General features: G+C 37.5%; 5 protein-coding genes across 7 annotated transcripts; 2 read left to right on the forward strand and 3 right to left on the reverse strand.

Annotated features, from left to right (window-relative positions):
• Nucleotides 1-4,788: 4,788 nt before the first annotated feature.
• LOC149022103 (Tetratricopeptide repeat (TPR)-like superfamily protein) lies at nucleotides 4,789-50,360 on the reverse strand. 2 transcript variants are annotated; one of them, XM_089150281.1, is made up of 14 exons: nucleotides 49,777-50,360; nucleotides 46,295-46,420; nucleotides 39,506-39,575; nucleotides 39,090-39,203; nucleotides 31,407-31,490; nucleotides 20,577-20,627; nucleotides 20,342-20,371; nucleotides 20,164-20,226; nucleotides 19,973-20,038; nucleotides 19,669-19,797; nucleotides 19,443-19,478; nucleotides 12,733-12,852; nucleotides 6,162-6,350; nucleotides 4,789-5,443 (listed from the first exon to the last, which is right to left on the reverse strand). In XM_089150281.1, exons 1-14 carry the CDS (start codon nucleotides 50,172-50,174, stop codon nucleotides 5,333-5,335), a joined length of 1,587 nt encoding a protein of 528 aa, XP_089006407.1. In that variant the 5' UTR covers nucleotides 50,175-50,360; the 3' UTR covers nucleotides 4,789-5,332. The 2 variants fall into 2 exon arrangements, with proteins under 2 accessions (XP_089006407.1, XP_089006406.1); XM_089150280.1 differs by having other exon boundaries at nucleotides 6,162-6,353.
• Nucleotides 50,361-55,066: 4,706 nt separating this feature from the next.
• On the reverse strand, nucleotides 55,067-64,476 carry LOC149022104 (uncharacterized). Its single transcript, XM_089150282.1, has 7 exons — nucleotides 64,172-64,476; nucleotides 63,040-63,111; nucleotides 62,854-62,921; nucleotides 57,246-57,387; nucleotides 57,029-57,112; nucleotides 56,575-56,664; nucleotides 55,067-56,207 (listed from the first exon to the last, which is right to left on the reverse strand). Exons 1-7 carry the CDS (start codon nucleotides 64,427-64,429, stop codon nucleotides 56,202-56,204), a joined length of 720 nt encoding a protein of 239 aa, XP_089006408.1. The 5' UTR covers nucleotides 64,430-64,476; the 3' UTR covers nucleotides 55,067-56,201.
• Nucleotides 64,477-101,399: 36,923 nt separating this feature from the next.
• On the forward strand, nucleotides 101,400-110,469 carry LOC149022105 (RNA-binding CRS1 / YhbY (CRM) domain protein). The gene is made up of 4 exons (XM_089150283.1): nucleotides 101,400-102,035; nucleotides 102,150-102,480; nucleotides 108,469-108,870; nucleotides 109,521-110,469. The coding sequence occupies exons 1-4, from the start codon at nucleotides 101,950-101,952 to the stop codon at nucleotides 110,127-110,129; spliced, it is 1,428 nt and encodes a 475-aa protein (XP_089006409.1). The 5' UTR covers nucleotides 101,400-101,949; the 3' UTR covers nucleotides 110,130-110,469.
• Nucleotides 110,470-112,060: 1,591 nt separating this feature from the next.
• On the forward strand, nucleotides 112,061-115,952 carry LOC149022106 (geraniol 8-hydroxylase-like). Its single transcript, XM_089150284.1, has 2 exons — nucleotides 112,061-112,960; nucleotides 115,226-115,952. The coding sequence occupies exons 1-2, from the start codon at nucleotides 112,070-112,072 to the stop codon at nucleotides 115,844-115,846; spliced, it is 1,512 nt and encodes a 503-aa protein (XP_089006410.1). The 5' UTR covers nucleotides 112,061-112,069; the 3' UTR covers nucleotides 115,847-115,952.
• A 405-nt stretch (nucleotides 115,953-116,357) lies between these two features.
• LOC149022107 (bacterial trigger factor) lies at nucleotides 116,358-136,621 on the reverse strand. 2 transcript variants are annotated; one of them, XM_089150286.1, is made up of 8 exons: nucleotides 136,449-136,621; nucleotides 135,432-135,532; nucleotides 134,070-134,124; nucleotides 133,891-133,964; nucleotides 133,142-133,190; nucleotides 121,502-121,515; nucleotides 117,245-117,346; nucleotides 116,358-116,741 (listed from the first exon to the last, which is right to left on the reverse strand). In XM_089150286.1, exons 5-8 carry the CDS (start codon nucleotides 133,188-133,190, stop codon nucleotides 116,619-116,621), a joined length of 288 nt encoding a protein of 95 aa, XP_089006412.1. In that variant the 5' UTR covers nucleotides 133,891-133,964; nucleotides 134,070-134,124; nucleotides 135,432-135,532; nucleotides 136,449-136,621; the 3' UTR covers nucleotides 116,358-116,618. The 2 variants fall into 2 exon arrangements, with proteins under 2 accessions (XP_089006412.1, XP_089006411.1); XM_089150285.1 differs by having other exon boundaries at nucleotides 116,361-116,741; nucleotides 133,142-133,250.
• Nucleotides 136,622-144,179: the final 7,558 nt, after the last annotated feature.

Raw genomic sequence — 144,179 nt, forward strand, 5'->3', positions numbered from 1 at the left:
ATCATAACTAGTGAATTTAAATTATAGTAGTATACTTAAGAAGAGATCTTGTAGATCTTGTGCCATATATTTCAATAACATGTTTACGTTCTCTCTATTGTTTAAATTGAATTTAGAGTTAATTAATTTTATTTGTTGTGTTAAGTTCATAATGTCACTGGATCCTCTACAATCAGACATTATACGAAAAATCTCATAAAAAGGAAATGTTCCTAATAAGAGCCAGTCACCTTCAAGGGTATGGACATATTTGAATATGTTTGGAATGAGGTGCCCCGCTATGAGTGTACTAGTACATGAGATGTTAGTCGGCCAGATCTGTTTAGTAATGTTACGCATGATACACCATCGTTAACTGTAGCATCTATTGATAGACTTATCAAATGCCAATATTGTTCTTTATGATCAATCTAATCATGTTTCAGAGTTGATTTGGATGGATAAGGTAATACTTGTTGTATAAAAGTGCAAACTAAAATGCTTGTTTTTGTTTTACAAGATATAACCAATTATTATTATTATTATTTTATTTTAAATTAACTCATTTTAGAAGAGATGTGTTCTACAGAGTAATGAACATAGTCAAATGTCCACAAGAGTGGAAGCCTAATAAAAAAAAATAAAAGCCAATGGTGGAGATTGTTGGATTCAAGTATTTACATCGTATAGGGCATTTTCAAATAGACCAGTGTCTATTAATTGCCTTGGTAGATAAGTGGAGAAGTGAGCCTAATACATTTTACATGCCACGATTTGAATGAACATAATTTTGGAAGATGTTGCATATATTTTGGGTCATAGAGTAATGGGAAAGACTATTATTGGAAATTGTGTAAGGAGGTTAAGGATCTACGTGATACTTTCCTTAAACACATCCATCAGATTCTACCTACACAAAGGCTTTACAGTATGGTTATGTCAAACTAACATGGTTAAAAAATAACTTTTATTTATGGGAAGTAATGCCTTTAAAATGGATGTTATTTATGTTACTCAAACATATTTGTTGCATCCTGGGAACTACTATATTTGCTAACATAGCTAGAAATATAATTAATGTTGGTCATTTTGGGCTGAAAGTTGGTGTCTACCCTAATTTGATGCTAATATTTAGTAAATTTGAATTATTTACTATAAATTCTTCCATATAAATACTCATTACTAATCATTTAACATGTTACCTTCTGAGGTTTAAATCATTCGGAGATAATTGAAAAGATGACCCGTTGACCTTGAAGATTCTATTACAGAATCCATTCATAATTTAAATTGTTTCCATATATTTTTTCATGTATATACTCTTCCCTAACTAGATTTGGCACGTTGCCTTTTGAGGCTTTAATCACTATGGTATAATTGATAAGATTGCTCATTAATCTTGAAGATTTTGCTACAAAATGTTTGTCTAATTTGAATTATTTTCAAAAATTATTCTATGTAGATTTTCCTTCCTAACCACATTTGGCACATTGCCTTTTGAGTCTTGAATCATTGGGACATAATTGGTAAGAATGCCCATTGACCTTGAAGATTCTGCTATAGAATTGCTAAGAAATCGCCAAAATATCGCAAAAATTTGAGATCTTGTCAATATATCGCGAGATTTTTCAATCTCGCATATCGTTTATTGTTTCGATTTGGTGTTGATGCATCTAGAAATTGTTAAGCCTCCGGATCTCCTGACAATAGCTTGCAAAACAAGGTTAGACGTGGCCCGACCGCTGGGGTTGGGAGGCCACCTTCGAAGCTTAAGTCAGTTGCTGAACTGATCACAAAAGGCTCTGGCTAATTGCATAGCATAAACTTGAATGATAATTAGTAGGGAAACGATTCAGATACCTCTTGCGTGAACCAATCACTTGTTTATATAGGATTTATCCTTGATTCTCGATCGTTAGATGAACTCATGATCTTTGCGGGTTACCATCCGATTGTAGGGTTTTTTCTTGATTACTCGGGGGTGATAGTAGTTGCCGAACTTCTCAGGATTCCCTCACCATCTTGATGATAGTTGCTTCCTACTAGGAAGCTTCATCTACCGCCAGCTTTGAGAGGGAGTTCATGGCCGGTAACTTACAAAGTGGCGCCCTCCTGATTGTTTAGATTAGGTTAGAATGGGCCCCGATTATGGTCTAACCGGGGCAAAAGATGTGAACCCGGTCTAGATGGGTTCGGTGCAATTTTTCTCATATCAGGTGTTCACCGAAATGACCGAATTTTGGCGAAAAGTTGTACCTTGGTCGTATCTTCCGTTTCTTGCTGATTTTTTTGAATGTGCTAAATATTTATGGCATATTGTTGCTCTTGCTTATATAGATATTGATGTGTGTCTCTAGGAAGAACACTATTAGTATTGGAGGTTCAATGACTCTATTTACAATTAGTTTATCCTTTTAATAGTATGACTGTGTTTTGATTCACAAAATTTGAGGATGGAGTCTCTTATACTTCCTTCATTTGGCTCATGTTTATTCGCATTTCTTAGGGTTTATTATTCATGACATGTTATCCATGTGTTAAAATTTGAAATTTAGCTCTAGGCATATTAGCACTTAGATGTTGATAAACTAGAAATTGTTCACCAATCTAGACATTTTCCTCGAGTTGTGAGGTGGAAATGTCGACATAGAACTTATAACATTTATAATTGTTATAGACTGTCAAGGCAAGAACTTGATTAACTTAAGAATAGTGAAGTTAGTAAAATCCTATCTTCTTCTTTTCTTTTTCTTTCTTTCTTTCTTTTTTTTTTTTTTTTTTTGGGTATATGTTTGGACAATGCTATTTATTTTTAGAGAAAATTAAAAATCAATGTTAATGGTTCATGCATTGTCATCAACATATACATTATTGGTTGGCTAAGAAGTCAAAAAGAGAGGTTCATTAGTTAAAGATGTTTTAGGACCCACTTTCACACAAAAGAAACCTACCCTATTTTATATTTTAGTTTCAAAGTTCGTAAATGATTCCTCTATGGCTGCACTAAGCCTTTGATTGGCCCTCTCCCTGGTCCTGGTCTTGATCGACCCTATCTCTGGTCCTGACCTTAATTGGCCTTGTCTTTGACCTTGATTGGCTCTATCCCATCCCTGACTGGGCTATCCATGTTCTTGTCCCTGTCCCTAATTGACCTTGTGCATCTTTAATGGCTTTGTCCTTGTTCTTGATTGGTCATTTTCCTATCTTTGATTAAATTTGAACACATATAATCACATACATAAAAGATAAAATGTACAATTTTACCTATTGTTAATTTTTTTTTTGGTAATACCTATTGTTAATTTTGAATCTACTAATATATAAAACAATAATTAAAAAAATAATAAAACTTCTAAGATACTATTATTTAGAAACAATAGAACTTCTAAGCTACTATTAAATTCTTTTTTTCCTTCAAATATTTCACATTCTTACACAGACGATGAAATACGTAAGATCCTTGACATCAAAAGCCAAGAAGGTGTTGAGACGATGAACAATAGATCAAGAAGATTAGTAAGTATGCCATGTGGAGATTTATTGTTTGTGCTCCCAATAGTTGTGATCCCTCTGTTGGTGGTAGCAACTAGAATTGGTGCCATTTCATTATCTAGTACCCAGTTAGAAATGAAAGCACTCAATGTCAAGTATGTGAACCTTATCAATGAACAAAACCTAATGAAGGAATTTGGTAAAATAAAAAGTTTATATTCATAGCTATGCCTTATGTTTTCATTCACAATGTTGGATAAATAAGACTAGGGACAAAATTAAGGTTAAATGGTTAAAATCAAGGCCAAAATCAGGAGAAAATTAGGTTTAGGATTAGGGACAAAATCGGCTAAATCAAGGTCAAGAGTTCGGTCAAAATCAAGGCCAAAATTAGGTCAGAGTCAGGCTCAACACCAGGACGGGTCGGGACAAGCCGAGCAGGCCAAATAGTAATCCCACGCCGGCACTTGATCTTGATTTAGGGCAAGAATATTTTGACCCTGATCCACTCTCAGGGCCTGAATCTTGAGCCCAGGCCCCATTTGGGCTTAGGGTAGTTGGGTCAGGGCCAACAGGACCCCCCTAAGAATGGGTATTTAAGAGCTTCTCAAGTATTGAAGAAATAGAATAAATAGCATATACACCTTGTGAGTTTGCAAACTATTAATGTTTACATTCTTAAAATTTATTCCATTATTTTACAACCTCTGTGTTTCAAACTATATATCAAACACACCTTTATGTTAGAACAATGAAATGCACCCCTTATACTATGTTCAACAACGTTATAAAGCACCCCAAACCACTACCCCTCCCACTAGTTTTGAATTCTTAATGTCAATATAAATGACTTAGTCTCCATTAAGAGCTATGCCTCAATCAAACATATATTTCAAACAAGACTTGGTTGGACTGCCCCAGGGAGGCAGAGAGGGAATGGAGTGCGATATTCAGCTTCCTTTCTGTAACACAACAATGATGTCCCAGGTGTGATGAGCTCAGGAACAAAAACTGATCTCCCAAACTAAGCACCAAACTACAGTTTGGTCTTAACCAAATAAAAGGGTTTCTTGTTTTTGGAGGACTCTTATCCTGTCTATATGTCTATTTCTGACATAGAAATAGCATCCATTTCCTTATAGATGAGCAACACATGTCCAAAGTTAAATCTAAGGGTTAAGATTAAATTTAAAAAATATAATTTTTTATTTTAATTTAATAGCAACCCTTAGATTAGAACACGTGTCACTCATCCATATAGAAATGGTCTATCTCCATATAAAAAATGAAGAGGATAATAATCCATTAGAATCACAATTGTTTTTCTGCTCATATTTTATGTTTTGTATGATTGGCTTTACTTCCAGTGGACATCAACACAAAGAAATAGAGAAAGCTACGCCCAACTATTCTCCCTTCCTGTTACACACAACATACATCGATTTAAATTTCCTCTTCATTATCTACTAGATAGTTAACAGCATTAAAGTTGCATAGAACTCCACAAAATTGTCAGTCCTACAAGAAACTCTCTTTCATCTTCAATTACATCGAATTGGCTGAAAACTCCGCCAACTTCAACTAAACTACATGCACAAGTGAACAAATTTGCTCTTTCACCGGGAACAGATTGGGGGGAGGGAAAACCAAGCAAATGGCAGATTACACCAATATGGATCAAGACTAGCAACAATTCAATAGCTCAAAACTCATCTCTAAGGCAAGGCTATCTGACCAAACCAGGATAAATGGAACAATCTAATGATACATCAAGTTTGATTTAGACAAATAGATCAAGAGTCCTTTTCCCAGGCACCATATTTCTTCAAGAACATGGTTAATGGTGTCTCATTGTATGGATTTAGCCAGTTATGATGCCTGCAAGGACATCACTCTTTCCCCGGGCATAGATTGTGTAGACAAGGCGGATTGCATCAAGCCACCAGTCCAAGGACTCCCACGTGTCAGCAACCTGTGTATCACATAAAAGATCTTAAATTAGTGGCAAGAAGAAAAGCTGTCATATTTGCCATCCTAGCAACCCTGAGTTGGCTTTATTGTTCACTCAAATGTTCAGAATTACAAGAAATACTTCCAAAACAATGCGATTTGGTGAAAATTAAAGTTGCCAAAGCTGGGACAAAAACTAGCCAACATTACGGCATCGATGAACCAGAAAAGGCGAAAAAAATAGGAAGACAGTTGAATGTATTGAATTGACCTTTCCCATCTATGGTACAAGTCAAAGGCATTTGTTGTGAGTGACTCAAACCAGACCTGCGCTAGCTAGTGCAAGTAATTGGGGAGAGTCCTAGTTGAATTAGAACTCCCCTCTCCTTATCCTCTTAGGACCTTTTCATGTTGTTGTTTATTTCCTAATCTGCGTTGTACTTCTATTCCTTCTCTAAGTTAGTTCTAAACTTCTAAACTATGAGTTGTAAATCTATAAATACCCTACTAGGGTGAAGGAATGAAATCATCTTCTCTTAGCTTTCTGGAGTATTCAATCTTGAGATTACACAGCCAAGAAACCATTTTGCAAAAACCATGTGAGTTACTTCTCTCATAGGTACTTAATGGTATATCATGTAGCACCTCAAATATAAATTGAAAATTTACTTATCAAATATAATTCAAAATCTCACAAGCATATATACAATATGGTTCACATTGATTAAGGCAACACTTACCAAGTAAATTGGTCCCTGGATTGTATCAATGCAAAGGCCTGCACCACGTGGTAATGTAAGGTCAGCACAAGCTGCCACAGAAACAATGTGTGTAACATCAACCTTTATAGCTGATGAATTTGTGTTAACAGCATCTCCTGCCCCAGAAAGTCTTTGTGGTGACTGTTTTTGATCAACCTTGTTAAGCTGCTGCTGTATAAACAAAGTTGTACAGTTCAGTGATGAACAAGACACATGTAGCCAACCCATTTAATTGGTATAAGATTTTAGGTATATATCAATAACTAAATGGTATGGAGCACAATTATACCATTTGCCAACAAAAAAGATAAAAAAATCAAGGTGATAGATATTTAAAGGGAATTCTGCAAGCATATGATGCATATTTAAATATTCCAAGTACTGATTAAAGGAAAAGCAAATCCCATAAAAATTTGCTTTGCCTCTCATATAAGCAAGATTCCCATTTTGACAGTTGTCACATACTCTATCCAATCTCTGATACTGAGTTTGGTTGTTTTCTCTCCCCCCCCCCACCCCAAAAAAAAAAAAAAAAAAAAAAAAAGGGAGTTAATTAGTACCCGGTTACACCAAGAACCTCATTATTTGCTTGCTTGAGATCACTTGTTAGTGGTTCCACTTTCTGAACTTTGATAGGGAGAAGAAAAGCCAGGAATGACTTTCTTTCTCCTAGGCTCAGTTCTTCATTTTTCCGCACATGATGGGTGAGACCCAAAAACCAGCAATAAACTATCTGAGAAGCAGTTCAATTAGCAAAAGATTTCTTTGAACAGCTTACTAGGAGGGGCTTACTAGGTGGGTCCACTAAATATGTGGGATGGAAGGGTGCTTTGCCATTGGTTGGATAGATGGAGCATTAGCCTAGATTACCCGTGTGTCAAATTTCAAAACCAAAACCAATCATCTACTCCATGTACTGGCACTTTTCCACGTACTTGAGCCGTACAGTGTTTTCAACAATTTATGAGAAGATACATTTTCTTAAATGGATTTTAAAGCCCTACTATGTCACCATCTATCTCCATCCAAACTGAAACCTGATATGTGAACAGGAGAGCAAGGCCTACCAGTCTACAAGTCTAGGACCACTTGTTATCTGCCACATGCTAGATAATAGGGTGATACAAAAGGATATCCTGGTGGCTGATCAGGAATCCAAAGTACCTGTTTTATCTGTTATCCCTTCAGGTTTTCTCCCACTAAAGTCATCAGATGATCACATTACCCATTTTCCTCACGATTTTCCTTTTCATGTCAGGAAAGAAAACCACCAAATGCAGAATAAGGATTCATTGTTTCACAAGAAATTTTCCCCCTTCCAGAAAATCAAAATTTACTTTTTAGATTTCCTTTTGTATATAATTTCCGGCATCCTCAATAGTTCTCAAGGTGCTGCCTAGGCGTTAGGCACCACATTGGTACCTATGTGACACTTTATTGCCTAGGTTTCTTCATCCCTCAAGCACCTAGATGCATGGTTGTCAAAACGTCCGTTGAGGCGGCAAAGCGGTTTTTCAACCGCTTTGCTTTGAACCGTTTAATTGAAGCCCAATCTGTAAAGGAACTCCAAGGCCTAAAGTGACATAGAACCTATTTTTTGCTCCCCCCGCCGGGGAGGCCTCCTTGGACCCCATGCCCATCGACAATAGAATGTGGAAACATAAGCCATACTCAACATCAAGAATCAATGAATCAGTAAATGCCTAGGCAGACGCTTTGACAACCATGGTTTGATGAGATGAACTAATGTTTGTGTTCTTTTTTGAATAATTTTTCATAATTATGATTCTTGAATGCTTGTTTTTTTGGGATGAATGTGACTATTAAATACTTGTTTAGCTTATTCTAGAAAGTAGTTTAAACGTAGTTGTATTGAAAATTTTTAACCCAACCGCTTTATCGCCTAATTGCCTAGGCGGAGCCCCAATCGCTTTGGTCGCCTAACCGCCTTGATGCCTAGACATTGTTACAAGTTACAACTATGATATCTTCATATAAAGATTGAGGAAAAAAATATAGCCATAAAATTGATCTAGTGATTAGGGGTGCAAGTTTGGCCTGGGTGGCCTCTTCCCAGATAGGGCCTAGGCTTAAGATTTTGGCCTTGACTTTGACCTTGATTTTTGCCTTGATTCTGGCCCTGATCTTGACCCTGATTTTGGCCCTAATCTTGACATAACCATGACTTTAACCATGGAATTAATCCTAATATTGACCTCATATTAACATTAATACAAGCCTTGATTTTGACCTTGAGCCATTGTGATCCAATAAGTCCCCTTTGTTTTATATTATTTTTTTACTTCATTTGTTGGTGTCATTTAGTAAAAATAAATGATTTTTTTAATATGTTAAATAAAAACAAACTATGTTGCTTGCTACATCATACATTTTTATTAGAAATATTTATGTAAATAATTGTTGACTTACTCAAAATCAAAATTTTAATATGATTTAATTAGGGTGTTTTAGAATTAAAATTATAATTAAATTAAGATACATTTTAAAGCCATAAGTTTATGTTCACAAATTATTACTCTTAGGCTAGGGAATACAATCAAAATTCCAATTAAACTATTCTATGTGTTTTTTAATGATCAAAACATAAAACAAGTTTAATGCAAAACTTATTAGGAGTGTAAATATGTGTATTAACCGTATACTGTAACAATAATTGAAAATCAATTCAAGTCATTCTTGCACCTGAGCATAATTTTATAGATTAAAAAACATAATTTGGAACATCCAAGTAAAATTTTTAAAATAAAAGGTATTCAAGAGAAATTTGAATGACATGATCTATATATTAATTTTTTTTTATAACATAATGTATTAAAAAAATATTTTTAACCATATTAATTGTTGATAATATATAGTGTCTCGGTCCACAATGATGTGAAATATCTAATATCTACTATATATCTCTTTTGTAAATGAATCAATCAATTGAACATAAAATCAACTTGCAAAAAGATTGACAAGTGAATCATTGTTAGAATGTAATTCATAGTTTTTTTTTTATTATTATTTTTTAAAGAATCTTATTTTTCAATTGGAATTGGCAAAAACTATTAGTATTATTCCGGAAAATTTGATTTGGAAGAATAAAATCATGCTAACCCCTAAGGTAAATGCTATTTATATTTCCACCTTATTATATGAACAAACAATTGGTTTTTAATTAAAAGGGTATAATAGATACTTCACGTCATTGGAGAAGTTTTTGTCTTTTAAAAAATATTTTGTCGGTAGGGGCTACTAGGGGTATGATTGATATTTTGGTTTGTTTTCTGGTGACATTAATATTAAAAGATAAATCACAAAATGTCATTGATAATTTGTCTCTATCATAGATACAATATATAGAAAACTCCCTTTTGCACCCTTAAGAAAAGTTTATTGAATAGTCTTATATGTTGATTAGGTGTACATTAAATTTAGAATAATGAAAAAAAATATAAAAGTTTAAAAATTAACATCAAGTTTTGTTTGTTACCGACTTAGTGATATAATGTGAATATATTATACCAATATTTTTTATATATTAGATGGTTCAAATTGAATAATAGGTTTGATTATGCATTTTATCGATTATATATATGAACATGCGTGATTTAAATTTGATAAGAGACAAGGATATGACCAATTAGGGATAGGGACAAGGATAGGGCCAATCAGGGACATGGACTCAGGCAGGGTCATTCAAGGACAAGGATAGGGACGGGGCAAATAAGCGACAGAGGCAGGGACAAGGGTCAAGCTAGGGACAATCAGGGACAAAGACACAAGGATAGGGATAGGCACACGACCAATCATGGACACGACTAGGCTATAAGGGATAGGGACAACGCCAACCTGTCACGACTGCACCCTATCAAAAACAATCAAGGCAGGAATGGGCTTGGCTTGGCCCGTTAGGGCTAGGGTTAGAGACAATAATCCTAGGCGTTGAATGAGGGTCAGGGCGAGAATGGGCTTAGCTAAGACCATGAAACACAGGAATTAGGATTTGAAAAGCCTATCCCTATTGCAGCCCTACTAGTGAAGCCACCATAGGTTGCACTTTTCTGATAGACTAAAATATAACCACTCTTTAGGAAAAAAGGCATCATGAGTTTTAATTTGAAAATGCTCTCCACTTTTTTATATTGAATTTAAAAATTGATTTCTACTATTTCACTAATACAATTAATTTTTGCCATTATAATAATTACTATAAAATTTTCCACCCAAGAAAAATCTAGCCCATATAGTTTATGATACGATAAGCATGGACATGGGATAAAGAATTATAGTTGCAATATAGAAGTTCTTATATGGCAATGATCATCTAATGTCCCCACCTACAAAGATTAGAGGAAACTGGTAATGAAGGGCACACGTAAATCAATCCGCGAGAAATATGGAAGGTGATAGGATTGCAATAGGGTCAAGTTGGGCTTTTCCAATACCAATCCCAACCCTCTATGTTTTTAGCTAAGCCCATTCCCTCCCTGACCCTAATTCAGGGCTTAAAGTTTTGGTCCCTGACCCTAATTCAGGGCTTAGAATTTTGGTCCCTGACCCTAAGCGGGCCAAGCCAAGCCCATTCCCGCCCTAATTGTCCTTGATTGGGTAGGGTTGAGAGGGGTTAGCCCTGTTCCCTAGCCGGCCTTACCCTATTCTTGTCCTTGTCCCTAATTGGCCCTCACCCTGACCCTAATCAAATTTAAATCATACATAGTCATATATAATTTATAAAATGCACAAACTAACCTATTATTAATTTTGAATCTAACATGTTGTTCAATTTGAATCATCTAACGTATAAAAATATTGGTCTATTATAAAAGTATTATATAGTTAAGTGACTAACAAATACAATTTGATATTAATGTTTAGAATTTATACATTTCATTATTCTAATTTTAATATATGCCTAATTAATGTATAAGATATTAAGAAAACTTTTTTAAAGCAGTGCAAAAGGGACTTTTCTATATAATAAGGGAGTTTTCTATATAATATATACACGATATAGACAAATCATCAGTGACACTTCGTGATTTGTCTTCTAATATTAATGTCACTACAAAACAAATCAAAATATCAGTCGCACCTCCAATAGTCCCTACCAGCATAATGGATTTTAAAAGATAAAAACCTTTCCAATGACGTAAAGTTTCTTAAAACCCAATTGTTTTTATCTAAAAGAAAGTAGAAATATAAATAACATTTACCTTAGAACAGATGTTAGTATAATTTTATTCCTCCAAATTGAATTTTTTCGAATAATACCAATAACTTTGGCCAATTCCAAATTGAAAAATAAAATTCTATATAAATAACACTATGAATTATGTTTTAGCAATGATGTCGAGGCATAATCTTTTTATCAATAATTAATGTGGTTAAACGATATTCTATTAATACATTATTTATATAAAAAAATTAATCTATAGATCATGTCATTCAAAATTCTCTTGAGAACCTTCTATTTTGAAATTTTACTTAGATGTTCCAAATTAGGATTGTCGATTTATAAAATTACGCTTAGGCGATAGAATGGCTTGAATTTGATTTCAATTATTATTTGTAGTAATGAAGCTAGTATATATATTTACACCTAGTTAAACTTGTTTTGTGCTTTGATCATTAAAATGCACCTATTATAGTTTAATTGGAATTTTGATCATAGAATGCCCTAGGTTAAGATTAAAGATTTGTGACCTCAAACTTATAGCCTTTAAAGTTTACCCCAGTTCAATGAGATTTTGATTCTAAAACACCCTATTTAAATTGGATTAGAATTTTGGTTATAAGTAAGTCAACAATTATTTACATAAATATATTTAATGAGAATGTAGGATGCAACAAATGACTTAGTTTGTTTTTTATGGTGACATATTAAAAATAATTTATTTTCACTAAATGAAGACAATAAAAGAAATAAAAATAATAAAACTAAGTGGACTTAGATTAGAATGACTTACAAAAGCAGGGTTTGGATCAAGATTAGTATAAAGCTCAATATTAGGATGAAATTCATAGTTATAAGTAAAGTCAAGATAGGGCCAAAATCAAGGTTAAGACTAAGGACAAAATTAGGGTAAGAATCAAGGCCAAAATCACAGATTCATGGCCAAAATAAGGGGCAAAATCAAGGTCAAGATTAGGGCAAAAAGTAAGGAATGCTGGATAGGACAAATAGTAATCCTAGGCCCGCCCTTAGCCTTGATTTAGGGCTAAAACATTTTGGCCCTAACCCGCCCCTCAAGGCAAAAATCGTGAGCCTAGGCCCTGTTCGAGTGCAAGGCAGGTCAAGGCCACCGGGGCCAAACTTGCACCCGTAGAAGGTGACCTCAAAAAGGTTCATCTTAATGTATTAACACTTCCATTAATAAAACAATTTTGGAACATACTGCAGCAATCAAAAATAAAACACCCTCTACTGAGCAAGTCAATACAAAATTCTTTTAATTATGGAAATCATTCAGAAAAAATAGAAGTCTGATCATGGTAATCAACAGATCATGATCAACACTTGACATTGAATATTATAAGGGCTTACCTGATGGAGTCCTTCATGATTTAAAACAAACATTGATCTTTTCCAATCATTATGTGGTGCAACTGGGTTTCCTGCTGGTGGTGCAGTCAAGTAACCCACCTTAAGATAGGGCAATGGGAGCTGCAGTGAATTAAATCCAGTCAGAAATTCACATACAAAAAAGCATCACAACCCCACTCCCAACACCAACCACTAGTTCTTTTTTCTTCCTTTTTTACTTTTTTTTTTTGGGGGGGGGGGGGGGTTGGGGGGTGGGTGGGGGTTGGGGTGAGGGGTTGTTTGGTTACGGATCAAATAATTTGAGTAGTTGCAAAAGAAAAAAAAATAGAAAGTATGCAGGTCTCACATATTAATGATGATAAGAGAATATCAGAGGTGTATCCTAAAACAATTTTAGCACCAATTCTTATCTGGTTAAAAATGCAGCAGCGTCACAAAATATTGAATTTCTTGAAGTTTCATTATGGTAGGATAACTGAACCATAGGACAGTAGTCAGTGACTCAGTATCATATAAACTATTAGTGGTTAGAGAAAATAATTTTTACATATGTACTAGCTTCTTAACACATCGATTTGTCCCCTTGGGGGTTTTCACTGTCACAAAAATTGTACAAGTCAATGCACGAATTATGCTTTCAGAATTTCCTACAATGTCCGTTGCTTTGTCTCCAATATTTACACACAGGTCAGTGTTAGAAAAGTAATCAGAATATCAGAGCTTGACGAACTTACGGGACAATGTTTCTATAGTGTGGGAGGGAGATATCTTCGTATGGGCGTTCTAACACATTGACAAATAATTATCATCCTAACCATTGGATAGATGGGATATCTTCTTATATAAGCCACATGGTCTGCCAGAACCAGGCAAATATGAAGTGCATGCAAGGATGCTTTGTCTGAAAGACATAACAATACCGGTTTTGGTGAAATGAACATGGACAAAGAGCTGCCCATCCAGGACTCTTGCCCAGCCAATTATGGCTACTCTGTTGTCTTGGGGAGAAATGAAGACTGCTTCTTATCCAGAGTATTCTTGGTCCTCAATACAACCTGTACTTGATGAAGCCAATCTGATACTCTGAACAATCAGAATTTTGTCCTTGTTGATACAAGCTTGTATGAGCGGCTACAGCGAACTTCAGGCAACACTAACTGTACCACTCACCGGGATTTGGAATTAGCCTTTTATGTCTCTGCAGCTTTCGAGTTTAGATATCGAATTGGTCACAGGTGTATTCCCCCGGGTTTCAAGTATCTGCCTGTATCATATCATATCATATCATATCATATCATATGGCTAATAGGTATCAGCATCAGCCTGCCTAAATACGATACCAATGGAGGTCTCTTGGTCTTTTAAAGCTCTAAGAGTATCGAAATGTATTGCCTGACACAATATGCTCCATCCAATTGGTACGGTAACTGTTTTTTTTTGGGAGCACGGCTCAGTACATATCGCCAATTCATTCCGATATGATGAAATATGTTCTACGCATACTGATATGTAAAATGAAAATGATACAATAAATTTTACATTACATTTTCCTGAAAAGTATTAATGTATCGACTGATATGCCTTGATACAATACGGCACGGAGGGATACAACTTGATATGATTGATACATAAGCTTCAAATCTCTTTTTTCCTACAAATGAACCAGACTCAGCTTCAAGGCGATAGAGGGCAACAAAAACCAAGGCGACATCAGGTCCCCTTGGCCCAAAAATGGGCCTAGGTGGATGCTTTGACAACCAACACACACACACACCTCCCTCTCTCCCCGTCTTATAAATCTTGCTTTGTAGTTCAGTCTTTTGCTATAAATGCATGTGTTTAGGTAAAACTTAGCATGTAAATGCATCCGCACTGAACATTGAAGGAATTTGAGCTCAAATCTATGTTTTTTCCCCAAAATAAAAATTTCCTTAGTTTAAATATAAATTTTTTATTTTATTTCTTCCCAATATCAACTTCAATGCTTGTGGGAGAAATATATGCACGACTAACTATGTCAGATCCATGACGTTCAGCGCTGTTTTCATTTTCCTTAATAATCATTTTCTGCCTCTTTTTTTTTTTTGGGGGGGGGGGGGGCAATTATAAAGTAAACAGAATTTTAAAAAAATTAAGCATTTTCTCATTTTTATTCTTAAAATTTGGTTTGACTAAATCATGCAATGCCTGAAATGCATGACAAGTTTTTGATTGATGTAATTTTTATCAACCATTACTATATTATTTCAACTTTTTAATTTCCAAGGAAGTTAAAAATATGATCAGATTTGCTTTTCTACACTCGATAATTACTTGCAAATTTGCAATGCATGAATGCACCATATACTATTTTTAACAGATTTGCTTTTCTACACTTGATAATTACTTGCAAATCTGCAATGCATGAATGCACCATATATTTATTGAAGCTATGTTTTAAAATACATTAATACTTATACAGTTATCCAGTTAACTTTGGGGTTTATTAGTTTAAGAAGATGCTGCTATAAGTAATTAAACAACAGATTACATACAACGTGCCACGTTTATGACACTCAGTGATGTGCTTCCAAGAGCTAGGGTTTAGTAATTGATACAAGCCCTATATCTAGAGTTCACCCTCAGGATCTTAATCAAATAAACCAGCAGTAAAATAGGGTTTTGTAGCCCTGCAGTTCTAGTATAATGCTATTTTGAAGGGTTCTAGGGTTTGGGAATAGGATCAACAAGATTTGTGTATGGTTTAGAAGCTAGGATTTGATGAATCTCAAATCTGAACCTAGTATTTTAAATTCAGAATTGAAATTTCAGGTCTAGGATTAGGAAGACTAGGTTTTTTAGAATTTAGGGATTCCAGGGGGTGGCTATGGTTAGGCTTAAGGTTGAAGGTAAAAGAGGGGTTGGAGATGATTCTAAAGGAAATAGGATTTGGGTCAGGGGTTTGAAAGATCTAAGTAAAAGAAGGCTAGGGTTTCTAGGATTTTGGAGAATTTAAAGCAACAAAGGAATTAGGGTTTAGTTGGTACGACTGCACTGAAGCTGAAAGGGAAGCTCACTAGGGTTGGGGAATGAGGTACCAAAAATTTGAGACAGATCTAACAGTTAGATTGCCATAGATTTACCCTTAGGATTTGGGTCTCTATAAAAGTTCAAAAATTCCAGAGAAATTGAAAAGAGGGTGAGATGGAAATTAGAGTTTTGGTTTTAGGGTTTTGGGGGATGAATAGTCTGCTTGTAGGGTTCGAGTGTCACAGAAGGGAGGGGATAAAGATTTCCTGAAGGAATTGGGATGTGGGAGAAGGGTGGGGTGACCTAGAGTTTACGATTTGGGGAAGACTCTGGCTGCTGTAAGTAAGAGAGCAAGAAGGGAATGAGGTAGGGGTTGGGGTGGGGTTTAATTTAACTTACTTGAAGAAGAGAATGGGAGCTTGACAAACGTCAAATTGCAGAAATGATGAATACAAAACAGCTGCAAGTCTCCCCTCCTAGGGAAACCCACGACCTCACTCTTAAGTCTTGGCACCTTCCAATTCTCAAATTTTTTTATTCATCAAAACTGTCTTTTACAAGTTGGAGAGGCTTCATTTATAGCCTTACATGAAATAGCTCACACTAGGACTCAAAATTAGAAGGTGATTCTGATTGGATTCTACTTGGACTAAAGACTCTCGTTCAAACAAGGACTCTACCATCATGGATGTCAAAGCGTCTGCCTAGGCCCATTTTGGGTAAAGGCAACCTGGTGTCACCTTGTTGCAAAGACAACATCTTGGCACCTTGCTTGGTGTCACTTTGGTTTTCGTTGCCTTCTATTCTATCGCCTCGCCTTGCCTTGCCTTGCCTTGCCTTGCCTTGCCTCGCCAGCCATGTCTATAGCTCATCCAAGGATGATTCAAATTGTAAAATAGAAGTAGTTATGGGCTCCTTGTAAGAATCGAAGTGCAACCAGGGGAATCCCTTACTAACTGGGACTCCTAGCCTAACTAGAACTCTTCAATAACTTGTCCTAAACTCAACCAAATTCAAAAACAAAAGTAGTTCTGGGATCCAACTAAAGGACTCCTTCTTGAAGTAGGACTCTCAAGTCCTAATGAGACTAGGACTATTAACAGGGACCAACTCAAATAACAAAATAAAGATGGACTTGGACCCTAACAAAATTCTGATTTGGGTAGATCAAATTGGGTTGGACTAGGGGACCCAAAATAAGCAAAATGCCCGTATGCTGGCCGAAATTCCCTGGGTTGCTGGCCGGGCCACAAAGTACTGGCAACCTCTCTGGGCCTTCTTTGGGTGGTCCTGGAACCAGTTCACATCACTCAATAACTTGAAAGTGGGGCTAACTAGCCAAAAACAACACATATGCAGCATCATAATTAAATTGGTGTTTTCTTAGAAAATAGCATAGGGTTGGCTTACATATGTAATGAGCCTTTGATCCCACGGGTTCATTTTATATTAGGCCTTTTTTATGGGCCTAGTGATGTAGCCTTAAAAGAAATGAGGTCCACTTAACAGGATCTCTTCAGAATTAGGTTGATTTGGGTAGTTTTAGTTAAGGTTGGCCCAAAACCGATTAGAATGTGTAGGGTTTCAGTCTTTTTTTTTTTTAATATATATGTTTAAAGCGGGGTCGGGGGAGGGGGGGTTTGGGTGGTTGAAAATAGGATTTCAATCTAAAATAGCGAAGGGCTATGGGTTTTTATGGTTGATGGCATGCCCCTAAATGTTTATGGTTTGCCTATTTCAAATTGCAAAATAATTGCAGGGTTGAGGTGGAGCTAGGATTTGAAGTGTGGTCTCTCTTTTAGGGTTTTGGATGGTTAAATGAACACAAGATTCATAGGGTGGTGCAATATGGGATAAGACAATGATGTTTTAAGTTTGAAGTCAAATGGTTTTTCCTAAAAGACATATGTTCGGGAAACCAAGAAACAGGGTTCTTATGGTTAGATTGCTATGGAACTGGGAGTGAATTCAGGAAATGGTGTAGAGATCCGGTGTTCAAAATTTGATGTATTTCTTGGTTTTAAGACCAGGTGTCTCCACTGGATCAGAACCAAGAAAGAGCGCGGATTTTGAGTTTCCAATGGATGTAAGGTCTGTCAAAGGAAAACGAATATCTACCTCTATAAGAGGGATCTGCAGATGAACTTAGGACAGGAATTGAATGTTATTTGGCTGGATCTGAGCAGTTGCAGGTCTGGTTTTAATGGCAGCTTAATAGGATTTTTTGGGGATCAAAGAAATACAACCAGAAAAGGGGAAAGGGAGATAGGGTTTGCTGGATCTCCTCGACGTTGGTCCTAACATGCAGCAGCTTCTTTGGCAGATCCATGCTCAACTGTGAAGGGGTGATAAATCTACAGTCTTGAACTGACAGGGAGCTTGAGTAGAGCCTCCCAAACTTCACAGGAGTTGACTGATTCCACAGCTCCAACAACAGCTTGGACTTCAAACACCAAATACCAAAGCAGTTTGAACCTTAAACACCAAGGAGCTGATCAGCCAAGACTTGAAACATTAGACCCGGATCTCACATTGGAGAAGGAAGGCAGCACCAGCTGGCTATGCAAAAACTGATTTAACATAACCTGATCTATTCTTCCACTATATGGGGGTGCAGGGAGAGGGTTATTCACAGGGAGGCCCAAACAGCCAATTACATGTTCTAATGTCCATGAAGGAAAACTGGTAGTAATAAAAACACAACACTACTCCCAGCGATATGCATGGGAGTGTGGAATACTTAATTTTAAATGACGACATGACTACACCTTTGCTTAAATTGACCCTAGTATCCTAAGTAAGTTTAAACCACCATATAACCAGTTGAAACTCCAAAGAAACTCCAAAGCATGAAATAAACTAAGTCATAAACATATTTTTGTACTTAGCCTTGGTGCCCCTATTCTAGGCCGATAAATGAATCCATTTAAACCCATGGAATCAAAGGCCCGAAACCTACATAACCGAACCCTAAGCATATTCTAAGAAAAATAGACCCAAATTGGTGGTGGATCTGCATAACCTAGAAATAGGTTATCAAGGCTGAGTACGGTTGTCATATGACTTGGTGAAGAAGAAGAAGAAGAAGAAGATATTGAGCAGCTCCTATATTTTCAACAAGAATCAACTTACATAATATTCTATTTCATAGATTTCATAATTCATGGGTAAGAGTTGAAGGAAAAGAAAAGTACTGATCAGCTTCTTCTGAAATTTACCACGATAAAATTGATGAAAAAAGCACATGTAGGGTACTTTACCATGATAAATTTTACAAGGTGTAATCCAAAATTTACTACGGATGAAACAAAGCTAAAGTATAATACAAATAGACCTATATACTCATACATGCACATTTCACAAAGAAAGTTCAGTACGACACTTGCCTAGGCACCTCTCTAGGTGGTAGGTTTCTTTAACCTCAGAGGTGGTACCTGACTTAATGTGCATGTGGATTCCTAGCAGTGGACCTAGGCATGCCTCATTCAGAGGCAGCCACACCTCACACATCTACATATCCTCACACGTGCACTCAAAGGAAATTTTTGTCTGAGATTCTACTGGACACACATTAAGCATACAGCTGAACACCTTACTGAAGCTCAATACATGAGTGCAGTTGGGTACCCAGGCAAGCCATTAGCAGCACAGTATGAAATTTTACTAAACCAAAAATACCATCTAGAGAAATCGGTATTTACCATAGAGCGAACAAGTCTCAAGGCACTCCGGTAGACCTGCATACAACAACCATAAAAATGTTCTTGGTCAACACTAGTCTCGTGGAACAATGAAGACAGACAGTTTAGTTGGCGTTGGCAAGAGGTAGGAGGACACTGTGATTAAGAATACACAGACAGTTTACAGATTGAGCTACAAATGGAAAACAAAATATGGGCTCCAAGCCTCCAAGCAATAAACACTTACTGAGTAGTTTGGTTTCAAGGCATGAGCAGCTGCAATATAGATAGCTGATTGACCATACAACTCATTAGGGGAAACTTCTTTTGCATTGATTGGTCTCCCAGTTCTTAATGTGTCCTCTGCTAATCCATACTGTTCCGTATGACATTTGAAAAAGGAAAATGTTAGGCATTTTGCGTGTTTATTTAACCTGAAAGGGAAAACTGCAAAAGTGCACATGATTTCATGTTTTATAATTCATAATAGCCTGAATTCAGAAAAGAGAGCTTTCAATCCAAATGTTGGAAGCAGAGTCACAGCAACCAACCAGAACAGTGCCAAGGTTATATATTGCACGGTGGAAGTCAAATTGCAACTGTATTGCTGCACGGAACTGTAAATAGCACAATGACAAAGTACCAGATAAAAATGATCAGTACATTGCAGAAAGACAAAGTACACTAGATTTCTAACCAGCGTAGAACATCCAGGAATTTTCATGTTTCAACTAATCTGTACCTTACTGATTGCACTTATTACAATTGTTTGCTTCTCCCTCACAGGAACAATTGAACTGAGTTCCTAAATTGCAAATACATAGATAATCTAATCAATTCAACCGGCAAAATACAAGGAATGAACATTGACACAGAAAAAACAATAAAGAGAGGTACTTCTGCTATCATAAATATGGTACCTGTAAAGCAAGTCCCCAGTTGTTAAGAGCCTGGAAAAAAAAAAAAAAGAGGGCATGAGGTAACATGGTAATGCAATAATAGCAACAGTATCAAGTAAGTGTCAAAGGCCTCAAGAAAATGAAAAACCTACTACATTCAAATAATGAAATAACAAAGCATGATCCAATAAATAAATAAACTTAAACAACAGGAGCTACCATGGAAACAAAGAAATTAAGAAATTCTGATAAAAACCTGAGGGCTATTCCAGTTCAGTTGGACAGCTCTTTCATAATTTTTCGTTGCCTGAAAAATCAGGAATGAACATATCAATGTTTCAACCTCATTAAGATAGGCATGAACTATTCCTGAATCATGATAATGAAACTAAATTGGTTAGTGTCATAAGAAATATTATCACATATTGAGTAGAAAAACCATTAAAATTAAGCACGATGATATTCAAATTCAATTTCAAAATTGTCCTCAAATTTCTAAATTTGTGTTCTAAAAATAAATTGTGAATTCCATATATCAGCTGGGAAGAAGAAGAATTAACATAGATAAAAATCATATAACTATTCAGCTTTGCAGAACCAGATTTGCCAAAAAGATGATCATAAACTTCTTGTTCTTGATAGTGCAATAAAATTGAAGGCAGAACCTTCAAAATGCTATAAAGTTTCAAACATTATAGAAATCCTGATGGTTTTTCTCCCTTTGGGGTAGATGGTGAAAGATAGAAGCTAAGATGCACCCATCTGAATGGTAGTCATGAAACCTGTGACTGAGTGAGCTAAAATATGCAGATTGAATCAGTTCAATTGGATGTCAATGAATAACTAATCGGTTGGACTAGAATTGTGGTTCATTTTGTTCACAATAATACTTCCACACAACTTGTAATTTTATAGGGTCAGTGAGCTGAACTCCCCCTGTAACTTGTTGAAGCTCAAAACAAAAAATTGCAGCCCTTCCAAGTCCTAGTTCGATTGGCTTTGGAATGAGGTAAATCAGAATTTGTATGAGGGGGATATGACTTGAACATTATCAGCTCAAAACAAAAAGATTGCAAGTTTGCAACCTTCAGGCTTCAAGTCCTATTACAATTGGCTCTGGAATGAGGTAAAATCAGAATTTTTATGGAGGGGATATGACTTGAACATATCTGTTTCCCAGGATTTCCAGAATTCCTGTTTTGCATATATAGGGGTTTTTTTTTAAAATTTAGGTTATAGTGTTCCGCCTAGAGAGCGGGGTGACCTAGATAACCAGGAGAAGTGGGGGGAAAGGAAATGCTTAGGCCTTGCATCTAGCGGCTCGATAGAACTGATTGGAGGGCAAGAATCCATGTAGCCGACCCCATTTAGTTGGGACAAGGCTTATTGTTGTTGTTGTTGTTGTTATAGTGTTCACAGCACTGTTCACGTGAACAGTGTCATGAATAGTGTTCACGAGTATTGTTCACAACTTCACATGAACAGTACATTTCTTATTTATGCTATTTGCCTTTTGGCCCTTCACTTGTTCCCAAGTGTTCTAGATTATGAATAGATCTCTTGCTAATTATGTTTTATTCTCTTTCTAATTTTTCTTGCATTTTAGTTTAGGCAGTTTAGATTCCTAAGCTGTACAGGCCTTTATTATAAATATATGACTACTGTGAGGGGGAGATTATTGTGCAACTCTCCCACCTTCATCCCTATTGACTTTTTGCTTGTTCTCCAAATTTCTTTACAGTTAGCATAGATCTCCTGCTCGTTATGTTTGATTCTCTTTCTAATTTTTTATTGTATTCAATTTACATTGTTTAGGTTCCTAAGCTGTACCAGACTCTATTATAAATATATGGCTACTGCGAGAGGGAGAGTTGTACTACTTCCTACACAACTCTCCCACCTTCATCTTCTCTTCATCCACCTCTCTTCTCTACTTCTTCTACTTCCTTTGTATTTGGTTTTCTATGTTTGCAACTTCTCACGACTATAAAGGGCATTTTGTGTTTTTTTTTTTTTTTTTAGTTTTATATAGTTGGTAGATAGTGGAATATCTAAATGTGATTCTAGTTAACTCCACTAGTGTTCCGGTCCCAAGCCTGGGTGAAGGAGAAGGGGTCGTGCGTTGGTTGGCAGCCAGAACCGTAAGAAACCAAGCCAAACCCTTTTACATAGATTTCACAACCTCACATGATAAACCCTATGCTAGCTAGTTCCTAGACTGGATAAGCAAAACGAGACACTATGGTATAGGTGTAGTGACAAGTGGGCAAAGGTACGGCATCCCCCATCAGCTATGCACCATGTTGGCATCTAGATGTGATGACAGGTAGGCAAGGGTTCTCGCGTTGTGGACAAGTGCGGGAAAATATACTAGTCTATATACTTAGGATAAGATTGACATCCTGGAATATAGGATCTTTAATAGGTAAGAGCTTAGAATCAATAGAAGTTATGAGGAAAATAAGGATTAAAGTAGCTTGTGTTCAATGGATTAGATGGAAGGGTACAAAATCAAAGAACGAATAACTTTAAACTTTGGTATATTGGTGATAAAAGCAATAAAAGTGGAGTAGGCATGTTAATGGATAAAGATTTAAAGAAAAATGTGGTGGATGTTAAAAGACTAGGCAATAGGATTATAGTTATCAAGCTTGTGCTGGAGAAAGAGATTCTAAATATAATTAATGCATATGTACCTTAAGCAAGGCTAGAAAAGAAAAAACTCAAAAAGTCTAAAGTCGCGAATTTGGAAACATATGGATGGATTAGTGCAAAGAATTGATCAAGGAAAAAAGATTACTACAAGGGTTGATCTAAATGGACATAATATGAAAGATCAAAGAGGCTATGAAAGTATACATGAACATATGGTTTTGGAGAGAAGTATAAGGAAGGGATCTCTATTTTAGATTGTTGTTGCTTTGATTTTTCTCTCACATATAATCACTTCAAAAAGAGCAAAGCATTCAATTACCTTCAAAAGTAAACATCATAAAAGCCAAACAGATTTCTTCCTAATTAGGAAGGTTGGGTAGATTGTTGTGTTAAGGATTGCAAGGTAATACTGGGGGGAAGCTTAACCGAAGCATAAACTAGTGTTCTAAATGTGTACCTCACTCCACAATTTCATAAAAGGAGTGAGGTTAACTATCCTAGAATAAGGTGGAGCTTAGAAAGAGGATGCTTGAAATGTTTCACTAATGTAGTCAAACAAGGAAAGTGTCAATTTAAGGGGAACACTAATACTACGTGGAATGAGATAGCTACGTGTTTTAGACAAGTGGCTAAAAATGCCATAGGTGAATCAAAAGGAAAGCACCATTCCTATAAAGAGACTTGGCGGTGGTATGGCGATGCTCAAGCAGCCATTGAGAATATGAATGCTAGTTTTAAGACATGGCAATAGATAAAGGATGTAGAGGACCTATAAAGGTAGAAGCTAGCTAAAAAAGAAGCAAAGAAAACTATGGGAAGAACGAAGGAGAAGAAATATGAAGGTCTATATAATAAGCTAGGCAAAAGGAATAGGAAAAAGCCATTTATAAAATAAAGGACCAAAAGAGTAGAGATCTCGACCATGTTAGATGTATTAAAAGTGAAGATGGTACACTACTAGTACATGATGAGGACATCAAGAAGAGATGAGATTTTATTTCTCTAACCTACTAAATGAATATACTTCAAGTATCTATGACTCAAAAGTCAGAAGATTACACCATTCACTATGGCACCAATTTTCATACATCATGACATCATGTATAGAATTACGATGTCCCAAGTAAAGAAGCCCTAAAGAGGATGAAAGAAGGTAAGGCACAACCCAATAAAGTATGGAAGTTCTTAGGAACCTATAGGCTAGCTTGGCTAACCAAGTTATTTGAAAAGATCATGAACAAAAGGAAAATGTCAAATCGATGGAGAGAAGCATCGTGGTTCCAATTTACAAAATAAGGAGATATTCAAAGTTGTAACAACTATAGAGGCATAAAACAAATGACTCATACTATAAAATTATGGAAGAGAATAATTGAAACCTACTTAAGAGTCATAAAACACAAGTGGGGGTTAATACCAAATTAAAATCATTGAGTGCAACTTTGGAATCAAATGGCTTTAAACTAAGTAGAACAAAGACATATTATCTAGTGTGTAACTTTGGTCATGATCAAACGAATGATGAGGTAATGAAGCTTGATGAAAAGGAGATTCCACAAAGCAATTCTTTTAGGTACCTTAGCTTAATTGTATATAAAGAAGGTGATGCTTCCCGATGAAGCAGAGAGGTGTGTCTTGGGTCTAGTTCAATTGATGTATTCATTTAGAGATCACAAGAAAATTCTATAGGATCATTGTACAACTAGCTATGATGTATATGGAGTAGACTGTTAGGTTGTTAAGCAGCATTATATAAATAAAATCAATGTAGCAGAAATAAGAACGAATGCCAAAACTAGGAAAAAAGGTAAAGAATTATTATATTAGAGTTGGTCCAAGAGTAGCTCTTAAATGATAAGCTACGGGTGGCACAACCACAGTCAATGGAGGCATTTAAAGGCCCTTGTATGAAGAATTGATTTTATCCAAATCGAAGGAACTAGGAAGAGCTAGGGGTAGACCTAAGATACACTTAAGGAGACATGGTGAGAAAGGATATCAGGATATGTATAGCTTAGGTGTTTTATCTTATAAGACCACAAATAGAGCTGAAAGGAAGGCAAGGATCCATGTAGCGACCCCATCTAGCCGAGATGAGGGTCATTGTTGTTGTCATGAATCTAAGTCTTGTCATATGCAAAAATAATAGGGGTCATCATGTAACGCCCCATATTTAAACTCTACTACTTTAACAATATTGAATAGGGTATTGTTAGGTTCCAAAGGAGAAGTGCACTGAATAAGCCAAAGCCATGGGACTAGGTAATATGAATGAACGAAATAGTAATTTGTTTAACGGGGCTAGTAAGTGGACCCATAACTTGTGAACCAGCTTTAATTATACTGACCCAAGTCCAGCTAATTGTTAATAGGGACTGAATGTGATAAAAATGGAAAATTGGAATGGAGTAACCCATACAGTTCAAAGATGATTCCTTAAACAATGCAATTTGAATTTTGGCTTTAAGGAGGTTGATGGGGTTTGTTTGTGTTATGACTGAGCCAGACTATATAACCTAAGCTTGTCTCTTAGATGAGCCCTAAAGCTCATTCTACTAGCAAAGGAAAAAGAAAGAGAACAATTAAGGGCCAAAGGAAGAGAGAAAAGGAGCTGGAGGAGGTATCGTAGACTAGTAGGAGCAAATTCACACTTGAAAAAATGGGAATTAAACTCAGCCATGCAAGCTGAACCCAAAGGACTTAGAATGCACACACTTGAAGGAATTTTTAGCTTGATTTGAGCTCAGACTTAAGGTAAGAATTAAACCCTGTATGAAATTAGGATTTTCAGCTCCTAGATAGACTATAAATGAATGTAGCAAGTAGCAACTGAGTTAACTTCATGGATCTAAGATGGTTATGACCAAATCTGAGTTTCAAAATGAAAGGTAGGGTTGAAATTCTGTTTTGGTAGACTGACCCCATTGTAGTATTTGGACCAAATTGTTATTATAACTCTAAATTTATGATCTTGGTATATCCTTTTAACAAGGGCTATAAATGTTGTGGAGTAGGAATTTTCTGAATTCGAAAAGGATTTGGGTAAAAACCCCATGCAAACAAGACCAAAATGCAGTTTGGACTATCAGGACCAATGAGTGGCAATCTGCTCTTTGATGCCACTCTACATCAGCTGATTTTGGTTACCATGGGGGTCCAAATAGTCCCAAAATGTCCCGTTTGAGCAAGTTTTTTATTTATTTATTTCATATGAGTCCCAGAATGAATGCTAAAGTAAATAGAACTCATTAGAGTCTTAAAATTGAATGACAAAGTTGGACGCTAAGATTAGGAACGTTAATGTAACCTTACTCTTGTTAAAGTTGTAAACCTTATGAAATGAAATGAAATGTCTTGTAGGAAGGGTGCTGACAAGAAAGAGAGTGGATTGACACTCAACTTGGAAACGGGAAAAGGGTAAACCAAATGAGCTTGGGTAAGTAATATGTATCAACTTATGTTGGTACTTGGATGCTTTGTTTGTAATGTCCTTTTATGTTCAATGAGCATGTTGAAATGAGACTGTTAAATCTGATCATGTTCTAAGATTGGAATGGTTGCAACTTATATACGTCCTTTGATGTTAGATGGAATGTCAAGACACAATGGTATACATTAGGATCATTCATCCATGTTCAATTGCTTCTCTAGGAACCATGTTAAGTGATCAATATTGGTTACACCAAGCACTTAAAAGAGGAGGGTTCATCAATGAAACTGGAAAGGTTAATTAATTAAACATAAAAAGTGAAAATGAATACAACTTTAAAAATTGTGCTAACGAGCACAACTTTTGTAAGTTAGTACCTAGTAATACCCAAATGTGAGGGCATGAAGGGATAGCTACCTACAAGGGATACCAGGCCTTGTGCCAAGAGACTGAAATTGGGAACCCAACATGGGAATTCTCAAGACTGAGGCTAAGATTAGGACAAATGCCACTTGTGTGGATTAGATTGAGGTATCCCCTCTATAGGTGAAGCTTGGCTAAGACTTTAGAAGGAATGTAAGTAAATCAATTGAAAAGAAACAATGTTATGGCAATAGAGTTGAATTGAAGTTTTTACATAAAGAAAAATAAATAAGTTACTTGTTAAATACATATTGCTAGCATAGTTGTGCATATTGCTTATTGGGGTCGTGAAGCTCATTACTTTAAATGTCAACAGATGCCCAGGTCCAGAATTAAGGCAACAGGGTTGATACAAAGGTGATGGTTTTTTATGGTTTCTTGTTCAATTTAGTAAAATATAAAGCTTATCTTGTGATGTACGTATATATGCAGCTTTAAGGAAAGTACAAGGATAGTTGTAATTAAAGTTAGCACTTTAGCACTCTGTATATATTGTGAAAGAGTAGGACAGGCATCATTAGTCAAGGTGTTTCAGTTTCCTCCTTTCTACCCATGATTCCATGTTGTTATGGTAAAACTCTGATGATGGGGTTAACAGGTAAGGTGAACTACCATGTGCCTTAGTAGGGTTTTGGTGATGTGGGCCCCACCTAGCCCTAGGAATTAGGGTTGTACACATCATATTTACACAGCCAGTTATGCCATCTGAAAATCGAAAAGTTATGTCTGTCATTACTCAGAACTGGTCTGACCAGCAGCAACATCAAGTTTGTGAATGCAAGATTTTGGCCTTTTTCTATATAAATCCTAGCTCATCCCGCGACCATAAAAGGAGGTTATTTAAAGTCAGAAAATGTAAGAAATTCCAGGGGCGTTTGAGAGTGAGAAGAGATTAAAAGAGGGAATTAAAGAGAGGTGATGTATTCTAGGGTTAGGATTTTGTGATTATTTTCCCTAGAATGAAGGTATAGCCCAAAATCAATTCTCTTGAGACCAGCAAAATAATTAACAGTCTAGGGATGGGATGGATAAAATTGTTAAAATTTAGGGTTTGGGTAAGGATGGGATTTAACAAAATCTAATGGGTTGTAGAATTTGGTTAACAGAGAAATGTGGGATAGGTTTAAGGTTTTGTGGAGAGGTATGGAAGGACCTAAGATTGGTAGTAAAAGGGATGGGGTGAGTTAGGATCTGTATTGGTGTGGTTTGAGATAGCTAGAGATGGGGAAATTTCATGTGGGTAAGGTCTAGGGAGGGATTTGGATAAGATTTGGTTTAACAAAACTAAATGGGTCGGCTTTGAGATACCAAGACTTACCCAAGGATGGAAAGGGAAGCCTGCAGTTGGGTATGGGAGGGTTTCTAGGGATCTTGAGAAGTTCAGGGGCACTCTCTCTTGATTCTCTCTCTTTCTTTCTTCTTACTTTTCTTTTCTTTTCTTTTCTTTCCTTTCTTCGCTCTTTTCTATCTTTTCTTTTCTTTTTTTCTGGTTTCAGTTCTACTGCAAGAAAGAAGAAGGCAAGGGAAAGGATCCGAACAGAGAAAGAAGGGGGAGGGAGTGCCACATGATCAAGGGGAGGGTGGGGGAGCTATCTAGGGTTGCCACAGGGGTGGGGGAGGGGGCTAGGGAGGATCGCAGGGGGTGGGAGGGGCTGTTGGGGCTGCCACAGGATTGGGAGAGGGAACGGGTGCTTGCGCAAGTGAGAGAGGACGAACGGAAGGGGATGGGGCTGCTGTCCTCATGGAAGCTGCTGGCTTGTTGAATAATGCTGGAGATTGGAAGAAGATGCTGGAAACCTTGAAGAAGAGCTCTAAAAACCCAATAGTGGCCCTCCCAAGAAGGCCCAATCCAACTCCTCAATTTCAGATTCTTTATTCAATTCAACTTAAGTTTACAATGAGTGGAGTAGGCTATTTATAGCCTCACAAGTGGAGGGAAAGACTTAAGACTCTAATTAGGAAATAAAGACTTTTTTTTTGGCCAAAGGAAATAAAGACTAACTAAACTGGGGGAATCCTTTATAGACTAGGATCCCCCTTACAACCAATTAAATAACAGCCACAGCATTAAAAGAAATTAGCTTGCACCAAGATACCTAATTATCCAAAAGGAATCTTAATTTAAAATAGATTCCTAGAGGCACTCCAACTTTAACAAGGACTTACTTAACTGACTCAAACAAGGAAATAAAATCAAATTTGGACTCAAAAAATAAAACAAAAATTCTGAAATAATAATAATTAACTAAATTAGAAGGGGAAATTACCAAATTCCCCCTAGGGTCTTGGCCAGCCCCTAGTTGTTGGGCCATGGGGCTTAAATTAGGGTTTTGGCCAAGGGAAAATTTCATGCTTACATCAGAAGGTAATCATCTAATATGTAGAGGCTTTCAAAGTCATGAGATCCTTTAAGAGCAGCAAACAGAGAAAAGACAAGAGGACAGAAAGGAGGAGAATTTTTTGTTTTGCTGCTCCATTTCTCCTTGAGTCCCTTGTTGCTTTCACAGAAAGTTGAAGAAAAATGCTGTTACTGCTGCTGCATATACCTACTGGCTACTGAGACCTTTTCTTTATGATTCATGATAATTTGAAGAAAAAGAGGGAAAGAGATCAGACTGAATTCAGATTAAATGATGTGGCTCCAGCCCTAAATTAGGTTCTTTTCCTAAGAATAGACATAGGGTTGGGTCATATAGGTGGTGGGCCTTCATTGGATGGGTTCCCTTTGTAATCAGCCAATTTAATGCATCTAAAACATGGGTATATGGATTGAGTACAAAAATTTCCCATGCTCAGTTTCTAATTTTTGTGCAGTCCTTATAAAGTTGATACATAGTATTTAATTAGACCATATTGGACTTGATGCGTAATATTTAATTAGTCCTTATTAACGATAGTGCATGTTATTTAATTAGTCCTCATTATAGTTCATTAAGTCACTGTAACGGTTGAGGTATAAAACCTAAGTCCAATTATAGTTTGTTTCATAATTCAACTGAGCTGTTAAAGTACAACTAGGATTCTTATTTTATTAGAAACCAGTAGTTGTTAAGGCTATAAATAGCCACCCGTTGCATGTGATAGTCTTACAGTTCAGGTATTAATAAAATAAGCAACTGCAGCCTGTGTTTCTCAGTGGATAACATGCTCAATCACTGGTAAGGTATCTCCAGGTGCTCGAGCAAAAGGGCCTCTAGCGAAGTTAAGCTATGAATCCTATACGGCTATGCAACCTACGTTCATTTCTCTCCACTATCATCACAGCTCATCACAAGGCTCTTTTTTCCAAGTATTTATTTGGTAAGCCAGCGATCTTCCATCCCCTTCCATCTCACCTTTCTTTTCCTCTTGAATTTTCAGATTCCCTAAGTCACCAAAACTTCCAAGCCAGATCTACGCCAATATGACTGTTGGAATTGACCTAAACTTGGAGGAACCTTTCCCTGGATCAGTTCTACAATAGGATATTGGGATAGTTTCTTGCATACACAAGAACATAGGTTATAGTGGTTGGATGAGGATGAAATTTGTAGAGAAGTTAAGCAATGGTATGGGGATGGTCCCTAAAGTAATGGACAGTTTTAAACGTAAGATTGGTATAGATCTAAGTTTGAGATTTGGGCTTTTTGGGAGTACAAAAATTCAAAAAAGGAGGTTAAAACCTTGGAATTTTGATGGAATTTTGATGTATACTCTTGATTAGATAAGAGAATGAATAAGTAGGCTGTGGGTTGGATTTCCAATGGATTCTAACGGCTAATTTGTGCTGGAGATAGGTTTTAATGGCTAGGTTTTATGGAAAACAAAAATAGAAAGAAGGGGGGTAAATGGGGATAAGGATTTAGAAGACTAGAAGAAGACAACTCACTATTATTGAAGAATAGCCACTGGAATGCTTGAATTAATCCTTGAACTTGCGAGCTTTCCAACAGTGTTGAAGCTTCTTTCATAAAGATCGAATGAGACAGCTTGGGGAATTATAGGTGAGAGATAGGGAATTAGTAGCACCAACTCACAAAGCAATGTTGCTCAAAATAAAACTTTCATTAATCATATTGTGGGCTCAACTGAGCAATTACATCAACATACGTAGCCATGTTGGTTGGCATAAGACTAAGACTAGAACTAGGACTAAAATAGAAACTAGAGTTACTATTCATGGTCATTGTTCATGTTTACTTCAAATGATACTTAATAGGCTATTAAAATTGAAAATAACCTAAACCTAAACCAATGATTTTAGCTGCTGGTGTAGGTGGGTCCCTTACACCTGACTTACACATCCCTAGACCTAAGGATGTTTTTAAGCAGCCAAACTACATCAGTTGCGGGAGGGGGTGGGGTTGGTTGGGTGCTAACTCTGCCATAGAAAGTAGTAGAAAGAAACAAGAGGGAAGGGGAACCTGACATTCTCAATCTGAGAAAGAACTAATGCTTACTTGTGATGCAAAAAAACAAATCCCAATTCCCAAGATCTATAACTTCCAGGCATCTATTAGCTTCAACCATCCAAAGCATGCAAGAAGAATGCCACAAAGAACAAGGTATACAAATATACAACTAAAGCCAAGTTAAAACCTGCTTCCATAGTTCTTCTGCCTCCTTAGTGCGACCACGCATTTTCGCTCGATCAGATATTGCGATTGCCCAATTATAGAAGGCCTAATACAAAATAGCACAATATTACCAAGGATGCAGAAGTAAGATAGGTTCAGCTTTAAAATTTACAGACACAGCAGAAATGATACATTTATGCCCATGCAACTATGTCAGAATAGAGAAATAAAAGAAAGAATCATTAGTATTATCATCTCCAGTGAACAGCATTTTCCGGTTAGCCACAGAGTTTCATATACCAAGTTCCTACAAGCAAGCATGGTCACACATATGAAACAAAATTGTATAATCATACAAAAATTATGGAAAATCCTATATACTATAAGGTGGCCTCACCCATTTCTTGCTGCACCCACATGACAATTCAGTATATGAATTCTAGGCTATGCCCAAGTATCATATCCAACCAATGAATTGTATGCAAGAGAAGATTAAAAAAGAAGTCTTGCAGTTATGCTGGTTTCTCACACGAGCCACCTCTATCTCCAGCTTGGGACCAGTGGTGCCATAGTTGTTGAGGGGACCAAAGGCATCTGAGAGATGCTCAGGTGACAAGGAACCTGTTGAGGCATCATTAAGCACCCGATTTTTGCATTACATAGTTGTTGAGGCATCATTTTGAGTGGTTTATGCCATAGAGCAAAATTCCATCGAAACTTGCGAAATTTCCACCGAAATTTTCCATTTTGAAAAATGCGAAACGAAACTCATGAGGACCGAAAAAAAGTCCTCAGTTTCGATCGAAACTGTCGAAATTTTGTCGAAACCTGTCGAAACTTGGTTCAACCCAATTGGACCAGCTGGTTCATGAGGAAAAAAAATTCCCAAATTTCGTGGGAAACTTGGGGAAATTTCGTAGAAACTTGGAAAATTTCGTGGAAACTTGGGAAATTTCATGGAAACCTAGGGAATTTCGGGGAAACTTGGGAAATTTTGTGAAAACTTGGGACTTTTTCCTGTAAATTTTGTAGTTTTCCCAAATTTTCAATTTTTTTGTTTATTTCATGTTTCCCCAAATACCCACGACAAATACCCCCTCCATTAGGACTTCCCTATCCAAAGTGTGTATTCTCTCAAGTTGGTTATCTTAAGCATATTGATAACCAGACTCATAAATTTACAGTTGTTGATTAACTTGACAACCATAGGCATAAAATGTAATGGGATGTCTATGTTCGTTGGTTGGAGGAGAGGATGTTACAGGCATAGTACTACTTAGCTCACAGGATGAATCCACTCTTGGCACTCCTCTTAACACTAAGTTGTATTTTCCTTTTATTGTCAACTATTTTGAAGTTAGAATTATATATTGAATGTTATGTGCTTAAGTAGTTAAGTTTATAATGTACTTTTTGGACAACTCTACATTGATGTTATATACATTGAATGACATATCTACATTGATTTTTTTAGCAAAATACAACAAATGTATTCTTTATACTCTAATTAGCTTAAATACAGGATCCCCACCCCAAAATACTCTCTAAAACCTGTCGAAACTTGATGTCGAACTTGTACGGAAAAGTCCTCGGTTTCCTCGAAATTTCCCAAGTTTCCACCTAAGTTTCCCATTTTCACCCGGTCGAAACTTGAGTTTCCCTCGAATTTTTTACCATGGTCTATGCAATGGCCGCCTTTTTAGAATGCCACATATTATCATTTAACTAAATGTTTTGCATTTGTTATCCCACTTAATCAAGTTAGTATACATTAATAAGCAAATACCTCCCTATAATTCAATTAAAATAGTTAAAAACAAATTTCCAAATGGAAAAAAGTTGATCTCTAGTTCAAAAACAAAAAATTAGATTTTCAGTGGCAGGGTGAAACTCTCAACTTTATAATGTTGGGTTTTTTTTTTTCTCAAATCTAACCTTTCCATAAATCTTGACACATTCCTAAAAACAAAAACGCAGTAATAATTATTCATTTGTTTTGATATCTAAAAAATATTTTAATTCTACAGAGATTTTGATAGTATTTCCACACTCCAAATACAATATCAAACACAACTCCTTCAGTATGCATCAGATTCAAGTGATTTTAGTTTATTGGAAAGCTGGTTTTGGGCCCTACCTAAAAAATCTCACGTAGAAAAGAAAAAAGAAAAGAAAAGAAAAGAAAAGAAGAACAGGAACATTTCTCTAAATTGATATCATTAATAGGTAAGATCACATTCTCTTAAAATAATATAAACCTAATAGGAGACTTGGCATGCAATGAAAATGATCAATTCCAAGAACAGTATAAACCAATTACTAGTTTTAGTTGTTTAAAACTTCCATGGCTAGCTTGTTCAATTCTGCTGCCTTTTAGTTCTGTCTTGATTTTCATGACTTGATGTGGCTTAAATATTAATTTTTGATGACTTGATGTGGCCTGGTGTGGCTTAATGTTGATCTTTGACAACTTGATGCAGCTTAACATTGATTTTTTATGATATGAATTATATATTCTAATATACTAAATATTGTTAGAAAATAGGGAGAAAAACAAAAACACTAGGGTTGTTGATCACATAAGCTGCCCAGAAAACCATGGTGCATGATGATTATATAAGATATATCAATGATATTTTACTTAATTATGTTTATAAGCAACATAGAAGCCATGTCAATGGGATACAACATTATTGTGCTAGTAACGGCCTAGTATGAGAAAACAAACATATAATAGGCAAAGCAGATGATATCACATAGCATATTCATAAAAAATGTAACACGTTAAATATGAATCAATGTAACTCATCAATTGCAACAAGGTATGTTGTCTTCTTATACCCAAAACAGAGTTTGGAAGACTCATGGACACCTTGACAACCATAAATTGTGCTAATAAAACTAAGATAAACGGACATTTATATAGCAGCTTTGTTGGCCAACATTGAACTCCATACAGCAATGCTAGTTTCACAATTGTCATACAGATAACGTCGTAAGTTTTTCTTCTCTGGTTAACAGATTCAACAATAAGATAACCTGGTTCAGAAGACCTGATGGGAGTTTTGGAGGTAATATTAGATGAAACAAATACAATCAATCATACATAGTGGATCAGCTGATCCCAATCCCTCCAACTTGGTTATCTTCACAAATAGTTCCAATGTCTACATCCTATTTTCTTGGATTTATAATTTCTCACACTGGTATTATAGTTAGTCATCATTATTCCATCAAAAGTTTCACCATACGTAACATAGAATTGCATAGTTTGATGATGAGCACATTTATTTGAGAAATCTTAGGGCATAAGGCATTCATTTTAACACATTCAGGATAGATCTACCTTGGGTATTTTCTGTTATTTGCAGGTTTTAGGGTTAATTGTTAGTTTATAGGCTGTTTTGGACTACTGGGCGCCATATCTGCAATTTTACACTTAAAGTGGTCAAGTTTACTTCATGGTTGTCAAGAAGGCGGAATTATGAGTCAGATGGACACAACGCATTAGAATGTATGTACAGGTTTTGGCACCTATACATGGGCTTCTTCTTTTTGGGCTGGAACAGAACACTGGGCCAGAAGTAAGCTAAAATGCAAGCTAGACCAGTCCACACTTTTCAGGAGAATACTTGGCATAAAGGAAGACAATCACGACCAGATCTGTTCGTGGTTTTGCATTTTTCACTTGAGAAAGAAAGAAAGAGAGAGAGAGAGAGAGAGAGAGAGAATGTAAAGTATGTTCACATGCTTTCAATGTTTTTTACTTTCTCTCCTTATTTATCTCATTCTCCCTCCTCCTATTAGTTGGCTCTCTTCCTAATTCCTCCTCACATTATCCTAACTTTTTTTCCCGCCTTATTATTTTATTTTATCTCAACCTCTCATGGAGCCCTCTCTCTTCCTCTCTTTACTTTTTTTTTCCTCTCCTTCCACTTATTCCTCCTCTTTCCTTAAACATTTAATTTTCTCATCTCATAATGTTCTCTCTCACTGCATAATTTCCCCTCTCACTGCATAATTTCCCCTCTCATGTTTCTAGTTTTTATCTCTTATAATTTTAATTCCCTATTTCCTATTTGTCTTGCATGGTTTCCTTTTTTTATTTTAATTCTTTGTATTTCTCCAATTATCTCTCCTTCATTCCATGTTCTTCTTCCTTTTTTTTCCTCTTTGTTCCCACCTTTATCTCATGGTTTCTATTTTTCTAATCCGTTTTATTTTCGCCTCACAGGTGTCTCCTCTCACACTGTCTTTCTATTTCCACTCTCTCACCTCCCATTATCTCTCAGATCCCCCTTCCACATGTCTCATTAATTTTGATTTTTTCCCTTTTTTTATTCCCTTATTTTTATGCTTTTTACTTTCTCTCACTTCCTATTATTTCTCTCTCCTCCCATATAAATCTCAATCTCTCTTCATGGATACATACTCGCACCATTATAACTTCTCTAGTAAGGAATTGTGATATCAATTAGTTTCTCAGCATGAGGTTGATAAGAAGAAAAATTGAGGAATTGTGATATCAATTGGTCTCAAAGTTAGAGGTACATTAAAAGAAAGGGGATTTTCTCATCCGTATTTTCTCTTGGGTCTATAAAAGGGGGAATAAAAATCATTGTAAGGGAGGAGATGGACTAGAATATGTGTTTTCTTTTGGGTTCTCTCTTGTATGTTCTCTTAAGATTTATTTTCCCATTAAAGCTTGCTCTTCTTTTGCTACCAATCTGATTAGATTTTTCATATGCCTTTTAGACTCAATGTAATTCTCCATGCTTTTTTTAGCAACATGGATTTAACTCCTGTAAGAGGAATTATGGGATCTAGAGAGAGAGAGAGAGAGAGAGAGAGAGTGTGTGTGTGTGGTGTTTTTCTTTCACTTATTCAATGCAATCTTCAACAACACTATCAACATCGGTTTTGGTTTTCCATGGCGTATCATGTTTCAATCTTCTTTTCATTTTTATTTTCATTATTTTATTGTTGTCATATTTCTCATCAAAGATTCATGGTCTTATTCTCCTATTTATTTCTCAGATTTCCATTTGATTGAATTTTTACCAAGCTTCTTCTTGAAAAGGATCCATCATTAGTGTATAGTCTATTTCAGCTTTTGTTTCTTTTTTAGTTCTTTCCCTTTCTATTTGGCAAGGATTAAATCTTTAATCTTTTTTTTTTTTGTTGGCCTCATTACTTTGCATTAGATGTTTAATTGGTTAGCTGCTACATGGATAGTCTGTCAATCCAGTCATTATTTTCAGATGCAAGTCTTAGGTACTTACCTTCAGATGAATGTGTTATGACCATTACTTCAATTAATTATTAAAATTTGGCTCACTTTCATACTACTCAAATTGAGTAAGATAGAGTAGCACATCTCATTGTGATCAACCTATCAGCCACACTGACCCGTATGCTTGTGGTTATTATTATTTTACAAATATTTGATAAGGTCAGCCATCTGGTGGAAGCTCAAGATCAAATCTAAGACAATAAGATGTCCAGATGTCCACTTTAACATGGCAGGTCCTATGTAGAAAGTAGTATACTCTTCGTCAATAGAAAGGCATTATTACAATATTTGTTTTAGTCATAACAGTCTTAAGTCTGAATGTTTTAAGTCATGTTGGTTAGAGTAGTACTTTAGTAGCTCTTTGGGGATAATTGCATCCTTTTGCATCCAATTGGACCCTGAAATATGTATCCAAAAAATAAGGTTACTTATTGAATTGGATTGAATTGGCAGAATCCTAGGTAAGCTTTCTCTCTTTTTTCTCACAAAGTCTGATATCCTATTTTCATTTCCTCATATTCTTCTTTCGGACTGCTTTTTTTTATTATATTCTATTTTCTTCATTCTTTAAGTTAGGAGACTTCTCTCCTCTTAACCATGGAACAAAATTCGAGCGATATGGTCGAAATATCGCTCGAAATGCCTACAAAATTTGAAAACAAAACAAAATTAGTGGACAGGCACGAAAAGTGTCTTGTATCGTGTATATCGATCGATACAACACGATATTTCGACCCGATACCATATCGAACCAAAACGACACACTTGTAGCCTTTAAAATGTCCAATTTCAAGCCATTTCAAGCCCTATTGCTAAATTTACTTGTTTCGACCCCTATCGCCAAAGACATTTCGACCCTCTTTTGAATTTTTTTTTATTTCTCTTGCTTTCATCCCTCTTTCCACCTAATTTCTAGAACTCCATTTCATTCAAACACTAGATTTGCTCCTCCATTTGTGCATTTTCTCAAATTTTGCAAGGTGAGTAACCAACTTCCTCATTTTTTTATTTTTGTTTTGTTTGTGCCTTAAATCATCTTAGATTGCTTCCAAATTTAAGTATGTTTACTTTAGTGTGATGATCTAGAAATTTGTAGTGTCAAAATTATTTTTTGATTCTTTCTACTATTTTTTTATTTTTCTGTTATTAAAAATTATTTAGTAAATTATGTATATTGTTAAAAATGTATATATATAGTATATGTATGAGCTTCAAATTAATGTATGTGAGAGTTGAGACACCATATTGCTGTTATTGTGTTGAATCAATTTTTTTCTTTTAATTATGAAATTTTACTGTATTTAATATATATTTAAATAATAATAAAATATTTAAATATTAAAAAAATTATTAATTTCTTTTTTAAACTTAAAAATAGGAGAGTATTAGTGGAAGCATGTATGCAATTTTTGGAGCATGTTGTGGATATTTTTAAGATAGATAGTGTGTATTTTATATATTAAAAAATGCTTATATATATATATATATATATATATAATATAAAAATACATGAGGCCACGTATAGAGATGCAATTGCTGACTACGTCCAAAACTATATGGGGCAAATATCATGGGACTTGTATTGTCATTTGTATGGGGTGCAGATGGAAGAGGGAGACATTGAATAGAATAGACTTGTAAAAACCAAACATTCTCGCTTCTTCTCATATGTAGTATATACTTGGAAAGTTGAATGTTACATTTTCATTGGTTTTTTTAGTAAACTAGTAGTTCATAGTGTTTCTTATGCTTGAAACAAGTAGTATGTAAGAATCCAAATCAATTTGAGTGCATATGAGGCCCGAAATTGAGGTTCAAAGTGTCTGAGAAAAAGTGTCCAATTCCCATTTCGACCGAAATTTGTTCCTTGCTCTTAACTGTCAACTAGCACTCAACACTGCATATTTGAATACATTCAAATCCTTTTATTCCTTTCCAACTTCATAATTCCTAGCATAGAACAATGCCTAGATTTATCACCTGCACAGCTTATAGCTCATCTTCAAACTCGGCCCAATTCCGTCCTTTAAGCAACCACAAAAAGTAAATTTTTCTTTTTCATTAAACAAATCACATCAATACTTAAAAACAACAAATATTACTTCAGCTTTTTTTCACATCTCAAGTTTGATGTTAAAACACCATCTTGTAGTTACTCCAAACCATCAAATTTTCAATACTGAACTTAAATTTGTACTTAAAAGATGTACCACACATAAAAGTTTATTGTTTCTTCATTATTATTGTTTCAAGTATCAATTTTTACCTATCTTAACATCCACTTGACCATAGTACAGTGGTCATCAATTATCAGTAGGTTTCATTGCCATCCTTAAAATAGAACCTAGTTCAAACTAAAGCAGGAGACATTCTAACCAATGAATTGAAAGAGAAATGGATACCAATACGTACATCATGGAGGGTAGGACAAAGACGGGTGGCCTCATCATACTTTTTACAAGCTTCCTCAAGCAAAGCATCTTTCGAAGGAGAACTGGAGTCTGAACTAACATTATCTGCACTTTCCTGCAAGTCAAGTTAAATTAGATGGAAAGAGTAGCCAAAGTCTGATGCTCTTTAGAATTGGTATGTTCAAGGTTGCTCTTTAGAATAAGGCCTGGGTTTGACCATGATATCCATGATCATCTTTAATATGTTCATACTATGTTACAAAGTCCTAAGAGAAGTAGGATGGCTACTGTGACACATCATGATGCATTTTCTACAGAGAAGAAGTGGGATTTTTTTATCTGCATCTAAATCCACCAACTTCATCAAATAATATGAAAATATCTGGCAAGCAATCAGTCGAGCAATTCATTACAAACCTGAAGAACCAATGCCCAATTGTATAAAGCATCATAGTCATCTGGGTTCTTCTCTATGGCACTAGCATACCTACAAGAAAAAGCGAAACCATTGTTTTAGGAGATTTGAAGTATCAGCATAAAGCCTTTAGGAGTTTGGCAAGCATTAAATGAAACATCACTCTTAAGGAACCGAACTCAACGCTGGTTCTAATGGATCATCATGGGCCAGATAAAAGAGCAAAGACAAATCTACTATCAACACATAAAGCTTCTGAACCCTTGTATTTCTATGGGTTGTTTGTTTTAAAAAAGGAATTACATTGGAGGTGCTAGTGTGCTACAAATTAGGCATTTATGAAAGTTTAGAAACATAACTGAAAGAAAGAAACTAACGAGAAAAAGAAGATTGGAGAAGAAAAGCTATACAATTAGGGTATCTCACGAAACTGTGAGCATTTTATTGTATTTATACTGAATTAACTTCAACATGTTACAAGAGGTTTTTTACAGCTATAGGTGCATCTCCCATAAGCCCTTGAAACAAAACTTCTCTTACAATAAAACCCCTGTGATACAGTATAACAGTGATCCCAACAGCACACCCCCCCCCCGGAAGCTGGAACCCATGCCACCTACGAGTAGCCCTGACAAAAAAAAAATTCAAAACTAACCTTTACTAAACAAGTTTCCAAGTTCAGCCCTGAGGAACCTCCCCTAACTGCATGAAGTTCCCCTTCCCTGAGTGATTTTCCACATCAACCATGAGCGTCCACCAGGATGGTCACCCACTGCCCAGTGAACTCACTGGCTGCACCATCCTCTCCCACCCACCTGCCCTTCCATCTAGCTCTACCTCACATCCTCCTTCCTCTACCTCTCAAAGTACAAAAAATTGGAACTCTGTTTCACCCATGCCCCATCATCTGTTAGAGAGGATCACTCTCTCCATTTTGTCTCTCCACCCCTAGTTGGAACTTATCTTTGGCTAACTAGGCTTCCAGATTCAGAAATCAAAAAGAAACTCTCTGATTGGTTATTTCATTGGCAATAGACCAACATTCCAGACTGTCAAAATGTCTCTGAAAAACAATAGAAGATTCAATGGACTTTGGGCAGACACCAAATGGACAACTGATTCTTCCTCTTCAAATGCTCTTCTGAAGACGACAATATTCAAAACCTTGAGGGTGAAAACTAGCAAGTGGGGACAAAACCGATCTTCTTCCAGCAATTGGATTGATGCTTTCAACCACACAAAGTCAACAGTGGCACCATCCCCATGTGAACCACTCTTCTAGGCCTTACCCTTCATTTCTGGTGCGAAGAAAGGCTTAGTAAATTGGGTTGGTGTTGCACAACAATACTCTAATTAGTGAACAAAGAAGACGGATAAATAGGCCATTGCACGGATCTTTGTTGAGGTTTCTGCGAAGTCATCCCTCCTCTCCCAGTTGTTGATGGTGAGGGCGGTTCATTTACATGAGATCCGCTACAAATGACTACCTCCTCAGTGATTGGTCTGTAAACTCTTTGGCTACAACTCTAGGATCTGGTCCTCTAAAATGCTGTTGCAGTGACCTTCTCCACTCTGGCACTGAAATCATGGCCAGCACTCTCTACCTGCCTTCCCTACCTATCCCAGCCCATCTGGTCCCTTTGTTTGCCTCTTATCTCCGCAACCCTAATCATAGTAAGAAAAGGAGTCCGCATTGCAGGCCTCAGCAACGAGAAAAACCTCTTATAGTTATCCTCAAAACCATCATGTTGCTAATCACTTGCTACCAAGGGTCCTTCCAACAGCAACCAATTGTTCAATTGATTCTCCTTTGTGCAGACCCTAACAACTGCCTATATGTAGCCACCTGCTCTAATCCTCCTCAGCCATTGACATCACCTGTCACCAATAGTCCTCTCCCATCTAGTCATTTTTGCTCTCTTAGTCTCTCAATTTTATGCTCTGCAACCTCTGTGTCTCCTCTAACCAGCTCCCTATTCTCTCTCAAATTTCCTCACAATTATTTGAACACTCTTTTCCCCGTCTTCCATACCCTATCTTCTGCCTCTTCATCCAACAATGATGCAACATATGCCACTCCCTAAAAGCAACCCTGTCCTTTTGCCTTGTTGGGCTCAACCAAAACTGGTCTCCGATTAATCTAGGCCCACTTCCCTTCTCTGATCTACAAGTACCCAGATCGTGGCCCACACAATTCAACCCCATCTCTAGCCCCCTTCCCTGGGCCAATCAGGTCAGCCCTCTCACACTATCCCCTCTCTGCTGCAAAATATGCTTGGAGGATCCCCTCCCACTCCAAACACTCACCTATCTAACCTTGCTCATTCACCTGACATTGTGATCTGGGACTTGGGTAACGGCATGCACCATCCACGGTGGACTGATCCCCAGTCAGCACATCCATGTTAACAGTAGCTTCAAGAGTTTCAGTCCAGCTGTTGCTTTGGTGGATATGGTGATGGAGCATCCTTTGAGAGCTATGGTTCAGATTTTAGAGGGTATGGTGGTGTCTAAGGTGAGTCTTTTATTTCATCCCCCAACAATGAGAATTGGGGTACATCATCTTCCATTGACTTCATCTTCTCACAACTGGGCCAAGAATTTTCAAGAAACAATGAAGCTTCAGAAACATTATATCAATGTACGCTTTGGCTAGGACTTAGCATTCATTCTGCTGATATAATGGATGTGCCTCACATGAGGTGATCAATGAACCCCATTTTCTTCTTGAGTTCATCCTAAAATCCACAACTGCTTGTTTGCCTTCTCGAATAAGAGAAAAACAAAGTGTTCTCTAACCAGTTGCAAGTACATAATCAATAGAAAGTAGGGGGAAAAAAATTCTCAGTAGTTGTTGCAAGGCCTATGAATTTCAGTTAGTTATTACTCACCTACAAAGAGGGAAAGGAGTAGCAAGCAAGGTCTTAAAACGTGGATTTGGGACTTTGATCTGTTCGAATTAGTTCACAGGCATCTACGGCTTGTATCATACATATTCGACAAGAAATCTGATGTCAGCCTTGCCTGCTTCTGATCTGCTGACTGTCCAATCTGATTTCTAAAACCTTGTAGCAGGTGTAATCTGCTTTCCCTCGGTCTTTGAAGGTAGTTTACTTCATCCAGCCATTTGACTGAAGGGTTCGTATGATCTGCAGAGGGTATCAGGAACAGTAGGTAGAGAATTATCAAATTCCAAATGCATGTTGTTTTCCTTCACCCATGGAGTAGAAAAACTTTCTCCATTTACTCTTTTGTTTTGATTTACCACTAGGTACAATGCAAATCAGAAATCTAAGGAAAATACCTCTTAGAAGTTACTACTTTTTACCCAAATTTTAAAAGTGAAAAAGAAAAATTAGACTCTTAAATTTTTCCCCTTGCCAAAGCCTCTATTAGCTGAAAACGTGTGTGTGCATATCCTGGTAGATGTGGCCAGTTTGTGGTAGTGGCCTAGGGTTGCACATCTATTGAATGTGATTCATAATAATGGTATGCTCTTGCCAAATGGGCTTTTTAGGTTGATATTCTGCATTGTCAGCTAACTTCAGAGCCAACAGCCAAGCAGAGCCCATCAAAATTATGGGTTCCTTTAATTATTTATTCATCCAAAAAAAAATTTTACGGGTTCCTTTTTTCTTTTTTTTGGTGGGGGGGGGGGGGTGGGGATTGGGTTCACTGATTTACCAACACCCATGCCCCTCCTTGCTCCCTCTTTTCTCAAGGTCATTGGGAGCCCAATATGCCCTTTGGCTTAACAAGGAACAGAAAGCTTTTCCATTAATTAGTTTAAAGTTTAAAATCCAATGCTGCACGAGGAAAGATTAATATGAATAAATTATCTTGAAAGGCATTATTTTAATAACACTCACAAGTTACTTAAGAGCCCATCCCAACTCCTAATCTACACGCCTCACATATTTTAGATTTGATATTATACTTGCATCTGATAACAGTGATGTCTACAGTTCTCTCTAATATGAAAAGAATCAACCTGCAGAGGCTAGGTTGAGAATATGCGAGCAATTGAACCACTAGAATAAATTGTATCCTTAGGAAATACTAGTTCTCTTCCCCCTGATGGTAAAACATGATGCAGTCACATCCACCAAAGAGGCTGATTTTAATGAGAACAAGTCTATGGTTGAGTCCTATACATATTGGACTTGATTTGAAGGGGTTTATTGTAATAGACCACTTTCAAGGAACTAAACAAGGGATGAATATGCCGAATACAAAACTATTTTTTATTTTTTATTTTTTATTTTTATTCTGTTACTTGGTTTTTTTTGGCTTTTTTAAATTAACCGGTTTTTTGGGATTGAACCAGTGGTTCAATTTAAGTTATTTAGGATATTCCCTCTTTGACTTAAGGAATATTCATTTTAAGCCTTCAATTAAACCTTGACTTCTTTTGGGTCAATTTCAATTTCCTAGTCAGTTCAAGTTACTTCATCAATTAACAATTGGGTCAGGCTTTCCCTTCTTAGTGCAGAATGTATCTTTCGCTCTTTATATAATACTGTAAGGGGTAAGTAATGGACCCAAAATTGTGATTAATAAAAAGCTATTGATATGAAGGATGATGTTTCCCAAAGAATTAATAGGGTGGATGAAATGGAGAGGTGCATCAGGTGCATCTATGATCTTGTTTGATCGACGTATTCCTTTAAAGCTCAAAGAAAATTTCTGTAGCTGTTGTATGACCACCTACGGTGCATGGTGTATAGTGTAGGACTATGAAGAAGCATCATAAAGATAAACTCAGTATAGCAAAAATGAAGATGCTAAGATGGATGACTGACAAAACAAGGCACGATAAGGAATTGTCATATTAAAGTCGGTCTAGGAGTAACTCCGATAAATGACAAGCTACAAGAAAGTCATTGAGGTGGCCCAGTCACATGCAACAGAGGCCTTTAGATGTTCATGTATAACAAAGTGATTTAATCCAGCTAGAAGGAACTAGAAGAACTAAGGGCACACCTAAGATAACCATAAGAGAAGTAGTGAGAAAGGAATATGCATTGGTTAGGCCTCAAATAGAGCTGACTGGAAGGCAAGGATTCATGTAGCTGACCCCATTTAGTTGGGAACATGGTAAGAAATTGTGAAACTTCATGAGATTTCAGATGTTCTGAGGTCACTGAAATTAAACATGCATGTGAAATGAAATTGACTGATTCACTAGAATTTCAATGAAATTTAAGAAATTTCGGTCAAGATCTCGGAAATTTCAGCTGAAATCTCGGGAATCATATATGAAAATTCACAGTACATTGCCAATCAAGGGTGAATACAAAAAACATATTTAGGTAACTTATTGCAATATGATCATTTAGATGTGTTAATAAAGCCTAAATATGGTTCCCATGAATGTGCATTTATACTTCAAGAATGTTCAGATGTGTGAAAATACATTCAGATTTGACTACAAAGACACAAATAGGAGAGCAAATCCCAAAGATCATTGTGAGTTGATTTCTTAACCAAACTAACCATGGAGCTGTGGGCCCTAAATAGGTTGTCCTAAAAGAACCACACTTGAAAGACCCACCAAAACCCGGCAGAATTTGTACCAGGTTTCAGCAAGATTTCGGTAGTCATGAGGTTTTGCCACCATGAGACGAAACGAAATATCGAGCCTGGTTGCAACAAGGCTCAGTGTTGCTGTAAAATTGCTGTTTCTCTCTTATTCCCCAGTGAAGTTTGTCTTGTGTTTGATCAATGGTGGGGGGCTTGGTTTTTGATGAGGTCGACACCTTGTGGCATGAAGCCGACGTGGTTCCGTGGTGAGGTTGGTGTTTGATCCTGTCAACTTCAAATCAATCTTTATCCAAGACCTTTGCTGCACAGGAAATCCCGTAAACTAAACCAGCCCAAATCAATAGCCTATCTTCTTTAAACCATTCCAAAACCAACTTTCCAACCCATCCATGAATGAAAAACAACACATCTCCCAAATTTCTTGACAAACCAACCAACATGTGGCTAACAACATCCCAATCATCTCCTAGTATTATACCCATAATCTTTACAGAGTACCATAAATCCCCATCTGTCTTTGAGAAACATTCCAGATACCACAACTCCAACAGCACAAACCAGCCATCCAAAGCATCCTAAAACTTGGATTGAATTTCCATTCCCACAACAGAGAACTTAATTCAAAACCTAGTTCTATCCTCCCACTCAAAACGCTAAATTATCTCTTGAGCCCTTTACAAGAAACCCATACCCTAACCTTAACTTTCCTGCTGATGCTAGCTACCATAGGTTCACCAAAAATAAGAAACCTTTACGAGTAGGTTCCTCAATCTTAACCTAACATAACAAGAAGTCAAACCCTAACCTAACCCAATTTTGACCTAAAGCCCAACTTTCATCCATTTGGACTGCCTGTTCAGAACAAGATCCTAGTTAACTGGCTCCTAGTTGCTCTCCTATCAATCTAGGACTACATAAATTTCTGGTGATCACCTTAAAATTCTATAATTTAAAAAAAAATTGCACATGCACTAGAGGCTTTGTTCTGGTTGTTAACTCACTATACTGTCCAAAAGACCAACACAAACTCTCAAGAATGGCAATACAAAATCACCATCGTAGTCATTTTACCTAATCACAATAAAAAGTTGCACCATACTACAACAACAACAATAAGCCTTGTCTCAACTAAATGGGGTCGGCACATGGTTCTTGCCTTGTCCCAGCTAAGAGCAGCACCATACTACTCGAAAATAAATAGTCTCCTCCATAATGGAAATAATGGAAACATAACAAGTTAGCCATACCTTTTAGCAGCATAAGTGAGAATTCGTTGTCGAGAACGGCCCTCTTCATCCACACCAGTGACACTATTGATCAGGTCCATGGCAACACTATTCTGACCTGTATACTGTTGTCTTGTGTTTTCTTGGCTGAAAGCAAAACATAAACCAAGAATGAGAAAAGTCAAGCTATTTATCAACATTAGAAGTGTTAGATTAACTGACAGAATGGTAAGAAGGGATAAATAGGGGTCTCTGGTGCTAGTCCTGACTCCTGAGAGGCCCTGAAGTTGGACTTTAATTAGGACATCAAGTCCTTTTAATCTTCTACTTCATGTATTCTGAACCTCTAAGCAAGAAGCTTGGGTTTTGGAGTCTTCATAAGTTCTAAGTGAACTCTCTTGACTGAATCAATCTCTTCTTTCATTGGTCTTCTCTTTTTCTCTGTTTTCCACGTTATTTTACCAAAGGAAAACAAGAAAAAAAAATTCCATAGCCTCCTCGCAGTTCCGTATTCCAGATCACCCATTTCTTTCAGGAATCAAAGCTGTATTTTTATTTTTTTTTATTTTAGAATTATGATTTGGGAATAATAAAATTTGCAAGATAAAGTTTAAAAAAATTGCTGTAGATGTCAAGAAAATTGTTCATAGGAAAAAATTGTAGGAAAAGAGGTAACCAATATAATTAGCATTTTCATAACCCTATATGATCGAATGAAAATACTAAGAAACAATTTTGAAAGCATGTACATAGATAGTTCAATAAACCAGTCAAGGAGAAAAGATTGTTATATGGGAGATCCAAATGAATGTTGGAAGAGATAGTACATGAAAGAGTTCATGGAGGATATGATTTTGGAGACAAGAATAAAGAGATTGACTCTAGGTTTAGAATATATGACGCTCATTGTTCACCAATGGCAAACACAATTTGAAAAGGTAGAAGAAAATCTAATAACATTCAAAAGCCGACAACATAGTAGCCAAATAGATTTATTTTTCATGAGAAGGACAATAGGTTATTATGGGAGAATTGAAATGTTATAACAAGGGAGAGGGCAACCATACAACATTAGTTAATCGTCATAGATATGACCTCTAAAAACCATAGTTACCAAACTCCTTGATCACCTTGGCCACCTTGTTGTCCTATTGGTGTTGCTGTTTATTTGACCCTTTCCAATGCAATGGTTGCCTTGCCACCATGATAACTATGTTAACAACTAAATCATAGGAATTTGAAGAATATTTGCTAGGATAAGAAGGTGGAAATTAAAGGATGAAAACTTGAAGAGAATTTGTTGTTAATTAGTTAAAAAAGGATGGAGGGACACTAAATGAGATACTAATCTAATTTGGAACAAGATGGTTTCTTCTATTAAGATATTGCTAAAGAGTTTCTAGATAAAGATAGAAAAGAACAGTTAATCTAGGGAAATCTGGTGACCAAATGATGAAGTTCAAGCAGCCATTATAGGCAAAGATGTCTAGTTTTAAAAGGACCAACAATTAGACTGATTTTGTTTGTCTGAAATATGCCTATATAGTCTTTATTGACTTGGAAAAAAGGCTAAGAAAATTAATTGCGCAAGTGTTAAAAGAAGAAAATTATTTCAATTAAATATGAGGACATAATTAAAGATATGTATTAACAATATAGTGACTAGGTGAGAACCGCTGGCAGCAAGGTAGTGAATCCCCAACTACAGCTAAATTACATCAATTATCAGTTTTATGCACATGTTTGTTTGCAATAATCATAGATGGTTGACTAGAGGCCTTCAAAATCAAGTCTCTCGGTGTACACTTTTTGCTGGTGATATTGTTCAATGGACGAATGAAAAGGAGAGATAATGCTATGTAAAATTAAGGAGAACAACCATGGACCCAAAGGTTTCAAGATATATATCAAAATAGAATATACTGCATGCAACATTAGTAACAATAAGACTGAACTTGTGGTTTTAATGGACAGTGAAGAAGTATGGCAAAATGAAAACTAAACTTGTGGTTTTAGTGGACAGTGAAAAGTACTGTGAAATGAAAACTAAACATATCTACGTTTATACATCAAGAAAGAAAGAAAAATAGATGGTGATGTTTGGCAAAGAGTTGAAATAAAGTGCATAAAGTGGAGGGGTGTCCGAAGTGTTTCTTTACAAATCAAAAGATTAATTTATAGGACAGTTATACCACCAGCAATCAGTGCGCAGATCTTGGCACAATAGTAAGGTTGCTCTATTGCAACCTAGTGGTCAAGAGTTCAAGTCAGGAAACAGCCTCTACGAGAAGTATGGTTAAGGCTGCACATATTAGTACCCTCTGCAGACCTTGCAGTTGCTGGAACTTGATGCACTTGGCATGCCCTTAATTTATACAACCAGCAACAATGTATGGAAATCAATGTTGGCACAGAAGAACGACATATCGGGGTATAGTTGAAAATTGAAATGGGGATGTTGAGATGAATGAGTGGTACAACTAGAACAAACTAGAGATACTTAGAAGTTGCTACAATACATGATATGTAGTGAAGAAGTCATCTGAGGTGGTAAGGACACGTGATAGGGGCCTTTGAATGGTCCAATACCCTGGGGTGATTTGATTCAGATTGAAGAAGCCAAAAGAGCCCAGAGTAAGCCTAAATGAATACAGCACAGGTAATGAGGAAAAATGTGCATAGCTACATGGCCAGCACAATTTTTAATTGAACTGATTAGAGAAAACAATCTATACAGAAAAACCATTTAGTTGAAGTAAGGCTGAGATTGTACATGAACAAAAGTAAGGCTGAGATTGTACCTGAATAAAATATATAATGCAGAATAAACAATAAGAAAAACAGTCGGTGGAAACAGAAGTTCATAAACCCAATGAGGTGAACAAGGGTCTGGAATTGGGCAATGTAGCTCAGATTTCTACACTTCTGCAGTGATCCTTGGAATAGAATATACTATATGAAGTAGGATTTGATGTTGGATCAGACTGAAGCTGTTGTCACCTAAATCAATGGGTATAAATCAAGTGATTGATTTCTTCTCAACAAAGATCTTTGTAGCCATTCATCCTGAAAGAAGGAAAAAAAAGGAGAAAGCAATTGCAGAGATACTTGACAGGGGTGGGCATCCGAAAGAAGTTATTGCGAGACAAATAACATCCGAGTGCACAAGATAAGCTGTTAGCACAAAATTTGGTTGAACCGTGCTTAGATTAGCTGATCTCACCCAAACAACCAGAGAAAAGGCAAAAACATCAAAACGAGGCAAATTTGACCATGGACCAAGTCCGCAGATCCTCTTTCCATTAATTCAGAGCTTAGTATCAATAGTCTATAGATCCAACTAATGACAATTATTTCACACTTTCTAAGTGCTAGCTATTTACACCTCTCAAAAACACTGAAATCCAAAGGCCAACCAAGAATGAACTCTGAATATCACAGTGTTTCAACAAATATTCCTAAAATGGAAGAAAATTGAAATTAAGAGATTCTAAAAAGTGTACCTATACGAAGACCCTTCCTCACGTCTTTCCCCATCTGGGGCATTTGGAGTTCTCCGCAATTCCGCATCAGAAGCTTCATTTCCTTCTTCCTTCAATTCATTCAATAATTCTCTCATAGAAAATGTCCGGTTCCCTTCATCTTTGCGAAGCCCAGGAGGCTTGGATTTCTCCACCACGGAATTTTCTTCTTTTAGCTCATCGGATCCGTCTTCGTTCGTTTTTGTCTGAACAGGCTCGAGATCTGTAGCCGTTACTATCTCTGTTTCATTTCCATTGTTGGCCTGTTCTGGTTGAACACTCTCGGAATCAGCATCGATTACTGTCTCTGGTTCGATTCCTTTCTGCAATTCCGGTGACCCTCCGTTTTGCAGCTCTGATTCTTCAACGTTTTCAGACATTTTTCAGAAATCGAGAATTCAGGAGGAAGTTTAGAGGCTCAGTAATGTTGTGTATATAAATCTTCAAACTATACCAAAAAAAAATCAATTAAAAAATAAAATAAGAAGAATTTTCTACGAGCATCTCCTGACTTTACATCGATTTACGTAGCAACCCCACCTCTGCATTAGAAAGAGACCACCAACTTAATACAATCTCTCTACGAAAAATGAAACTCAACACCATCTTCTACCCAAAAAAAAAAACCATTTCACCCCTAATTAATAAATAAATTGAAAATATCATGTGAAATTCCTATTATACCTTCGATTTTATTTCTTCTTTAGAATCTCACTCTTATGGGTTCACCCATCTTCTTTCATTTCACATTATCTTTTTTATTTTTTTTTTCTTATTTTTGGATAAAGAAGGAAAAGCACATGTTGCAATATGAAAACACTTACATACCATATTAGGATTAGGCACAATGGTACAGTCTTGAATTACAGTTAGAGCTAAGTTTGAAAGCCATTGTTTCAAAGTGGAGGATTTAAAATAGCACAACCTTATGTCTTTAATACTTATATAGCAGATTCTACCAAAAGGGGGATTAGTTTTAGAGGCCAAGTCATGCTTTTCGGTCTCCTGAGTAGATCAAAAACTTCTTCTTTATTGTGCATCTAATTTCTATCGGCGGTGTTGCATGAAGTTGCACTTGAACTATGCCGATCAGGATCCCATGAAGCAACGCCTCAACCGTACTCCCAGATTCTAGCCTTCCTGTGCTAATATATTGGATGTTCTCATCCCAAAACAATCCCACACTCCACCCTACACATCTTTAGGTGTTCATTAGGCTCTATCTCACTAGGTTCCCTACTATTTATTTCTTTAAATTCCGCTAGGAGCAAATTTAAATACCTTATCCATTTTGTTAAATTAAATAACACATTTTCAAGATTAGGGGCTTTGTTATTGAAAACCTTTGTGTTTCGTTCTAACCATACAAAGTAGCAAGTTATCATAAAAATTGAGACAAACCAACCCAAGGTAGTCTTATCCAGTTGTGGATTGGAAATGAATGATTTGCATAAATTGAAAAAAGATTTTTGAAGTTTTCTGTCCTCAATTCTAGAAGTCCTACCACCCAAATCCTCTTGGTCCATTCACAAGAAATAAAAACATGCCAAGTCAATTCCGACCAATCACCACCAAATTCTGCCCAATGCTTTGTGCGGTATGATTATTTAATTTTGCCAAGGCTCGGCCCGCCATTTTAGGAGAGAATTCGCCATTAGCTGAAATGAGAGATAACCATGAGTCTTGGGAAGGGGTGAGGTATTGTTGCTTGTGTATCAAGATGTTACGCAAATGCACGTGTCGCAATCAAGTAATAAATGATAAGTAGAGTATCGATCCCACGGAGAATTCTATCATTAACTTTCAATGTAAAAGTAAAACTGAATTGAACAAGATTAACAAGGTTGATTTGTGATTGACTAACTAAATAACCAAATGACAGGTAATAAAACTAAGGAACTAAAATGGAGATTAAGCAATAGAAGGAACTTAGTGAGTGAAAAGAGTATTGGGAATCAAGTTTCCCCTCCCCTAAATTGTATAATGCAAATACTAAAGTAATACTATAGCCCCAAAATATATCAAGAACCTGGAATGAATGGCAATATGGTATTTTCCAATACAAATAAGCTAGCATCCTAAATCAACATCTGCATATTCCTATGAAGAATTGAAATATGAATGCAATTTAAACTCAATCCCAATCAAGGCCATGTGAGGTAAATGGGTATTCCTACCCAACCTACTAATTAACACAAACTAATTAAAGATTATACTAACTCACACAATTCAACAAGCATCTAGGCTGCATTAACTTTCCGTTAACTCAATCATAGCATTCGTTCATGAAAGATCATTCAAGAATCGAAATTAATCAATATATATTATGCTGAATTCATTGACAAAAGGTTGTATTGTAGAAAGACTCAAGAACACATGATAGTTACATCTCAAAATTTAGGTTTAGGTACTACTATCATCCTAACACAACACAAGTTTAGCCCATAACAAACATTAAAAACACAGCAGTAGTTATAGTTAACATTAATCTAGAAGATGATAAGATAAATTTATAAAAATGAAGAGAAACTAAAGTTTCAATGCTTCCACAAAAGCTCTAGCCTTCTTCTCCAGCAACTTTCCTTGCTTCCACAATGATTCCAGCTTTGGTTCTTCCTCTCCTTCCTTCAGCATTGTCCCCTATTCCCCTTAGCCGTGTGTTTCTCTTTTCTTCTCTTTTGCCTCTATTCTCTTTCTTCCATAAATGCCTTCAATTATTAGGTTAGATTATGGCCATAGGATTAGAACATTCCTCCTGAGATCAAGGGCTAAGAACAATCATATATTTATAAGAATAATGTCCTCTTAAGTTAGCCCCTTCTGATCATTTCCACTTGTATTGGATCTAAGAATATTCTACTCCATATTGCTACAGCAAACTTCACAACAAAGTTAGAGGACAGCTTCTTCTCTTATTATGGCTCTTTACTTACATTTTTCAAGAGAAAGAGAAACAATTAAATTCATCCACAAATTTGAAGAGAAATTCATGTAAGAGTGACAATAATGAACTAAACAAGATGCAACATGTTAAGACTTAATAAGACAACATCTAATGAATACCATCACTAAAACAAAGACAAAATACTCCTAAATCAAGCCATCTAAAGTATAAAGTTACCAATCTTAACTCTATTTCATAGAGTTATCAGGTATATGGAGTTTAATAGAGGGTAAAGGCTATATTAAGAGGTAGAAGATAACTCCCTATTGATATTTCTAAAAGAGCTAATTCCTAGGCCATAGTTCTCAAGGTTTGGATTGCCATTCCACCCCCTCCGCCATGACTTTGTATCGAATCACCTGAACACCGCCACCACCTCCCAACCCCATTGTGAAAGCTTGCCATGAAGGGTCTTCCTCATGCCTAAGTTGGATATGTTTGAAAAACAATTGTTGTGAAAAGATTTCAAGATAGGATAGTTAATGGCAAAGTCTTCGATCTCTTCTCCAATCACAAAAGCATCCTAGTTGGACACCAAAGATGGGAGTCCAGCTCACGCTTAAGTTGGATATCAAGGAGAACAATTGTTTGTAAAATGAGAAAGTTGGATATTAGGGAGAACAATTGTTTGTAAAATGAGAAAGTTGAAAGTTTACAGTAAGTCTTGGGTCTCTTCTCTAATCATGGTTACAGCTCAAGTGGGGATTTTTATCCGGTTCATTTTTGACAAAGAAATGGACCATTCATTTCCCTTTGAGTGAAGGACCCATGTACATCAGTGACATCCAAAGGTTATGATTAAATTAGAATAAAAAAATTCTTGTCTTCTAAATCTTACCTCAACCTTCGGATGTGACTGAAAATAAACTTAATAAAACTCCGCTTAGGTGGAGACTCTATATGGTTGAATAGGGATTAGAGTCAAATTTGTTAATAAAACCCTATTATTGTCTACGACTAAACTTAACTTATGTTTGAACTTGGACCATGATTCTTCTATTTATATTGTCCCCGGATAAGTACCTGGATAAGCTTAGGAGAAATAATTAGCTAAGCTTGTCAGCCAGGAGGTTTTAGGGTAATTTTCATCTGGACCACAGTGAAGTTTGGTCCATATCACTTTTACTCTAAAATAAATTTTCTTTTGCATCTGACTCTCCTGTGATTTTCAGAAATTATCAACTAAAGACAAATCATATTTTTTGACTTAAACATCTGTTGCAGCAGTCAAGATTGTACCATATATACTTATAATGATCCAATGGTGTAAATTAAAAAGGTGAAATATAGTTGTAATTATAATATTTTTATTTTATATTTAAGGATATTAAAATTTCAAAAAGTTTAAAAATTATGCCCTTAATTGGAACTCTGAAGAAAACCGCATTTGCATCCTGCAAGAAAACCTCTACTTTGGAGAATACCCAAAAGTCTGATTTTTTTCAAAAAAAGTATTGTCTAGGTTATGCCTTTTGGTTTATAATAGCTGGATCTAAGTGCTAAGAGAATTGAACTTAAGGTGATGAGAATAACAACATTGAGGTTGGAGAAGACAACTCTATGTTTCACGGTAAGCATCGAAAAGATTAGATTGAAGGCGAGTAGGGAAGAGAAAATGAGAGATGAAGTTGAGACACGGAGGTAGCAAGTGCCCAAATGAGATGAGGAATTTGCTTAAACCAGTCACCGAGTCCATCACAAAGCAGAGAATGCACAAGGAAACCAACAGATTGAACCCAAGTAGAAGCCCACCTACTTGAACTACCATGAATGAAGTAGAATATTGTTAGCAAGCTTGCAGGTATAGAACCAACAAATAGAGATTTGTTCTTGTCGGTGCCACATCTTCCTCTATGTCATTTAGATTGATAAAGTTGGCCAAAGAACTAAAATCAATGGTTCTGTCATTTGGCTGCAAGGTCTTTGAGAGCATCAATGCCAAGTGGTTCAGGGAATGAGTTGACAAAGATTTGTTTAAGATTCCGATCATCAAATCCACCAAGGACAAAAAATTTGGGTAGCATGCGCTTGTAGTGTTTTTGGAGATCTTTTCTGTCCAAAGAACAACATTTCATTTTGAGAAAATTTTCCCGTTCTTGAACATTATGTTTACCTAAGTTTCCAAGAAATTGACTATATTGGGCAGAGATAAACTGAGACAGAGGTAGTTGAGCCCATTCTCTCAAGGTACCAGTAGCATGAACTAGGAATTTACAAATGACTGCTATCAACGGAACCTTCATGTAAGCGTTCTACTATGAGCCAATCATGGATTTCTTGAAATTTAGTAGGCCATTCAGTGACTGGAATGTCATCCAGGGTGAATAAGCGTTTAGGCTCATGATTGCCATAGGAGGCATGCTTCGCTATTGGACTGCACTCTTTCTTTATCATTTGATTTTTAATTTAGGCTTAATGCTTGATGCCGGTAGAAATATAACCCATAAAAACTGCACCCAAGTCAGCCTTAGATCTTTAACCCTAAATCATCTTAAACTGAATCAACCTGTTCGAATTAGAAAATCTAATCTCTGCAACGCTCGTTTTCTTTTTTTTCGCAAGATGCAACTTCGGGTTTTGGGATGGGAATGAAGTTTTCTTCAAGTTTCAACTCTCGGCATAATTTTGTAAATTTAAAATTTTAAGACCCTTAAATATAAAATAAAAATTTATAATTACAACATAGCTCACCATTTTAATATAAACAGTTGGAAATTGGAATGAGTATACATGATACAATCTTGACTGCTGCACAAATATGGATATTTTGGTCCAAAAAATCTGATTTATCCTTACTTGGCCATTTGGAAACCACCACAGAGCCAGACAAAAGAAAATTTATTTTGAAATAGAAGTGATCTGAACCAAACCTCAAGAGATCCAGATAAAAATCACCGGCAGTTTCAAGTACAAGTTGTTCCACCTCTGAACACTAACAAAGTGGCCAACATGACTAAGGGCTGTGCCATATTCATGAAGATGCGGCTGTGGGCACCACCAGTGGAGGGGCGGAGGAGTTGCAGAGAGTGACCAGCAAGATTGGTCGGTTTTTCAATTCAAGACATTGCTAGATGCAGCTGAGAAAACACCATCTGATACTTGAGAAACAACTCTTTCATGAACTGCCCCCATATGTGCCCCCAACTTGTATAGCCTGTAAATTCTCAAGATTGGGACAAGTGAATCTCCAACTAGTAATCAAGTTTTTACAAGCCTTGCTTTCAACTATATCATATGAGTTTACACTATTTTCCACATTTACAATTCTTTCAGAGTGGCTTACGCCTTACTTCAAGTTGAAGCTACTAGGACCATTGGTACATGGCACCTTCCATTTTAAAAATTTCTGAAACAGCAATATACAAAACCACGTTGCTAGCTGAGGACTGGAAAGATGGGAAAAGGAAAAGGCTCACTACTGTTGTAGAAGTATCTACAGTGTTGGACTCAGCATGATGGCTTTTCAACCCTGCAAAAAGAGTGGACATGTCAAGCAAGCTTTAAATGATGTAAGTCAGTGACTAAAGATACAAAACCAACAAGATAAGCATGGAGGTTTTTTGTAGGTATGCACGTGCGCACGTGTGCCTTTATGTCGAATGGAGTTTTATGCAATGGCAAGCAAGATCAGATAAAACACTGCCACAGTGTCACATGATAGAAAGCACAACCAACACCCTTGTTTTCGAATACATATAGGTGATAGCATTTCTTCCAGTAAGATGCATTGAGGGTTTTTTTGTCAGTTTAAGATCTACCGTGTTATGTTTTATTTTCCTGAATATCGATAACAAGGTTACGGTTAATTATAAACTAATACTTAGTGAACAACAAACCTGTCTCCTCCTCCTGCTGTGTATAACATAGCATGAGCGGACCATCGCATAGCATGGCAATAGAAAGCCAACTAATTGAAGAAGGGAAACCTGAAAAAGGAAATTCCGGAACTTCATCAGTTTAAAAACATATTTATCTCATTTATCACCAACCAAAGCATGTAAAAATACATTACGTATGCAAGATGATCACATGCATGTGTATGAATTACATTAGAAAATGCTCTCATGCAGATTTGAAAAGGGACACGTAAACATTCGAATGGTAGACACTATAGAAAGTAGCAAATGCAGTCCTATTTGGTAATCCAAGCTGCCATAGCCAAGTAACATGATCAGATATATAGAATAAGATGTTGGCCACATATTGATAATTACAAAGACTATGCACATATGGACAAATAATGCAAGTGCATTTAAATAACTGCTTATCAAAAAGCCACAATTAACTCACATTAATGTAGGCTAATGGTTCCTGAACCAAGCCGGCATCCCTTGCAATCATCAGTGCATGACGGAGGAGCAATACTAGCATTAACTGCATGGATCAATCCCCCCAGAGGAAAACATTAATATGTTGGCAAAAGAAAAATGTTCAAGCTTCAATGGCGATAATGCAAAAGGTGTATGTGGGGAAAAAAAATTAGTTCAACAGCAGACCAAATGCTTACAATTATGGCAACTGAGCGGAAGCAGGCAACCCCACCAGCAGTAGCATATTCATCATCTCGTGACCATAGTAACTGACGCTCTGCGGCCGCTAGAGCAAGAAAATGAGGGTCATGGAGATCAATCCGCTGTCCCCATGATTGTCTGGTATTTAGACCAAATGAAACAAAAAAGCTGAATCTTCTGAATTGAAGTACACAGCAAACAACAAAGGGAGAAGAAAAATAAAGAACTCTGACAGAACAATTGTAAAGGTCCAATGAGATTCAAACTAATTCTGGCACATCTTCTACTGCGAGAACTAAACTAAGATTTAGTAATAGTCTAAAATCAAATAATTCCACAAAACAGCTGAAATGGCACAAATTTAATGCCAACTTCCCCACAAGGAAGTCAAATATGTTAGAACCCATGTAATTAGATAACTACAGCATTATCTACCAGGCATTTCTACAGACAACCTGATGCAGTGCCACAGCCTTGGACCAGTACAAACCCATTTGAAGGCCCATACCAAGATGAATCAGATCCTACTAATGTTTGGATCTAGTAGGACATTTAGGCCATCAAAACCATCAATGAAACTGGACCAGAATAGAGGTATCACCATAAGTGCAGCAAGGAAAAGGCTGTCTGTAAACATCAACATCAGCAGAAGCCTAAGCCAAAACAGTCACTGATGAACCAAAAGATATGTCTGGAACAAGAAGCTGAAAAGGCAAATCTCAATCCTATGGAAAAGGAATCTTTCAGTGAATGGAATTCAGAAGGATAAAGCATTGTATGGCTTACTTACCATAGGGTGAGCACGCAACTGAAGGAGACTTTCCTAGAAGTACCAGTTTTGCATCCTCATAAGAAAGGTCTGGGTGTCTTTTTAGAAACTATCTCCCATGTATTTAATTGAACGTTCTCTTTTCTCCTCAAGTGCTCACATAGCAGGGCAATCTCTTCACTCGCCCGATAGTCCCAGAACACAAAGCGCAGGTGTGCTTTGTCTCTGATCTTCCTCCACTACACGGCCGGACCAAACCACTTCTCTTTCACAAGCATCTGGTTCCAAAGCAGCTCTGGGAATTATATAGTATTTAGAGTGATGAGCCTGTTCGCACTTCTGAGTAAAGAACCAGAACTAATACATAACCTTTTGATTATTACCCTGACATTCGTTCTTATTCTTAAGTTGAATTCAGCTTAATGAATAGACAGATTGCTTTACCAAAACCAGATCGAGAGAAATGAAACTTATAAAGGTCCGCTGCCTCTAAATGTAGGCGAAGGTTGAGTTAATGGGAAGATAATGGAAGTTGGGAACAGGGTGTTTCTTTGCCTAAGTACAGAGCGGGGTGTTTTTGCTTGATTACAACCTATTTACTTCAAGACACATTTGGCCTATAAAAGAGCACTTTTAGACATGCATACCATCACCTGTACAACAATATTGAAGAGATCTAACTACAAATTTCTTTCTAACCTTTAGGCTTTGGGGATTGTGAGAGACCTTTTATTTTACTTTCTGACCTCTTAAAGTTGTAATTTTTATTCTCCCACTTCATCAAAGTGTTGTGCACTTGTGTTCTTTCTGAGAAGGTTTGGGATACACAAGAAGTATCACAACTGTCATTAGTTTTGGTGTGATCCTTGAAAACACCTTTTGACTTGTAGAGAAACATGTAAAAACCATGAAACTATGGATTGGTTGTAACCCAGGAAAGAATTAATAGTAGCAGAAATCCAAGTGCTCGTGTAGCCTTAGTAGTGGACACAAGGGAGTTGCTTGAACAATTCTAAATCGTAGTATCTCTCTTGCTTACTCTTTTTTTTTCCATTATATCACCTTAAGTTTGTACGTGTGAGTTGAAAACAATAATAGTGTACATTTATTCTTGAGAAAAACTTCTAACTCTGTTTATATCGTTTTAAGTTTTAAAAACCACAATTTTACCTCCCACTTCGGACATGGGAGCTCTACAATCCTAAAAAGAGGTAGCAGAGCCTAGATCTCTTTAAGAGGATCTAACCAATCTAAAGAGTGATATGGCATCTCATATTGGTTTCAAACAAAGTGAAGATTTTTCCACAACCCGTCCTCCAGCTTTCCACGAGATGAACCTCAACCATTTGAAGACAAGGGTGATGATGTTCCTTGAGTTCCTGAAATATGACTAATGGGGCAATATTGAATGTGGGAATGCAGTACCCATCAACAACATTGGAGGAAAAATTGTTCCAAAGGCAAAGTCCAAATGAACTAGAGGAAGGCCTCTCAGAATTGGAATTAGCAAAATATTCCTAAGCGACAACCATTGCTCAACTGGGTTCAGGCCTCAAAGCTGTGACTAAGGCATTAGCCAGCCAAGGTGCAAGGCTTACAGAAATACTGAAAAAACCATAATATGCACCAGTTCCAATTGAAAGCAAATCAACTCATAGACACTCAATAAATTGTATAAAATGAATGAAGATGAGACCATTAGTGAAATGTTTCTGAAGGCCCCAATACTGTAGATGAGCTCCGAATGAGGACAAGGATCTTGGAAAGCTCTATCTATATTCTATAGGGTCGAGTTGGCTGCCTCTTTACCAATAGATGGTAATGGCCATGGTAGAGGACAAAAGAAAGGAATTGCACTCAAGGATTCTATACTGGATGGTGAAGAAGATAGTGATAACATTGCATTAATTATTTATCGAGCAAAGGTAAGGGTAGACTCCATGGAGAAGCACTCAAAGTAATAATCATAAATCATTCACCCATATGGTGAATAAATGAAATGTGAAGACAACCCAGCTTTGAAATTCTTTGAAGCCTAAAAGGAAAAGCAAGAGGTTGTCCTCTACATGGGATCAGACGGAAGGGAGTGAGCATGAAAATGAAGAATATCATCGATGATTCATTGGCTTAGTAGAAGCTGATGACATGAACTTGGTAAAACATGAGGAAATTAATCATCCCTCAATGAGTTGCATTAAAAGTATGAAAAAATATATGCAGAAAAGCATGAGGACTTGAAATCCAAGAACTCTAACCTATTCTCCTAAAATAATTCCTTCAAAAACTTACCTAAGACTTCGTGGGCTAAATATACTGAATTAATTAAATCAAATGAAGAGCTTGCTAGTGGTTTAAATGTTATTAATGTGATCAATGGCCTTATATGCTCTGTATGATGATCAAAGAAGAAAGGTCATATTTTGAAGGAAAAAAATCCATCAGAATAATGTCCCACACGTCTTATGTAATGTGCAATGGATTTGGAAGAAGGGCAATTCCAAAATTTTAGTGTCATCCAAGAGACTAAGACTATCAAAACTGGACACAACTTAAAATGGGAATCAAAGAGTTCCTTGAAGAATTATAGGATCAAAAAGGAGAGAAGGGCAAGCAGATCACCATAATTTACAAAGGCAACAGAAAGCAAAATTAAAGGTCTCATTTGAAAGGTTGGAGTTGGGAAGTATCCAATCTCAGATAGCTTTAAAAGGCATGCTTGCATGCTTAGTACAAAACTAGAATTGCATTGCAAAGTAGCATACTTCCATTCTTTTGCCCTGTCTTCATTTTTTCCTCATTTACTGTTGTTAGGTAAATTAATATGTAGATTGATGCTTTACGTTAATTGTTTCTGTGCCTTATATTTTTGTCTGTTTGCATATAACCTTTAGATGTTCTTGTTTGTGTTTTAGTGGGTCTTTCTTTTGTTTCAGAAGGAAGGTGGGGGGGCGGGGCTGATTTCATTTTGGGGACAGGACTGTAGACAGGAGATTACTCCCCTCAAGCCCATTTTATAAGAAGTTGGAGAATCTTTTGACATTTTGAATGGACATTCTGCACATCCAACTGTATATGCAGGCTGTGAATGTACACAGCAGTGCAGGCTGCGCTTTTCATATTCATTTCATATTATTAATAAACGAGAGAACTCTCTGTAAAAACTTCAAAATGGCACAAAGGCCAAACAAAGGAAACCTAACAAGGACAGAGGAAGGGGAAGAGGTACAGGAAGGGAATCTTCCTCTACACCTCAGACATCTTCACATGCCTTTGGTAGATTGGTTGAAGAAATTGTTTGCTGAGAGTAACCAATAAGAAGTCAAGATGCATGGGAAGTAGAAGCAAAGGAAAGGAATGACACGTGTGTTTCTTTCTAAATATTTTGAGAGAAGATGCAGACTGTACAAAAGCAGATTGATCACAACAAGAGGTAAGAAACCCTGGAATTGTGTTCTATCTGAATATTTTGAAAGACGATGGAGACGGTACAAAACCAGATTGATCACAACAAGAGGTATAAATATTGGGACTCTTTGAAACCATGGAATGAAAAGCAATCATATCTTGTCCTCCTGAAGTGGTGGATAAATTTACTACAATCTCCAAATCAATATAGTTGGTGAAGTCATGTTTGGTAAAGAGCAAAAGATGAGTTTTAAACCTCAGAATTAGGAGATATTATGAGGATCTCAAATAATGGAGATAAGGTATTCTTCTACCCCCGGTGATGAGAATGATGATGAGACCCATAGCAAGATACAAGTGCATTGAACCATTTGAAGGAAGTAAATACATGAGCACAGGGTTACCTAGAGTGAATTCAAAGATTCTCAAAAAATCCTAAGCTTGATTTACAGACAAATACTCTACTTACAAAGGGGAATAGAGGTGTGCATGATGCATCTATTGCATGCTTATATTTTTTCTGTTGCATACTTGCATGACAGTAGAGAGAAAAATCATTCTCTCTTATTATTTTATGGAATTGCATGCTGATATTTTTTTCTGTTGCTTGCCAGTAGGGAGAAAAAGCATTCTCTCTTATATTTTGATGGAAACAGTTTGAGGAGTATTTGACTGAGGAAGTACTACGAAAATGACTTATAAAATAATAAAGTTACTTTGGGAACAATGAGGATTCCAGTTAATCCAACTGATGATGGAAGTGATAGTAATGATGATAAGGATCAAAGAGCTATAAAAAGTGATGAAAGCTCTGAAAATAATTCAAGAATAGATTTTGATGATGAAGGATTAGTAAATTGAATAGAGGCAAGATATAAAGTAGAAGAACAAAGTATGGATGGGATAATACAAAACATAATACTCTAAGAAAAGGAAGCTCGAAAGAAATGGAGCAGAGTAGGAATGATCTAGTTAGGCCAGTTTATGAAAGGAATAGAAAGATAGAAAAGGACAGTTCCTATATAATCTTTCCAATCCCTCTATGCTAGAGAAGACACCCTTGAGCATCAAAAGAAAGATGGCATGTTGGGATTTCCTATTATCTGTCTGTATGTGAAGGATTAATCAATTCTAGGTTACTCCCATCTTGCAGTTTCATGCAATCAGAAAATAGGATATTAGGATATTAGGATGAGAAATTGATATAAGCTATGTCAAAAGACAGCAATTTTCATCATCACCAGCTATCAAATTCTAACCAGCTCCAGTTACTGCATAACAACACTTGCAACTTCAGATTTTTCTTTCCTTTTTAATTTTAGCCTGTCTTATGCTTGGCAAACCCACCTAACATAAGCCAGACAACCCATTGTCTAAGAGGAGCTAAGAAAAATAAAATCAGATGCCATGCCCAACACTCTTGAAGATACCTGATATCAATTGTCATACCATCAAGATTTGTTCTGGCAGGGGGAAGGGTGTAACCAGGTGCAAAGACCTATAAAACAAAGAAAAACAAATACTTCAATATTTAAAAAATACATACATTGTATATATAACAGATGGGAGGGGAGAAATAGAACAAGAATCTTATATGAGTTGATGTTATGTACTACCTGATTGCATATTTCACAGGTAATATCACCTTTCTTGTTGCACCATCTCTGGATGCACTTTCTATGAGCAAACTGCCATCAGAAATGAATGGAAAATATTTAGTCAGCAGATAGATTGATTAGCAACTATCCTATCCTAAGAAGAATTCCAGCCAATGAGGTTACAGCATTAGTCCACAGATCAGAGTGCAAAGAAAATGTGAACATAAAAAACGAAAAGCTGACCACTGAAGACCAGTAACAATGTGTGACATTTTTGTGATGTGTGTGTGTGTGTGAGAGAGAGAGAGAGGGGTGGGGGATTAGATTGGTGGGAGGGATGGGCAGCCATAAACGTTGGAACTATTATGTTGAATATAATTTTCACAAACAGCAGTAACTAAGATAAACTTCAGAGCCAACAGCATTGTATGAGTCTTTAACATACCAAATAGGAATGCAGCAACAAGGTTCATTCAATCAGTCCTAAAACCAATTTGCAAACAACCAGCCACATTAAGGCCACAGATCAAAATTGTACGAATTAAAAACTATTTTTGCGCAATTCATAAATCCTGGAAGCAAAAATAGCCCAACCTTTTTTTTTTTTGGTTAAAAAATAGCCCAACCTACCTAAGGCATTATGTAAAACTGTCAGGAAACATATATTTCAAAGGCCAATGCGTCAAAGAGTTGAGAAGATCTTTTCTGGAGAGTTACTACAAGCCAAAATCCAAAATGGAAGTGAAGAATTACGACCCAGATATTGGGTACTTCTGAAGGATCACCTCCAGCATCAATACCCAAAACCTCAAAACAGTAAAATAAGTTCCCAACATTGCTACCCAGATAACTCAGAAAATATCAGAACCATCAATGACTAGGGATGAGAGAACAAGGTACATAACAAAATCCCAGAAAAGTTTCCAAAATAGAGATTCCACCATACACACCCACGAGACAGAGAGAACCCATGACCATCAGCCTTCCAAAAGCCAGTTACCAGACCAACAATAACTATATCAGACTTCAAGATGGAAAAATGGAAAACTACAGAACAGATATAGGTGCACAACAGAAAGGACATGTATGCAGAAACACAATAGTGTTTTATGGGGGAAAAAACAAAATAAATCGAGAAAAATTCCAAGACCTTAAGAGTGCCGTTACAACCACACGGGGCTTCCATCTCATGCTCTTCATCTTCCTCCTGACAAATCCTACACTCAATCATCTCCATTTTCTTAGAACTCCCTTCCCCACTATAATTATTCACAAGAACTCCATTATTTACAGAAATATTGCCCACTTCTTCAACTCCTCTTGGTCTCTCAAACCCACCATTTACCGATTCAAAGCAAGCAGACGCTATGATCGTATCAACACAAACCATGATATCATCAACCATCATCACTTCTCTCTCTTCTTCCCTTTGAAAGCTGCAGAACAGACAGAGAACTGTTAAAAAGGAACCAAAATCAATACGGGCGGAATTTCCAAAACAATCCTCCTGTCATTCCATATGACCAAAATACCCTTATCTCTTAGGATTGTAACCGAATTCCACGCCGATGAACACCCTTGCAGATTTGAAAGGTACATTCGATTTCACAAATACCCACAGACATAAGATACAATTACGAAAGAAAGACCGTACTTTTAAGGGAAAAAGAATTCCGTACAAGGGTATTATGTTCATTTCACTGGAAGCTGACTGTCTCAGTAGGTTGTCTTTCTAGATAAGAATGTTACAACATGGCTTACCCATCGGTCTTATCCAAGAAAAGAAACAGATAAAATACTGCAATGTTTCGCTGGGACCCGCAGTAGGTTTCCCGTTTTGCCCTTCCTAAGTGCTAACCACCCTTATTTAATAAATAATTAGGTGGGCCTAGTGCTTCTTCATGGGCCGGCAAGGTTTCATGATTTGCCCTCTTAAAAGTTTATTAGAGCAAATAGGCTTAGAGAAGCTCCATTAAAAAATAATAAATAAATAAATAAAATATCAATTTTTATGGTATAAGGTCAAGAGTTGTAATCTTTATGTGGCCAAGGATAAAATCTTGTCATAAATTTAAATCAGATATAAAAAATCACCCTGAGAATGTAGTCAAAATGTATGTAAACTAATTCGGATGAACCTCACATCTGAAAAAGGTAAATAAGATAGGATTAGCGAAGTTCTTTTGATGATATTCTTGCTATAGAAACTATCCGATTAAATCCCAACAAAGCACTACCAAGTTAGAGGGGGGAAGTCTTTAGTTTCCTCATTTAGATTCCTTACTTCACCAGAGAGGAATTTTGTAGGGCTCAATTGTCTCAAAAGGATCAACAATTTAGCTATATAGAAAAGCATATGGACACTTAAGGAAACTATATATCTTTCTACATATGCATTTTAAAACATTTGATCGTATGTTTTGAGAACATTCATGCATCTGCAACCTAGGAGGGTAGTGTAGATTGCCAAGATCTCTTCCATAAAGGGGCTTTAGTTTGGTTAGTGATCTTGGTAGAAATCTTGATCTGCCAAACAACCTTAGATATTGATTTTTTTTAATTTTTTTTTGGTGGTTGAGTTGAAGTAAAGACCTTCCAGAGAGTTCTTATCAAATCAACTCTTTCCTTTGTACATCTTTTTCACAATAGCAATGTTTCAAATATTCACCCATGCTTGCAACCAACTAGATAGACTTTACCAAACAATGTTGGTAGATGTTTCACCAAGATGATACCCTTTTGGGTCAAGAGACTCAAGATTTTTAAGATATGATATTTCCCGACGGAACTCCGCCCAGTGTTTTGCTGTCGGTCCCAAGCCTGGGTAAAGGAGGAGGGTTGGTTCGTCAAGTCGGTAGCCAGCACAGGAAAAAATCTAGCCAAATCTTTTTTATGAATTTGACCTTATATGATAAAAGCTATGCTAGGGCGTTCCCCGACAAAAGAAGCGACGCACTACACTATGGCTTGGGTGTAGTGAAAAGTGGGAAAGGGTTAGCCAGGGCATCCCTTGTAAGCAACGAATCGCATTGGCACCCGGATGCTATGATAAATAGGCAAGGGTTCCCGCGTCATGGACGAGTGCGAGTAAAGAAGCTAGTCCAATAAACGTAGGATTAGATTGGCAACTTGGAACATAGGATCTTTAACAAGTAAGAGTTTAGAATTGATAGATGTTATGAGGAAAAGAAGGATTAATATTGCTTGCATTCAAGAGACTAGATGGAAGGATAAAAAAGCTAAAGAGTTGGATGACTTTAAACTTTGGTATACTGGGGATAAAACAAATAAAAATGGAGTAAGTATAATAGTGGATAACGATTTAAAAAATGATGGGGTGGATGTTAAAAGAGTGGGTGATAGGATTATTACTATCAAGCTTGTAATGGAGAAAGAGTTCGTAAATATAATTTGTGCATATGCACTTCAAATAAGATAGGATGAAAGTCTAAAGCTAGAGTTTTGGGAAAATATTGATGGATTAATGCAAGGAATTTGTCAAGGAGAAAAGATTATCATAGGAGGTGATCTAAATGGACATATTGGAATAGATCAAAGAGGCTATGAGAGTGTACATGGAGGATAGGGTAATGGAGAGAGGAATGAGGAAGGATTTCAATTTTAGATTTTGCTATTGCTTTTGATCTATCTATTATAAATACTTACTTCAAAAAGAGAGATGAACATTTAATTACCTTCAAAAGTGGACATCATAGAAGCCGAATAGATTTCTTCCTAACTAAAAGGACTAATAGATTGTTGTGCAAGGATTGCAAGATGATATCGGGAGAAAGCTTAACTGCACAACATAGACTTGTGGTCTTGGATATGTGCTTAACCCCAAAAACTCATAAAAGATCCAAGGTTAACTATCCCAGGATAAGATGGTAGAACTTGAAAGGAGAGTATCTGAAATCCTTCGTTAATGAAGTAGTCAAACAAGGAAAGTGGAATTCTAAGGGGGATATAAATGAGATGTGGAATGAGATGGCTATGTGTATCAAAAAGGTGGCTAAAGATGTCTTAGGTCAATCAAAAGGAAAGCTCCATTCTTATAGAGAGACTTGGTGGTGGGATAGTGAGGTTCAAGCCATCATTAGGAATAAGAAAGCTAGTTTTAAGACATGGCAAAGAACTAAGGATGTTGAGGATCTTCAAAAGTATAGGCTGGATAGAAATGAAGCTAAGAAAATTGCGGGAAAAGCAAGGGAAAAGAAGTATGAAGAGTTAGACATTAAGTTGGGCACGAAGGCAGGGGTAGAAATCTATTTATAAGATAACTAAGATGAGGGATAGGAAGAGTAGAGATCTTAACCTTGTTAGATGTATTAAAAATGAAGATGGTAAAGTATTAGTATGTGATGAGGACATTAAGAAAATATGGGAAATCTATTTCTCTAGTCTACTAAATGAGCATACTTCAAGTACTTATGATTCGGAAGATCACACCTTTCACCAAGGCACCAATTTTCAAGCTTATATACGTAGAATTTCGATGTCTAAAGTAAAAGAAGCACTAAGGAGGATGAAACTCGGCAAGACACAAGGTCTTGATGAAATCCCAATAGAAGTATGGAAGAGCTTAGGAACCCATGGACTAGTTTGGTTGATTAAGTTGTTCAATAAGATTATGAGCACAGAGAAAATGCCAAATGAATGGAGGAGAAGCGTCGTGGTTCCAATTTACAAAAATAAAGGAGATATTCAAAGTTGTAATAACTATAGGGGCATTAAATTGATGACCCATACAATGAAATTATGGGAGAGAATAATTGAAACCCCATTTGAGACACTTAACTACAATTATGGAGAACCAGTTTGGGTTTATGCCGGGAAGATCTACAATGAAGGCTATTTACCTAATTAGGAGACTTATGGAAAGGTATAGAGAATGTCGGAAAGACTTTTATATGGTATTTATTGATCTAGAAAAAGCTTATGATAGAGTCCCTAGAGCGTTAATTTGGCAAATACTACAAAAAAGAAGTGTTGCAAGTAAATATGTAGATATAGTTAAGGATATGTATGATGGTTCGGTGACAAGTGTAAGAACAGTGGGGGGACAAAGTAATGAATTCCCAATTACAGTTGGGCTATATCAAGGATCAACTTTAAGCCTATATCTATTTGCACTTGTAATGGATGAATTTACCAAAGACATTCAAGATGAGGCCCCTTGGTGTATGCTTTTTGCTGATGATATTGTGTTGATTGATGAGACTCGAGTGGGGATTAATACCAAATTAGAATTATGGAGAGTAGATTTGGAATCAAAAGGCTTTAAACTAAGTAGAACGAAGACAGAATATCTAGTTTGTAACTTTAGTCATGATCGGGTAGACGATGAGGTGGTGATACTTGATGATAAGGAGATTCCTTAAAGTGATTGTTTTAAGTACCTAGGTTCAATCATAAGTAAAAGAGGTGATTTAGAGGAGGATGTTTCCCAAAGAATTAAAATAGGGTGGATGAAGTAGAGATGTGTGTCTAGGGTCTTGTGTGATCGGCATATTCCATTAAAGCTTAAAGGAAAATTTTATAGGACCGTTGTTCGACCAGCTATGATGTACGGTGTAGAGTGTTGGGCTATTAAAAAGAATCATATAAATTTACTTAGTGTGGTAGAAACAAAGTCCGACGTGTCGCTCCATGTCGCCGTGTCGGACATGTTGCCCGACTTATTTTCAAAGGTGTAACATATTTTATAAAAAAATAATTTTTTCACTTCAATGTACAGTATACTGAGTGTTGTGTCAGTGGCATTAAATGCCTTTACTTTTAATTTATATTTTATAAAAAAAAAATATCATCAAAGCAAAACACGCAACTATCAAATCACTTTTCAACATTTACAAAAAAAATTCATTTTTTAATGCCATCATCTTCTTAGTTCTTAGCTTCTTCAGTTCTTCTCGGTTTTATAGGAGAAGAAATGGGTTTTATAGTTTTACTTAGAATTGCTGATATGCAGGTGGAACCGTGGAAGGCATAGTAAAGATCGAACCCAATGGCCTCCTCATGCTAACCAATTCCACTGCCAGGCGACAGAAGGGCAACGCCTTCTACTGTTCTATAGTTCTACCGTAGTCCAACCCAAGAGTAGCAAAGAGCACTGCAGCAGTAGCAGAAACGACTTTCTTTTTTCTTCTTCTCTCTACAACCCATGTCTCTTTCCGGCCAAAACCCACCCAGTTCCTCTCTTTTTATATATCGCCAACTTAATGTAACTTCGGTGTCGCTGGGGGGTTTCGTGTCTCCCCCCAGTGACATGGCGAAAAATCGCCGACACAAGGTACCATGGGCAGAAATGAGGATGCTAAGATTGATGAATGGCAAAACTAGGAGGGATAAGATAGGGAATGATCATATTAGAGTTGGTTTGGGAGTTGCTCCCATAAGTGATAAGCTTCAAGAAAGTCGCTTAAGGTGGCATGACCACGTTCCACGAAAACATATAAATGCCCTTGTATGGAGAAGTGATATAATCCAGATTGAAGGAACTAGAAGAACTAGGGGTAGACCTAAGATAACCTTAAGAGAAGTGGTGAGAAATGATATGAATAGCTTAGGCCTAATATCTAGCATGGCCTCGAACATAACTGATTGGAAGGCAATAATCCATGTAGCCGACCCCATTTAGTTGGGACAAGGCTTATTGTTGTTGTTGTTGTTGTATATTTCCTTGATGAAAAGGAGTGGAGTTATAGAGGTTGGAACCTAAAACTTTCTAGTCTTACTGCCTCTAAATAAGAGATTGCCACAACATGCCAGAAGCACGTTCGTAATTGTATATATATATTTTTTCTTTTCTCTTTTTATAAAATGTAAAAATAAATTAGAAACTTCAAACCAATACATAGTTAATTGTCCATGAATTGTGTTTTATTTGCTCGTCCATTTGCAAAAGTCACGAGTATCAATCCATCTATCATTTTTACCAATGTGGCTTCTCTTTCCCTTGAAGTGGAGTGTGTATTACTTCACCTCCAATGTAACAAAAGTTGCAGTCATTACCTCAATACCTTTGAAACCCATTGTCTATTCTTTCTGTTCTTTTCTTTTCTTTTTTTTTTTTTTGTTATTATTATTATTATTATTATTATTATTATTTATTTGTTTGTTGGTAAGTAAGATTACATTCAAAAGAATCAGAAGAACACTCGGTGTCAAAAAACAGAAGTCCAATAATTGAGGAGAAGAATTAAGCCAAACTATCCTTTAGGTACAGGATACGACTTTTCTGATCAGATGGTTGAAAAGGTGAAAAGATATACCAACCCCAATCTATAGAAATATCTTTTGCACCACAAGGTATGCACCATGTATGTTTTCCTCATGTTGGTTTATTGATGTGATTGCTTTTCTTTTCCTCCCTATGAATGGTTCTCTTCCTCCAAGTGAGTGCTTCAATGGTGCCATTTGATATTGTTCTAAAGGAGTTTGGCCATAGTGTCGGTCCTATAACGCCTTTTTGCTTTGTTATGAGAGCAATAGGGGTTGGTAGTAGCCAACAAGATCCATTGTAGGAGAAGGATGAATGGGACAATGAAGAAGAAGAGGTCCAACTATAAGATGACGAGACAAAGGGAGTTACACTAACCCCTAAGCTTACAATGGTGGATGGATACAAATCGGAAAACATTTTCATAAGCAAGCAGTCCATGAAGCTCTATTGCGAGCTTGGAACCTCAAGTTCCCTATGCTAATGATGCCATACACCATTGATAGGTTCCTTTTTCATTTTACTCACCTGAAGAGGGCCATTGGGCAGGGTTTGGCAACCATATTAATGCAATGGAGTTTTGGGTTCAATTGCACAATCTCTCACAGAGTTGTTGAAAGCCATATAGCATTCGAGACCACAAAGAAGATAGGGAACTGACAAGAGGAATGCTAGTGGAAAGTTTGCGATTTTGGAAACAAGTTCAGTTTCTTCGTTGCCATGTGATGGTGAATATCCTCCAACCTCTGAAAGTAGTTATTCCAGTGTGTAGGTGTTCTAGACCCAACTTAGAAGCCCGGGTGAGGTGCAAAGATTGTTGTTGTAAATGTAGGTTATCAAAGCACAAAGAAAATAGGTGTATGCTCTTTATGCGAGGTTGGGGGATCGGAATGTCAACATATTGAAGTTTCGTCATTTTTCCAAAAAGCTACGAGGAACACCTAATTGTTGATTACTCGAAAGGGCCCTGATATTTGAGTTTCAAGAGCCAACCTTTTCTCAAGGTCCTAAGCAAGGTAGCTTCAAGTTGAGGTGTTGAGGGTATTTCGTAGGGGAAAGGTGTAGTTGAAGACAAGAGAGATGACAAGAGGCAACAACCCCTCAACAGCACATCTTTGATACCTCTAACTTGTACTATGTACCATCTCTAGGATGACCTTACAAACCCAGTTGATGCTATGACATGTTGGGTATAACCTTCTTCCCAACCAGTTTTTCCTCAATGCCAACCACGTCCCACCCCACAACCGTCGTGATAGGTACTAGCACACCCACCCATGACGATCCTAATCATTTTCTCCCTAATCCCAAAAACTATAATTTTGCAACTCCTTGATCCCTATTCGCAAGTTCTAGAACCTCTACACATGGTGTCTAGGTTGAGTTGGTAAACCTGCTATACCTTTCTAATGTGTCCCTTTCCCAAAATACCCACCTTCTACTACAAAATCTCAATTATAACCCTTCCTAAGTACCGCAAAGTCCCCCCATTCATGAACCCACATGGATGTTTCCCAAACACTAATGCAGCAATACCCTTCCATGACTATCCGAACAGCTCTATTTGAAGTTAATCTCACCCCATTGTTGGACCAGAACTCAACCTACCAAATCCCCCCATGTTCCCCCACTCATAACACAACTTGCCAACCCTCTCATTGTCACACCCCACCCATCCGGTTTTGGACTTACCAGAATACCCGTGGTTGTGACCCATTACCATAACCATATATACACAATTCCAAAATCAATATAGGAAAAAAAAAATAATGGTACCAAAGTATAAATGTTATTACAATCATCCCAAATGATAATTAAAGTTAAAGTCAATGTTAAACAGCAAAAGTCTAAAGAGTTATCATAGAAATGTTTAAAGTGTAATCCTTCAATTTCCCAAAGTAGAGTTTTCTGTCCCAATCAAACTCCATAATGTCCCTAAAGAATATCATACAATGGTCAAAAGGGTTAAACACTGGAACAACAGTCCAGGCATGGACACCTATCACCATGGATCTCCCCCTCCTAGCTTCCAGGATGTCATATGGCTTAGAGGGTTATGTATACTCTGGAATGATGGACTAATAACCTGTAATTGAATCTAAAGAAAATATATCTTTCAAGAATGAGTTCCATAGAACTCAATGAGGTTGACAAAATAACATATCATGCATCCAATGCATGTGTCATATATGAAATATAATTGTGAATGAAATGGTGTAATGTTTATATATGCAAGTATACCCCTATGCTCTAACAAGTGTTAGTCTCTATGGTAGACACCCATTAATTCATAACACCAACCTCCTCTGGGAAGTCTCGTCACTTTGATCCTTTATGAACTGGTTACCTTGGTTGAGATTCCGCGGTATATGGGTACGGTCACATCACACAATGGCTAAGCGATTAAGTCCCCACTCTCTTACCAAACCATTGGTATGAGTACTAGCGCGTGTCAGGGATAAACCTAGCCCAATGCAAGGTCAACAACATTTCATACAATATGTGGCCTAGATACCTTTGTAATAACCCCTATATTTCTAACCCAAATCCGCATTGCTGACCCAAGTACCCGAAGTTCCAGCCATAATAAGTTATGGGCTATCTGGATTGAAGCCCATTATCCAGACAATGAGCCCATGGATCTAAATATTGATGGTGAAGAACATACCTTACTCAAAACCCAAAGAAGATCCAGTTGAAACCCGGATGGGCTAGGTAGATGGATTTCCATCTTAAGACAAGTTGAGTTTGAAGATATCCGAGATCAAGCTAAAAGCCCCCCACGTATTGGTTTAAGTTTAATTGGTTTTGGAGATCGACCGGGAGGACAAAACACCCAAGTACTGAAAAGTACTAGGGGCAATTGCTTTAAGTGGTTGATTGACCCAACCAACCGCCCTAAGTGACCAAACGGTCTAGTTGCAAGTTTTAAACCCTGTTTTGCCCCTAGCTCCCTATAAATATCCATCCACGACCCATTTCGCATTATTATATTCGTGGAGGATGTTGTGGACTGAGTGGACGCTATATACACGTGGTTGGTGGAGAAGCACCCTTGATTCTCGAAGAAGGCTTGAATCTTGCTTTGACTTTTTAATCTTTTGGAGGTTGGTTAATTACTCTCTGGTTTCCTTTGAATTTTTTATTGTTAGAGAGTAGTTTTCCCCTCTAAAATTCTGTAATGGAGAGTTGGAGTGATTAGACCCTTTTCCATCGGTGATCTCGATTGGATCATGCCAGGAGATGGATTTTTATATCCAAATCAAGGGCTAATTTTGTCAAAGAAGATGATGTGGATTTAATCATTCTTCTTTTGTGATCTGATGTTTGGTGCCCTCTCTGGAGTTCTAAGAACGAAGTTTGGACTTGAATTAGTCCAAAATCATATCGAGGATTGGTGATCAAAAGTCTAAATTTCGGACTTGGAAAACTGCTAGAAAAGCGGGCGATCGCTTAAGGAGGTCGCTTGAACCAGCCGATTTAAGCAATTGGTCCACTTCCAGAGGTTGTTTTGATGTTCTTTTTGCTCTATTTGGATCTCAGACCTTAATGAAACTTCTTAACCCTAATCTAAGTGATCTCTAAGGTCTGTTGGAGTTGTTATTTAAGAGACTTAATACACTTTTTCGTGATATTTCTGCTAAGACATGTAAGGTTACAATTGCATATATGATTGACATGATGTTATGATGAATTACTTATCACTATGAACATGTGTGTAGCCTTATAACCTGTTGTAACAGTAGCTAAATATGATTATTTGATGATGACATGTTATGGATGATGTTAGACGTATATAATTTATTACTTGATATGGAATGATGTGTTTGGTGCAACTATGATTGATGATTATCCTTGCTGGGGATTCCTAGCTTGGGATATTAGGGACTGTGATATGAGACATTGTTCTTTGATGCCCCTAGATTATGGTTGTTGGTTTACATACCTAGAAGGTCTAGATTGCATGGTTAGATACCCTCACATACACATACTACTACCCTTCGGCAGGGGCATTGAAACTAAATGACCCGTAATAATGGTGACATGACTCTGTTTCATCCAACAACGGTAACCAGTCCGTGCAGAGATCGATGATCCACTGTTGATCATGCAATGGTAGGATTGCATATATAGGGTTGGGCTCTTGGGCGCCCAATAGGTGGCTTGGGAGTCGTGAGGGGACGTGAGAGCATCCACCCCAATAATATGTGGATGACCATAGGGTTAGGGAATGAAGTCCAACAGAGGTAACTAGTTTGTGAGGATTCTCATTCTTAGGTGGATAAGGATATTGAACCGAGTTGGTTAGTGCTATGGGGAGGTATCTGGATCACATGTAGTATATTACCATAGGACCTTGCATTGGGTTAGAATCTCTGACATGCGCCAGTATTCACGCCAATGGTCGTGGTGAGAGAGTATGGACCTAAACCCTAGCCAAGGTTGAATGACGAGGACCATACCTCCTTGCCCGAGATCCCAATAGAGGTAGCTAGTCCGTGAGGGATTAGAGTGATGAGACCTACCTAGAGAAGCGCTGGTGTTATATCTTAAAGCATTTTTGCCTTATTAGAGACTTGCATGGTTAGTTGCTAGATGCATCCATACTATTGCTTATCACCTTTTTATATTTACTCATGATGGGTTTACGATGTCGATGTGTATATGGGATTGTTGCCTTACTGAGTTCATCAAAACTCATCTTTTGTGGATTGTCTTTATTCTTCTTCAAATGACTATACAGATGCGAGAGAAGTTCCATATGTATGGGAGAACTCCAATGAAGAGACTTTGGAGAAGTCAATGGGAATTGGTGCTGCACGACATGAAACCTCCTACAGGTGTATGGAGTGCTCTTATGGCACCCATTGACGGCAAGAGGATCTAAGTGGTTCGTCATTTGGGTAGGTCAATGAGAGTGAGTTTTATGACATCTTTTATTGAGAGACTAGAAGAAGGTTGTGCCAGTCCTGAGAAAGACAAGAACAATAATTAAACTTTATGAGATTTCCTTTGCTACCGCTGATAACATTCTTTGGATACATTTCCTTTGATTCATTACATGGAATACATTTATTACTTTTCATTGGATTTTGGACTTTGTTCCTTTCCATTAATTATTAAATTGTTCTTTGCTTTGGTTTGGTGTTGTGTGTATTTATTATTAGTGATGGCTAAACCAAGGATCTTATGGCTATGGATCACACCCATGGGTTGTTAGGTGGGTCTGATACCAACGGGTGGGGTGTGACAACCTTCCCTCATGCCTAATGCTCTGTTAGTCCACGTATCCTTCTCCACCTAGAAATGGTATTCCTCACAGATTGGCTACCTCTGTTGGATTAACATTTTGTAACCCTATAGTCGTACACATATGTTTTGGCAGATGCTCTCATGTCTCCTCATGGACCGGCTACCTCTAGGAGACGATCGCGAGCCCAAACCCTCCACATATGCAACATTACCATTGCATGATAACAGTGGGCATGTTTCTCCTCATGGACTAGTTACCCTTGTTGGATGCCCACATGACCTAGCCACTGTTATCATGGGTCACTCAGCTTCAATACCCATGCCAAATGGGTAGTAGCATACACAAGGGTAACTAGCCAATGCATCTGGACACATGCCAATAATGTACATAATTATCTAAGTGAATGCAAAGGCACCAACGACAATGGGCAGATCCACAACCCTGGGTAGATGTACATGTAATGCATCACCACCCAAATCCCAACATATCACATTCACCATTATAATTTGGAATGAAATGTATAATGATGAGTATAAACAAATAAAGTCATATTACCACCCATGCATTTATGTCCTACTATACCAATCATAAGATTATACACAAAATCATAATAGCATGAAATGGAATATGAATCAAATATGCATTATATAATAATGTATCCCTTGCCTGTCATTTGTCATCGATGAAAATGTCTCCAAGAATCCAAGAAGATCCACAAATCAAAGTGCTAACAAGCTATACAATCCTTAGAAAACATGTAGGTTGAATTAGGTTTAAGTTGGAGACAAGACTAGGCATCAATAGGACCATCAAACACCCATCCGAGCAGAGATAGTTGGTCTAGAACCCCAGGACAGGTTGACCACCATTAGTCAACTAGCCCCTGAGCTGCGAACCAAGTTGGCCTCTACAAGCTCTTTTCGGAACAATGTTTATGCACCTATAAACACCCTTAAAACACCCACAAAGTTTCAACACAAAAAAACCCCAAATTGGTTAATGGAGTGTTGCTTGAGGGCATCTCTGCGATGGTCAATTGGTCTTAAATGGGAGAAATAATACCAATCACCACTCAATGGGGTTGGGAGACATGCTAGGAAACCTCAACAAATATTCAATATAGCATTCCACTCTTTCAACTACCAACATTCATCATCATTAATGCCAACAATCATCTTAAATATCTCAAAGAATAAATGAAAGGAGGGTTTTCTTATCTCCACATGCAATTTTCCTTGCTATCCACACTTTGGCATGCTCAAATCCCCAAGGATTTCACCCAAAACCAAGCTCCTCACTCCACTTGAGCTCTCAGCCTCCAACAATGATAACCCATTCGTGTAAGTGGCAAAAAACTATAAAATAGAGTTTCAAAACTCAAAACCTGAAAATGACCTTCTCTGGGTAGCGGTGGTCAGTCAACTGGACCACCTGCCTCCAAGAGACCGCCCCCATAACTTCTTCATCTGAAGCGATTTTTGTCAAGCTTTGGTAGGGAGACTCCTCTAAACACACTTAACTCAATGGTAACATTTACCTTAGCATTGGGGTCTTCCAACCTCGGTTTCCTTGCATGCCAAAATCACCTTTTTAACCCATCCATGTTGGTTTTCTCTCTCCTTCCAAAATTAGTTATGGTGGTCGGGTTATATCCTTCATTATCCATGTCCATGGGTTCAATCTATGGGCCCATAACCTTGACTCGGATGGCCCACAACCATCTTCAAGTGACACTTCGGGTTCTTGGACTTGAAATAAAAGGGTTATCGAGGATTTCACATCCATGGTCCCCCACCCTAAGCCCATGATCTCGAACTAGACTCATTCCTAAATGGAGCTACACATTCCCTGTGACATTGACATGCCTCCATAATAGATAGCCATTACTAGAGAAGATATAGAAAAGGAACAAGATGGTGGTGTTACTAAGGTGGCTATGAGTAAGAAGCCTAAAATAGCAATGGGGTAGTGAAGGCTTCTATACAATGTTTGGCAAACAACTTGAATGCCAAGGTGAAACCTAAGAAACAAAGAAGTTTGGAGAAATTTAGAGCACCACCCTAGCCTCTTATTGTAATACCCCAATTTCCAATTAGGCTTGCCTCCCTTTTTAGCTTCCATCTATGATGTCTTCCAAGTGTCGATGCTTAAGAAGTATGTTCCTGATCCAATGCATGTCTTCACCCAAGAACTATTGGAAGTGGCATCATATTTGTCATATACCAAAGAATCGATGGGAGTATTGGATCTTAAGGAGTGAAGACTTCAAAATCGTGACATGAAGTTAGTGAAGGTTGTGATAACACCTAGGATCCTAACTTGAAACCCAAATTGTAGGTCCGAGAACTCGACCAAACAATAGGAAGAAGTTGTGGGCCATCCAAATTGAGACCATTGGTTTAGCACCAGAACCTATGGATCTTGATGGTGAAGATGGTGGTTTTGCCGCTTTGTTGGAAACTGGAAGGAGATCTAACAAGAACCCAAATGGCTTGGGCAGATATTTTTCCAACTTGCGAGTGACAGAGTTAGGAGGTGCCCTAGTCCAAGTAAGAGCCTTTAGAATGATCCCTAGGCATGTACAAGTGTTTAGGTCCAACTAGGTTGACAAGCCACCCTTGTACTGAAAAGTACTAGCGGGTGCTTGGTAAAGGTGGTTGATTGACCAATCTGAGGCCCCCTAGCCAAGTTGGTCAAATCTATACAAGCAGTTTTGGGATTTTTGCTCCTGACACCCTATTAAGGTTTTAAAACCCTGATTTTGTCATTATTTTTCTCTAAGGTGGTTGTGAGACCTAAAGAAGTCAGAGAGCACATGTGGGAGCAAAGGAAGGCACTTTTTGCAGAGGAAATCACGTGTCTTCTTTAGATTTCAGATCTTGAAGGTAAGAAATGGATTCTCTTCTTTTTCATTCCATTAAACTTTAGAGAGTTGGTTTTGGGGAAAACCTTTGTTGGAAGAGCAATATGATTGGGAAACTTTTGTTTTCTTTTAATCACAATCATATCACACAAGAGGAATATAATCCATATCTATTCCAATGACGTATTCTTTCATAGAAAGGTTCCCTACTTCTAGATCTAATAATTTAATCAGGGTTTTTATTTGTTTCATGTTTAGGGTGTTTGAATAGTGTTTCAATGACGCGGTTTATGCCTAAGATCAACCCAAAACCCTCTAAGGATCGAAGATCAAAGGTATGAATTCGGATCTAAAATTATGTTCGAGGGACTTGGCGATTGGTTAGGGCGGTAGGTCAATGACCAGTTGGCTTAACGAACCAGTCCTCCTATTGTCTTGGTTTCGAGCTTTGTCTTGGCTAAATTGACTCCAAACCCTAAATGCAATTATATGAATATGTTAATACGACCTATTGTGGCATGTTAGAGTATTGGTTTGGATGAAAATAAAGATCTATAGAAGGTTTTGGATGTTGATCACGTACGGGAATCAATGCACTTATGCTTGGTTGGTTTGATATGCTATAACTTTGTTAATTAAAGCATGTTCATACTAATATGATATGTTGTAATATTTTGTTTAAGCATGTTTAACATGTGGAAAGTATTAGGAATGATTATCTACTACTGCTCATTACTTATTTAATTAATATGATGAGTGGAACACATGATTTTGGGACTGAATGAGCTTGTATGTCTATTAGCTTACACCAGGGGTTGTAGCTTAGACCATTTCCGTTGGTGCTTTTAGTATTACATATAGATGCCATTATGTATGGTAGATGCATGGTTAGGTTTTCCTTGTACATGCTACTACCCATTCGACATGGGTATTGAAGCCGAGTGACCCGTGATAATAGTAGGGCACTGGTAGGCATCCAACAATCGATAACCATCCCATGAAGAGTCATAGGCCTACTAACATAACATTTATGGTAAAGTTGCATATCGTGGGTGCCCGACAATCCGTAGCCATCCCGTGAGGAGACATGACAACACTCGCCTTTTATATATGGATGACCATTGGATTAAGGGGTGTTAATCCAATAGGTCAGTAGGGATCTTGTGAGGATTAATATTCCTAGGTGGAGAGGGCACTAGGCATGAGGGAATGTATCACATCCACCCAGCCGGTACCCTACCTAGCATACCTGGGTATGTGATCCATAGTCCAAGGATCAAGCATCGAGGAACCATGCCTCCCACATACGCGATAACACAATCATGAACAATAATAATCAAGGTAAAAGCAATAATAAAAGATATCATAAATAAGATATGAACAGATAATTAGAGTACGGAAATAGATATGATACCAAATGTATATGTGTGATCAAAAGAGAGAGAGAGTGAGCGGAAGTCACTCCCTCAATGGTAGCGGAAAAGTAGTAAGAAATCAAGTTAAGTTACAATCCAACATCTAAAGAGTAACTCAATGAAAGTTAATTACATATCCTAGTGTTTAACAAAATCCAGGGGGTGGGGAACTAGGCTAGGGTTTTCTCTACTCTAATAAGCACATCCTAGTAAGTGTGGACGAAGAAAGCCCAACATGGCTGCTCCCTCACCACTGTGGAGCTAACCCTGGTACGCAGTGTAATCCTCCTTGGCACCATAACCCTGATCTTCATAGTAGCTACCACCCGGAGGGTAGTATGTGGAATCATGGTCCGTCTCGTAGGTCGCACCATCGGGGTCTTCAACACCTGTGGGAAAATCTAACAAACATTTGCACAAAAGGAATGAGTTCAAAAGAACTCAGCAAGGCAGTTATTCCATAATTCATAAACCATACGAGTACAGTCATAACATGATGCAATATGATATGAAACACATGATGCGAATATGAATCTAACTCTATAAATGCTAGTCTCTAAGGTAGACATGCTTTAAGTCATAGCACCATAATTCTTTAAGTAAGTCTCAGTCACTCAGCACCGGGGGGAATTGGGTCCTACATCCCTCTCGGACAATCCATGGTTGGGGTTTCCGTCACCGCTCTCTCACATCACCATTTGGTCTAAGTATTGGCGCATGTCAAGTAAAGCCTAGCCCAATGCAAGTCATCCACTTAGTCGCATTAAGTCAGATCTGGATACTTCCATTCAATTCCTCCCATCCCGGGATCCTTTCTGGTATCCTTCACACTAGAGTCACGGATATTACTCACCGGACTCATCAACCCTATTGGTCATCCACAAATAGTAGACGGGAAGCTCTCATGTCCTCTCACGGATATGATTCACCGGTTTCGAGCGCCCGTGAGCCCAAGTCTAACTATTTGCAACCCTACCAATAAATGGCCCCTTTCGGGTATCTGTAGCATGGTTTATGTCCTCTCACAGGTTGGTTACCGGTCTTGAGGGCCCATCAAATCATACACTACCACGGGTCGTTCGGTCTCAATGCCCTTCCGATTCGGATCTGACACGACAAGGACATACTAGCCACACAACTAGACAACCCTATGTATGTCATCCAATAATCCAAGAAAGTGTCGATGGACACCTTCAGGGAATATCCCATACTATTCCCTCCGACACCCAAGGACAGAAGCGTCAATAGGACACTCCCCAATCCCAGATTATACCTAAGCAATCACATGCTCAAGTCCATTATACCATACACAATTGATACATCATCATAATAGTAGTTAAGTCATAACATCACAATGATTCATCATATATATAAGTAACAAGAATGACTAATCATTATAGCAAGGATATATGAAAGCACAATACTATTGTTCTAAAGCATGTATAGCAGTCCTACGATATTCAAAAGTAATAAAGAGACTATGTTCACTAGGTTATGAACATCAAGACATAATTTCATAGCCTATATATTTATGGCGATAACCGTCCTTACCTTATGCTGTGATGATGATGATCCAAAGGTCACACAAGAATGATCCAATTATGGCAATAAGACCCTAGACAAACATAATGAAAGATTAGAGAAGAAATCGGGAAAATCGGAGGTCGAACGGGTCAAAACGGCGAAGGATACAGTTCAGCAGCATGTTTGGTCAATGCTCTTGGTCGATGGGATCGACCAAGATAGTCTCGGGCTGCATATAGGATTTTGGGATTTTGGTCCGAAATCGGTCTTCCGGGGCTCAAATCGATCCGGAACTTGGAGGGATGATTAACAACAGTATAGGAACACTACAAATCAAGAAATTAATACAACCTAAAGGTCTAATTAGAAAGCCCAAATTGGACTACTAAGTTCTATAGACAATAATCAAAGCATGGCTTGAAATCAAATGCATTTGCATTGGAAATGCATGAATTAGCTAGGGGAACTAATAGGAATTGGGTTAGAATCATATGCTAGCAATAATCATAGACATAAAATACTATATACCTCAGTTTAGGCCAAGAACGTATGAAGTTAAGAAGAGAACCAAAGGAATACATATGCAAGGCTTGAAATGAGAGCATAGCATCAATGGAAATGGGAGAGGATCATAGGTTAAGCAAGAGTGAACACTTGGAGTGATGGTTGCAAGGTTGCAGCATCAACTTTAAGGTTACAACAGCAAGAAAAGGAATAGAAAATAATAGAATAGAGAGTGGGAGTAATGAATCATACCTTGTAGATGATGAGGGAGACAAAGAACAATGATTGACAATGATTAGGGTGGAATCTTCTTCACCAATATCAAGGAGGAGCTTTGGGGAACCTTCTCCACGTTCTCAGGTGTTGCAATGATTAGAATAGGGTTCAAAACACGAGGCTAGCATAAATAGGGTAGGGAATATTCCAAAAAGCATCAAATTCTCGAATCTGGGCTGCTTTGGTCGATGCTCATGGTCGATGGGATCAACCAAAGAGGATCGACCAAACAAGTTTCAGCAACTTCGGACAGGGACTTGGAGGGCTATACAAGGTCAAATTGAGTGGGGTTTTCTTCTACAAGTCAATCAAGAAGTCTAGTTTGAGGGAATACCTTCGGATTGTGCACAAGAGTTCATTAGGTACTTCAACTAGTTCACCCCTCCTCGATGCGCATATTTTCATTAAACACTGATAATGTACTCAAGTAAGGGGTATCATCGTCAATGTCCATGGGCTCGGACTCCGACACTAGATCATCAACCAGTAGGGTCCACAAGTCTCTTATACCACCGCTTCGGGTCTTCGAACCTACAAACATCCAAGGTTCCGGGTCAAGGTAAGGAAAGGGCTGGATTTTACAGAAGGTATCTATGTGTAACCTAGCCCTAACCTTGACCCAAAAACCCTGTTGTTTGTAGGTCTGAAAACCCGAAGTAAAGGAAGAAGTCAACTATGGGCCATCTCAGTGGAAGACATGGTGTTTGATCCAGAACCCATGGAAGTTGATGATGGTGTTCCATAATTGGAAGCTTTGACATATTTGGAAATGAAACTGCACCTTGATGAGGATGAGACTAGTTGATGGACTTAAAGTGTAGTTGGACATGATTTGAAGGCATTCCTCTATGCTAGGTAAGTCATATGTTGTGTTGGGAGAAGATCATTGGATTTGAATTTGATTTAGACCCTCAATTCCCTGTTCTGGCCTTGTTGTCTTGCTTGATCGACTAGGTGGTCGATTAGGACAATCGACCAATAGGGACAGGATTTGCCAAAGATCCTCTGTGAGGTCTGTTGGTGCTCTATATAATAGAAGTACGTGTTTCTTAGCCTCCTTTGTTTCTAAAACCCTCAGAGAATGTGGGAAGCCTCTCTCAAAGCCTCTCCTTGGTGTTTGTGAAGAACTCTTGCAAGATCTCAAGTTCTTCATCTCTTGTTCTTCAATCAAAGGTTAGTAATCTCTCTTGTATGATATTGATCTACTCTTACTATGATCTATTTGTTGTATTGAGATGAAGAAGATGCTACATCCTTGCAATCATCTCTTCTACAATCTCCATTTATTCTTATGGTACTATGATCTTCATATTGATCTTAATCATGATCCTTGTGATTTCTTCATGAAGCCATGATCATTCTTTCGATTTGATTTCTCTAGCATGTTAGATCTGTTTTGCATGTTAGTTTCATGAATGATCTACTGTTATGTTCTACTAGAATGAGATCTTATCATCTCTAGTTCTTCTCTTGAGTTCATAGCATGTTTTCATCAAAAACTATGATTTTTATCAAATTAGAAAGTCATGTTTCCAAATTAGTAAGTATTGTATTTTATCATTGTTAGTGTCTAATCTATGCTATTTTAGTATTAGATTAATCTTTTAGAGGTTTCCTCCAAGTTTCGTAGTGTTTTGGATCTTATAGAATGAGTTTCGGATAAAAAAAATTAGATTTCTACTGCGTACTGTTCAGGTGGTCAATTGCTTGGTCGATTGGACCAAGTTACCACCCAATCGACCAAGGCTGACAGTAGTTGTGTTCTTCGTCCGATTTGATTTGTTTGACCTCTGATTTTCTAGGCCTCTTTCCTAATGTTGTATCTATGCTTGTTTAGGGTTTATTTGCTAAGTTTGGAACCATTCTCTTTGATCTTTGGATATTCATTGAAGCTATTTTTAAGGTAAGGATAGTTGTTTCCATATTAACATAGATTGCATGAATCTTAGTTTCTATTTTGGGAATTTCATAGATTTACTACCATTCTTATACTTTCCTAGTATGATGCTATTGTTGTAAGTACTTCAAGTACAGTAGTACCTTGTTCATGTATTTATTTATTACTTGAATCATGTATGATTACTTATCCTTGTCATTTACAAATGCAATTGATCATGTTTATATGTTTCTTTCTGCTTGATGAGATATCAGTTGTGTATGTTATGACTAAATTGGGAATGTGATTGATTAGGTATGATTTGGGATTGGGAGTGTCCTTTTGACATTTTTGTCCTTGAACATCAGTGGGAATAGTATGGGATGTTTCCGATGGTGCCCTTTGACGCGTTCCCGGATTATTGTATGTCATACCTAGGGCTTGTCTAGCAATGTTTGGCTAGGATGTCCCCGTTATATTAGACCCGATTAGGAGGGTATTGAGACCGAGTAACCCGTGGTAGCAATGGGAATTCATGGGCGCTTAAGACTGGCGAGTTATATCCGTGAAAGGACATGAATCACATTGTGGGGACCATTCATTGGTAGGGTTGCAAATAGTAGACTTGGGCTCATGGGCGCTCGAGACCGATGAGTTATATCCGTGAGGGGAGATGAGAGCTTCCCGTCTATTATTTGTGGATGATCAATAGGGTTGATGAGTCCGTAGTCCAGGATTACGCTGACCCTAGTGTGAAGGATATCGGAAAGGATCGCCCGGGGCGAGGAATGGACGTATCTGACTCTGACTTGATACAACCAAGTAGATGACTTGCATTTGGCTAGGCTTTACCTTGACATGCGCCAATACTTAGACCAATGGTGATGTGAGAGAGCGGTGACCTAAACCCCAACCATGGAATGTCCCGAGGGATGCAAGACCCATTACCAACCGATGATGAGTGATTTGAGACCTTCTCAAAGAAGTATGGTGCTATGAAGCATGTCTGCCTATAGAGACCAACATACATAGAGTTAGATCCATACATGCATTGTTTGTTTCATACCATATTGCATCATGCTATGTTTTGCTATCATGTTATTTATGTTGTTATGGAATAACTTGCCTTGCTGAGTTCTTTCGAACTCACTCCTTTTTGTGCAAATATCTTTGTTAGATTATCTTGTAGGTACTGAAGAATATGAAGGCCAGTATTATAAGGCGCAAATTGATGAAGCATACTTCACTCAAGGTGCTAGCTGTTACGAAGATTACATTGAAGATCCCTCAAGTGATCATGCTGTGTACCAAGATTAGCCCTACTTTAGAATGGAAGTGGCCCTGTTTAGTCTCTTTTGTTTATGTTTATGAAGACAATCTTTATAAGACAGAAGAGACCTTCGTTTAGTTTGATCATTTATTTTCTTTCTCTCTTTTGAGAACCAGTTGTAATCTTTCATTTTTAGTTTTCGAGCTACATTTTTATTGTATTATGTGGAGTAATTTTTCTCGCACTCTACATTTTGATTATTATATATTGGTATCATTATTTCCGCACTCTGATTATATTGTCATTCTCTCTTCTTATCTTGATCTCTTGTTTATATTATTACACATTGATTATATCTTGTTCATGATTATGTTATTGTGTATGTGGGAAGATGATTTCCTCGGTACTTGTTCTTCGGGGTTGTGGATCACACACTCGGGTATGCCAGGTAGGTTACCGGCTGGGTGGATGTGACAATCTAGACCACCTGTAATATGTGACCTTTATGCCCTTTGCATCCGGCTAGGATATCCTTGACATGCGTCAGTTCTCATACCAATGGTTGTAGCGAGAGGGTGTGGTTCTATAACCCATACCATGGTCGAATTGGACTTCTATCCCTCTACCTCAGTTGTGATGCCCAAAAGTCGGTTGGAGGCCGTGAGGGGTTGTGTGAGAGTACCTATAGGAGGTGATGTCCATCTTAATGCATGTATACCTAGATAAAGACTAACATGGTTAGCATTCTAGCTGCATACGTAGGACATCTCTGCATTTTGCATTTTATATCACCTTAGTGTATGAGGATTGTTTTACCTTCCAAAGTTCTTTAGAACTCACTCCTATGGTTATCTTTATTTTCTTCAGATTATTCTATAGGTTATGATGGGATATCGGCCTAAGAGTTCTATGTCGCGCCAAAAGCACACGGGGTGCCTGTGGCTAATGACTATGAGGTGCATGACAGTTCATGTGTCTGCATGGAGTGTGCCTATGGTGCTGCATAGAGGGCATAAAGCTTACTTAGTCCGATTTAGGAAATAGATACTAACTTAAAGTTACTAGCTACTTCTTGAGATATTGTATTGAAACAAATGTAAGCTTAGAAGTTTTGAACACTTTAGCGTATTTTCCCTCTCTTTACAATTTTGATGATAGTTGACTTTCATTCATTATTTATTACCTTCCATACTTGTTTTTTGCTCATGATTATGGTGTTGTGTGTGATATTTGTTACTGTGGCTGTAACCTGATCTTGTGACTATGGGTCACATCTACAGGTAGTCGGGGAGCTCCAATGCTGTTGAGTGGGGTGCGACAAAGGTACAGTGGAGTAATCACTCTAGAGAAGAAACATCATGGGAGAAAGAGGAAGAAATGAAAGAGAAATATCTGCGATTATTCGAGCAATTAGGTACGTCAAATCCAGTCTAATTTGAATTTTTGAATTTTTATAGATGAAGGTCCCTCTAGAGCCACAAATCAATCTGGATTCGAGCTAAAGTGAAGATAAGGTTTGTTGAAATTTAAGTTTATTTTATTGAAATTGGAATTTAATAATATTATTCTAGGGTTTTTGCACTTGGACCCCCTAGTGCCTGAAACCCTAGGGTTTGGACTACCCTAGGTTGGTTGGGCCCAATTAGGCTTTAGTGGACTAATTAAGTGAACAAATACTCTTGGTGAGCAAAATTACCAAAATATCCCTAATGGGCTTAGGGACAATTTAGGGTGCTAATGACCTACCACGTTGGGTATTAGGCTTTAAATAGTGTTTAGGCATTTAATTATACCCATGCATCCAATTAAAATCATTTAATCATAGTTAATTAGTAGTTAATGTCATAAGGCAAAATGGTCATTTTGGCATTAAAGCGGGACCAGACCCATAGGGCCCGTATAAAAAGGACGCAAAGTCACAAAAAGGGGCTATTTTCAGCTCTGGAAAGTTCATGAATTGCAGAGGAGGAGAAGAAGAGAAGAAGAGAAGAAGAAAGAGAAGCTCCAAGTGGTTAAAGAGGTGTTCTTGTTTAGGGCTTTGATTTCCTATCATAGGTAGGCCCCTCTAATCCCTAATTTAAGCTATTTAATTATCAAAAAAAAAAATTAAGCTATTTTATGTTGGATTAAGCTGCACAAAGTATGGTAAGGTCACGCTCGAATTTGGAGTCTACAGTGATGAACTTACAAGTCTAATCCATGATTTGAGGTCACTAATGCTAGAAACCTACATTTAGTAAGGTTAATTTCGTAATCATGTATTCAATTTACTAATTAGGCTCAATTAAAATTAGGAATTTTACAAATTCGTGGTACCCTACTCTTAATTGAGATGTAGCTAATGTATAATAGTTGTTGCTATGCCCAAAATGCCCTTGTACCCATCTAGAACCCTAATTTGGACATGACCTAATGATGTGATGATTCTAATTTTAAGGGCAGGATATGAGCCCCATAATCTGAACTTGAATTAGTCTTGACGGAGTAATTGATCAAAGCCATAAAGGGCTTAATCACAGCATGAGCCAATTTGATTGAGTTTAGGGCAAAAGCCCCAATTTGATATTTGGGTTTAAACCCTAATTTGGGGAATTGTGTGTTGCCCGGTAATTTGTGGAATATTGAGGCATTTGACATCTTAAATATGATGTGTTCATGTTGCTCTCAATGTGGGAGAGCCTATCGAGGACTGAATCCGAATATAGGCTACTCAGGCCCTAATGTGTTGGGGCAGTCTAATATGAATAGAAAAGTCATGTCTAAGGGCTGGGCAGGTCCTAATTAAAGCATGGAACAAGTTGCAATCATAGGTCCCAAGCTGCCGGTAGTGTACTGGCTAATGACCCAAGAAGCAAAGATCCTTCAGTGAATTGGTGCCTCGAAGTTGCCTCTAGGATTAAAAGAAGTATTGGAGCTTCCTGGGCAAAACTGGGATAGATTGGGGTGCCTAGTGCACTCCAGCCCAAAATGCGGCAGCAAGGAGCAGCAGATCTACTAAATCCGCCGCTCATGCTACTACATTGCTCCTGGGCTCCTCTAGATGCCCAAGGAGCTGCCCACATGGGCTGATTCACCTGGAATTTCATCCCTAAGCCTTTATGCAGTTACTCTAAACACTTGGTTAGATTAGGGTTCCTACATTATGGAACTGCGAACTGGAATTATGGAAGAATGTAGGAACTGGAACTGAATTATGGAAGAATGAAGGAATTCTAATCTGACCAAGTGTTTAGAGTAACTGCATAAAGGCTTAGGGATGAAATTCTAGGTGAATCAGCCCAAGTGGGCAGCTCCTTGGGCATCTAGAGGAGCCCAGGAGCAATGTAGTAGCATGAGCGGCGGATTTAGTAGATCTGCTGCTTTTTGCTGCCGCTTTTTGGGTTGGAGTGCACTAGGCACCCCAATCTATCCTAGTTTTACCCATGAAGCTCCGATACTTCTTTTAATCCTAGAGACAACTTCTAGGCACCAATTCAAATCGAATCCAGCAGTGCTTCGCCTAAAATAAATAATGTCACATCCACCCAGCCTGTACCCTTTTACTCAAATACCCAGGGGTGTAATCCACAGCTCCACAGATTAGGTCTTAGACAATCACCAACCATTCCATACAATAATCCAATCATGAGCAAAAATAAATCAATGTAATACTCTTATTAAAAAATAAATCAAGTATTAAGGATCTCAAAACAGAATCATAGTGTGGAAGTAATGTCAAACATAACGTAAACAACTAAATAAAAAAGAATAAAGAAACGTCAAAATATCCTAAATGTTACATTAAGTATGTATCCTTAAGTAAAATGTAGTTTTTAAATTCAAAGATCTCCGTACGCAAACAATGTAGATCAGCTCATGAGTCGAATTAATTTTGGTTCGTGCAATTGAGACACGAACATTCTTCACCGTGAACGTCATAGTCCCCAAAATCTTGTGCACTGTACGGATCAGTCGCCGATGTCTCCTATTCTTGAACTTCTGTAACATCTGGATCTGCTGTAAAGTCTAAAGCAACAAATTCCCCGAAGGGTGAGCTCAAAAGAACTCAACAAGTAGTTCACAAACAAATAACCAATATTACAGTCCAAATCAATACATCATATGGTGCAATATGACATGAGGCAAAATGCAAGTATGCAACTATATTCTAACAGATGCTAGTCTCTAATGGCAAACACGCATTAAGATAGAACACCAGCCTTCTCTGGGTAGGTCTCGTCACTCTAATCTCTCACAGGTTGGTAACCGGTCTTGAGATCCTGGGTAAAGGGTCAAGGCATCCCTCTCGGACTATCACCATGGCTAGGGTTTAGGTCACCTCTCTCTCACCACCATTGGTATGAGTATTGGTGCGTGTCATGGTTATACCTAGCCCATTGCAAGTCAACTACTCAGTCACATCAACCAAGGTTCAGATACTTCCCCTCATGCATCTCACAATCTCAGTTCAGTATCCTCCCCTACTAGAGTCAATATATCCTATGGCACCAACTAGCCCAGACTACATCTTCTCTTAACCCTATGGTCATCCACATTTAATGGATGGGAAGCTCTCATTTCCTCTCACGGTTGGCTACTTGTCTTGAGCGCCCATGAGCCCAAGTCTATTATATGCAACCCTAAAGATGAATGCCCCCTCACAATGTGGTTGTGTCCTATTAAGGGCTAGTCACTGGTCTTGAGTGCCCACCACCCCACATTGCTGCCATGGGCCACTCGACATCAATACACACACCAATAGGGTGTGATACGACAAGGTTTCTAACCAAACTCAACTAGACTTCCTAGTTATGCCATCCATTAATTGGGAAAGTTGCCCAGGGGAATCATAGGATTGTGTCTCATACCACCTCCACTGATGTACCAAGACAAAAATACCTGAATGGTATTCCCCAATTCACAATCACAACCTACATTCACATTACAAGATGAATTCAAACACACTCTCAATTCACAAGTCAATCTAAGTCCATACAGTCACATGTTGATCCATATATCATGAACATTATTAATCACATGTATACTGAAATTTTAGAGTCATAATAATCATTCCTAAAACCTAAAACAGTAGTATGTAATCATATAAACAAATTTCATAACAATCAAGAATGTAATAATGGTTATGTGCAAGTAAACGTTCTCACCTTGCTATCGATTGTAACCTTGTAAAAGTAGGTCAAAGAGCATGTTCACGCTTCCCAAAAAGTCCTATTGACATATTGGTTTAAAGTTAGAAACAACCCTAGAGGTATGATGTTGAAAAGAGAAACAAACGATGAACTTGGCAGTGGGTGGGTTGCCTAGCGAAACCAAGGCAATCAACCCAAACATGAAATCTAACAGAGCATGGGTGGGTTGCCTGGGGCAACCCGGCCATGCAACCAATTTTCTATGTACGGACAGATTTTGCTCAAATTGACAGAAAGCTTCCCATTTGGGTTCTAAACTACTCCGAAAATACTAAGAAAAATTCTGAAATCACTCTAGAACATGATCTAACATAGTTTAGAGATCAAACATAGCAAAAAGAATGAAAACCTAATGAATCTATATTAGGTCTTCTCCAAAATCTAACCGCAAGATTCACGGATGAGCCGGAGTGAATGGGGATTCACTCTAAAGTAAAGAAGATAGAAGAATTAGGTCATTACAACAAGTAAAAGCCTTAAACTAGGTCTTGGAAAAGTAGGAGGAATCAGGAGGAATCAATCAAAAGAAGAGAACTAGAACGAAGAAGATGAACACTAACATTTAAGAAAGCAAATTGGTGTTCGGAAACCTAGACGGATGTTCTGCAAACTTTCCTTCACCTTGGGGAGGGTTCTCTTGAGGAGCTTTGATGTTCTTTGATGGCTTCAAAACATAATGACATGTTTTAAAATGAAAGCCTGGAGAACCCCCTAGGGAAATATGAGAACCCTTTGGGGATTGGTGTGAGAACCTCTCCCTTGGGAAGACTACCTCGGGAAACCCTTGGGAACAATCCGGGCCCAAGTGTAAGTACGTCAAGTTCGGAGAACCACATTTGAAGAAGGCTTTAAAGAAAGACTAAGTCAAAAGGGCTAGTTGTAGAAATAATTGCCCACTATGCTCACAATGAAATGTAGGGGAAACCCTCACAATAGCTCCATTGAAGTCCTACTATGAAATCCGCCAGGATCCTAACCCAAAATCCTTATTGTAGGTCCGAAAACTCAGAGTGCGGATAGAAGACAATTGTGGAACATCCGGATAGAGACCATGGGATTGGAGTCTGAACCAATGGAAGTAGATGGAGATGATGTAGAGTTGGGAGTTTTGTCAGAGTTTGGAAGGAGATCTAACTCGAGCGTTGATGGACTTGGTATATGATCAAGTATTGTGATGACACGTGTAGAAGGTCTCAAAAATTAAGTAAGACCCTTAGTATAGAATGCGAACTAGGGTAGAGCATGGGCTTTCAAGGCCTTGATTCTGCTCCTAGAACAAAAGTTCTAGGGGCTGGTCTATTGTCTTGGTCGGCGACCAGCTTGGTTCTGAGTGGAAAAGATCAAAATTGTAATTTTAGTTTTTGAAGCCCTATATAATGTGTTTTCGTTCTAAAACTTATCATTATGATCTGAAGTCATCAAGAGAATGTCGAGTTTGTCAAAGAACACTCTGTGAAGGAGAAAGATAGTGTAGAGAGCATCCGACAAAGTTTTCGAACATCGATTTACTTTCTTAAAGGTTAGTATTCATCTTCTTCTTTCTAATTCTCTTATATTATTGATTTCTCCTACTGTCTAGACCTAGTTGAAGGCTTCTAATTACTGTACCAACCTAATTCTTCTACCCTCTTTATTCTAGAGTTAATCCTCATTCACTTTATTCACTCTAGCTTATCCGTGAATCTTCCAAATTGATTTCGGAGAAGACATAATATGGGATTCATTAGGTTTTTCATTCATTTTGCTTTGTTTGATATCTAAACTATGATAGATCAATTTCTAGTATTATTTCAGAATTTTCTAGGTATTTTCGGAGTAGTTCAGTCTAGTTTATGCTCTCTTTTTTTTGACTTGGTATACAATGACTTTAGGATTTTATATAGTTATTGTCATTTTTAATTCACCACATGTTCATTCCCTACACATTTTGATTTGTAAAGCGTGAGTCACACTTCAGATTATGAAAGGCTCATCTTATTAATGAAGTACAGTTATGCTTGTTGTATTTTCACTTATTGTCTTTTATGCATTTCTTGATGATCATAAAGTGAGAATATGTTTCACTTTATTTATGGTAAATTATGCGAAAACAGAAATTCACTTACTTTGATGTTTCACTTTCTAGCGAAAGATTGCACCTATTATTCACTTCTAATATTTTGAGTCACTTCTGGATCTATGACTTAGATTGCTCATCTATTAATTGTATTAATTATTATTGACTTCGTAAAACTAGGGCTCTGATACCACCTCTGTCACACCCCACCCACTGGTCTTGGTTATGTCCAACAATTCGTGGGTGCGATCCGTCACAGGATCCACGGTCTTACCATCAATAATAATAAATGCAAGAAATAGATAATCAAAAGCAAGAGCAAGTTCAAATAATTAATAAAAAATGATTACATGAGTCCAAATACTCCAAGAATCAATCAAAGAAAATAATCAAATGAAAGTAATCAAGTTTCAAAAGTTATCGAGTTCAGCGGAAGCAATAAAATAAACTAAATCAACTTCTTTCTAGTAGCTTTCTCTAAAACTATAGTCTTCTCTTCTAAAATAGCAAGAAGGGGTCCTCCAATTCTTCTCCAATGACTTCTCAAAATGCCTAGCAATCTGCCTTCTTTGGCCATCAATGGGTGCTATAAGCGCCTCCAAGCATCCGCAGGAGGCTTCGTGTGATACATCTCCGTCTCCCATTGACGGTAACACATCTTCTTCATAAATGATGTTGCACTCATGCGGTACCTCTCTTGATTCCGTTGCACTACCATCCGTATAATATAATATAATATACAAAGAAATCAATGAGTTCTGACGAACTCAGTAAGAATAACACATTTCTCATACATATGACAACATATCCAAATAGGCATACATGAAATGAATGATATGCAAAAGTATGAATGCTGCTAAGATCTAACTATGCAAATCTCTAGACAGTTGACATGCTTTAAGATAACACCAACCCTCCTCTGGGTAGGTCTAGTCACTCTGATCCCTCACGAACTGGTTACCTCTATTGGGATCCCGGGTAAAGGGGTTCAGTCCTTAGCAGTCAACCATGGCTGGGGTTAAAGTCAACACTCTCTTACCACGACCATTGGCATGCATGAGTACTGGCGCATGTCGGGGTTTCTAATCCAATGCAAGGTCATACAATAACATACTACATGAAGTCCAAATACTTCCCCTATGTCACGAACCAACTCGGTTACGTATCCTTCTTTACTTAAGAATGAGAACCCTCACAGATTGGCTACCATTGTTGGACTCTATCCCCAAACCCTATGGTCATCCACATATTGTTGGGGTGGATGCTCTCATGACCCCTCATGACTCCTTGGCCGCTCTTTGGATGTCCATGAGCCCAAACCCTAATATATGCAACCCTACCATTGTATGATCAATGGTGGACCACTGAATTTCCGCATGGACTGGTTACTGTTGTAGGATGAAATAGAGTCACATCACCATTATCACGGGTCATCCGGTTTCAATTCCCCTACCGAAAGGGTAGTAGCATGTAAGGGTTTCTAGCCATGTAGTCTAGACTTCCTATGTATGTCATCCAGCATTCATAATAGTGTTGGAGGCATCAGTGAGCATGTGTCCTATACCACAACCCTCTGATATCCCAAGAAATGGATACCCAATTGGATACCCTTCCATCACAACTACATCACATCATCCACCATCATAACATAATCATTCATTCAATATCATAAAGTGATAAAGTATATAAAAACATCATATACAACATACATTCAACATTAATTTAAGGGTAAATATCACTTACCTCCCCTCTTAGCTAGACAAATAGCACTTTGACACCCTCTTACTTGGATAATATCACTTACCTCCCCTCTTACCTAGAAAATATATCAAACACCTCCCCTCTGTTAACTTCTCGGTTAAATTTAACTTTTACTGTTAAATATTTTTCTAAAACCCCAAACTACCCTTGGCTAAAAATATTTTTTTAATTTAAACCATAAATTATTGTAATCACCTTAGTTGTTAAAATACTAAATTACCCTCAATTAAAATAATTGTTAAAAACCAAAACACCATAGTTAAAATTCGAATTATCTTTAATTATTAAAAGCCCAACATACCCTTTTGATAATTCAGTATTGAAATTGCATTTGTATCAAGCGAGTTTTTTTAGTTGTTTGATAAAATTAACTATCTTTAATTATTAAAAGCCCAACATACCCTTTTGATAATTCAGTATTGAAATTGCATTTTGATATCAAGCAGTTCGTGTTTTTTTAGTTGTTTGATAAAATTAAAAAAAGGGTAAGTTGAGGTTTTAATAATTAAAGATAGTTTGGGTTTTAAGTATGATATTTTGGTTTTTAACAATTATTTTAATTGAGGATAATTTAGTATTTTATCCGCTAGGGTGATTAAGGTAATTTGGGGTTTAAATTAAAAAAAGGTTTTCAGCAAAGGGTATTTTGGGGTTTTAGAAAAATATTTAATGGTAAAAGTTAAATTTAGCTGAAAAAGTTAACAGAGGGGAGGTGCTTGATATATTTGCTAGGTAAGAGGGAAGGTAAGTGAAATTATCCAAGTAAGAGGGGGTGTAAGTGCTATTTGTCCAGCTAAGAGGGGTGGTAAGTGATATTTACCCTTAATTCAATGATTTTTACAACTACAGTAACTTACATGAACAATGGAGAGTGTAAGAAATATACCATTTGTCATATAGCATGTCATTACATATAAATAAGAAAGTGTATCCTTAACTGTAAATATGTAAAAGCTTACTAGAATGCAATTAACTTCACCCACAACACTTCTAGTAAATTCAGAGAATACCTAAAATATAGTTGCAAGAATACATTGAAAACATGAGTCAAATTAGAGCAAAAACAAACTTCATAAAGCTACTGTAACCCAGTCGGTCGCTTGAGACGGTCAGTTGGGTCAAGCGACCAGCGATCACCCTGTTACATACAGTTTGCAAGTCCGAAATGCTGACTTTCAATCATCCAATTTCAATCTGATTTCGGGATAATTTAAGTCCGAATTTCATTCTTAAGAAGTCTATAACAAAGGTGCGAATCAACAACCTAAAATTCTAAAGATTTATAATTCAATTCATCTCCTTTGATTAGATCCATCCTTTATTCAAATGCAAGGATCTATTTTTAGACAGGATCTTCTCAAATTCATTGATAATGAATAGAACCAATACAATTTAGTCACTACCAACAAAAAGGGAATAAATCTACTCCATTTCAAAAGACGAGGGAAGAGAATGGAGTGAATGGAGATCACTTACCTCTTCTAGATTCGCAAAACAGACGGGGGAATGGTTCCACTTTGCAATCCATGCTTCTCTCACCTTCCAGCATGTGTTCTCTGCCTCCTAACCATCCACAGCAGCAATCCCGATTAAAATAATGAGTAAAAGGTTGGGATTTGTTCTATATAGGGAACATTGGGCAAATTAGGTCAAAACCACGCAAGCAGACCATGGTGGTCGTTTGAGGCGGTTGATTGGCCAATCAACTGCCTTAAGCAACTGCCCCCTAGTTGTGATACCCCTAGATTCTACTAAGGGTATTTTTGTCATTAAATAATCATTAATTATATTATTGAGTTATAATATTTTGCTTTATAGTAAATACCATTTCTTTAGAAAATAATAAAATAATGATAAATTAATTAATTATTGAAACCAAATAAGTGAATCGTTTTTAGTCAATTTACTTAAATAAACTCAAATATTAAATTAATAAATAATATATTAGTTAAATATTTATTATGATTGTTAACTTAATAAATCTTAAACATTTTTATACTTTAAGAAAATTAACACTTCTTTTTTTTGTAAACATTAAGAAACAAAGTACGTTAAGACTTAAAATATAATATAATAAATTAATTTATGTATATTAAAAATAGTTAATCCCTTAAGAATTTATCATACATTAAGTTTTACTAATTTACTTAATTGTTATTATGAATTCTTGCATATAAATAGGGGGAGGGATTCACCTTACGGGGGAGAAATTTTTTCCAAAGAAAAGAGGAGAGAGAGAGAGAGAGAGAGAGAGAGAGAGAGAGAGAGAGAGAGAGAGAGAGAGAGAGAGTTCATTTCTCTCTAAAATCAATAAGAATTTCTAAATTTCTTTTGATTTTAAACTGAATCCATTCACTGTAATTGTTTGTCCTAGTTTGTGTTTTATTGGACCACTCAAAATATTGCAATATTTTGATATTAAATCTATTGCGAAGACAAGTGAGAATCCTTCATGTATATCCACTTGTTTGAATAATTGTGTATTTGACATGTTGCATTTTATTTGATATAAATTGCAAGTAATAACTATTCATATTATCTATAGTTTGAAATATTGTGTTTTATCTTAATATGTATTGCAAGTGAGAATCTTTTATGTATATCTCCTAACTTGAACAATTGTATCATTCGATCTATATTGCAAATCCTGCATTATATCTATATGTTTGATTTATTGTCTTTTATAAATTTTTATGAATATCAAAATTTAGCATTGCATTGCATACTGCATTATAAGAAGAAAACATTATTTATCATGGTCCAATAGAGAATTGGATGGGTTGATAGGGCTGTGTAATGCGCGCAGGCCACGTAACGGCGTGGATCAATCTTCATTCATTCCTATTGGGAAAACCCATGATAACACTGGAGGGATCAACACACATATCAGGGTTGTATAACGCGTGCAGGCCATGTAACGGCATGGGGTATGATGTGTTGAATCCCAAATGGAGCAATACAAATGTCAAGGCTGTATAACGTGAGCAGGCCATGTAACGGCATGGGGCATCGTATTGTTTCCAAATAAGATAAATAATCATTTTGTGCATTAGCATTATTGCATTATTTATTTCATTTCATTGTATTTCTTGTATTTTTTCGATACATTATTTCAAACATGTCAATATCTTGCTGGATTTGATCTTGCTAAGTTTTTCGAAACTTACCCAATATTTTTCTCCAGATGGTGAATGTGTAGGGCATGACCTTGAAGAATTGGGTCGTGATACAAAAGAAATCAATCTCGTTGATGAACCTCATCCATATATTATTTGTTAAGGACATAAAATATGCTTTTTATCTATATTTAAATAATTATATAATTGGTGATGAAATGTTTTATTTGATAAATGTAATAATCGAACCCTTTATTTTGGATATTTTAGAATAATGGAAATGTTCCAGTTTATTAAAATAGACTTCGCTGCTTAAATATTCTAAATTCTTTGAGTTTGATGTTATAAAATTTCTGGTCTATTCTATCACAACTGGTTCACTACCTAAGGAAAAACTGATTATTGGGTTAAGTATCGACTTAATTTCCCATATTGGGAATCGGGGTCTTACATTAGTTATTTTCAGTACTTGGGTGCTTTGCTCAATGGGTTGATCCCTAACTCAAACCTAACCCTAAACAACATGTGGGGGAGGTCTTACCTTCAATCCGAACATCTTCAAACACCTCTTGACTCTGACTGGAAATCCATTTTCCCAGCAAAGTGGGTTCTTCGTCAACAAAATCCAGATCCATGGACTCAGGATATGGATCATGGACTTCAATCCGAATACTCCACAACTTATTCCAGTTTGACCTTCGGGTTATCGGACTTGCAATACGGATTCTAGGTTAGAAATATGGGGGTTGTTACAATGATTGTACGCCTTACCCAGGATCTTAAGACCGGTAGCCAACTCTTGAGAGATCAGAGTGACGAGACCTACCTAGAGGCTGGTGTTCTATCTTAATGGGTGTCTACCATATAGAGACTAGCATCCTTTAGAGTATAGTTGCATTGTTGCATTCCACTTCATGTTATGATGCACTATGTGATGTATTGATTTAGACTGTGATATTGGTTATTTGTTTGTGAACTACTCGCTGAGTTCTTTTGAGCTCACCTTTCCGAGAATTTGTTGTTTTAGATAACTATGCAGGTGAAGAAGAAATCTCAAACTCCGATTTGGAGATATTTCTCATTTATTATGCAACTAAGGAAGCAATGGGAACTAACAGTGGCTCATAGTACGATCCCCATACCAGTATGGAGCACTATTATGGATCCGATCAACAATGATTGGAGATGCCTCATTCGCTGATGGGACTATGAGTTGGATATCGATCCTAAGTTGCAGGTGTACAAACGCTTGGAGAAGAAGGCAACACATTAGAAGACTTAGAAGTTTTGATTTTACTCTTTCTTTCCAGTAATTAGTTTAGTTTTGTAATCACTTCCGCACTCTGATTTGGTTTATGATCCTTCTGAGATTCTTGTTACTTGATATATTTCTTTGCTAATATTTATGACATTGATTTATTCTTGCTCATGATTGGACTATTGTGTAGAATGGTTGGTGATTGTCTAAGACTTGATATGTTGGGCTATGGATTACTCCCTTGGGTATTTGGTAAATGGATATCGGCTGGGTGGACTGTGATACCTACAAAGGAAACGTGCCTCCTAAGGCAACTAGCCCCACTCTTCAATTAGTAGGCAAAATCAACGGAAAGGCTGCCTCTAGGTCCCCCATTTATGGGGACTGGCAAGAGAGGAGGTACTACTCACTATCATTCATTATGCTTTGAGAACCCTCTCAGAGCCTTCTACTATTGATCCTGGACTAACTTGAGCGTTGGAGGCGGTCTCTCGACCAACACTAGGTCAAGCCACTCTAATTTCCTTTGTGGGTGCAGGCATCACAACTACTCGGGTGACATGAAGAGAGTAGTGAAGAAGGTCTAGATGCAACATCCTAAATGGGACTATTTACTCCCTTCACCAACCCTACTATGCTACACCTCTTTTGTTAACAGTAGTACCTAATTCTCAAAGTTTACTGTTCCCCTAGTTGTAAGACTCTTAAGCTCATAGCTTGTCTTAGAATTACAATAAGATTCTGAGCATGGTTGTAATCGAAGAATTTTTTTTATAAGAAAAACAAAAATTCAGATACACTAGATACATATATTAATTGGAGGGCTAGATTCATAAACCAATATAGCAAAAAATCATTCTTAAAGGGTCCTATTGAGGTATTTTTAATTTTGTGAAGGTTCCAAGCAAAATAGCGAATTCTCCTAAAGGCTAGGCTCTACCACACGGTTTGGGAAGAAGATCAAGGACTTCTTGCACATCACACCAGAGCTCAAACACTAGGCTTAGGAAAGTAGGACTTGATCTAAACATGTTTGAAGACATATTAGAGCATCATGCAAAAAATTAGCAAAATCTACATAAAAGTGTCAATTTCTCTAAACTAAAATTAGCTACAAAAGAGTTGCAGAGATGAAGTAGTGTACTCGAAGAGAGAAGCTCAGTTCTCAATTGCAAAGGTCCTGCTGCCCAAATGTGCTTAGTCCATTCCTAAGAAAGAAAAATATGCCAAATGGACTCTGCACAAACACCACATAAAACACAAGAAGGTCGAATTGGAGTCCACCAAAACAAAATTGCATTAACTAGGATTTCTGCATGTAAAACACGCCAAAAACATTTTGAATTAGGATGAATCTTTATTTTCCAGAAAAACTTCCACCAAGTAGAGAACTCAATGCTAAGATTTGGAAATTCTAACATAAAAGAGTTTGACCAGCAAGTTTGGTTGAAAAAAACTCCAAAAGGAGACAATGAAGAGCTCCAAGAATCATAATCCCAAGTCAAATTAAAAGGAAAAAGAAATTGGCAATAGGGGTTGGGAAAGAAAGCTGAGTATGAGTTTACCAAATGTTTCCACCATGTCTGCAACTAAGGGTTTCAATATGGTACCAAAACCGTTTAATCATATTGTATCGATTCAAATTCGGTATGGTATGTACCAAAACCGTTTTCTGGAATTCGATACGGTACGGTTTTGGTTTTTGACGGTATACCATCGGTACATACCATATACCGTACCGGGTATACCCTACCGAATTACCAAATACAGAACTGTACCGAATACTGTTTTTCATACCGTTTTTAAGGTTACTTTTGCAATTTTTGTTTAACCTTTAAACCCTAATAGGTGAATAACCAAGGTGCTAAAGGACTTTAATTGTAATAGATGATTCTTCCAATTTCTGTAGATCTTAACCAATTAGTCTTACAACTTGTGCTAATTTGGGATTGTATTTCTATTATTTGATTCCCCACCAAACATGTTGTCTACTTGTCTAATAACCATTAACCTCCCAGTAGCAAGAACCAAGAAAGCATAGCGTTTCATTTGTATTTGCAATCTTCCAAGCATTTCTAGTATGAAATTTACATGGGTGTTTCGTTATATTGGAAGCCTAAAAGATGTTGTCTTGTATAAGAGAGAACAAACAAACATATAGGCAAGTTTGAATTCTAGAATAGCAAATGTTGTCTCCATTTTTTTGTCTCATCCATGTCCTTCAGGCTTTCTTAAGGGTATGTTTCCCTTGGCTGTTATTTGGCCTAATCAATCTCTTCTCTTTCTCATCTATTGGAGTGCCCTTTTAAATTAGGGTTCATTAGCAAAGTGATATGATTTTATACCGAATTCATATCGTACCATATACCGAGCCGTTCCGTTTTTGTCGTACCAATTTCATACCGAAACCGTACCAAATTACTAATACCGTACCATATTAACACCCTTATCTGCAACACAACATTGGCTTTCCTTGATTGAAAATGGTCATGAATATCACCAATTTTATGACCTTGGGCTATCTGTACCCAGGGCTGAAACCAAAATAAGGTCTCCCTTCCATTCCCCACCTTATGGAAAAACTATACTTGCAAAATAGGAAGAACACTTCGTAAGATGTGCCACAAACTAGTTCCTCTCTTATTCACCACTTTAGGATCAAACAGATAAGATTTAGGTAAATACTTTGCTTTTAGAGATTGAGCCCAAATAGAAAAAGATTTAGTCAAGAGTTTTCACCCTTAACACAAAAATAAAGACAAATTAATATCTTCCATCTTCCTAAACCCAAACCCACCAAAATGTTTTGGCAGACAAAGCTTATCTCGAACAAGAAGAGTGAACTTCTTGGGTTCTTACCTTCACAACTCTAACCAAGCCAGAAAATACAACCGAAAAAAAAAAGACGAGTCGGATCATATCGGATCTGGACGATTCCATCGCCGCTTACGATTTTCTATTAAACCCTGCGGCCTGCATGCCATTCTTCTTGAGAGAGACTCTGTTTGCCAAAATCTTCCGAGAGAAAGAGTTGTCGTTAACCTGGGGGTGAACAAACCAAGTTGATCTGCCTGACGGAGATGGCATAGAGAAAAGTAGCAAGGCTAATCTCTCTATCGGAGGCTTTCTTTGTATCAAATCATGGGAGGTAGAGGAGTTGTCGGGGATAAGTGGTCGATGAGGGTTCTGTGGCTTTGTGCGATTGGAAGTGCTGTAGGCTTGTGGATGGTTGGTGTTGAAAGGCAAGCTCAGAACAGAGAACGTGCTTTGGCCGAAAGCTTGAGGGCCATGGATTCAGAAGCAGATGATTAATCTAGTGGTGTTTGATTAGTTTACTTAGTTATATGGCAAATCGTCTCTTTTGCTCCTTCCGTAGAACTTTTTTTTCTCCCGTCCTTGCTTTTTGCTCTTCGAAGAATAATGCCTTTAGGTAATACTTCATAATCACTGATCCTTTTCACAACCCAATTTATTTATTGTGCCATTAAATTTATCCTCATTTTCTTTCATCTACCTTTTACCCCAATGTTTATGCGTTTTGGAGGTCCGGTTTCCATGAGGTCCAGATGATTGTTTCTCCAGCTGAAGCTTTGATTCAATTCCATCCGTGGAGAATTCCTTGGGTTTTCAGAAATTTGAGCCATGGTTCAGTAAATCTTGTCATATCTGAAGGGAAGCCCAAGTTTGAAACACATGAAATTGAACCTCCAAAGAAGGAGAAATGGAAAACCAAGAAGAGATTAAAGTTGCAGCGAAAGAGGGAGAAGAAAAAGAGGAAATCAGCTAATAAGAGGGATCCACGATGTCTTGGGGTCAAGGGGAAGAAGCAGAAATTCCCAAACGCAGAGGCTAGAATCAAATACAAGATTGAAAGGGTGAGTTAAAGTTGTGTTTGACATTTTTTTACGTTTTCAGATATCATTGGTACCAGAGTTAGACTAGTTTATCTGTTCTGTTTTGGACAACCTAACTGTATTCATTTTACTAAAAATCAGGTTACCCTCTTTATTGTTTGATATGGATTAATATAATTTACCCATTTTCTTGGGATAATAATCTGTTGTTGTTATGTGGATAGATATGATTATAGGCTTCCCTTTTACAGAATAGATTTCGTGGCTTCAATTGGGACTATGGTTTCATCTGCGGGATCTTGAATTTCCTGGTCTATCTATAGTTGGATCCCATTAACTTCATTTGCATCTCATATTTGCATATTATGTCTCCCTTATATTCTTTTACTTTCCAATTCTGACCATAAGATTTTGTTGTACTTTAGTTTCTACTTTATAGAAGAGGATAAAGGAAGAATAAATTATCGAGTTCTTTAGCTGAAACTACGTGTTCATGTGAGGATCATTGTTTTTTCTGTATCTAGTAAAATGGTCACTACTTCGATCGGTTATTGTCCTGTAGATTGAAATAATAAGGGCATACGTAGTGATGAGGCTCCTGCCTGCTATGAGGCCTGGGGGGGAGTCATCATGTATGTTGCCTTGCCCCTGCTTGTGCAGACTGACTGTTTCCAGACTCGAACTTGTGATCATTTGTTCAAAATGGAGCAACCTTAGTGGTGGTGAAGGCTCACCTGCTTAATGTAGACCAAAATATGAAGGGAAAAGGACCACAACACTGTTCATGGCACCATTCATGTGAAGACTGTCACAGGCCATATTTGCTTTGTTTGAGGATGCTAATTAGAAGATCTTGTGGGCCAGTTGGTTAAGATTCTATGATAACGCCCATGATTTAGTTTGTATATTCTATCTTTAGAAAGCATATTTTATTTGGAAAAGTAGTCCCCCCCTCCCCCCCAAATTATTAATTGACCCCTATACTTTGCTTACTTTTACTGTTACTGCCCTAACATTAAGAGCTGTCTGATGACTGATGACTTGGCATGTTGGAATTTTTCTAAATACTGAAAAACTAGCCTTGATTATGGTCTTATCATTAACTCATGTTTAACCTAAGTTACCTATTTGTCCTTTAATTCTAAACTCAAAACATATGCACTTTCCCTAATTTCATCTTCTATCTTGAGTATCCCTTCTCTATTTGGCCTAAACCTAAGAAGGCATACTCAATTCCACTGAAATCCATAATTACTTCAACCAAAATCCCTAGTCCCTAGTCAATTGACCAAAAGCCCTACCTTCCCCCCTCCTCCATTTGGTTAGTTAAAAAATCAATCCTCCTAGTGTGAGTTCCTTGAGAGTTAACTGCACCAGAGTCCTTGCCATCAAATCCGAAATTGAGGGATTTAACTTCTTTCTCCTCATATTAGCAGGATTTTTCCCAGCATCTCAACTTCACTCTTCGTGTTTGTTAAAGCAGCTGGACCTGGCAACTCTTCTCTATCCAGTAGATGAAATCTCTAGCATTATGCTTCAAGTTTTGCATCTTTTTCACACTTTGGGACTGTTGCTTGTGTAATACGTCAGCTGACTGATGGTTAGAATCTCACTTCTCATTCCAAACTGCTAAATGCAATCATTATTTTCAGAGATGCATTTTCCTTCTCCCATATTACCCTTGTGTTCATTTGACCAGAAAGGCTTTAGTCAAATGAGTGTTCTTGGTGCATAGGTTGCTAAGCTTCTTCCTTCCTTCTGCTAAGTTTTCTTCCCAAAAGAATATTTGCTTTCCCAAGTTCTTTTGATGCCTTCAATGCCACACCATGTATACCCTGCTTCTGAGCTTCTCTCACAGAACATAACTGCTGCATGCAAAGCCTTATCCAAGTGAGCTACCTTTCTTCTGCACCATGCTTTTCTGTAAAGCTTTGATCTAATTTCTGCTTGAGAGACAATGCCTTAGATTTAAGCGTTCTTTGAACCTACATAAAATCATTTATAAAGAAACTATTGGCAAATATGTTCATACCATCCTTGCATCTGTTAAAACAAAACATGCTAAAAAGAAGGATAAACGTAATTAGTATTAGAACCTGCAGCTACTTCTTCAGAGTTGAGTCAACTTTTCATGTTAGGTTACAACAAGATGGTCTTTTGCTTGACATTCAGAGAGGATCGAGGATAGCTTCGCATTCAAAATTTTCACTGGTATCTCCCAACCGAACTATAGTGAAAGCAAATACGGAGCTGGAATGATACTAAACTAGAAGGGTTCCTTGATAGAAGAAATAAGAAATGGAATACCTGCTCTTGAGTGATAACTCTGCAAATGTAAATGCTGAACTCAGCATGCAGAGATGGGTATCACCTGTAGCTGATGCAAGGAAAATAGAAGAAGGCAGGGGCAAATAAGGGCGAAGTGGTTAGTTTATATTTTAGTAATTTTAATGAAGGCTAAAATGGACATTCTACACTAACACCTAAAAAGTTACTTAACATTGTTAGATTTGAGGGAGGTGATAGTAATTTTATAAGATGCAGGATTTAATCACTAGTAATGCTATAGTTCATATTTCTGTTTTGATTGTAAGCTCCTTGTGAGCAGCTACTTTCTGTTTTATTGTTTCTTTTTGAATTCAACCTTTGAGTATTTATAATGGAATGCCCTTGTAGGAATCCACACTACTGAAAGAATATTGCTGTTTTGCAATTTATTGACCTGAGAGAGGATGCAAGGCAGAGAGAGAGCCAATCCCCTCTTTGTATCTATTCAGCTTCCTGTACCTTTTGAATTGAATTTTTCGATCATTTGCCTATTGTTGATCCTTCCGTAGCTTGGTTCCTACTTTAACTACATCTACATTATCTAGGCAATGTTATTGTGAGTCTGTCCCACCAAGCATCTATATTATGTTTTGGTAGGTAGAGAGGATTCTTCATCTTGTATTTTCTTCTTAAGCAAGGATAAGGAGGGAAATTACCATGGTCAGGTTGCCTGTTTAGTTCTTCTGTTTTTGTTTCCTTGGCCACTGACCGGAAAGAATGGCTTTGGGAAATGATCTTAGCTTTGTCTATCATTTCTCTTTGACTTTCTTGCAGGTTTTTCCTTTTAATTTTTGTTTTTTCTAATGGAGTTCTGAATGATGGTGACGATTCCTTATCGGTCATCTTTGTTTTTGTTACTTTGTAGATTGGTGAATAGAGTGAGGCTGTGGGAGATGGTGTTTGTAGGGTTCATTGTGATTCTGATAGGGATATGTAGCTTAAAAAGGGGAGTAAGAAGAAGCTAAGGTGAAAGTTGCTTTTGATAAGTTGTAGCATTCTTTCTGGTCGGGGGTGTTAATCATATGTCCAACTTGAGTAAACTAAATGAGACTATGGTTAGTTATTTGTCCGGTCTCTGTCTTGCCCTTAGGAGTTGTTCTATCAAATAGTCTGTATGGGTTGGATTGGGTGGACCTGTTGGCTTCCTGTCAGTGACCTTTTGTGGCTTGATGATAAAATAAACCCTGTTACCTGACTGACTCACCCTGTTGGTTGAGGAAATATTCACTCTTCATGCTTCCTTTTTTCTTCTGTTGACAGGTTTTTATGTGGGATTGAGAATATGACATGTCCTAGTTTTTTTTTCTAGATTTGAAGTTTATCTTCTAAGTGTTTGGTTAATGATTTGACTTTTAAGTGTTAGCATCAGGGGATGGGTACAAGTTAGAGACATACAAAATCTCAGAGATAAAAGATATGCTCTATTGATGGAATGCTTTCCTGTATTATATTACCTTATCGTCTCTTTCTCCTTGTGGTAGTTTTTGATTTGGACTTATTATAAGGCATATCCTAGTATTGCTAGAGTAGGCTTCTCTCATCTCATAAGAGTTTAGTTTAGGACTTTTAAGTATCTGCATTAGCTATTGTCTTGGAGTGCTGATTTTAGGAGACATTGTAGTGTATTGAAAGACGCAAGATATGCATCAAAATGATCAAGAAATGCAGAGATGTGTGTGTAGGTGGGTGGGTAGGCTAGGCATGCAGCCTAACCCCTATTTTCATGGAGAGGCTCTTTGCATACTGAAACCCACCACTGCATGAATGCATTTGTAATTTGTATAAAACACAGTTTTGAAGCATAAAACACCTTATTATGCAATATGAGAAAACAGTGACTTACAAAAGGATTTGTGTAATTTCAAAATAGTTCCAATCTCTGATTTGAGTACTGTTAAGTAAAACCTGCTAAAATGGTATTGGCTTAGAGTTATTTTTAAGTTGGATGATTCCCTTTCCCATCTCACGTTTTCAAGGACTTTGGTTTCTGTCAGTTTCATATCTTACAGTTTCTGTTGTGTAGGTTGTAGGGAGGCAGGCATATCAGGTGTGTCTCATATTGGACTGCATTGGTCTCGTATCAGTTCATGCAAACTATTTGAACAACCAAGTACCGTATCAGTTTTCACTGATATCTATATTACAATACCCGTAGATAATTTAAACCTTGGTGGTTTTGGTCCCACATTCAAAAGGACTATTAATAATCCTAGGTCCTTGGCAGTACCTAATAGGTCTGAATGCTAAGGTCCTCAGCCCGTTGCCATGGGCTTGTTAATCAGTCATTGGTTTTTGACCCTATTATGGGCTGATCAACAGAGACTTAGTAATGGCCTGATCAACTGAATCTGATCTTAGCTACCATATACAATTTACTAATGGGGTGTCCCACTCAGGATGACAACTATGGGTGGCCCAATCTAAAACCATCTGATTCAGCAACGTCAGCCATAAGCCGGTGGGATCAATATCAACCACTTTGAAGACCTGCCTGAGAAGAATACAGCAACGTTGTATCATGGAGGGCCACAATTCTGGCTCAAATAGAGTTTCTAGATTCAGTAGGGGTAGTTAGGTCAATATGCCTTATCTTATCTTTGGTGCTAATCTGGAGATATAATAGCTGTTGAAGAGGTTATTGGTTTCTGTTGGTCAGCATATTAGAGAGTTCGCCAGCAGTCAGATTTATCTTATAGATGAAAAAACATTAATAAAAAACAAATAAGTGTATTGGCACGTCAATCTAGTTTTTAGTTGATTTGAGGTTTAGCTTTAGAGGTGGGATACTTGAAGTCGTCAGAAATTAGACTCAGATTTAGTCCTTTTTAGAGTCCATAATTATATGTATAATCCAAAGATTTCTTCTTAAATATTAAATTTTGTTATCATGTAGTGAAACTGTTTCCTGCATTTGGTTCTCTTTTCATTCTATTGGTTTCATTGTTAACTACTCTGAACCTTCATGGCTGGACTTAGGTAAGTCCATCTTTCTTTAAATAATTTGCCGGTAGGGCCTGTTAGGATTTCTTCTGTCTTTATGAGTAACAAAATGAAGCTTAAACTCTGCTGCATCACACCGCAATCCTTGGATGAGGGGATCAGTCATGGCCGGGAAATTTTCCATTGGTGTTGAACAGAAAACCCATTATAAGAAGAGGCTTAATTTTTTTTTTTTAAATATATATTAATCTCCCAGTAGCTGCCTTAAAGAATTTGGTGGGAATTTATGATCTGTTGTTAATGCAATATTCATGGCTTCCACCTCCCATTATTTTTGTGTTGTTCTAGTCCTTGAACATGATGTGGCATTTTTGTTCACTTACAGAACAGTATTTTATGTTTGAATACCTAGAAGGATTCACCTTTAGTGTTTAAGAATAGAATGGTCTCCTAAAGAGAGTCAGGAATGCTATTCAGTGTCTGTTTTCCTATGTTTAGAGATCTTCAAAGAAAATAAAATAGAAAACTTGAAAAATTGGTGTTGATGTACGCAAGTTCTGAAGTATATAGGTTTTGGTTAAAGTTCTTACTAGTTTTGCTTTTTGATAATTGTGCAATGTGGACACACCGAAAGAAATAGTAGGAAGGATGGTTCTGTCAATGATGTAATTGCTAGTTGCTTAATCGTTAATAAGCATTCATATAGACTACATTGAGTTATTTCAATGATATTCATTGCAGGCCAAAATCAAGGAAGGTTTATTACTGGAGAGGTTGAAGAGGTATGAAGTTCCTAAAGTTCAAGGTCCAGAAGTTCAACAGGACAATCTCACTGGTGAGGAACGGTTCTACATGAAAAAGATGGGCCAAAAAAGGTCTAATTATGTGCCAATTGGCAGAAGAGGGGTCTTTGGAGGTGTTATTCTTAATATGCATCTGCACTGGAAGAAGCATGAAACCGTTAAGGTCATCTGCAAGCCTTGTAAACCTGGTCAAATAAATGAGTATGCAAGGGAGATTGCTAGATTAAGTGGTGGAATCCCAATTCAGAAAATTGGAGACGACACTATAATATTCTACCGGGGAAGAAATTATATTCAGCCGGAAATTATGTCTCCTGTTGATACCTTGTCCAAGAAAAGGGTATGTGGCTCCTGTAATGAAGCTTTAGTTGATTTTTTCCCCATGTTTGTCTTTCCCAGTCTTTATTTTTCTTGTTGCTACTATTTTATTACTAGTTGTGGCATTAATTAAACTCGTATTGGCTTTTGGTAAGAGGACTTGTAAAGATCTTCTTTACCACTCCCCCGCCCCCCCCCTCCAAAAAAAAAAAAAAGGGTCAAAGAAACATAATTTCTGACATACTTGAAGATGTAAGATATAGAAATCCACTACACAATTTAATTTACCACTCCTCCACCCCTTATTTTTGTGGTCACAAAGTGTCAGGGGAGCACAGTCCGGGGAGGTGATTCGGACTCCTTGTAGTTGCTATCGTGTTGGAATGCAAGGTATCTCGTCCAAAAAAATATTTTCCATGCAACTCTAATTTGGGGAATGAGACATGCTAACAAGGCACACTTGACTGTTACGTAAGAAACGTGCAAATAGCAGTACATAAAGGGGTGTAGGTTTTTATATTAACCCCGCCTTCCCTAACCCGCCTTTCATTTACCTCTTTCTTTCTTGGTAAAGCTTTCAATTCTGCATAATGTTTATGCGTCCTGTGACATCATGTTTTACTTGATGGCAGGTAGCTGATCTTGCTTTGTTTGCTTTCCTATTTCTTTCAGGCACTTGAGAAATCCAAGTACGAACAGTCACTTGAGTCAGTGAGGCGTTTCATAGCTATTGCTGAGAAGGAATTGGAACTGTATTACAGGCATGTTGCACTCTATGGTGACCCAAGTACTAGGGGCTCTAGTTCAACCTTGTTGAGTCCTGGCAAAAGTTCCCATGAGCAAGGAATCCTTGATTCAACGTGTCATGGCTCCTTGACTAATCTTTCAGAAGATGAGAGCTTTGCAGGTCAACAATCATCAATAGTTAATGTTGACTCCAGAGACAAATCCTTTATGGGGACTGAGGATGATTTTGAGGATTCTGACACACCGAGTACTGAAGTTGATACTGATGATAAAGACAGGTGTGATTCAACTTGTCATGGCTCCTCGAATCATCTTTCAGAATATGAGAGTTTTGCAGGTCAACGATCATCAGTAGCCAATGTTGACTCCGAAGGCAAATCCTTGACGGACAGTGAGGATGATTTTGAGGACTTGGACACACTAAGTACTGAAGTTGATACTGATGATGAAGACTCTTCAGCAGAGCAAGTAAGCTTTACCTGTTCAGCTGCCGACAGTCGGACAAGATATCCTGATGACCAAGATTTTGTCTGACGGATTTGCAAATTAAGAAGTTTTGAGTTCTATTTAGGAAGCTAAGTTGATTACTTGCCAATTGTGTGTTAGTTATGTACTCTTCAAACTTGGATCAAATTTCCACATTGGGAGGTTGAAATAAAAGAGTTTTGATAGTCCTTAGAAATATACAAGGAGCGGTAGTTTTGTATAAGGTTGTGTAAGAGAATTGCCCTGTAGACTTGGGCAGAAGCATCCCTTCAGGTTTGCCTTTTTAGTTATTTTTTTGTCTTCTTCTTCTTCTGTAGGCTGAAGTGCCAGCAAACAATGTGATGTTGAAAATTTATTAGACGTTGCGTTTGCCATTCCAAGCCTTTTAACATCAATTCATTCTCCTCAACATCAGTTCATCTTCTTTTTAAATTGCTGCTGATATCACAACAAAATCTAGGGTAACACCGGACCCCGAGGTTAGTCATGTCATTTAGCCAAAAAATTGAAACTGCATCGCCTCCCCATAGTATGGAAAAAGTCAATTTAAGGACAAATATCGCCTGGACGAATTTGCCCTTATTTATTTTTTTACATTTAAGGATTTAAAGTTATTAATTTACAAAATCAAACCTCTCATTACCTAATTCCCAAATTCCAAAATCCCCGGTCTACCGTCTAAACTTATTTTCAAACCATAATTGAAGATTAGGAAATGAAAATTAATGGGTGGACGAATCTCCAACTGGACAAGCGAGAGGCGAACAAGAAGAGTGAACCAAGAGGATAGTTGAAATCGACCGAGAAAAACATCCGCAACGAAAGCCCAAGACGATCGATAACCATCGCCTCGACCGTGAAGGGCCCTGAGGTAAGTAACGAGTTGGAACTAATTCCATTATAAGAAAACCTCTCGCGATCTCAAATCCTAAAAATCAGAAAAGAAATTCCATTAATTGAAGATTCCTAATCATTTCTCAATTGATCCAGCGAAACAAAGAAAGAGAAAGAAAGAGAAAGGAAATGAAATAACAACAACCAATGATGAAAACGAAAGATCTCCATCGCCGTAGATCTAACGCCGGACCTCGAATAGCCGAACCTTAACCATTCCGATAATAGAGAAGAATGATCCATTGCAGACGAAAAAAACCAAACATCCAATGAGCGAAACGAAACAAAGAAAGAGAAAGAAAGAGAAAGGAAATGAAATTAATTAACATTTATGGATGAGGAGATGCATCGCGGTGACCCCTACGACGAACCAACCGGGAAACGAGATTTGGGAATCGGGTAATAGAGGAAGGTCGATTTTGTAAATTAATAACTTAATCCCGAAATGTAAAAATAAAAAATTAAATTAAGAAAAAAAAAAGGGCAAATTCGCCCAAGAAGCGATAATTTGTCATAAATGACTTCCAACTACGGGGAGGCAGATGCAAGTTTCAGTTTTTTTGGACTAAAAATGACATACACTAAACCTCAGGGGTCCAGATGAAAATTACCCTATAATCTATAACCTGGACAAAGACAACTGATGATAATAAGTCCAAGACGACCTACATGACAGAGCAAACCGTAAGTGTAGATCACCTCCCCGTCCGGGTACTGCTCTCTGAATGTTTTTTACACTATTGTGTTAAGTTCACATTTAAGTACTGATTGTTCCCGCATGATTGTGCAGACAAAAAAGCTCAGCTCAGCTCAGTCATGGAGGTGATTCGGACTCTCAAACAATTGAAAATACATAAAGAAATGTCGAAAAAAAGCTCAGCTCAGTCAGGGAGGTGATCTGGACTCACAAACAACAAACAATTAAAAATAAAGAAAGAAACGCCCAAAAAAAAGTTCAGCTAGTCAGGGAAGTGATCCGGACTCGCAAACAATTAAAAATGAAAAATCGCCAAAAGTCAAACACCTTCCCTAGTACAAGATGGCCACCAATTTCTTCTTCAACTCTGTGCCTGAAGCAGCTTCCACCACTGAGTATGGACTGGCTCACTTTCCTATTCATCTTCTCCTTGTCCCTAATTTCCATCCATTGTTTCCTTCACCTGCTTAATCACTTCAACCAGCGCAGCAAACAATTGCCACCAGGCCCTATTGGTCTTCCCTTTCTCGGCAATCTTCTCCACCTTGGGAACAAGCCTCATGAGTCACTAACCCAACTATCCACTATCCATGGCCCTCTCATGACAGTTCGTCTAGGCTTCATTACCACCATCGTTGCCTCTTCTGTGAACACTGCAAAAGAAATCCTACATACCCATGATCAAGCCTTCATGGGTCGGTCCATACCCAACGCTGCAACTGCAGAAACTGGCTATGAATTCTCAATCACTTGGCTTTCTGGTGGCCCTCGTTGGAGAAACCTCAGAAAGCTTTGTAATACTCAGATCTTCACCACACAGAGGCTTGATTCAATGCAAACACTGAGGTTGCAGATGATGGAAGAGATGGTTAAGAGTGTGGTGGAAATCTGTAGCGGTGGTGAGGGTATCGATGTTGGGAGGATAATTTTTGGTACAAGTATGAATTTATTGTCTAATACTTTCTTCTCTTTTGATATGATTGATCAGAAATCAACCAAGGTGGAGGAGATTAAGGAGATTATTTGGAGGATTATGGATCTTGCAGGAAAGCCTAATGTTGCAGACTATTTTCCTATGCTTAAGCCGTTTGATCCGCAAGGAATAAGGAGGGGAATTAAGGTTTGTTATGATAGGCTCCATTCATTGCTTGAAGATGTTATCCATGGTCGTGTGGAACGTAGAGCATCTGGGTCAGTGAGATCGAGTGATTTCCTTGATGTTCTTCTTGATTACAGCGATGAACATGGCGATGATTTCTCCCTCCGGGACATCAAACTTTTGCTTTCGGTAGGCATTCTCTCTCCCTCCTTTCCTTCAATTAGAAAATATATTGACCTTAGTCTAATTTTATTTTCTTCTTTTTTGAAAAATCTCATCTATATGTTACATGCTTTATATATCAGCTCGTGAATGTGCTTCTCGTGAATGTGCTTGTGGCGTAGTGGTTGCACCCTCATATATGTAGATGTAGTAAAATTAATAAATATTTTTATTTATTTGGGAAGGTGGGGGGCTGAACACATGGTCCGACATGTCAGTCTGTGTCGGACCATGGCGACATGGTGACTCGGGCAACATGTCGCCAGATGTCAGCCGACTTTTCATCAAACCCCCTGTTTTGAAGGGTATTTCAGATCATTTTGACCTGAAATTTTGACGTATAGCCTAATTTGAGGTCAAAAAATACATTGGGAGTGTTATTTTGACCTAAAACATCACCTAATCTAAAGTTTATAATTAGCATATGTCCGGCTATATGCGGGCAAAACTGTAAGTTTGGAAAATTCATGTAAACTAATGTAAATATGTAAACACAACACAAATACACAACTAGTAAATAGATGTACTAAAGTTTACAATTCATTATACAATTATGTTGAGTATGGCTCATGCTTCACATATTGTTGTCAAAGGACACGGGAGTGTGGGGGCAGCGCCCTCGGAGCCTGTAGAGGTCCTATGTCACTTTGGCAAAAATCGAACAAAAAATCGGCAAAAAAACGAATGAAATAAGTTATATATGCGAATGTAGCGATATATCACCGATTTTTCGGCAATATATCGACATTTCAGCGATATATCGCCGATATATTGTAAATATCGTGTCGCTGGGGGGAGTCGTGTCGCCACCCAACAACATGGCGATATATCGCTCTATGTCGCCGATACACAGTGTACCATGGCTAAACAACGGTGTAAATTGCTTGGTTAAATAGTTCTATAAATCCTACCATTAAATTTGGTGGGATTAAATCTGAATCATTCATCATAAACGGTTCAAATTTAATTCAATACATTTAATGGTATGATTTATTTACACAGCCGTTCAGTCATATTTATGCCTTTTTTTTAAATATAATTTATATATATAGGGAAATTGGAGATGGGGATTATATGCCGCAAGCAAGGATTGAATCCATGACCTCTCCAATGAAAAATAAGGTTTTCAACCACTCCACTAACCCTCCATTGGCGGACTAAGAAAGTTTTACATTCAAATCTCAATTCCCACAAACTGGGCGTTACTTTAAAAAGAATAATAATAATAATAATAATAATAATAAACCCTTAAAAATGAAAAACTCTAAATGAAATTAAAAAATTAAAAAAATCCTTAAAAAAATGAGAAACCGTTAATGGAGGGTTAGTGAAATAGTTGAAAACCTCACTTCTTAATGGAGAGCTTGTAGATTCAACCCTTGCTAGCGGCATATATAAAATTTTCATTCCCAATTTCGCTATAGAAAACATCTTTGTACCTTAAAAAAGAAAAAAGGAAAGGTCCTCTTGAATGAAATTCTAAACATTGTTCGGTAATTAGGCTATCTAGAGAAGAGAGTCCCTTGTGAGTGACAACAAAATGCTACTTGATCATATAACTCTTGCATTAGTGTGGAATGTACACATAGGAGACATTGATATGAATTCTTTTCTTCATTTTCAATGAATGGTCGTGTACTCTTGTTTGGATTTAAATCATCTACATCGAATACTGGTGCTTCGTGTCCTTCCGGCGTCGGTGCACACGGATTATCTAAAACACATGTTGGATTTCCCACATGCATGAATAATCCACGTGACCTTCATCTAACGGTCGAAAGACCAGAAAGCACCAGCATTCCAGGCGTATATGATCTAAATTCCTTTTGATTTCATGTACAAGAAGAATCATACACCAAAAAGTAACATTTGTTTTTCTTTTCTTTCAAACTAACCCCTGTGAAGGAAAAATGAAAAACCCATCTCTGTAGGCAAGGTTTAAAGTATCGGTATCGACTATCACATCGGTTAGATGATTTTAAGAGATGTATCGTCCTGTATCGAGTATTGTATCGCTCTAGCTAATGTATTTTAGTGTAATTCAATGGAGAGACGTATCGAGATGTATCGTATCGATTGGGTCAAATATGGATACGTATCGGCTAGTATCGTATGGTATCGTGGGATACTTTAAACCTTGCGTGTAGGTACCCTCGAGGCTCTAGGTGTTCATCTCTCTCTTTCAAGTACTTAAATTTGCAGGAGGTGATGCTTTGCTGAATTTCCTTGCAGGCTCTATTCATCGGAGGAACAGATACAACCACCACTACATTGGAGTGGGCAATGGCAGAGCTACTTCACAACCCAACCACAATGGCGACTGCACAACGCGAGCTCTCGGAAACAATCGGGGCAGGTGGAAGCATCAAAGAATCAGATCTCCATAACCTCCCATACATGAAAGCAGCACTGAAAGAGTCCATGCGCCTACACCCTACAGTGCCACTACTCTTACCTCACCAAGCATTAACTGATGTAGATCTCTACAGCTTCCACATACCAAAGGACACCCAAGTCCCCATAAACGTGTATGCAATAGCAAGAGACCCTGCTTATTGGATCAACCCAACCCGTTTCTTACCTGAGAGATTCTTAGAATCCGAAATAGACTTCAAGGGGAATCACTTGTGCTTCATTCCCTTTGGTACTGGAAGGAGAATGTGCCCAGGGTTGCCACTTGCAGAGAGGATGATGGAGATGATGTTAGCTACTCTCTTAAATCGTTTCAATTGGAAGCTTCCTAGGGGGTTGGAACCAGAAGAGATGGATATGAAAGACAAGCTGGGGATTTCACTCCATAAGGCTACACCATTGATTGCAGTCCCAGTTCTTGTCAATGTTGATGGTGAATGAGATAAGAAGAGCTTCTCAGAAGGGTGTATAGTTTCAAAAGATTGATGACTAAACTGAAGGAGTTATAGGCATTTAAAGAGACAAACTTAACAGATCCCTTCACGAAGGGACTGGTTTTGATGTACAAGTGCACATAGTTTGCAAACAGGGGACAATATGGAGCATTTTATTTGTATGGATGTTGTCTTGTGTTCTTATGCAAATGATGGTTCCAAAACAAATACAAATATTGGGCTGTACCCATAATAGAATTGACGTTTTGCTTTGTTGAATCTAACACACATCAGGATAGCTAAGTAGGATCATTATATAGGATCTCACCACTTGACATTTGACACTCTTAAAAAACTAATGAGCTTGATACTATAAAGATGCAATTTAAGATGAAAAAAGGAACACATTCAATTGCAGAAGTTAGGCTGTTCTATTTAGTGCTGATTTTTATTTTTCTTGCTTGAAAATCAAGTATTGCAACTCTTTTCATAATGAAATGAGTAATAGGGTTTCAACCTTAAGGAGAGTTGAAAGATTCCACTGCAAATCTTTTTCCTTGAAACAAAGGGTATGATTGACCTTGAAATAGGAAGAAGATAAATACATGGATAAGTCATCTGACATACTATGAGCCCAATAGATATAAGGCAACTGCATCAGGATGTCTGATCTCTGTCAACAATTACTTCCCTGAAAAACGTACATAGTTACTGCAAGAAGTAATGTCACTTAAAATGAATGAATTTGAATAAATGACTCCTCAACATTATGAACTTTATCAATTCATCTCTTGAAGTTGAATTACAGCATCAAAGCTAAATGCTTCACCAGGTTCAAATGTAAATTCAAGATCTTCAAAACTCTGATGGACTCTCAAATCGCTTGTAACTTTCAAACCTTCCTGAAGAAGTTCAACAAATAAGACAGAATCAGAGAACTTCAGTAAACACACTAATAAAGTTCTCCGTGACATTAAGCTTACAAAAAGAACAATACTTTTAAGGTGTTGATTATAACAGAAAGTTGGAGAGCTAAAAATTTACAGTAATGCATAGAACACAAAAGTAGTAGAATTGACACAGTATATATCATAATGGTTCACCCCATAACCTCAATACTGTAGAAGTGATGATTGAACCTTACAATGTACAAATGCTAAATAAGGAAGATGACTGTAGCCAACCAATAAGTTGGAGCAGAAATTCTGTCATGTAACTATTTTACAAATGATAATGTGATAAAAGGAAAGGTATAAAATGAACATGCAATTGAATTGAAAAACCACAGCAATAAGCTGCCACCTGAGAATGGTGCATGTGTGTGCACATTTCATGAGGCCTCTTTTGAACTTTCCAATAAAATGCAAATAAACTACAATATTTACTAGAACTTTAAGCCAGTTACCTTTTCTACATAATCAGCAACAGTCGTATTGATTATTTTCTTGATTACTTCCATGTATACCTTAGAATATCCAAGTATTTCAAGGAGGACGTCTTTAGGAATCTGCCAAGAATGACAAAATGAACATAAGGAATAAAAAAATACCAGTGTATGAAATAGAAGTCTAACAAAATTCTGATACTTTTTTTTTTTCATTTGATCCTCTTTATCTATTATGATACATAGTTGTTGATGTACCATATAGAAGCGTCCATTGCTGGACCTTGATGTGTGGAGTTGCACTAAGGAGACTGAGATGTCTAACTACTTAAATTATTATGCTTGTAAATTGTAATGACCAACTATTGAAGTATTGGTTCATATGACACAGAAAGTTATGATACATTTTTCAGTAAATAGTTAGGTATTAAATCATACCATATTGGCCAATATCATTTAATGCAGTATGATACTATCAACGACTATTGACACTTAATGACTAATTGATATACCATAAGTTGACATGCTTTGGAGAAAAAGCCTATTACACTGAAAAACCTTGCTCAACCTTACCTAGATGACATTGTGCAAGAGATGAATGATTATATTGAGAGGCTAAACAAGTAACCTCTATATGGATTGCCATCACAAGAGATGGGTGAATTGGATTTATGAGATCGTCTATGATTACTCTTCCTTGTTTTTTGTGACAGTTGGATGATCTTCCACATATCTGTCACTGTACCTAATGAATTATGAAACATATATGTAGGTCAATGGATGAGGTCATGGCCAAGACAGGGGAAGGGAATGTTCAAAACTAGTGACACTGGAAATTTTCAACTAGGGTAGGTATATGCTAATATTGAAGGGGGTGCATCCACTTCGGATTCCCTGTCCAGCAGATTATTAAATTAATCTTCAAAGAGATCGGTATAATGTCAAGGCCCGGAAGAAGGTTATTGGTACAACAAGTATTACAAACATCATTAACAATCATAGTTGGGTTTCCACACTGACAAAGACACAAATGATAGGGGATTTAATAAGGCTTGCAACCTCAAGATCTGCAACAAATTATACTGCACTCATTAGCCTTTATTCCTAGAAGGTACAGTTCAAATTTTTATCTCTTCCATTGGCGTTTAATTCTTAAACAAGGTCTAAAATAGGGAGACATGTTCTAGACATCATCATATCCAAATACTTTTTAGGCATGGGTGCATTTATGGGAAAGAATGCTGGTTCAAGAGGTTCACTGGGCAGTTAATCTTATAATCCATTTCAAGTAGATAAGTTTTCATTCAAGCACTCACTATTTACTAATAAGATCCTAACATCAATTACCTTAATTTGTAGCAAATTATTTGAATCCTGGTGTTCACTATACCAACCATATAGGGTACAACCCAGATTTGATGGAAGCCTCTGTAGAGTGGTCAACAGATTGGAGCCGGATGTTGGAAGCAGCATGGTTGCCATGGAAGGTTAGCAATACGTAGTATAATGTTCAATGGATGGCAGCATAGGTTGTGACAAAGACTCTTTCAGTGGCTAATTAATGATTTAAATGCCTCTTTAGGATTAGTACTTTTGGGAGATCTCACGTGGATTTGCTGATTGAATGGATATCCATACTAGAGCCATGATTCACCTAAATTAGGTTTAGTAATTCATTATTTTATTTAAAATTAGTATCAAACTCACAATATTACCATATGACTTCAAATTTAAAATTGAAATTGCAATATTCACCCTAGTAAGTTAGGTTTGGTAATTCAGCATTTCATTTCAAATGTAGTACCAAACTTATAACATTAACATGTGATTTTCAAACTTCTAAAATTACAGTCATTAAATTTGTGCAACTGATTGGTGGTTAAACTATGGGAGGTACTGCTCCAAACTTTAGGAATATTGCAATTTGGGTGTTATTCCTAAAAGCATCCTCAAGTGATTGTGAATGTAACTGGAGTACATTGGGTTGATATACACCAAATCCCACCATTGTCTCAGTTATGCAAAACTGTAAAGTTAGTGGACGTGACATAGATGTTGAAATTGAAATCCTTAAGAGTCAGAGAGAAGGAGATGACATAGATGCTGACCTGATTGACATCAATTACATACTAGACAAGAACGATCCAGTTAGAGCATGGATAGAGAATGGAATATTGCAGATTGGCCAGTTGAATGAGGATTGATCAACAATTGCTTTTAACACAATTATCAAGAACATCATTAGACAAGACAAGTTCTAAACATTAGTAGCTCAATATTGAGGAACCCAGCACGATAGTGATGAAAATGGTATTGATGGTGAAAGTGGTGACAACAGAGCCCACATGTGAGGTAGGATACACACATGCAACCTAGGATGTGGATAATGGTGCTTGCTCAAAGAGTGATAAGGACATCATTCAACAGTTTCAAGTCTACCAACAACACTGTCGTAGAGATTATCTCACGACAACATTTATGTTGATGGACGATGAGTTCAGAGGCTATCAGATTGCCATAGTCCTATGGTTCGATGAGAATTGCCCATAAGTAGCTTGATATTTTTCTTTTTCATGAGTCCTAGTAGGGTTGACTGGTTGAGTATGGTTTGTTATTGAGTTAGATTTAATTTTATCTGTATTGAGTCCTTGTGGGTTGAGAATGGATTATTGTTATGTTCAATTTTGGGTTTGGGTTGAACCATGGGTATATTTAGCCCATGGGTTAATTTTTTACAATTGTATTTTGGCATTTCCAATTTTGCCTCTAAACAGTAGATCTAGGTAGAGAATTGTATTTTCCCTTTTTTTTGGGTGTGTTCCTTTTGTCTTTTTTCTAACCATTGTTTTGCAGCCCCATCTGAGGCAGCAGGTAAACTTACTTCCTTGAGTCTTTCATTAATTATTTCTTATCCCTATATTCCTTTCTTTTCTTTCTTAATTTTTTCCCCCTCTTTTTCTCCTGCAATAGGTTCATTAAAATAAATTTCTAAGGTTTTTCTGCATTATTATTTGCCAAATTTCTTGTTAGAATTCTGATCTTGACTAGGACAGCAACTTTCTTTTTAGGATTCTTGATAATCTTGCACTCAAAATTAGGGTAACAATGCCATGATCCCTATCCCCATGTTTCCTATTTGATTCTTGTTATGTTTATTAGTAGGACCGAAGTTGTTCTTCCTTTGCTTTGATTGTTTTCTATTTGCATGTTTAATCAGATTAAGACTGTTGCAATTTCTTTTTTCTTTAAGTACCTACCTTGAATACTTGTCTACCCTAACAGTGTAGTAACCAGCCTTGTAGGCCCCTGTTTTCTAGGGCTCCCCTTGCATCAGATAGGCTTACAGTTAAAAGGGTAAGCATGCCCTTTGTACAACGTCAACAATGTGCTTATGAGGGGTATGGGGACACTGAGCATGAGCTTGGGTCATGTGGTTGTTTCATCAGACCATGGATAGTATGCTTCTTTGGGCTATGAATATAGGCTTCCTCACAGAACAAAAGTTACACGCATAATCACACATTTCCACAACTTAGTACTTTACTGCCATTGGTCACTCCAAAGAAGCAAACACCAATCTACTATTGAGTGGGGAGAAGCATCACCATCATTATTTTGACTGAGGGAAGTATTATGCTTATGTTCTGCCAATACACAACATCATCAAGCTGCTATGATGCCTAGACTCTTCCACCTGAGTTTGAACCACCCTGATGCTTTTAATGACATTAGACTAGTTCTACAGATAGATAGCAGAAACCTCATCAACAATTGAATGCACTAGTCTTGTTATACATTGGTTTCCATTTTTGTGTTCATACATTGTATGTATTATATATTGTCTTTTTTAGTGCTCTTTTTGCTCCAAAAGTGTACTTCTATATATATCTTGACAATTTTCAAGCGCAATTTGTGTATCCCTGATATGAAATGCCCCTTAAAATCACCCATGAATATGACACCCAAAAATACGTAGATCCTTGGTAGGGTGGCCCATCAATCAATGGACTTGTATGATGTATCATGATATTTTGTAATACATTTTTCCACCATCTGAAAAATGTCATTTGTATGATGGACAATCACCATGATTCTCAAGTCCAGCCTTTTTGTACTTTCAGGCAATTAAATGATCATATTGAATATCAAGTTACATATGGATATGGCATGTCACATGTCATGGTTTATCATGCAATATGTTGACTCATTACTACTCATTGAGATACAATTAATTTGCATGAAGTTAATGGGAGAAAAACAACATAGGAGGAAACTTACATTGGGGGTTTTTCCTGATAGACACCATGTTTGATCATTGAGGAAGAACCAATAGAAGTTTGGATTTTCAGCAAAAAGACAGAAAATAATTAGAAAATCAAGTTAAGATAATGGAAAGTCATACGCGAATACAAGTAGTACATAAAGTGTAGTAGAAGTTGCTTCTACATGAGGCAATAAACTTGCAGTGGAAATGAAAACAGATGACTATGTTTGGTTAATGGTGGTCATCAAGAAAAATTATCTTTTTCTATTTTCAGAACGAGGAAAAGTTATGTTGAAAGGCACTGGCAACCATAACACCACTCCAAATTGATTCTAACAAGATAACCTGCTCCAATTTCAGGTGTCAAAGTGGTCATGTAAGAACTACATACAACACAACTCAGAACCATGGTAAAAAAATTCGCCGACACTTGGCAATATTTCGGTGTTTTAGTAGAGGGCAACATGAAATGGACCACCAAACAGAACTACATTTTTTCGCCGAAATGTCGGCAACATTTTGCCTATCACTTGTTTTTCATTTTCTCGCAATTTTCTCGGTGATATTTTGCCTATAAAAGCAACACTACACCCATTTTTTGGCGAAATTTCGTTTCTTTCTCCAAAGCTTCTCTTTCCCATCTCAACTTGATTCTTGCTGCTTTTGGTTTGATCTTGGACATTTGGGGCTGCATTCTTACCAGCAATTGCATTATTTGCATCGATCAAGCAGGATTTCACATAGATCTTGGAGTTTTTTTTCATCTCAGAGGTAACCACTATTCTTCAAACTAATCTTTTACAAAATGCATGCTATAATGTTGTTGGATGGTTATGAAATTAAAGTATGTTGAACACCGTTGGCCAATCTACCAACTCACAATGTTGGAATTTTTTCAAAAAAATAATTTATTTTTTATTTTTAATTATAAAAATTTGTATTTTCCTACACTAAAAATGCTTACTTTTTATATGATATATGTCTTGTATGGTGCTGGAAAAACCATATATGGAACTCTATGGGCCAATCTACGGACTCACGGAGTCAAAATATTTTCCCACCCAATAAATAATTATTTTATTTTATTTTCAAAAATTATTAAAATATTAATAGAAAATATAAATAATTATGGAAAAAAGGTTTTGAAAATTATAGAAAATTATGGAATAGCTATGTATGTGTTTCTCAAGTGCTGCCCATGTGGTTTCACTCCCGGTTTGGTATGGGCAGCCCATTTTCTTGCCCAAAAAATTTTAATTAAAAAAAGTACATAAGGGAAAATTGCTAGCTAGGTATATGATTGTTTCTTTGTCTATAGAAAATTAATTTGGTGTTTTACAGTGATTTATGCAATCATCTCAGATGCAATAGTTATCATGTCTGCTAGTTGGAGTCAGAGGGAAGCTATAGTTCATAGGGTGGATAACAGGGTCAAGGATAGCCACAACCACAGGGAGAACCACAGAGACAAGCAGTAGGAGGGAGGGTTGACCCAGCATGACAATACTATGTGCTTATTGATGGAAACAAGAATAAAACACAATGTAATTTCTGCAGGAAGAAGTTGAACTCAGGTGGCATTAGGGAAGAAGTTGAACTCAGGTGGCATCAGCAGGTTCAAGGCTCACATCACCGGGAGTTCGAAGGATATGATCAAATGCATAGAGGCCCATGCATATGTAGTAAGGCAATTAGGGAGTTACAGAAAGCAAAGGTGAAGAAGAAAGAGAAGAAGAGGAGAGTGGACAAAGCACTAGATGATGCAATGCGGGGACCGCCATCATACATAATTGATTCAAATTTTGATTCGGATGTTGATCCTATTGATATGTGGGGAGAGATCGGGAAGAAAGGGAATTGAGGCGGGCCATGGCAAAGAGCAAGGAGATGCACTATCAAGAGCAAGTGCAAGGCCGAGCTAGAGCTACAAGAGTTGGTCCCTTTAGGCTTGCAAGGGCTGGAGCATCTAGATCTAGGGGGAGGGGTGGTATATTTGGCATGTTTAGTAGATCACGGAGTTAGAGGGCCACTCCTCCAGCGGATCCAACACGATGTAATTATCTATGATGTGGGGACCCGATCCTATAGCAGGATCCTAAAGTTTCTAGGAGGAAGGGGGCCAAGCAGCCCAAGTTAACATGTACATAGAAAGGCATGGGTAAAAGGGCTAAAAGGGCAGTGGCAAAGTGGATGGTCTACAGCTCTATTGTAGCAAACACAACCCAAGGTCTATACTACAAACACATGATTGATATTATTAAATAGGGAAGTCCTATATATGATGGTCCCACTCCTAAAGAGTTGATGACCACCTTCCAGCATGAGGAAAAGAAGGAGCTACATCAGTACATTGACAGTATGAAACCCTTATAGAAAACATATGGATGCACCATTATCTCAAATGGATGGACTGATCCAACAAGAAAGTCCATCATCAATTTCATGGTGTACTATGATAAGAAGATAGTTTTCTTGAGATCTGTGGATGCTACTAATCATATGAAAGACCACAAATATATATTTGGTCTCCTACAGGATGTGGAAGACAAGGTAAGGAATAAGAATGTTGGGCAGATTGTCATCGTTAATTGCTCCAACTTTAAGAGAGCAAGTGAGCTGTTGATGAATTCACCTAGCTATCATCTCTTTTGGACACCCTATGTAGCTCATTATATCGACCTCATGTTAAAGGACATTGGGAAGATCAACATTGTCCAGGACATAGTGGAGAGGGCTAAACAGGACAAATTTCATTTACTATTATACACTACTTTGGACATAATGAGGCAAACATGTAGAGGTGAGTTGGTGTGACCCGGTCCGACTAGATTGGCAACAAGTGTCGTTGCCCTTAGCAATATGGAAGAGAAGTCAATCCTAAGATCCATATTTGCATCCCAGGATTGGTTTGATTGGGTTGGATCTAAGAAAGATAACTATCTACTATTTCATTTTAAAAATTATAATATTACTTAGTATTACTATCTACTAACTTAGTGTGTTTGTAATAATGCAGTACCTTGGGCGAGCGTTAGGCACAGGGCACCATATCATCTAATGAGTTCTGGAGAAATGTGCGGGTTGTGTTACAAACCTTAGAGCCCATCATAAGGGTCTTGCATATGGTGGATTCCTCCTTGAGGGGGCCCACTATGCCCCACCTGTATGCAACCCTTAAGTATATGAAGGTTGCCATAGAGAAAGCAAACCCCAGAGGCCACCTAGCTTTCTTAAGGATTGTTGATAAACGATGGACCGATCATCTTATGCATCCATTGCATAGGGCTAGTAAGTAATTACTGTGGGTTGTTGCTTGTTGGATTATAGAGTTTGGTAATTCATTCAATTCTAACTCTAGCTGTGAGTTTATGAATTGTGCGGCCTATTATCTCAACCCCAAATATCAGTATAGCAAACATTCGGGGTTGGACACAGACCTGCTTGATGCCGTGATGTAGGTGATTTCAAAGTTGGAGCCGGACCCACAGCTTCCAATCATCTTGCCACACCAAGGTGAGATGTTAGGGATTTTGGACTTAGAACTTGCACTTGATTTTTTAAAGAATTTAACTAACCATCAATACAAATGATTGTAGATAAAGGTGTTTAGGAACACATCTGGGTCCTTTAGTTTGAATGTTGCTATTAGGGGATGAGAAAACGTTGATCCAGGTTATTACATTTTACGGATAAGTAGATTATATGTTTAAGTATTAAACTCTTAACTTAATGTTTTTGTGATAATCCAGTTGAGTGGTGGGTTCTCTATGGTAAGAGTGCATCAAACCTCAGGAGACTAGCAATTAGGATATTTTCCTAGACTTGCTCACCTCTAAGTGCAAGAGGAACTGGAGTACATTTAGCATAATCCACTCTAAGAGGAGGAACAAGTTGGGGAGCCAGCATCTGAACAATCTAGTGTTTTGCCATTACAATATAAGGTTGAAGATACAACACGCCAAGGAATAGGCTAAAAGTAGCTAGCAGGACATCAACCTCAACGATATATTCTAGGTGGGTGTAGAGGAGTAGGATCTCCACACTCAATGGTTATGGACAGGGGTGAGCCGGTGATGGACCAGCCTGGAGGAGGTCTGACCCAAAGCTTGCTCGAGCTGTAAGGGTTGATGTGGATGATTTCATAACATCTCAAGGTGGGCAGGCACATGCATAGGAGGCAGCTGCTACTGTGGATGAGGATTGGATGGTGGTGCCTAGTACGCGCAATGACCATCCAGATGACACACTCGCTTCCTAGTCCGAGTACAACTCGGAGGGAATTTGATGATGGTGGTGGTAGAAGACTTCAGGAGCGTTTGCATATTCCATTACCAAAGATATAGCAGCCCCCACTAAGATACACCAAGGAGACTCATTTCACACATGCCACCTAGGATCGAGATCATGGTGGTGAGCATCACCTTGGTTGCACTGCTACCTATAGCTAGAAGGGGAAGGGTCATAGGAAGCAGCATATAGGTGGTTACGATGATGGATTGTATAGTAGTTCTTACATAAATCCTTCAAATCCGAATCCGTGAGCTTGGATGAGTCTATAGGCTCCACATCGACTTATGTGGTTATTGGTCTTTATGGTGTCCCTCCCATTTATAGACATTATGATATGGGTATAGGTATCCCCTCCATTGGTTCACACTATGGGCACAGTGATGGATATTATGAGCACGGTCTCTCAGGGCCGAAGTCAATTGTGGAATCCATATCGGAGGCAAAGCCACCTGCACACCACTACAACACCTTCCGGCCCCCCCCCGGCCGGGGCGAGTGGCAGCGGGGCTCGCCATCAATGGATGACATGGGTCCAGTATGTAGATTAGTTCAGGGAGAGGATGTTGTACACTGGGTATGACAGAGAGTCAGGGGATGGATCCACCTACACACAATACTTGATATTGAGAATTGAGATGATTGGATGACTACTATGTACTTGCCTCCACTTGTATACTTCTATTGTATGATTGTATCTTGTATTTGTACACCTGATTTCACTAGTTATATAATAAATTGTAGACTCTAGTACTCTTCTTTCTTGAAAGTTAATGAAAATATCTGTGTCCTCTTGCATATTTGCATGTTTACATTGGTTTAAAATCATGTTCTAGACTTCCGGTTTCACCCACATACAGCCGAGCAGGTGCAGATCAAGAACACCACTTTAGGTGATTTTTCAAGCCACAATAACATTCCCAGTGTGTTTATTGGCCTCAAATTAGGCTAGATGACCAAAAAAAAGGCAAATGACCTCAAATACCCCCCCCCGAAACTGGGGGCGAAATCTCACCGAAACTCTCCCAAATGTTGCCTAAATTTTGGTGTTTCGCTGGTTCCGCTAGGTAGTGAAACCCCTTGTGTCAGCAAAATTTCAGACCTTGCTCAGAACAACACAGGAAGATCTTCCTTGAGACCAGCAACAGTATTTGAAATTCATTCTGAGTTGTTAGAGATTGTCCTGTTAATTGACCTTAAAACAAAGGAGGCATCAATCTGACCACCGGCTGCAATGCAGTCGACTTCCTTTGTGGTTCTTTCAATGCAGAGCATAGACAGATGAGAGTGTCAACAAGTTTCTGTTAAGCATCATATATGCAATCCTCATAAGACCATTTAGGCCTCCGCAGGGGACAAAATCATGGGCCACAAAGTGGACACCTTTTGGGGCCCCTCTTACAGGTTTTTATGGTTTTTGGAGGACCATACAGATTTCATGGACTTGTGATATCTCCTATGATATTGCACAAACTACTAACCTAGGTTCCACGAAGATTGAAACTTTGGGCTAGTGTTATCAGTAATTATTTCATTGCCACTTGGCATAGGAATGTAATTAAAATCAATAGAACTTGGAGAGATTGTAGGATAGTTGGCAACCAAGAGGTGGGAAGGTGAATAGGGTATGGTGGGATAAAATGATCAATTAAAAATTGACTAACCAAAGATGAAAACAAGTGGCTGCAAGTGTATTGTCAAATGTCAATACAACTTTATGAAGAGGGGGAGGGGATGAGAGAAGGATAGACACAAAGATTTAGATGGTTCAGCAATGTTTCGTATGTTCACTGCCAATAGAACACAACTCTTAGACTTTTCATGATGGATCAATTACCTAGTGATACTGATCGAGCCTTCCACAATTATTTCTACAGTGGTTACAATCAACCCAATTAATTTACTGTGTTTAACAATCAACCGAAATGTTTCAGCTAATACTTACACCTAGGGATTCCAAGGCTCACCACCAGTAACCTTTTACAACCAAAATTTTCTAATGAAGACACAAACTATGGTTATCAAACCAATGATAAAACCAAAGCTCAACTACACCTCCAAGAAGCATATACATGAAGAATAATTGAATGATCTGCCAATTACATTTAGAAACTCTCTGGAAACTTTAAATAGATAATTGAGGTTGAACAGCAAAACATTAGCCAAAAGTAGTCTCTAGTGGCTCCAAGTTTAGCAGAGCCGGCTGACTCCCAGATAACACCATCCAGCTCTAGGCTGGTTGACCAAACATTGTCTAGCATGCCTTTTTGGACTAGGAAGCTTGATTTTTTGACAGTTTGAAATAAATTTTTTAAGTCAACATGCCTAATTTTATTATACCAATTTACGTCCAATTGTCTCCTTGTGCTCACAGGTTCAAATCTTGGAAAGAGCATCTCTGCCTTTCTCTATCTTTGTCAAGTAGCAAAAATGGGCACAAGCAAGACATGAAGTACGACTGGGTGCACCCTCATTGTTTGTCCTGTAAACCATTCAATCAGCCCTCTTGCACAAAGGTCCAATCGCCCCTGCTAATCATTCTACCTCTCCTACCAAACCTCCCCCTCATGCTATTACCATAGAGCCTCCGCCTGTTTGTGATCGAGGAAGACTACTGCAACTCTACCGCCAGAAATCCTATGACCCCAGCGGAACCCTCTATCTCGGTTGTCAGACTCTCGTTGGTTGGAACCAATTCTCAGTTCTAACCCCTGGGAAAACCCTTGATCCTCTCCTCTTTGTCCCTATGTCTCCTACACTGCCATCTCTAACCCTACTTCATCCTCTCTCTCTCTCTCTCTCCCCCTACTATGGATCCTACATCCTGCAAATCCTGCCCCTTTCTCTGCTTTGGCAGCTCATCCCATCACCTCAAACCTTGCCTCTGATTCTCCAGGCATGTCGCAGCTTCCTCCCTCTTGCTGCCTCCTGAGACTGGGTGCCCTCCCACCTGCATCTTTCCCTCTTCTGGCTCTAGTCTATTGCAATCTGCAATTTCAGCCCCTCCCGCTTCCTATTCTCTCTACCCGTCTCTTGCTCTATCTCTCCCTTGCTTGTGGGCCCTCCCGTGGCCTTCCTCCTCTTTTTTATCCTCTCCTTCTCTAGTGTCTCTCTAGGCCTTTATAGTGACCCAACCCAACCCCCTAGCTCTTCTTTCATGGCCCATGCCCCCGACCCACACCCTTCCCTCTTTATCCATCTTTGGCAACTTCAGGCCTTCCCTCCACTGTTTCTTGGCCTGGTCCATCAACCTCTTCTTTTTCTACTGCCCCCCCTAATAGGCCCCCTCCTTTTCCTCTTCTTCCCCCTCCCTAAACTAGGGATCTCTTGCTTTCTTAAAAGCTTGGTGAGCCCTCTTGTCATTTGCTCCTCCTCCCTCCTGATTGCCCATACTGAGCACCACTCGGCCTTTCCTGCCCCCGCCCCCCGGTCCCTTGTCGAGGACCATTTCGGGCCCTTCACGGTCTGCTTGTGATGGGCCAACTAACCCTGAGGTCCTTGATGGGCTCAACTCTCCTCTTGCGTCCTTGGACGACAAGGCCCTAAATTCCAACAACGACAATCCCGATCATGTTGGTTATTGAAGAAGCAATCAGTCCATCAGTCCACTAAGGGACACCACAATCTGGATGGATAATTGATGGTGGATTTAAAATCCCATGGGGGAAAGGAGAAAAACAAAATAGGGGCAAAAATTAATCCCTGATCTTACTTTTGGTTTTCTAGATGTTGCTATTTAATTTTGTTGTGTATCTTGCAGCCTGTGTGTTTGCTTGTATCGTCCCCTCCCCCCCCCCCCCGAAAAAAAAAATCTTTCCTTTGGTAATGAATCTTTTATTCATCCAAAAAAAAGAAGAGCATCTTTGTACATTATGACCCTCCCCAAACCCACAACATGGTCGGAGAACTCTCGAGATATCAATATCTCTCTTTTCCTATTTGGCGGAAGAAGATGATGTGTGAGCCAAGACGATGAGCTTGGCACAAAGGGTCACAAGTCTTGATTCTCGAGTTGTAATTTTGTCGATTGGAATTTGGATTATCATTTGAACATGGTAATCTGAACTATGAATGTGTAATTTATTAGACAAGTTTAAATCTTGAGCATTAATGTATGAGTATATGATGTGCACCACACGGGCATTTTAAGATTTTTCTTCAGCTTAGTGGCTTCTTATTTAGGGTCCTAAGCAGGGTACAACAGTTTGGCGAAATTCGCTGAAATTCAGTGGTGGGCAAACCAAAATCCACCACCGAAACTGAATTTACAGAATATCGCCGGAAAATCATTTGGTGTAATATAGGCGATATTCACCGGAGACGATAAACTAAGTCTAAAACTAAACTTTCCGCTGGCCGAACTCGTCAAGTGAAGAAGACAAAGAACAGAAGAAGATGATGAAGAAGATGATGAAGAAGATGACTTATTAAATTTATTTTGATAGTTTCTAAGTCTCGTGCCCGCCCCGGGGGGACGGCCCCCCCCCGCCCCCGAATGATCCCGAGTTTCGGCGGATCGGACTGTTTTGGCTTTGAACCACACTCGATGGCTCTTATATAACCAGATCGCTTCGAAGGCGCTTGGTTTGGTTAGTTTCCGTCAGCAGCCCGCGAACCAAAGCCAAAAAAAGACAAAACTAAACCTAAACATGAGTATAGATTTGACTAATTGACTTATTAAAGATTGTTTTATTATTTTTTATTAAAGATTGTGTGTTCAGTAGGTTATTTTATATTTTTTAAAACTTTATTTTCACCTGAGGTAGTGACGTTTTACTTTAACTTAGGAAAAAAAAAAAAAAAAAAGATAAGTCAGAAGGCCGATCAACGCGAAAATGCGGCAACATTTCGCCCTCCGAAGGAATAACAATATATATATATATATATATATATATATATATATAACCAGAATGTAAAAAAAAAAAACAAACCAAACATAAGATAGATTACAATTGACTTATAAAGATTGTTTTATTATTTTTAATACAACGTCGGATTCAATAGGTTATGTATATTTTTAAAATTTATTTCACGAGGTAGTGAGTTTACTTTAACTTGACGATGTATCGGCGTGGAACATATATATATATATATATATATATATATGTGTGTATATATATATGTATATAAATTTTGAATCGACTTTTCAGCGAGCCGGTTCGCCAGGTAGCGAACTGGCGAGATTTCGCACCTTGGTCCTAAGTTATAGTCAGATTTGCACTATTTATCAATAAATTTGAGGTCACCCGTGTGTTCTGAAGGACCCCTAATACCCCTTAAGTTGGAGCCTTGAGTTGAGCAAAAAATTTCACCAACTCAACAAGATCTTGCCGAGACCTCAAGTGAACTCTCATTTTTTGAGTTGATGAGATGGGCCTTGAGATCACGAACTTGAACCATGCCCCACAGTAGTGGGAGCCTCATGCTGTCTCAATGTCTCATATTCCCTTATGGTCATTTGGCTAGACACAAATCTAAGGTTATACTAAATTGGTCATTTTGGGTGACCTAGTACACTAATTCTAATAGGACCCAAGTTCTATTTCTTTTGGGATATGTTTTCCATTTCATTCATGTGTTGTAACGCTGATTAGCCATCTCTATACCCCTCGAGCGAAGAGTAGAGGGAACCAGTTAGTTGATGCAATATGAGCATTGGCTTTTGGATATGTTACCCTTTCTGATTATTTGGCCTGGGGTCTAAAGTCCAGAACTGTTGGTTCCTTCAGTGTTTAAAGTTCAAGCAATTCGGATTTAGGTGTTTCAAGTCGTAGTTGTTTAATATCCGTGGTCATTATGCAGTGGATTCAGCCCATCATTACCATCTTCACTTCCTCCATTAGAGCACAACAGTTCCATCAAGGTTAGTGCAGCAAGTTTCCACCCCTTTCTTTCCCTCTATATCAAGAATACTTCATCGAACCTGACTTGGTGCTCACCCATATCTCCAGGTTTACCCATCAGTTTTGTCCTAAATTTCACCCGTAGCCAGCATCCATAAACCCTTAGACTTGATCATAGTTTGAAGCCATTTGCATTTGCCAATTTTGAGTTACACCAGGTTCTTGAATTTCCAAATTCCCTACAAACCTAAAAACAAGAACCTAGATCAAGACCAATCTACCCACTAGAACATCACAAACCTGGAGGATCATCCTCCACATCATTACCTGCATTCCCTCCAAGTTTCATCCCATTCTAACATCCAAAATCCCTAGATCCTCATTTTGACCACCATCTCAAGAAAACTTCCTATCTCGAGAACACACCCAATGATCTATTTTTCCCTAACATTCAGGGTTGAGCAATTACTCATAATAATGACTCCTATACAGCCATACCACCAGATTCTCAAAGCCAACAAACTTCATTAGGGACCCTTTCAAGATCACTCCATAAATGCATCCCAAGCACATCAACCAAAATTTCAACATCCCCATTTGGGTTGGTTATGCAAGATATTGGCTATCTGGCTCTCATTTAATTGAGGTTACATCAGCTGGAGCCTGGAAGTATAGTTGACTGAAGTCAGGAAAGTGTTGCAACTTGTAGCACAGTATCTATTCCAGTTTTGTTTTCTTTCTCAAGTCTGCCATTCTAGCAGCCATTAACTTGGGTTTGGTTTCTCATCCCATGTTCTCCTTCATTTCCTTCCAGTTTCTTTTCTTTTTTTTTTTGGGTTACTCTTATCATTATTCAGTCACTATTCTGCAAGTCCTCTTTTACAGTTCTTATTTACTATTGCTGGATTCTGACTAAATATGATTACAGAGATTGTGTCCTCAATGCTACAAATACAGCAATTGGATGGGCTTCCCCTTTGACATTTTCTTCTCCTTCACCCGTACCACCTTTGGCCAAAATTTTCAGAGACATCCGATCAACTTATGTGAGTTGACTACAAAATTCTGGTTTGGTTAAGTTTCTGTTTTCTGACCACAAGTTTCTCCTGATCAAACTATCAGCCTTTGATATTACAGATATATACTCTTTTTTGGTCAAACATAAACATATACTCTACCTATTAGAACCTTCAATCCACCGTAGTTTCATCCCCATTGATTAAGTAGATTCCGAGGTATCATCCTCACAAATTTCTACCCAAGTTTCTCAGTTTGCTTCACTGCAATTCGGATTATCTAATTGGTTTTCTAGATTGGTTGCCTAGTAAACTTCATTAAAGTCCCATCACAAATGTAACCCAACCCAAAGCTAATTCCCAGTAAATAAAACCTTTCATGTGAACTTCTTGCATCAGTTTACTCATTGATGATCATATGCCAGAAAAAAGCAAAAAATTCATCAACATTTGATGCCAGAAAAAAAATATATAAAAACTATTTTCTGATAAATTTGTTGAAGTATACCTCCTTTTACTCTTCGGAATCCAGGAATAGGCTGTGCAGCATCTACCATCTTGGAGAAAACATCATCAAATATAGCTTGTGTTTTAGCTCCATGTACATCTACCTTTATCTGGTTTAATGATTGTGAACATGAAATTTAAGAAAGAATTATATTGAAGAACCTATAAAAAGTTAAGCCTTCTTAAATATGATTTTGCAAGGAGAATGCCTCAGAGAAATTTGAAGTAATATAAAGTTCATGGAATTGAATGTCTCACATTGTAATATTTTCAGTTTAACATTCATGCCCCTTAATATCTAGTCATTGTCTCCACCATGATCCTGATTGGAGTCAAGAAAGCACAGGGCAGGCCAAAAATGACCATAGGAGAGGTTGAGAGAAAGGGCATGCACAGACTAGGGCTTGTACCTAGAAGGGCAAGATTTCATGCAGCAGACAACATTTAGCTGAGTTTCTCTTGCTGGCTTGATGAGCATCATTCCTTTTACTTCCATCTTTCATTTCTGTTTGATTTTCTATCTTTCCTTTGTCAATTTCTAGTTTCCATTGATCCTCTTTTCCCATTCTTCTTTCTCCATCACTTATTCCCTTCTTATGTCTAGACATCAACTTTCCCTGCTTTGTTTTGTTTGGGTCCATGTGGATCCATGTAGCCAACCCATTAAGTTGGGACAAGGCTGAGTTTGTTGTTCTTCTAGTTGTTGTATCTTACAATGACTGGAAAGACAAGGAAAGAAAAACCTTCTACCTTTAACTCTGTGGCCTTCGAGGTAGTGGTGGCCGTAACAGAAAAGTCTTCAAAAGGAGCAGCAGAAACATTTTCTAAACCTCAAAAAATAGGGAAGTCAAAAAATGTCACTAAGAAAATAACAAATAAAATTCTTGAAGAAATACATGGGTAGAATAAAAAACTTCTTGCGCTTGTACCTGCTGATACAGCAGAAGCAGAAGCAGAGCAGAAGCAGAAAATCTGCAACTTGCCCTGTAATATGAATGCAAAGAACTGAAACCAGATGATGCAGAAACTAAAATCCTGAGATGGAAGCTTTAAAAAAAGTATTGCATGTACTCAGCATCCAACTTAAAGTAAAATGAAGAAGAAATTCCACAATTGGCAAACCTGAAGTCTGGAAATTATAGGAACATATAGAATAGTTAACAGTATATTAATATGATTATTGTCAAACTAAAACCGCAGATGAGATATCCACAAAAAGAGACCTAATTTGCTTCAAATCTTAATCCCAGATTGACCACAGAATGTGCAGTGCCTCTCACCATATATGTAACATTTAAACCAAGAAACTTATGTTCCTACTGGTTTCAATATACTTTCCAAAAAGGCTCAAAATAGTGACTTAATGTGTACCTGAACTCAAAACGTCACCCAGATACATACACACACATGGATACAAAATGTAATAATAAACAAAAATAAAAACAAAATAGCAGTTAATGGTTCACAAACCCCCCCCCCCCCCAAGAGAAGAAGAAGAGAATGTCCACGCCATATATGAAAAGACCAATCACTTTATTCAACTATGTTAGCTACAGATGGTCTAATCTGCCAGGAAACATATAATGTAGCCTAGTCATACGAAATTTTCACCAAACTCATCTTGCATAGGATATGTAGTCTAGGCAACTTTGCTCTCTTAGATTGTTTGGACTTAAAATTGGGATTCATAGGAAAAAGTATTTCAGACTTAACAGAGAAAGAAGCTGGAGAAAACCCAAAGTTCAATTTTTATATTCATTAGAACCTCTATAGATATCCAAAACGGCCTCATAAAACATCTTTTCATGCATATATGCAATTGACGAAAGCTACAAACTTCATCTCATCCTTTTTCTTTTTTTTTTCTTTTTATTGGTTGAACGAAACCAGAACCAAGCCAACTAGTCTAAGTTACATAAACACAGATCCTCTGTAGATATATCTTGCCACCCTGTATCACTATTATTATGTGTTACAAACTTCATTTGTTTTCAGTAACAAGCAATAAGAATACAACTTCTATTAAGGAAAATCTCAGAACTAGACATCCTGAAGTACATCTATGATTTTTCCTTTTATATGTTCCATTGACCAAAACTTTTAAAAGTGTTCACAGGATAGGTTCTGTATTACTTCTTTCAAAATATAAAATAGAACAAGTTCAAAGATGGATTTCTATCTTTTGAACTCAATTTAGAAATTTTACATTTTCTTTAAGACAATTTGGCTTCAAAAGTTTTACTATTCATTTCTTAATATTTAGCCCAAGGCGAAGTTGTAATAAGTCTCACCTTGAAAAGTACTCTGGAACGATGTTAGTCACTCCAAGGGAGGAAGAGGCTCGTTGAGGAAAACAACTTGAAACATCCATTATTTTCTTGTGACATGTCGTCTGTATCAAATTAAAAGATCATCCATCTCAGTTGAAAAAGAGTGAGGAAGCAAAAATGAACATTGATGTAGCCTCTCCCCATTGGAGATTCTCTCCTTCAATAGTTCAAAGGCAGAATAAATGATAAAGTCATAAAAATTATTACTAAAATAAATAAGTGAGATCAAAATAAGAATTTCTTCCACTTAGAGAATGGATTAATCCCGAGAAGCCACAATTTTAATCTTGGAAAACAACCAAAAAAAAAAAGGGCAAAGCCAATTGTTCAGATTATCAAAAATGGGCTTCAGGAGAAGGTTGTTTCATATGTCATGCTTACAGGATATACTCAACGAACCAATGTGCCAAAAAAAGAAAATTAAATGAACCAAAAAATTATAGAAGAAAAATGCTGCAACTATGCTAGCTCATTAGAAATATAAACAAGAAAGAAGAACAAAAGAGAAAAAGAAAAAGAAAAGAACTGAAATAACAATGTTCAACCAACAGTTTTGGATGACCAGAGCAAAATAAGATACACATGCAATCACTGAAAAATAAAGAGAAAGTAAAAGTAAAAGTAAGAACCACGTATTTGTATCCAACCAGAAAGAAATATCAAATTTCACCGTGTAATGGATGCAAAACTGAAAAATGTTCTGTGGGCTGAAACTTACAATGTAACGTATCAGAAATCCCAGAGGAAAAGTTAGTGCAAATGATAAAGAGAAAGAACTGTTAACCAGCATGGCTCAAAACCTGAAAGAGTAAAGAATACATGTTCCCCCAAGAATCCATATGGGAACTCCACCCGCCATAAACTATTTGACGAATTAGCAAATTACAAAATCAAGGGGAAGAAGGAAAAGGAGAAACAGAGGAAAGACCAACACTAACAACCAGTGAGATGTGTTGTTCTCTTCATAGGCTTTCTTACCTTAGAGCTTATTAGGGAACTGAAGGTAAGGGTCTTAACGGCCAACTCCATTTGTTCAGACGGACAGAGCAAGCGGGCGAGCGAACAACATCAGACTCGAGAGATAGAGATGAAGTCAATTTGAGTTTCCTAACTGGTCGCGTGGTTACTGCAGCTCTAGACACAGTAAAATATGTTTGCCAACGGCTCATCCCACAAAAACAGACAGGAGACTTTATCCTTTTCTGGGTTTATCCAGGCCAGGCCAGCTCAGCTCAGCTGCAATTCGTCTGAGTCCGGATCATCTTCCCTGTCGGGAAGCACTAGAGTGTGCTCCCGACAGCTTTACAACCATACACTACGGTGGGGCCCACAAGTAAAAAATAACAAAATATTTGAAAAAAATTCATACCACATAATCTTGTGGGCCCCACCGTAGTTTGTGGTTGTAAAGTCGTCGGGGGAGATGATCCGGACCCCAATTCGTCGTCGTGGGGGCTTCATTTTTGGCCCCAAGGAGATTTGACACTCTCTCCTTATAGAATCATATTATTAGGCTACATTTGTTTTGCAAAGGTAAAGTGGAAAAAAAAATATATGTGAGCCTCATGAATAGTGAAGTGAGGGAGGAGGAAATGAAAGGAAGGATTTTGTGGAAAAATGTTAATTATGGGTTCCATATTTTATTTTTTCACATTTTTTCACAAAGTCTCACTCATTTTGTAAGATTTTAAAAAAGTTTGGGATGAAAAAGTTAGGTTGCCACATCACCAGACAAGTTTGCTTTAAGAAAACTTGACTTGTCTCTAATTTTACTAACTCAGCGGCCAAACAATCTACATTTTTAGAATTTAAAAAAAAAGTAGGAAAAGATTGTAATTTTCAAGAATTTTTCTACCCCTTTTTTCCTACCTCACCATTATTCCAGCAACCAACCGCAGCATATTCTTTATATGTACTCCCAAATGGCCACCGGTAACTCCTCTAGTCTTATTGCATGAATCTATCTTGGCCCCCAGGCTTGAATAGAGTTTGTGTTAAAAGTTTTGGCCTTGAGCTTAACTAAGGCCTAGGGTTTTTTTTTTGGTCAAACACTAAAATTTGTATTAATTGAAAGCAGACAAACCAGGGGACCTGGACAATAACAAAGAAGTATTAACGATAAACAGAGGTGGAACATTCCACCAAGACCGAACCAAGGAGAACCTATAAGCTCCTTTAGAAAGAAAGTCTGCAAACAAATTACCTTCCCTAGTAATGTAATGGAAAAAAGAAAAAAAAAACATGCTGAAAATAGGAAGACAACCTCTTAATCTTATAAACTAAACTAAGACTCCTCCAATCTAGTGAAGAGGAAAGACCCTACAGAGCAGAAATTGCATCTAAACAGTTAGAATTAATTTGAAGGTTTGAAACCTCCAAAGATTTCCTGAGCAGTAAACCATCTATAATTGCTTCCAACTCTATAGCCGCTGCCGAACCTCCTAGTCCAAAGTTGCTTTGAGCTGCAACAAAAAAGCCAACCGAATCCCAGAGAATACATTCCCTGCCACCCTTCTTTGAAATGTTATCCCATGAGCCATCAACAAAGACCTGGAAAAAATCCCAGTCCTTAGCTGGATGAAGTAAAATTTGCTGAACCAAATTTCTCTCAACCAAAGTAGTGCAAACATGATTTTGAATATCTGCAAATAAGAAAGAGAACATTGTCATAGTATGTCCAATAGAAACCTCCAACCCTTTATACACATTTGTATTTCTAGAATTCCATATGCACCAAATCATAGCACTCCATAGTTGGTTAATATGAGACCCATGCTCACAACCTCTAAATCTGATTTGAACAAAATCCATCCAATCATGTAAATGTTCACCCCTGAAATCTCGAATGTCAATGCGTAAAGGGGATAGGCGCCAACATTCTCTAGCATGTGCACAATGAAACAAGGCATGACTCATATTCTCAACACCCCCACCACAAACCAAACAAATAGGAGCAGGAACCACCCTCCTATGAAAAAGAGAACTATCGATTGCAATAGCCTCATGAGAAGCTCTCGATAGGAAATTTTTTATTTTTGGAAGAGAGGGAATCTGCCAAATTTGTTTCCAGAAATTAGAAGAGGAATAAGAAGAAGCAATATTTCCATGAGCATCTGCCATAGCCAAGCACTAGTAGTAAGCAGATCTAACAGAAAATTTACCATGAGTGGTCTTTTCCCAAATCCATGAGTTAAAGGTATCTTGAGATAGAATTCGTATAGTGAGAATGGCCTCTATTTCCATAGGGGAGAAAAAAGAAGTAAGAAGTTGGAGATTCCTGCCAGAGAATCAAATCTTGAACCCAAATTGGACCATAGGCCGTAGGAGGCGATCTGATGCATTTAAAAGGAAGGGATGAAAGCCAAGGATCCTGTTAGATCTGTATGTTTGCCCCATTTCCCACTTGTCTGAGGATACCTAATTTCAACACATCTCTTCCAGCAAGGACACTTCTCCATCTCCAAGAGCATTCCCTAGGTAGAGGACATTCAAGGAAAGGAACATCCTTAATGTATTTTGCATACATTATCTGTGCCCACAGAGAGTTAGGGCAAATAAGCAGTCTCCAACTTTGTTTTGCTAGAAGAGCTTTGTTGAAACAATGAACATCCCTAAATCCAAGACCCCCATACTCTTACTTTTGCATAGTGTATCCCAATTGACCGAATGTATTCCTCTCCCTTGATCATTTTTCCATCAAAATTGTCTAATTTTTGTTTCATTTTAGAACACAATTCATTTGGGATGAGGAAACATGACATGGCATATACAGGCAAAGCAAATGCAACAGCCTTAATGAGAATTTCCTTTCCTGCCTGGGACAATAGTTTCCCTTTCCAACCAGAGAGTTTGGAGTCTAGTCTATCTAGGATGAAAGAGAAAGTTTTAGATTTGGATTTTCCTATAGAAGAAGGAAGACCAAGATAGACTCCATGGGATTGAACCTCTTTAATGTCAAAAGTGGAAACAATATCATCCCTAATAGGTTGAGAGATTTGTTTGCTAAACATCACAGTTGATTTATCCATATTGATATGCAGTCCTGACACCAATTCATAATCCTGTAGCAAGATATTGTTTCGGGATGCATTGGAAATTGAGGCAGGGGAGAATAGCATACAATTATCCGCAAAAAACAAATGATTTATTTCAGGGGCATTTCAGGAAATCCTTATACCAGGCAATCTAGGAATGCCTAAGTTGGAGGTAAGTCTTTGGGATAAGGTTTCCTGACAAAGAATGAAGATATAAGGACTCAAAGGGCATCATTGTCTTATACCTCTGTTGGCGAAGATTTTCCTAGAGAGAGCACCATTTATTTTAATATGGTATTCTACAGTGGTAATACACTGTATAACCTATTGTACCCATAGTGATGCAAACCCCAAGTGTCTCAAAATATTTTCAATGTATGACCACTCTAATTTGTCATAGGCTTTGCACAGATCCAATTTAAGAGCCATATAGCCAGATGATGATCTAGATTTTTTAAGAAAATGAAGATATTCATGTGCAAGGTAGATATTATCTGAAATGGCTCGACCTGGAACAAAAGCACTTTGGTTTTGACTAATAATGGACCTAAGAATAGGTTTGAGTCTATTAGCCAAACATTTTGCTATGACTTTGTAAGGAGTGGTGCATAAACTGATCGGCCTGAAGTGAGATACCTCCTAGGGATGGGCACTCTTAGGAATGAGGGAAATAATTGTTCCATTAAGACTTCTAAGCATGTGACCCCCATTGAAAAAATGCTTAATCCCTTGGGTTAGATCTGGGCCAATTACCTCCCAATTTTTCTGGAAGAATCTTGCCGGGAGACCATCAATTCCCGGGGCCTTTGTTCCTTCATTTGGAAAAGGGTTTTTTTGATTTCCTCAGAAGAAAAGGGGAACAGAGAGAGATATTATCTAAAGCTGATATGCATGGAGTACTATTAAGAAACTCCTGATCAGGCTGAGGAGAGGAGGTTGCGAAAAGAGAAGAGAAATATGAGCAAATCTCCGAATGAATTTGGGAGTCCTCATTTAGCCAAAGGCCATTGCTATCATTCAATTTGTTTATAGTATTCTCTTGTCTTCTTTGAGTTGTGAATGCATGGAAGAATTTTGTGTTTCGGTCCCCTTCTTTTAACCATAAGACTCTAGACCTCTGACATCAAAAATTTTCCTCAATCAGGAATTGTTTTTCAATTTCTCTCTTTAGGTCTAACTCTTCACTAGCTAAGGCCTCTGATGGTGATTTTTGTTGACATACTTCCAACAAATGGGTAAGTTTTTGAATTTCAATGGAAGCATTTTTGAAAGTAGCCTTACTCCAACTCTTTAAAACTTTTGTACAATTTTTTATTTTTTGATGGAGTTTATAAGATGGGGAATCTAGATAGGGCCTTTCCAACCAAGATTTACTTGAGTCAACAGGTCTGGGTGATCCTCCCATTTAGTCTCATAGTGAAATCTCATAGGTCTTTTGTTTGCAGGAAACAAAGAAACCTCCATTGGGGTATGATCAGAACCTACCATAGCATGTCTATGACCTTGAACACTACCAAATAGGTTGAGAAAATCAAGATTTATAAAAGCCCTATCCAAGCACTCTTTAACAAGATCCCTCCCTTGTCTTTTATTAGACCAGGAAAATTAGGGTTAGTACATTTGATTTTCATAAGATTACAGTCCTCAATGACTGTTCTAAATCTATCCATTTGGCCGTGTGGTCTTGGGATTCCCCCAATCTTGTCTTTATTAGAAAGAATTTCATTAAAATCACCAAGGACCAGCCAAGGGGTACTTACCGATTCACCCAAATTTGAGAGATCATACCATATTCTATCTCGATTCTCTGCTTGAGGATGCCCATAAACCAAAGTCACTCTGAACTCTGCATTAAGAGAGGGAGCTAGAATCAACAAATCAACTATATGAGAGGAAGAAAATAGCACAGTGACAGAGATGTTACCATTCCAAAATATGCCAATACCACCTAATAAACCTACGGGATTAACAAAGAAAGAGCCATTCCAATTGATTTTTCTAGCAACTCTTTAACATTTCACCATCTCCCTGTTTTGTTTCCATTAGCATTACCAAGCTTGGCCTTCCTTTCCTGCAAAGTTTTTGTAAGTAATGTTGAGTCAGGGGAGGGCCAATCCCCTGACAATTCCAGAATCAGAACTTCATTTCTCCTCAGGAGGCTAATCAAGGGCAGCCTGCCTAACCCTGTCCAAAAGAAGTGGATCATATCCACGAGCTCTCATGAAATGTCGACGACGACCTGCAGATCTCACACCAAATCCTCGAGCTGAAACATTTATCCCAAAACTCCTCTGCTCTAAAGAAACAATAGATGCATTTTCTTCCTCAATCCTTAATCTTGTAAGCAGCTTGGTCACCTGTTCAGGAGAAGTAGCTCTTTTTCGCTACTATTCTGTCCCAAATTCCCTTGTGCCTCCCTTGCCTCCATTATCTCCTCAATATGTGCTCTCGGTCCATGATTAGGAACCATGGTTGAAGCTGTGCAGATAACTATTGGTTGTGTCATTGTGAGAGCTGACAAGAAGTTCACTAGGATCCACCATAACCTTAGAAAGCTGAATGTTATTTATGCTATCTTTGTTATAAACTCCCAAATTACTTACTTGTAATTGCATTTGTTCCTTACTAACTTCATCCACTTGATTTTGTGTAGGTTGTGAATTAGAAGGTGATGCACTTTGGAGTACTTGGTCCTCAGAAATTTCATTTGTAAAATGGCTCTGTTGGTGTAAAGGAGTTTGTGTCTTAGAAAAAATAGCAACTTGAGACCTCTCTGTTGTTTGCACCTGAAAATGGGTTGTTTCTTGGAGGTCCTGTGATGGAAATATATTATGGGTTTGGCCCATAATAGATGAATTCCCATAATATTGTATTTGAGGTAACTGAGTAGAGCTTTGTTGGGCTGAGTTTGTTGAGGCAGATTGGTGAGAGAAGAGCGTACCTGAGTTTCCATTAAGAATGGGCTAGAAGAGCTTAATAATGGGCCAGAGGAGCTAACATTAAAGCCCATATTTGAAATAGAATTGTGTAAATGGACTGATCCATTTGCTCTAAACCGGTTCTGAATTGGTTCATTTCCCAACCGGTTTCTTAGAGCTTAGGTGGCTTTGAATATGGTGAAGTCTAGTCAAGGTTGAGGGTTTTTGGTTCAAAGGGGCTTTCTTAAGCCAGAGGATGGAATATTAATATGCTTCAGCGAGAATCGAACCCACGAGCTCTTCACTAAGAGGTGTTGGTTTCAACCACTAGAGCAATTCTGCGTTGGCACCAACTAGTAGATTAAGATGTGCAAAAAATGAGTATGGCTTTGAGAAACATTGGGAGGGTTTGGAGGTGAGATGAGAGAGAAATGAGAATTCTTTTACGATTTTTCTTAAAACATATAATTTTATTAATCTACTAAGCCTTCAATTTGGAATGTTTGAATTACTTGAATTTAAAAGTTTATCAGAAAAACAATCGGAATGAATGAATTTATGGTCCATAATTAATTTCAAAGTCTATTATGAATTATTGACTTTTTCTATTCTTTTAAATAAAATTTAGTATTATACTAAATATCAAACACAAACAAAAGTAAAAAAATTTATGCAACAATGAGAATGAGAATAGATACCAAAAAGGTTTTTAAGAGAGAATTTTTTGGAAGGGATATATTTTTTTCTAATATCTTATAATACATAACATTTTTACACTTCCTTTTCAAATCATATGAGTAGTTAAAACTCTCCAATAATTATATAAAGGGCATGTTTGGTTACTTGAGTCCGAAGATTTTAAAAATTTAGAGATTTCAAATCTATGAATTTCAAATCTATAAAATCATGGTTCATAAAATTAACTGTTTGGTTAGCCTAAATATTTGGAATGAAATCTGTAGATTTATCCTCTAAAAACATTTATAGAATTATTGTTCAAATATTTAACATTTTTATAGTAGGGGTGAAATCTCTGGATTTTCACCTCATACCCATAAATCTACAGATTCACGTTTTTAATGTAAAAAAGTGAATCTTTAGATTTTATGAATCCAATAATTCACACAACCAAACGGGTATAAATCTCTCATTTGTGAATCCAGAGATTTGAAATCTCTAGATTCATGTAACCAAATAGGCCCTAAGTGAATTTTTGTCCAAAATCCATAATAAAGAAAAATTTTGAGATTTTTTTCCATTCTTTTAAGTAAAGATTTTTTTACGTGCATATCTTGGACATTGTCACAAAACTCATGACCCCCTCCTAGCATGTCAAAAACTATAAGAGGATCCAAAAAAAGGTAGCATGGTTCGTTGGGTGTTAAAATTTGAAGCAAAATGGCCATTATACCCCTAAATTAAAAAAATAAATTAATTAATGAAAAGGTAAATATCACTTACCTCTCCTCTTAGCTGGACAAATAGCACTTACACCCCCTCTTACTTGGATAATATCTCTTACATCCCCTCTTACCTAGCAATTATATCAAAAGGGGATGTAAGTGCTATTTGACCAGCTAAAAGGGGTGGTAAGTGATATCTACCCTTAATTAAATTTAAATTTTACTCTATTCCATAACTTACATTAACCGTTTAACAGGTGGGTGAGAAGGGGTTCCCACAAGAGATAGTTGAAGAGAGTATACATATTCTCAAATTGCTCGATGGATGTGATAGTCACTTCACCTCAGCATTGG

This window comes from Hakea prostrata, chromosome 3, assembly GCF_041222555.1.
Source record: "Hakea prostrata isolate BN-2017 chromosome 3, UWA_Hpros_2, whole genome shotgun sequence".
In the NCBI taxonomy this organism is placed as follows: Eukaryota; Viridiplantae; Streptophyta; class Magnoliopsida; order Proteales; family Proteaceae; genus Hakea; species Hakea prostrata.

Excerpts from the sequence above, each read along its gene's own strand:
- LOC149022103 (XM_089150280.1), bottom strand. The coding sequence starts at position 50,174 with ATGTCTGAAAACGTTGAAGAATCAGAGCTGCAAAACGGAGGGTCACCG. Across the intron at positions 20,372-20,576 it reads TGAACTGGAATAGCCCTCAG|GCTCTTAACAACTGGGGACT; the intron begins GTTTTTATCAGA and ends TTTTTTTTCCAG. Across the intron at positions 19,798-19,972 it reads ATAACCTTGGCACTGTTCTG|TATGGATTAGCAGAGGACAC; the intron begins GTTGGTTGCTGT and ends CATACGGAACAG.
- LOC149022104 (XM_089150282.1), bottom strand. The coding sequence starts at position 64,429 with ATGATGGTTGATGATATCATGGTTTGTGTTGATACGATCATAGCGTCT. Across the intron at positions 63,112-64,171 it reads GTTGTAACGGCACTCTTAAG|TTTGCTCATAGAAAGTGCAT; the intron begins GTCTTGGAATTT and ends TTCTGATGGCAG. Across the intron at positions 56,665-57,028 it reads AACCATTAGCCTACATTAAT|GTTTCCCTTCTTCAATTAGT; the intron begins GTGAGTTAATTG and ends TTCCTTTTTCAG.
- LOC149022105 (XM_089150283.1), top strand. The coding sequence starts at position 101,950 with ATGGCAAATCGTCTCTTTTGCTCCTTCCGTAGAACTTTTTTTTCTCCC. Across the intron at positions 102,036-102,149 it reads TCGAAGAATAATGCCTTTAG|GTCCGGTTTCCATGAGGTCC; the intron begins GTAATACTTCAT and ends TGCGTTTTGGAG. Across the intron at positions 102,481-108,468 it reads TCAAATACAAGATTGAAAGG|GCCAAAATCAAGGAAGGTTT; the intron begins GTGAGTTAAAGT and ends TATTCATTGCAG.
- LOC149022106 (XM_089150284.1), top strand. The coding sequence starts at position 112,070 with ATGGACTGGCTCACTTTCCTATTCATCTTCTCCTTGTCCCTAATTTCC. Across the intron at positions 112,961-115,225 it reads ACATCAAACTTTTGCTTTCG|GCTCTATTCATCGGAGGAAC; the intron begins GTAGGCATTCTC and ends ATTTCCTTGCAG.
- LOC149022107 (XM_089150286.1), bottom strand. The coding sequence starts at position 133,190 with ATGGTAGATGCTGCACAGCCTATTCCTGGATTCCGAAGAGTAAAAGGA. Across the intron at positions 116,742-117,244 it reads TTGCTGATTATGTAGAAAAG|GAAGGTTTGAAAGTTACAAG; the intron begins GTAACTGGCTTA and ends GAACTTCTTCAG.